This window comes from Talpa occidentalis, unplaced genomic scaffold (genome assembly GCF_014898055.3).
Source record: "Talpa occidentalis isolate TD23 unplaced genomic scaffold, MPIMG_talOcc4v2.1 talOcc4.8, whole genome shotgun sequence".
NCBI classification, from domain to species: Eukaryota; Metazoa; Chordata; class Mammalia; order Eulipotyphla; family Talpidae; genus Talpa; species Talpa occidentalis.
The window spans coordinates 61,078,655-61,222,833 of record NW_023605194.1 but is presented as its reverse complement, the minus strand read 5'-3'; the positions used below and the strand labels follow the sequence as shown (position 1 = coordinate 61,222,833).

Sequence of the window (144,179 nt, the reverse complement as noted above, 5' to 3'; positions counted from 1 at the left end):
TATAGGAAGTCCTAAAGCCAAAACCAACAGAGGAATGATCAAGAAGAACAAAATAAAGTGAGAAATAAAATCAAAAAAGACAAACAAAATGGCAAATACAGATGCCAACATATCAATATTAACTCTAAATGTAAATGGATTAAACTCATCAATAAAAAGACACAGAGTAGCACACTGGATTAAAAAAAAACAATATCCAACCTTCTGCTGTCTCCAGGAAACAGATTTAACCACAAAGATAAACACAGACTGATAGTAAAATGTTGAAAAACAATCCTACAAGCAAATGGACCAAAAAAGAAGGCAGGAACAGCTATACTTATATCAGATGAAATAGACTTCAAATTAAAAAAAGTAAAAAGAGACATAGATGGAGTCTGCATTATGATCAAGAGGACAATACATCAGGAAGATATAACACTCATCAATATATACTCACCAAATGAAGGGGCACCAAAATATGTTAGACAGTTATTATCAGCTCTGAAAATGAACATTAAAGAAAATATATATATAGTGGGGGACTTCAACAACCCACTTTCACCAATGGACAAATCAACCAGACAAAAGGTAAATAAAGACACTAGAGCCCTAAATAAAGACATAGAACTCATGGACTCAACAGACATCTATAGGACACTGTACCCCAAAATATCCAAGTACACATTTTTCTCAAGCACACAAGGATCATTCTCCTGAATCAATCTCATACCGGGCCACAAGACAAACATCAACATATACTTTAAGATAAAAATCATTCCATCTTCTCCAATCATAAGGGAATCAAACTAGAAATAAATCATGAAAGGAAAACAGGGAACCCTCCCACTTCATGGAGATTGAACTCCACTCTACTGGAAGACCACTGGACTAATGAGGAGATCAAAGAAGAAATTAAAAAATACTTGAGGGCCTCCCTGGTGGCACAGGGGTTAAGACGCAACCTATGAAGCAATCCGCAGCCACGGCAGCAGGAGTCCAATTCCTGGCTGGCCAGGGAGAAACCCACATGGCGGGACAGACCTCTCCTGTCTTGCCCACTGCTCCCCTCATCAGTGTATTTCGGTCCGTCTGCCTGTTCTATTCCCCACTGTCTCTGGTGAATTCTCTCACCCTCCTATGCATCTCTGGCCTGTACCCCAATTCTTGTATAAAAATAAATAAATCTTTAAAAAAAATACTTTGAGTGGAACAACAAGGAGGACACTGCTTTCCAGAATGTATGGGATGCAGCAAAAGCAGTAATAAGAGGAAAATATATAGCAATACAGGCTCACATCAAGAAACAAAAAAGAACTCAAAGAAACAATCTAATCTCACATCTCAAAGAGCTAGAAAAAGAACAACAAAAAAACCCTAAAGCCAAAAACTTTATAAACCCCCTGAAGCCCCAGCAGTGTGAAGAAGAAGAGGCGAGGGAGACCCCTGGACCAACCAAAAAGAGCACCTGCACCCCTATGTTTATGGCAGCACTATTTACAATAGCAAAGCTATGGAAACAACTCAAATGCCCAAAAATAGATGACTGGATCAAGAAGATGTGGTACATATACATAATGGAATATTACTCAGCATTCAAAAAAGATAAACTCATGCAATTTACAGCAACATGGATGAAACTGGAAGGGATCATGCTCAGCGAAATAAGCCAGAAATTAAAAGAAAAATACCAGATAATCTCATTCATAGCAGGAATTTAGAAAACCTAAATAAGGGACCAGGAAAAAGATTAATTATAATAAAGAAAAATCAAAATCAACAACAACTATAAACCAGAGACACACTATGGGGGAAGGGTGTAGGAGAGGAGGCATTAGGGTTGAAATAAGGGGGGGTGGAATTGTATGGGGAATATAACCAAAATGACAATGCATACATTGTGCAAAAATGAGAAATGATGTAAGAATTATATAAAATAAAATATAGTAAATAAAAATAAATTAATACAATCTCTCTAAAATGTAAAAGAACAATGTATTAAAGGATACTATGTAACCCATTCATTTCACCTGTAAGAATTTATCCTAAGGAAATGATAAGTACGAAAAGATGCAGAGATACCATGCATCTGAACAGTCAACATGTGAAAGACTTGAAAATAATCGTATCCTTCACAAGAGGACTGATTAAATATTTGTTGGCACATTTGTACAAAATAATACTTACTCAGGCGGTAAAAAGAATATTGTTCAAATAAATTTTGGAAAACACACACCAAAAAACCCTAAAGCCAGTAGAAGAAGGGAAATAATAAAAATCAAAGCAGATAAAACAAAATAGAAATTAAAATAACAATCCAAAAGATCAATGAAACCAAAAGTTGGTTCTTTGGAAAAAATAAACAAAATAGACCAACTTCTAACCAGGCTCACAAAGAAAAAAAAAAAAAAAAAAAGAAAGAGAAAACACATATAAATAGGATTATAAATGAAAGAGGAGAAATCACAACAGACTCAGTAGAAATCAAAAGAATAATCAGAGATTACTATAAAATTTCTTTTTGAATTTGATTCTACTATTTTTTTACAAGTGGCATTGAGTTTTTTTAATTTCTAATCCCAAATGTGTTCCCTCACCACTAATCTCTTGTGTCCCTTTGCCTCCCTCCTTCCTCTTAAACTTGGACTTAAAAAGAGAGGAGATTGAGAAATAAAACATATGCAAGCTAAAGAAGACTATCCTTTTATAACCTGTCGTTACTAAAAAAAAAATTAATTTAAAAATTAAAAACAGTGGAAAGATTTAAATGAGCCAAAAGAGACTAAAATGTTGGAAATAAGAAAAGAAAGAGATAGACCAATAAAATATGACCTTAGTCTTGGGAAAGAAAAGAGTAAGAGCACAGTAGAAAATTTAACCTTAAACAAGAAGAGAAACATATTTTGCTTTAAAATTAGAGGGGGGGCCTCCCCAGTCGCACAGCAGGTTGAGTGCAGCGCTGTGAAGCTGTCTACAGCCTCTGCAGCATGGTTCGCTTCCCGGCTGGCCAGGGAGATATATCCACATGGTGTGGCAGATCTCTCCTGTCTTGCCCGCTGCTCCACTCAGCAGTGTTTTCGGTTGTCTGCCTGTTCTGCTCCCCACCCTGCCTCTGGTGAATTCGCTCACTGTCCCGCACCTCTGACCTGTACCCCAGTTCTTATATAAATAAATACATCTTTTAAAAAAATGAAATTAGAGGGAGGCAGATTGAGAGGGGAGGTATGGTTGATGATGGAGATAAGAAGGCTAGAAGTTGGGACAATCCGTGAGTATAATAGCCTTTGTATAATATTCTCTCTATAATAGCCTTAGTATAATATAACCTTAGTATAATATTCTCTCTCTCTATTGAGAGCGAGAACAGAAGAAGGAGGGATGGACTGAGAAAGGCAGTGAAAGTCTGGGTCAGTAGTATAATAGGATTGCCAAATAGCCCAGGGTTACAAAAATCATCACAACTCACCATCCAGTCTTAAGTTTTAAATCCTGAGATTCAGTTAGAAGGTATATGAGATAAACATTTTACTTCACCTGTCCATGCTGCCAGGACAGCCAGGTACAGGCTTGGATGGTAAAGAAAGAAGTAGAGCGAGAAAACATCATGGATCTTTGTGCACCAAACAGGTCCTTAATAAACACAGTTTTTGACTTCCCACAGATTTCTCCTCCATCATAAGATTAAGTGGCTAAGGGTATTCAGGCAGTATCCAAATCTGCCTTAATTGCTTCAAAAACATGCTGCACAGGTGGTGACTGAAGGCAAGGAAGTGAGAACATGTTTAACAACTTGTTTATAGGCAAGATATTTTATAAAGGGTTTTTTGGTTGTTTCGTGTTCAGTTTTCTCCTGCAAGATGTAATTGGTAATGACCAAATAAGTTAAGTGACAGGACACAAATCCAGGAACATCTACTGTATTCTGTTCAAAATTGTACATGCAAACTCCACATTTTACAGAAGAAGAAACTGAGGCACAGAGTGGATAAGTGTTTTCACAGAGGTAGCAAGCAGCAGCATTAGCAATCAGTCTGTTTCAAAGTCTGAGCCCTAAATCATTATCCATTTTACATGAAATGAATACATGTAATTTTTATACTCATCCATTCACTCAATACATGTTGAACACTTCTATGAATCAAGGGGAGAACATCCCCGAAGCCCCTCACCAGGACTCCCTGTTGGTCCTTCCCTCACTCATTGTAGACAAATGCAGGAAGCACAGCTCAGGGAGCTTCAGCTGTGTAGGGTAGGTAAAAAGTATCAGGCTTTTCTGCCCTCCCGCCATCGGGATTGATGATGGATTTTAGGCCCTGAATGCATGCCTGAGGGTGAGCACCACACCCTGGAGGGGGGCGTGGGCATATGTAGATGGGATTCACCTGGGCTGAGACTTGGCTTATAAGGGCAGCATCATGGGGACGCCAGGAGAACAGAGCAAGAGGAACAGCAGAGCACGTAAGAGCAGAGAGATCACAACAAGCGAGAAGCAGCGGCCACGAGAGAAGGCCGGAGAGCCCAGAAACAGTGAAGGCTTGCTTGGGGCTGGGAGGTCTGCCAGCCTCCCGGCCCCGCAGCATCCCTGCCTGCTGTGTACCTGGTAAATCCCAATAAAAGCCTGTAAAAGTCACTGAGGTCTCCAGGACTCCTTTACCCCATCTGCTTGAATCGTAGAGATCCTGCACTGTACGCTTCCTGCAGCTACAAGCTGTCATCTAGTACAGCATGAGAACACAGCATAGACCAAAACTGTGACCCATTCTGTTTTTATACCTTGAAAGGTAAAATTAAAATTAGATTTTTTAAAAGATTTATTTATGCATACAAGAACTGGGGTACAGGCCAGAGGTGTGGGGGGTGAGAGGATTCACCAGAGACAGAGTGGGGAACAGAACAGGCAAGACTGACTGAAATATACTGCTGAGGGGAGCAGTGGGCAAGTCAGGAGAGGTCTGCTGCGCCATGTTCGATCCCTGGCCGGGGATCAAACTCGAAAAGTTCCTGCTGCAGTAGCTGTGGATTGCTTCACAGTGCTGACACTTAATACCTTGAGCCACCAGGGAGGCACCAAATTAGGTTCTTCTTTAAGAACCAAATTCATTTATTAGAAACTCTGTTAGCTAGACAGAGTAGCTAGAACTCAGCTATCCAATAGAAGTATAACACAGTCCAGCTAGACGGTGGCAGAGTGAAGATACTGGATTCACCTCCTCTATATGCTGCTAAGTAGATTGCAGCAGAACAAAGCCAATAACCCCTGACAGGAAAATGGACATCCAGGAACTGTGTTTATAGTGAAATCAGAGCAATACAGCCCATAAAAGGGAGGGGCTGCTGCCATGTGGAACCCCCCACAGTTGCTGACTTAAGGGCTGTAGAATAAATAAAGTTGATCAGGCTTTTGTGCCATGGGCCTCTGTGGCTATCACCAGCAGCCTTGATCTTGTTAACCTAGAGGGCAGTGGGTATCGGCACACATGCCTGACTATGGACACCTGACGGTGGGTATGTGTGCATGTGCAAGTGTGTACACCTGTGCCTAGGAGAGAGGGGCTATAAGGGTGGAGCTACTCAGTGATGACTGCAGAATGGCTACGAGATACCACCACAAGAGGAAGCCCAGAGAAAAGAGAATATAGAGATTGGGGGTGGGGTGGGGTAGGGGGGTGTCAATTTGCTGCTGGCTCCCTACTGGCTTGTTTCCCCTGCTTACCATTAAAACTTGTGAAAATGGGGCCTCCCCTGGTGGCACAGCAGTTGAGTGCTGGGCTGCGAAGCTGCCCGCAGCCTCTGCAGCGCCAGTTCGATCCCCCGCCACTGGCGAGGGTCCCACATGGAGCGACAGACCTCTGCTGCCGCGCTCGCTGCTCCCCTCTGCAGTGTATTCTGTCAGTCTGCCTGTGCTGTTCCCCGCTCTGGTGAATCCTCTCACCCTCCCGCGCTTCTGACTGTACCCAGTGCTTGTATAAATAAATAAATAAATCTTTAAAAAAGAAAAAAGAAAAAAAAATCCATTGGTCTCTCTTAAAAAAAAAAAAAAAAAAACTTGTGAAAATGATGCCAAGGGCTCCAAAATTCTCCTTCAAATCACTGAAACCAATGGTGAATTTACCCAGCCTGAGATGGTTGCAAAAGGGAAGCATACTCCAACATTGATGACCTGGGAGACCTGGCACTGCACTGGATAAGGGGGTGCACAGAGTTGCTGTCCAGAGGGTGCACTACTGGGTGAATTATAGAAGCAGGAGTATAGAGTAAAACTTACTGCCTTGAGCCTGAGTTTCCCAGTATAAAAACAACAGGAGCTCAATCCACTGGGAAGAACCAGGTTTGATCAGTGACCATCAGTGTCTCCTCATAGAGGCACCTACTGCTCAAAATCTAGACTGAGATATTCAAAACAACTGCCATCATACTAGCTAGGGCTAAATCCAAGATAACAAATGAATGCTTTCATTAGTCAGAGTTTAAGCACCTGCTAACACTAAGCATGCACCCCTCAGAATAAGGCTGTGAGCTGGAGAGAAAAGACAATAATCTCAGGCTACTGACCCTGTCCATGCCCAGTATCTAATGCCCATGCATCCAATGCTCAAATATATCCTAAAGGTGGAGGCTGACACAAAATTATATGAGACTCTTAGACCAAAGAGCTAGCCTAGAGGAGGGGATTAATGTGGATCCACACCACACAGCGATGGTACCCACAGCAGAGAGGAAACCCGAATCCCTGACACTCATTGGCTATCGTCCCTGGGTGCCCTCCTGCCCCAATTCTTTTTACTCAATACTTATTGCCCCTTGCCAGTACCTGTTCTCCAATCATTCCAACAGTTGTAAAGGCAGAAGCCTTAAAGTCTATCCTTATTACAAACCATGAAAGTGAAAAATAAACAAAAGAACATACTGTGAATGCTGGCAAAAAAAAACAAAAAATAACCGAGAGGAGTGTCAACCCAGCAGAACTATGGAACATGCCTGATGAAGAGTTCAAGGTAACAAGTTATAACAACTTTACTAAACTAAAGAACAATGGATGATGTAAAACAGGAATAAAATAAAGACCAATAAAATATGATGCAGTTACAATTAGCAGTCATGAATCTAAAAAATACTATAACCAAGTATAAATATATAATTGAGTAAAAAAATAAACAACAGCAGACAAAGTAAAGCAATAGAGTTAATGAGCTTGAAAGAAAAATCATAGAAAACTCACACATAAAACAATATTGGGAAAAATGAATTTAAAAAATAAAAATGATACAAGAGCCCTTTGGGATAATCTAAAAAAGGAATAACATCCATATCACCAGGGTCCCAGAAGGAGACAAGAAAGAGAAAGGTATAGAAAAATTATTTAAAGAAATAATTGCTGAGAATCATCTCAGTCTGGAAAGTGAACCTTAGATATTGTGATCTAAGAGGCCCCAAAAAAGTGACAAGCAAAATAATACCAGGCAGACACACACTAAGACATATTATGACAAAACTGCTGAAAGTCAATGACAAAAACAGAATACTAAAAACATCGAGAGAAAAAGGGTGACTTCTAAGGGAACACCAGTCAGACTTATCAGTAGAATCATAGGCATGAAGCGCAGAGCATGAGATATTTAAAGTACTTAAAAAATATTTCCAGCCTAAATCCTTTACCCTGTAAATTAACATTTAAGACAGAATGAAGGGTAAAGAGCTTCACTGAAAAGCAAAAAATAAAAAAAAATTATCAACACCAAGTTGAAAATGAAAGACGTTCTAAAGGGGTTTTATAAAGCAACAGAACAACAAATATATAGGTAACAGACACCTAAATTATAGAATATGCAGGAGGAGGAAGAGAGTTAACAATGTGGCCCATGACAGTGAGTATGTGACCAGACTATCCCAAGGTCACACAAATAGTCATATTCTAGCCTCAGCAGAACTTTCCAACAAAAGTCAATAGAAGTAACACATAAGACAACAGAAATGAAACATAAACAAGGCATAAAGACTTCAGAAAATAAAAAATACAAACCAAAAATCATCCCAGTGTTTCTATAATCACATTAAAATGGCCTGAATTCACAAGCAAAAGGCATAGAGTGGCTGAATGGATTTCAAAACAAATTTCAACCTTCTGTTGTTTACACGAAACCTATCTTATCAATAAAGATAAGCACAGACACAGACGTAGGATTTAAAGGCTGGAAGACAATCTCTTTTTTTTTTTTTTAATTTTTTTTTCAAGATTTATTTATTTATACAAGCACTGAGTACAGTCAGAAGTGCGGGAGGGTGAGAGAATTCACCAGAGCCAAAGCAGGGAACAGAACAGGCAGACTGATGAGGGGAACACTGCTGAGGGGAGCAGCGGGTGTGGCAGGAGAGGCCTGTCACGCCACGTGGGACCCTTGCCGGCAGCCAAGGATTGAACCAATGCTGCAGAGGCTGCAGGCAGCTTCGCAGCCCAGTGCTCACCCGCAGCACCACCAGGGGAGGCCCTGGAAGACAATCTTACAAGCAAATGACAGTCAAAAAAAGTCAGGAGCAAATATACTTGAATCGATTTTTTAGACGATTTAAAAAGGTAATAAGAAATAGAGACAAATATTATGCTATGTCTAATGCAACAAAAAATATCATTCATATATATGCATGCACTGAATGGTGGAGCATCAAGTTACATAAGACAACAGCCTAAAGAGAGTTGCTGACAGCATAATAATGCTAGGGGATATTAATATCTCATAACTATGGACAGATCAACAAGACAGAGACTAAATAAGGAAATAGTAGCTTAAATGAGGAGCTAGACCAAATAAGTTTAACAGATATCTGTGGAATAGTCTACCCAACAACCACTAAATACAATGTTTTTCAAGTACTCACGGAACATTTTTAAGACTGGACTATATGTTGGGATACAAGTAATTATCTATAAAACTACAAAGATTGAAATTATGCAAAGTATTCTCTCTGAAATCAGCTTGAAATCAACTATAAGGAAGAACTATGAATACATGGACACTAAACAATTTGCTGATTAATAGCTATTGGATAAAGGAAATTAAACAGAAAACAAAAAAATACCTTGAAAGTAATGAAAATGAGGAAACAAGCTACCAAAATCTATGTGATATAACAAAAGCAGTCCTAAGAGGGAAGATAATTGCAATACAGGTCCACATTAAGAAGCAAAAAACATATAAAATAAATAACCTAAAGAGAAACAAATAAAACCCAAAGTTAGAAGAAAGGAAATAATTAAAATAATCACAGAAATAAATGGATTTAAAAGACTCCCTCAAAAAGTCAATGAAGGGGGATCCTCCCGGGTGGCTCAGCGTTTGAGCGCCAGATTGAGAAGCTGCCCACAGCCTCTGCAGCGCCGGTTCGATACCCGACCACCTGAGGAGGGTCCCACATGGCGTGCAGACCCCCCCCCACTGCTCCCCTCAGTTCATTTTCCTTTTTCTTTGTGCTCAGTCCTTCTGCCTGCTCTGCTCCCCGCTCTGGCTCTGGTGAATTCTCTCACCCTCCCGTGCTTCTGACTGTACCCAGTGCTTGTATAAATAAATAAATAAAGCTTTAAAAAAAAAAAAAAAAAAGTCAATGAAGGGCCTCCCTTGTGGCCTCCCTGGTTAAGCATAGCACTATGAAGTTATCCGAAAACTCTGCAGCCTGATTTTGATCCCTGGCCTGTCAGGGAGCTACCCACATGGTGCAGCAGCCCTCTCCTGTGTGCCTGCTGCTCCCCTCAGCAGTATATTTCATTCAGTCTGCCTGTTCTGCTCCCCACTCTGTCTCTGATGGATCCTCTCACCCCCCCACACCTCTGGCCTGTACCCCAGTTCTTGTATGCATAAATAATCTTAAAAAAAAAAGTCAATGAAACTGAAAGCTGGTTCTTCAATAAAATAAAGAAAATGATGAACTGCTAATTAGTCTAACAAAGAAAAAAAACAGAGAAAATATTAATAAGCAGAATTAGAAATGAAAGAAGAGAAATTACCACAGACAGCACAGAAATACAAAGTATGATTATAAGAGATTACTATAAGCCAATAAGTTTGATAATCTTGAAGAAATGGACAAATTTCTAGATGAAAGTAGTTTACCCAGAGTAACCCAGGAAGAAATTATTTGAACAAACTGATCACAAGCATGGAAATTGAAACAGTGATAAAAGTCTGCCAAAAACAAAAGCACAAGACCAGAGAGTTTTACATAAGAATTTCATAAACCTTTAAAGAAAAACTAATGCCAACATGCTCAAATCATTTTTAAAAATGCAGATGAGGGAATGCTCCCTGGCATATTTTATGATGCCAACATTTTTCTAATACTAAAACCATACAAAGGACAAGAAAATTACATGCCAATATCCCTGATGAAAAATCAATGCAGAAATCTTCATCAAAATACTAGCAAAACGGGCCTCCCCGGTGGCGCAGCGGTTGAGCACTGGGTTGCGAAGCCGCCCGCGGCCTCTGCAGCGCCGGGTTCGATCCCCGGCTGCTCCCCAGCCACCAGAGGAGGGTCCCACATGGAGCGCAGACCTCTCCTGCCGCCCGCTGCTCCCCTCAGCATTGTACTTCAGTCCTTCTTCCTGCTCTGCTCCCCGCTCTGGCTCTGGTGAGTTCTCTCACCCTCCCACGCTTCTGACTGTACCCAGTGCTTGTATAAACAAACAAACAAACAAATAAATAAATAATACATGCCTCTTTAAAAAAAAAAAACTAGCAAAATGGGGCCTCCCTGGTGGCACAAGGGGTTAAGCAGAGCACTGTGAAGCAATCCACAGCCTCTGCAGCACGCATTTGGCCTCTGGTGAATCCTCTCACCCCTCAAACCTCTGGCCTGTACCCCAGCTCTTGTATGCATAAATAAATAAATCTTTAAAAAAGAAATACTAGGAAAATGAATTCAACAATATATTACAAGGATTATACATCGTGATCAATTGGAATTTTTCCCATGGATGCAAAGATAGTTTAATATAGGTAAATCCATCAATATAATCATTCAGACATAAAGATCATAAGATAATATCAACAGATGAAGAGAAAGCTTTTGATAAGAGTTGACATCCATTTATGAATAAATTTTAAGACTGTAATAGAATCCTGAGACCAAAAGATTTGAGAATCTCTGCTTACACCATTGTTGTACCCATTCCAATTTGAAGACTAATTTTGTATTGTTTTGTTTTGTTTTGTTTTTAATTCATCTTTTTATTTTGACATTTATCATTTTTTTTATTTTTTAAACAATATTTGCTTCCCCCCACCCCCTCAGGTGTTGTCCCCATAGAATTTCCTTCCCCAATGCACCCGTGCACCATCACCCCAGTCCCCTGTGCTCCTCCCTCCCTCCCTCTGATCCCTCTCCCTCCTCCTCCCCTGCAGGATGTCTCTGGTTTAAAATTGTCTGTTTTTGCTTTGTTGTGTTTTGTACTGTTAATTTTTTTTACAGTGATGTTTTTTTTGGTTCCCCTATATTCCTATTATAAGTGAAACCATCCGATATTTTTCTTTTTCCTTCTGGCTTATTTCACTGAGCATAATTCCTTCTAGCTCCATCCACATTACTGTGAATGGCATGAGTTTATCTTTTTTGATTGCTGAATAATATTTCATTATGTATATGTACCACATCTTCTTGATCCAGTCGTCTGTTTTTGGGCATTTGGGTTGTTTCCAGGTTTTACCTATTGTAAATAGTGCTGCAATAAACATAGGTGTACAGGTGTTCTTTTGATTCACTGTTTTTGTGTCCTTTGGGTAGATCTCTAGTAGTGGAATTGCCAGATCATATGGTAAGTCCATTTTTAGTAGACTGAGGAACCTCCAGACAGCTTTCCACAGTGGTTGGACCAATTTGCACTCCCACCAGCAATATAGGAGAGTTCCTTTTTCACCACATCCTTGCCAACATTTGTTGTTGCTTCTTTTTTTGATATATGCCATTCTTACTGGTGTAAGGTGGTATCTCAGTGTGGTTTTGATTTGCATTTCCCTGATGATAAGGAATGTTGAACATTTTTTCATATGCCTTTTGAGTTCTTCTGCCCATTTCTTGACTGGCTTGTTTATTTTGTTTTTGTTGAGTGAGCCATGTGAGTTCTTTGTATATCTTTGTGATCAGTCCCTTATCAGTTGACTGGAGTGCAAAGATTTTTTCCCCAATTAGTGGGGTGTCTCTCTGTTTTGGTTAATGTCTCTTTTGCTGTACAGAAGCTTTTCAGTTTGATGTAATCCCAGGTGTTTATCTTTGCCTTCACTATCACTGCTTTGGGTGGTGAGTCTTTAAAGATATTTCTGAGATGTATGTCTTGTAGTATTTTACCTATATTTTCTTCTATATATTTTATGGTTTCAGGTCTAAAGACTAATTTTTTTAAAGATTTATTTATTTATGCATATAAGAGCTGGGGTGCAGCAGAGGTGCGGGGGGCTGAGAGGATTCACCAGAGACAGAGTGGGGAGCAGAACAGGCAGATTAACTGAAATACACTGCTGAGGGGAGAAGCAGGTGAGTAAAGAGAGTTCTGCTGCACCGTGGGGGTAGCCCCCTGGTCAGGGATGGAACTCGTGCTGCAGTGGCTGCGCAGACATCTTCATAGTGCTGTGCTTAACCCCTTGCGCCACCAGGGAGGCCTTAAAGACTAATTTTTTAAGAAAAAAAAATTAGTAACTCTCCTATATTTCAAAATTGGTATTCCTGTAGGTACACAACTTAATGGACCCATGGGCCTCCCTGGTGGCACAGGGACTTGGGATACAGCCTATGAAGCTCTCCGCAGCCTCTGCAGCATGAGTTCGATCCCCAACCGGGGAGCAACCCACATGGCACAGCAGACCTCTCCTGACTGGCCCGCTGCTCCCCTCAGCAGTGTGTTTCGGTCAAGCTGCCTGTTCTGTTCCCTGCTCTGTCTCTGGTGAATCCTCTCACCGCCCCACCCCCACCTCTGGCCTGTTACCCAGTTCTTGTGTGCATGGATGGATAAATCTTTAAAAAAAAAAAACTTAACGGACCCAATCAGAAAACTTTTTCCTGCCAATGCATCGCTTTCTATGATGTAAAGTCACGGAACATTTGAAACATGTTTTTTCCATAGCCAGCCCATATAAAACACTGTAATAGAAATTCACACAATCATCATAGTTGGACTTAAGATAATGCTTATTCCTTACTCAGAGTAATTGACAAACAGCAGGAACTTCTTCATATGTATCCAAGGGAACCATGAATGTAATTGAATGAATCTTCTTAAGAATCTCTGTAGCTAATTACAATCAGATACATTTTGTTTTTCAAAACTTCAGCCATCCATAGGACTTTAAAGTCATTGCAATTGAACATTTATTAATTTATCTTCAAGTTTGCTCTCTCCTGTCCTTCTACTTTTCAATGCCCATGTAGTGATTTTTATTATCAGATTTGCACTTTTTTTACAATTAAATTTTCATGTGTATTTTATAATTTCTATGCTGATAACTTCTTTCCATTCATTTCAAGTGAGTGTATCTCATGGGGCATAATTATTACAGCTGCTTTTACATCTGATAATTTCAATATCTGGGTTATCTCAAGGCTGCTATCTCTCTTTTTCTTTCTCTGGGAGTTGGTCACACTTTCCTGGCTCTTCCTAGTTACAGAATTTTGAACACTGCATTGTATCAGGTCTGGGTATTTGTTAGAATACCCTGGGAAATATTTGTTTGTTTGTTTGTTTAAGCAGGTAATCAATCCAACTAGGCTCAGACTGCAAAGTCTGTCTTATCACCTATGAGTTGATGGTTCACATTTCAGTTTCACTTTTGGAGACTTTGCTCTAGTTCTTTGGATCTATCCTGTGCCTGCTCACTCAGGACTAAGCCCAAGCCTTGTGGAAATTCATACAGAGAATAAGAGAATTTCCTTTTCTAGATAATAGGATTTTCACATTCTCCCAACTCCATGATCTCTGACCCACAGGAGCCTCTCCTGATCACTTTATCCAGAAAGTTTGATTTCTCGCAGAATTTTAGCTACTCGTGTGACCACCCCTGTGCCCAAAAGTGGGGCCCAATCTTAAGGCAAAGCTATAAGAGAAAAAAGAAAGAAATGGAGAACATCCTCATGCAGGTTGCTTTTCCAAGTTTTGACTTTCCTTCACAACCTGCCTGCTTCTGTTGACTTTTCAGAGTTCTTAGATATTTGCTTTTTATATTGGGTCCAGAGATTTTCATGTCTTCAGCAGGAGAAATAGGACTGGATGATTTTACCCCCTTTGACTGACACTAGAAGTTCCCCTGCCTACATCTTCAGAGTTTATGTCCCACTGTTACAGGACAGGAAGACGGGCATCCAGAACACCCAGACCTGTCTGTTCTAAACATGTTCTCCCATCTGCCACATCAAGACAAAATATGTAAGACTTTTGATGGAAAGAAACTTTAATACAAATAGTGTGCAACAAAGAAAAGACAAAGAATATAGTTTCCAAATCTAGCAACCAAAGTTACCCGTTCCCTTATGGGTACATGTCCAGCCAAACAGGATAGGCCCAAAGCAGGGCCATTGAGGTCCAAAAGCCTGCCACGAGTCTAAAGCACCTTCCAGTGGGGACCCATAGAAAAGGGTCAGAAACAGTCAGACAAGTCTGGGAGGAAAAGATCAAAATCAAATTCAAAGCTGCCATTGTTAACCTCCCCATGGGTCTCTCACCCACATGTTTCAATCAGCCCAGGACCAAAAAACAAGCGCAGCTTCTTCACATGTCTCTGCTCCATGTGCCCGCTTCAGGTTTCCTGGCTTTCCATCCTTCCACCTCCTTCTCCAGTCTCCTCTCCAGCTGCTCCTCCCTGCTCAGCTCCACCCTCCCTTGGGTAGAGCGGGAACCTGGAACCTCTCCTTTTCCTGGGGACCACCCTGTTATACCACCACTCTCCTCTGTCACTTTCTAGCATTTTTTTAATTGTATCAATTTTTTAAATTAAGGTAACATTGGTTTACAACACTGGTGACACAAGGGGTTAAGACACAACCTATGGGGCCTCCCCGGTGGCACAGCGGGTTGAGCGCCGCTCTGTGAAGGTGTCCACAGCCTCTGCAGTGCGGGTTTGATCCCGGCCAGGGAGAATCCCACATGGCAAAGCAGACCTCTCCTGTCGTGCCTGCTGCTCCCCTCAGCAGTGTATTTCTGTCGTCTGCCTGTTCTGCTCCCTGCTCTGCCTCTGGTGAATCCTCTCACCCTCCCACGCCTCTGGCCTATACCCCAGTTCTTGCATAAAAATAAATAAATCTTTAAAAAAAAAAAAAAAGGACACAACCTTTGAAGCTATCCGCAGCCACTGTAGCACAAATTCCATCCCCGGCCAGGGAGATATAGCCACATGACGCAGCAGACCTCTCCTGCTCACCTGCTGCTTCCCTCAGCAGTGTATTTCATTCGATCTGCATGTTCTGTTGCCCACTCTGTCTCTGGCGAATCCTCTCACCTCCTACACTCTGGCCTATACCCCAGTTCTTGTATGCATAAATAAATAAATCTTTAAAAAAAATAAAAATAAAATAACTGAGTAGTATTCCATTGTGTGAGAGTATACACACACACACACACGTATGTTCTTACATCCAAGTTTTATACACACACACACACACGTATATAATACATCCTCGTGATCTACTCATCTGTCTTTGGGCACTTATGGAAGTTTCCATAACTTGACTATTTTAAATAATGCTGCAATGAACATAAGAATGCATACAACTCTTCAATATAGTGTTTTTGCATTCCTTGGATAGATACCAAGGAGTGGAATTGCTCCATCATATGGCAGATCCATTTGTAATATTTTGAAAACCGTCCAAACTGTTTTCTATAGGGCTGGACTAGTCACGTTTCCAACAACACTGTACAAGTGTTGCTTTTCACCAGCCCCTCACCACCCTTGTTTCTAATCCTTCTCCTGAGTCTGAGGTTGTGTGTGATTATGGCTTTGATTGGCATTTCCCTGATGACAAGGGATGCTGCACAGTTTTCATGTGAGTGTTAGACACGTGGATGTCTTCTCTGAAGAAGTGTCTACTTTAGTCCCACTTTTTGATTGGTATATTTGTCTTCTTCTTGTTGAGTTGTATGAGTTCTTTGCAGACTTTGGCTATTAGTCTCTTGTCAGATGTATGATGTGCAAATATTTTCTCCTACTCAGCAGGGTATCTTTTCATTTTTATGATAGTTTCTTTAGTTGTGCAGCAGCTTTTCATTCTGCCATAGTCCCAACAGTTTATTTTGCTTTTGTTTTCTTTGCTGTTGGAGTCGAGTCCTGAAAGACATACCTGAAACCAATAACATGAAGTGTTTGCACATGTTTTCTTCAGTCTATTTTTGTTGTTTCAGTTCTTACATTCAAGTTTTTAATCCATTTTGAGTTAATTTTGTGTGTGGTGTGACATAGTGGTCTAGCGTCATCTTTTTGCAGTGTTTGTTCAGTTTTCTTTTTTTTTTTAAGATAATTTATTTATGCATACAAGAGCTGGGGTACAGGCCAGAGGCATGGGGTGGGGGGTGAGAGGATTCACCAGAGACAGAGTAGGGAACAGAACAGGCAGATAGACGAAGTACATTGCTGAGGGGAGCAAAGGGTGAAACAGGAGAGGTCTGCCGCCCCATGTGGGTTCTTCCCTGGTTAGCCGGGAATCAAACTCATGCTGCTAGAGGCTGCAGATAGAGTCATAGATTGTATCTTAACCTTTGCGCTACCAGGGAAGCCCCCATGTCTGTTCAGTTTCCCCAACACTTCAACCAATGTTGAACACACTTTCTTCATTGTATTCTCTTGGCTACTTTGTTGTAAATTAACTATCCATATAAGTGTGGACTTACATGCATTCTCAATTTTATTTCATTGATCTATGAGTCTATTTTTATTCCAATACCATAATGTTTTGATTACTAGAACACTGTAGTATTATTTGAAGCACTGGAAATCCTAGCTAGAGCAATTAAGCAAGAAAAAAAATACAAAAGGTATCCAAATTGGAAAAGAAGTAAACCAATCAGTACTTGTAGACAGCATGATAATCTATGTAGAAAACCCCTAAGACTCCATTAAAAAAAGGTACAAGAAACAATCAGTACAGTGAAGTACAAAATCAATATACAAAAATCTGTTGTGTTCCTATGTGATACAATTATCTAGAAGAAAATTAAATCAAGAAAACAATCACATTTACAATTACATAAAAAATAAATACCTAGGAATAAAACTAACAAAGGAGGTGAAAGGTCTATAAAACAAAAATGCTAAGACAGGGCCTCCCTGGTGGCGCAGAGGTTAAGACGCAACCTATGAAGCTATCCGTAGCCACTGCAGCAAGAGTTCAATGCCAGGGAGCTACCCACATGGCATAGCAGACCTCTCCTGTCTCACCCACTGCTCCCCTCAGCAGTGTATTTCAGTCAATCTGCCTGTTCTGTTCCCCACTCTGTCTCTGGTGAATCCTCTCATCCCCCCCACCTCTGGCTCATACCCCAGGTCTTGTATGCATAAATAAATAAATCTTTAAAAAAAAAGCTAAGACATTATTAAAAGAAATAAGGAATACACAAAGAAATGGAGAGATAGTCCCTGCTTATGGATTGGAAGAATAACATGATACAATACCTAACTTTCCAAACAATTATTACCAAAACAATATACAGATTCAATGTAATCTCTATCAAAGTTTCAATGGCATTGTTCAAAGAAATAGGGTAAACATTACTGAAATTTATATGGGGCAACAAAAGACCCTGAATAGACAAAGTAATTCTGTAAAAAAAAGAAAGAAAAGACAAAGCAAAGAATGGAGGTATCATCCTCCCTGACTACCTCTCTCTTCTTACAGTTTTCTAAGTGGCCAAGTTACTTTTTACAACAGGCCACTACATTTGTTCTTCCCTCTGTGTAAAATCCGTTTCCCCATTCTAAAATGTAAACTCTCTGACCTTTCCCAATATCTACACTGCTGTAATTCCATCTGGACACAGCAGGCATACAACACGTAATTATTAGATGAGCGGTTGACCCGCTTAACTAAAAACTTTAAACAGTCTGGGTATTCTAGCTGAAGCAAAATTGAAGTAGTACAAGTTTATCAATGGATTTAATATCAAACTAGCAAATAAAAGAGCTCTCATTCTGAGACTTGATATAAAAATATGTGCCAACATCTTATCTGTCAAGGACTTTGCAAGACACATAGAGTTGTTTGTTTTCTCTTTTATGGCTTGGGCATTTATTAAATATTTCTGTTATTCATTTTACAGGACTTGTACATTGTACTAAAGTTTGCCTTTCTCCAGTTAGTAATAAAGAATACAGGCATGTCTCCATTACCCATTAATGGTTTTTGTTTTTCTGTATAAAATTTGAATCTGTTTAAAGGATGACAGACCAACCTGGGGTCAAATCCAGTTCCCTACTTATAAGTTGTGAGACCTGAGTATTTTAAGTACTCTTTCAGTTTCAAGCATGAGATAAAGCCACTTTCATTAAAGGGTGGGTAAAACTTGTGAAATGTCTACTAGAGTGTCTGACATTTACCACAGGCTAAAAAAATGATATTTATTCATTTCCTATCTCTCCACCAGTCCTCCAATAGTGTAAGTTAGTTTGTACTCTTGCCAGCTTCTTTTCCTCCCATTTTCTTGTTTTTTTTTCCCCTTCAACTTTCTTTTTTTGTGTGCTCCTTTTGTGATTTTTAAATATGTCTTCAGTTTTTCAGAGTTAGAACTGTATTTAACTTTTTTGAGAGAGATTCAAGTGACTTAAAATTTTCAAATACCTTTTAACCAAGATTTTTCTCTCAGTAAATCATGTTCAGAGTAATATTTTTATTTTAACTTTATTGTATTTTTTTTTTTTTTTATAGAGGCATGTTTTATTTATTTATTTATTTGTTTGTTCATTTGTTTTGTTTATACATGCACTGGGTACAGTCAGAAGCGCGGGAGGGTGAGAGAATTCACCAGAGCCAGAGCGGGGAGCAGAACAGGCAGAAGGACCGAAGTACACTGCTGAGGGGAGCAGCGGGTGGCAGGAGAGGTCTGCGCACCATGTGGGACCCTCCTCCGGTGGCCGGGGAGCAGCCGGGAATCGAACCGGCGCCGCAGAGGCTGCGGGCAGCTTCGCAACCCAGCGCTCTACCGCTGCGCCACCGGGGAGGCCCACTTTATTGTATTTTTAAAGAAACCAATGGCTTCAGTTTTCTCAAGGACAGTCAAACACATTAAATGGCATACAGTGAGTCTGGAAGAAGAGAAATTTTACCTCATATCTACTCTTTCACCAAAGACTAACATTATTTTCCCTTTAAAACACTCATTTAATAGATAGTATTACCAATCCCAAGAATCCCATGCATTAGCTAAAAGAACTGTGATGACTCTACACAGTAAACAGTCTTAGCTAAGTAATTAAAGAACCACCTGAGTCCCCTGCTGCGAACAACCATGTAGAATATTGCATTTTCCAGCCAAGATGTTACCTTCATGAAAATATTGACTAAAACTAAGAAGTTTGCTAAATTTTCGCACCTGCTTGTGAATTTAAATACATTTCTATAGATGACTGGATCAAGAAGATGCAGTATATACACACAATGGAATACTAGTCAGCAATCAAAAAAGATAAACTCATGCCATTCGCAGCAACATGGATAGAGCTAGAAGGAATTATGCTCAGTGAAATAAGCCAGAAAGAAAAAGAAAAATATCAGATGAAACCATCTTATAGGAGGAATATAAGGGAACCAAATAAGACATCAGGGGGGAAATGATAACAATACAAAACAAAACAAAAACAGACAATTATAAATCAGGGGAGGGGGAGGGAGAGGGATTGGAAGGAGGGAGGGAGGGAGGAACACAGGGGACTGTGGTGATGGTGCACCTTTGTTTAAAAAGGAACAATGATATAAAATATATATAAATAAATTTTTAAAAATAATCAATTTTAAATAATAAATTTAAAAATTTTTAAATAAATTAAAAAATTTCTATTCCTTACAGATAATAAAGATTGGAAAATGAAAACATGATCATAGTTGAAAAGGCAAGCAGAAACATGAATAATGTGCTAATAGTAACTTATGTGTCATGATATCTAATGTCAAACTACTTTGTTTTATTACATAGAATATTCACACAGTTTTCATAGCTATTTTTGATAATTTTCACATTATCTTCAAGTCACATTTAACTGTGAATATTACTAAAAAGAAAAGCATAACTAAACTATTTCCTAGTCTCAAGTATTTCAAGAAGAGTAAACACTACAGAAAAACATGGCTAATTTCCATAAAAATTTAGTTTGAGTGTTATTTATCAATGTTTAGAAGAACAATTCACAATACTACTGGAATGTACTTGCAAATTCCACTGAGGTAGGGTCAGGAGACAGCCTCATTAAGTGAAGTTTAAACTTTAGTTCAGGGGCCTGCCCAGTGGCACAGTGGTTGAGCGCTGGGTTGCGAAGCTGCCGGTGGCCTCTGCGGCGCCGGTTCGATCCCCGGCTGCTCCCCGGCCACTGGAGGAGGGTCCCACATGGCGCGCAGACCTCTCCTGCCACCCGCTGCTCCCCTCAGCAGTGTACTTCGGTCCTTCTGCCTGCTCTGCTCCCCGCTCTGGCTCTGGTGAATTCTCTCACCCTCCCATGCTTCTGACTGTACCCAGTGCATGTATAAACAAAACAAACAAACAAATAAATAAATAAAACATGCCTCTATAAAAAAAATAAATAAAGTCTTTAAACTTTAGTTCAGGACCAAAACATATATACAAGATTTCTAAATTTACATGACAATTGTCCTCACTTTAGAGAAATCATTCAGCTACCTTAAATTCTTTCAAAACCAAAGTATTAAAAAATAAATCTCATTAAATCAGAAGAAAAGCAAAATGCAACACTGCCAAGGAAAATGTCATTGAAAACATCTTAAAAATTAAGAATTATGAAAGGAAAAGTTAACATTTTCTTTCAAACTTTCATGCCCAATTAGATATACCTGCCCTGATGAAAGAAACTGATAACTAGTAAACACCAAATAATATCCTAATTTATAGCTGCAAATTTCCACTATATCAAGTTAATTATGCCATTTCCCTTAATTAAAAAGTTATTTTTCTTGGATGCTGAAGTGGGTAGAAGAGGGGAGAAAATAATATTTACTTGGTGAAAATAATATTTACTCCTTAGGTATTGGTATTTTCCAGAGGTTTTTGCATTTGAGTTAAGAATGAAAACATATAACACTAGTTCATAAATTTCATCTTTTTGTTTCTCAAGTAACTCAAAATTTATACCTTCAATAAATCATAAATATTTCCTTTAAGCTTTACAGAAATGTTTAAGACTGTAACAGAACTTTAACTTCTACTAAAAAGTGATAGCAAATATTTTAAAAATATTATCATACACAGTAAGATGGTAAGAAAATTTTTAATATGAATTCAACTCAGAATATAAAAAGTTGCAGATTGGGGCCTCCCTGATGACGCAAAGGGTTAAGACGCAACCTATGAAGCTCTCCGCAGCCACTGCAGCACTAGTTAGATCCCTGGTCAGGGAGCAACCCACATAGCGCAGCAGACCTCTCCTGACTTGCCCACTACTCCCCTCAGTGTGTATTCAATCTGCCTGTTCTGTTCCCTGCTCTGTCTCTGGTGAAACCTCTCACCCCCCACACCTCTGGCCTGTATCCCAGTTCTTGTATGCATAAATAAATAAAAAGTTTCGGGGGAATATAAGCAAAATGAAAATGCATACATTGTGCAAAGATGAAAAAAGATGTAAGAATTATATAAAATAAAATATTTAAATAAAAATAAATAAAATAAAAGCTGCAACCTAAAAAAAAAAAAAATTTCAATTGTATAGATTTTTCCAAACTAATTTAAATAACTTAGAACATGGAGACTATTTTGGGTGGCATTCCAAAAAAATCCTCCCTATACATACCAGCAACAATCTTAAAAACCCAGGAATTAAAACAGAGTTGCAAAAGGAAAATGAGTGCATCTTGCTAGTTGAAAGGATTTAAGAACTTTTTAATAGCACTGTTTCAGGGGTTTGTTCAAATCTCACCTTCCCAGAGAGACCTATTCTGAACCATACTATTCAACAACACAATTATTTCTGCAAACCTGATCTTTCTTAACCTTGTTCCACATTTGGAGGGCACCAACCCCCCTCCCCATCCCCAAATCACAACTTTATATATGGTGTGTTGGTTTATCATTATTCCTTGCTAGAATATAAACTTCATGGGGGCAGGGGTCTTACTGTTAATCCATTTAGTTGTCATATTCAAGCATTTAAATAGTGCCTGTTGGGCCTCCCTAGTGGCGAAGGAGTTAAAGACTCAGCACTATTGCCAGCCACTGTGCAGCCAGGGAGCTGACTCACATGGCATAGTAGACCTCTCCTGTCTTGCCTGCTGCTCCCCTCAGCAGTGTATCTCAGTAGATGCGTCTGTTCTGCTCCCCACTCTGACTCTGGTGAATCCTCTCACCCCCTGCACCTCTGGCCTATGCCACAGTTCTTGTATGCATAAATAAAAATAAATCTTAAAAAAAAAAATAGTGCCTGTCACATCAGTTGCTCAATAACTATTAACTTGCAATTTAGTCTCTTATTGCATCATGTTGTTTAAAGATGTCATTTTTCATTTTGCTTTATTCTAAACTCCTTCTTTGTTGTTCAAGAAACCCATGGTTCCTCCAAATCACTGAATATAATTATGCTATAACAAACGCCCTAGAATGTAAATTAAGTTTCTTTCTTGCATATGTAAATGTCTACATATTTAGTGCAGGGAAAGAATTTGAGGGGGTCTCCCTGGTCGCGCAGCTGGTAGAGTACCACACTGTGAAGCTGTTCCGCAGCATCTGCAGCGCTGGTTTGATTCCTGGCCGACCAGGGAAATGACTACATGGTGAGCAGACCTCTCCTGTCTCTCCTGCTGCTCCCCTCAGCAGTGCTTTGGGTGCGTCTGCTTGTTCTGCTCCCCACTCTCTCTCTCGAGAATCCTCTCACCCTCCCGCACCTCTGGCCTATACCCTAGCTCTTGTATAAATAAATCAATCTTTAAAAAGAAAAAAAAAAGAGGGCCTTCCTGCTGGCGCAGCGGTTGAGCGCTAGGTGGCAAAGCTGCCCGCCGCTTCTGCAGCGCCGGTTCGATCCCCGGCTGCTCCCCGGCCACCGGAGGAGGGTCCCACATGGCCCGCAGACCCCTCCTGCCTCCCGCTGCTCCCCTCAGCAGTGTACTTGGGTCCTTCTGCCTGCTCTGCTCCCCGCTCTGGCTCTGGTGAATTCTCTCGCCCTCCCGCGCTTCTGACTGTACCCAGTGCTTGTATGTATGTATGTATGTATGAATAAATAAATAAATCTTTAAAAAAATTAAAAAAAAAAGAATTTGAGGGAGTCTCCATATGATCGCTCAAGACCCAGACTGACAGAACTTCACAATCTGGAACATGTCAAGTCCTCCGTCACTGCGGTAGAGGAAGAGAAGCTGAAGAATTTTACAAGGGATTTATTTTTAATGCCTTTCTTTGGAAATGTTACCTAATCTTCACTATTTCATTGGAATATACTGGTAACAATGGCCCCATCTAACTTCAAGTGGGTAGAAGTTTAGAAGAAAACATGAAATGTTTTGTGATTACTGTCTCACATGTACCTTTCATAGCACATTATAATAATTTATAGCATTTCCTCTATTAAAGAAGAGATTTCTTAAGGTAAGATAGGGTGTGTGTTTTGATCACTAGTGTATTCCAAAAATCTGTTACAGATAGCAGGAACTTATATTTGTTGAATAAAAGGTTTAAAACCAAAAACTCAAAATTAAAATTTTTAATTTTTAAAGGAAAAAATACTCTCCATAGGAAAGCATTTCTATTTTTAAGTCCATCAGTAGCCAAATAGTACTTAACACAAACACTTCCAATATGCCAACTTTGGTTAAATGCACAACTTTGAAAAGAACTCACAAATGCACAAATCAATATGCTACTAACAAATTCATTAATATCCAAGATTCATTATTGTATGTTAAAGGTCATTCAGGATTAACATTATTTTCATTACAATGAACTGTGACATTCCAGTGAGAAGAGAGAAAACTGTTCACCTGAATCAAACTATTTAATTGCTAATGTTGGAGTCCAGCACTCTCAAAAATCTAATTCACACACACACACATGCACATTCATGCACACCTGTGCACATGCGTGCACACACCAACACACTTAAAAACTGCCCACTAGGGCATTAAAACAATTTAAAAAAATAGAACTTTAAAGAGCATTTGTAAATGTGGGTTATCATTTGGACAACTGTATAGTAGGCAGAAATTCCTAACGGTGCACATAAAAGCCAATAAATGATATGATACAAAAAGCCACATGTAAACATTTTAAGAATTTCACTGCAGTAAATAGATTTGACAAATTGAAGCACTAGAGTCATGACATGTTCTAGTACATACAAATAAAATCTCTAACCATTTAATGACAGGTGGGAATCTATACACATCAAAGATGTTATGAATTATTTTTCATCAAAAAATGAAAAATGTAAATCCTTATTAAACAATTCATTTAAAAATATGCTTTATTTTAAAATGTGATAATGCTCTAAGATGGCAGTTGATTTTATTCATATATGTAAAAATATTAAAATAGCAATATATTGGTTTATAAGTTATATAGTGCTCTCCAGCTAAATTTCCAATAAAATTCTCAAATGCTCAAAAAGAATTTTGCATGTTATTAGACCCCCCCCATTATACTAAACATGTTAAGTTCCATAGCTAAAGGAAGTAAACCATTTGTGAAATATTGTTTTTTAAGTGATGGAAGTCCATGAGCACATAAAAACAACCAGGTGATAAACCAGCCATAGCTCTTCTTTCTTCTTTTTCTTTGCAGGAATTAAAAGTAATTCATTTTAACTTGAGCAACTGTGTGGGAACTATAAGAACTGCAAAGCTCATCTTTTCTTTCCAACCTATAAGGGAAATAAAAGGTGATGAAGTTAACTACTAAAACATGCTTTACACATTCTCTTTAACCTAGTAACACATATTTCCAAATGCAAATGTTTAAAATGGTTTTTGAAATATCTACAATATTAAGCTTGTCTGTGCTAAATAAATATAACTATTTAGACATATATTATTCTGATGCCAGCAATATTTAAACATTCCCCATTAACCCACTAAAGTGAAAAGGGGTCTCTAATTGCATATAACCTTCATTTGTAGTATTAGAATCAAATCAGTCCACTCTGATTTAACATACTACGAATCCATGACAAAAGCTCAATCGTTTTGAGTACACACAAGTTTTAAATATTTACAGAAAAAAAACTATTGTATAGTAACTAAAGTATTAATAAAGGCTATCTCCCCAGGTGGTGGGATTAAAAGTGATTTTGTTGTCTTGGGTATTCTCAAAATAGCTAATTTAAGAACTAAAGATATTACTACCAACGAAAATTTGTTCTTTCTTGTCTTCACATTATAAACTTCTATTTAATTTTTTTTCATTTTAAGTTTTTAATGAAAGTTGTATATAAGACTTTTTTATTCCTGCATCTTCTCAATTGTTTCTTCCCTGTATTTGCCCTTTTCCTTTCCTACTTGGCGAGATTTGGTTTTGCGTTCTAGGACCTTTTTGCCGTCTTTGTCCAGCTTTAGTCTAGTGATAACCACATTACTGGGGTGAATGCCCACATGAACGGTTGCGCCATTTGCCTTCTCCCGCTGCACTCTTTCAATGTAGATGACATATTTCTTCCTGTAAACCTGGACTACTTTGCCAATTTGCTGTCCTTTATAATGTCCCCGAACAACCTGAACTTCATCATCCTTCCGGATGGGTATGGATCGGACATTGTACTTCTGCCTCAGCTCTTTGGAAAGAGGGGAAGACATGATCTTCCTACGAATGTGGGATGGCGCATTGAAATGGCTTTTACTATTCTTGCTCCGGTCAGAAGTCACAAAAGGATTGAACTTCATTTTGGCCGCCGGTGCTTCAGCGATGGCCGCAAAAGGGAAAAGCTCACATTATAAACTTTTAAAGCTGTCAACCAATATGTATGTCAGAGTAGCTATTTACATTGACATACCTGTAAGGAAAATCTTTCTAAAGATGGAAAAATAGCATAATCATGGTCATAAAAGAATAGATTTGCTCTAAAATTTAAAACCGCTGATAAGCAACTCAACCATTAGGTTTCCTACAGCTATGTAATTCTATAGGAAAATCAGCCCCTGCCATGTCATCTTTTAAAATATTCTTTCCTGTTATATTGCTTGTTTGTATTTTATGGACTCTTCTTATACCAGTTAGGTAAGATTAAATACTTATTGCTTCCATTCACAAACCTCGTAGCAGTGGCACTGCTAATCAAGTCATGCCATCTAAGTTTTAGACATGTGACTAATTATCTGGCAAGAATAAAAAAAAAGTTCACAAATAAACTAAACTTAAGGGTCTTGATTTTTTTGTGAGCCTTTGGAAGCCTGCATGTTAAACACTGGTGATTTTTAAAATTCTCAATGGAAATGGTGATGGCATTCACTCAACCAAGTAGTTTAAATTAGTGTAATGAGCACAATAAGGGAAAAAATGCCAGCAACTGCTATTTTTGCCATCTGACTTATTCTTACAAATCAGAATTTGACTTCAGTAGTTTTCAACTATACTTATCGATATTCCTAAAAGGTATATACTTTCCATACGTCTGTTATACATTAATGACATTTACTTTCAGTAAGTCACATGTAATATTAACTTGAAAAATGTAAACTTGAAATAACAAATTCCACCAAGTGTTATTTTCAAAACATTTGTACAAGCTATACTTTCACTAATTACCTTATTATGCTTTGTTGAAAGGATATGCCTTAGTATTTAAGCTTTAAAGAATATTAGAAACAAAATTAAACTCAAATACACAAAGTCCCTCAGACTAGAGTATCAATTTTATATGGCACAAGTCACAATGAATAGATGAGGCTTCACATATGTTGGCTGCAGAATATAGAATAAAGAATGGAAAAGCCACAAAATTGAAATCTGAAATATCAAAAGTCATTCTGGGGAACTATTTTTAGACATCTTGCTTAATTTAAAAAATATGTACAACTTTTCAAGAATCATGAACTTTTTTCAGAATTAGAATTTTATTTTATGTGCTTGAGACAATTTTTAAGTGTTGACTAAGGCCCTAAAAAATGCCTCTTAAACATGAGTAGTGACTGATACCACGCTGACATACCCCATTTTTATAATCATATGCTTTGCAAGACAGAAAAAAAGATAAACCTTACAGCAAACTCTTAATCACATTTGGTTGTCCATTATTTAAAATTCCAATTAATTTCAACAATTTAAATGATATTCTCATTTAATAAAACACCCACACAAGGACAAGAATGAGACTTTAATCAGTTTTAAGTGGAGTTTATAACACTAAGAGATAAAGGGTTGTTAACAAACACAATAACATATGGACATCTGATTGGTATGAGGCATTATCCTGTACACATATTTTTTTTTGTGTGTATCCTCAGTGCATAGCATTTACACACAGAGCCACTGCTGCACAGCACAAGAGTATCTGAAGAGGCTGAATCAGAGTAAGGCTGTTTAACAGACTGAAATTTTTAGTATATATAGTCTATATGAAAACAGATTGAACTTTTGAACTGGCAGGGTAGAAGGCAACTCTGCCAAACACTGCAGTGAAAGCCCCCACTTTAGTGCACAGTTCCACCCCTTCCATCTGCATGCATGACACATTAACAGTATTTAAAGGTAAACGAGGCACTTTGTGGCAACCACAGCCATCGTTATGAACATATTGCACAAATTTCCTAGAACTAAACATGTAACTGGTACCCTACTTTTATTTTTTAAAGCTGAAACATTTGATGCTGCCGGTAAACTCCACTTAAGTTTATAACCTGTGCCACAGCAAAGAATGGTGATGCTATTTATTCAACTACCCTTTAATAATTATGGCAAAAAACGTTCAAGAGGAGCTACAGAGGACTTGAGATGGAACAGGGCCCAATTGTAAGCTTTCTTAAAAGTGATGCCTTCAAGTAACTTCGGACATGTAAGCGGCTGCACATCCAAAAAGTCTAAGAAAACATTCCAGAAACTCAAAGAGATTACCTACAGAATGCATTTCAGGCTAATTATGAATACTGTCATAAATAAAGTTTTACTTAGGACTCGAAAACCTTTCAGTCATAGCAATTCTTGTCAAATTCTATGGGGATGGTAACTGAAATAAAGGAGTAGTAGTATGTATAATATATATTTATATATATATAATATATATAATGCCATTTTTCCATTTCCAATGACTACACCATAAAATGTAAGCAAGGCTTCTCAAAAACATTGAAACATTCAAAATCAAAACCCTCATTCAGACCTTCACATTCCAAAGGAAAAACAACAGTGCAAAAGCCCATTATAATGTCATTATTTATGACCTGGCCCTCCATGTTACATACTAGAATACAAGGTGGTGGTTGTTTTTTTAATATACTGTGCCCAAAACTATAACAAATAACAGTATTAATAACTAAAATATCCTCAAAACTGATTCTCATTTTAGTCAAAAATTTTCAGGTTTTATGAAAGATGGTGGCATATAAATTTCAATGGTGATATCTTAGGAATAGTTGTCTAACTTTACCAATTTAACTTATGAGCAGTCAATTTTCGATATATCAATGTTTATAAATGTGTAAATCCTAAGAGCTTTGTTAAAATTTTAAAAACTTTGTTAAATGAAACTGACGAGGTATGGAAAAAACATGTCAACATTATTTACTAAGAATATTTTAGATGTAGTTCTGCCTATTTACCATCAAACGCTATAAATGCTGCTCTAGTAGGTACTATGCAATCTGTATTTGTAAATTAACTAGGTCAGACCACAGCAAGTGAACAATTTCAGCACCAATAAGTTATCGAAAATGAGATTTTTACACCATTAAGAAAGAAATTGGTTAGATATTCAAATGTTTCAAGGTCAAGATATAATTTGAAAGACACCAAATTTCTGGGAAAAATTATTTTTAATAATATCTTCACATTAGTTTTACAATAGTTGTACTCTGCTAAAAATTGTATGCAGTCTGGGCATATCAAATATATATTTAAGAAATGAAACTGAAGCCCTAGCCCTAACTCTAGCACTATGAAGAAATGGTTCAACACTGCACATTTAAAAAAAAAAAAAAAACAAAAAACTTTTTCAATAGCAAATTAATAAAGCATTATGTGGGACAATTTCTACTGGAAATGTAAATGCCTTATTATTTGTGCAGCGCTGAAAATTTACTGCAACTCTAATTTCCTTTTAACACAAATAATGTCCTTTTAAATATAAACATTATATGTATTTAGTATTCAAGTAAAATTCCCTAACAGTTAATGACATTTAAAAAATGTGCAAAACTGCAAAACTCATTGTAATAGAATGTGTAAGGTCAAAAGGGTGGAACGGCTGACAGCTATTGGATTGAATAAGTGCATCGTAAATCTTCAAAGAAAAAAAAAACGCTTACTGTAGAATCTCAAATTGAAATTTCCTGTGCAGCATTACAAAATATTTTATATTTAATGAGAAAAAAGAAGCTTGCAGGCAGCACATGAAGCATCCACAGCAGGTATATGATTGAAAACTAATAAAATACGTGTAAGTTGTTGACTGATGTAGGTACTAATAGCATCTGACTTTTAGCACTGGCCTTGATTGCACAGGAGATGGAGCAGTCATTACAATTGAAAACATTTAATAAATCATTGTCAATTTATATAACATTTCAAGCCCATTCTTTATTGATAGCCTCCACATTTATATGGTTAAGTCATTGTTGCTGTGTTTCTTATCTATGACCACATTATTTTTATATGCTTTCATTTGTGAATTCTTAAGATGTTGTAGAAGGTTCATTCCTATACCCCGTTACAGATTCACTCCCTCTAGCTGCCTTTTCTAGCACCAATATGCTTAAAAAAATAAAATGCACAAACAACAAGCAGTGACAGCGGCCAAATCCTCAAATGTCCAGATTAGTAACTGTAGCATGCTAAAGAAAGGTGCATGTAAATAGCTGGAGATGGTATATGGTCCAGAGTCCAGCATAAAATAAATTCCTTTCTGAGCATTCCCTCCATTCCCCTAACCCAAATACATGCATTAGAAAGTAGCAAAACCCTTTAGAAACTCCTCTTAGCCAACTGCAAACTTATCTGTTGCCACAAGTGCAAAGGGGTAGGATGTGAACCTGTATGTCACAAATCTCTTTAGCCACTTCAGTTGGTGACAGAACACAAAATGAGAAATTCCTACGTATACACATCAGTCTGTCTCCACTTTTTATAAAACTGGAATAAAATGGGAAAGTGCCATCTTTATTTATCCTAATTGAATTTTAAATGTCCTTTTGACACAAAAAGGTATATACATGACACAGCTACACAACCTTTTTTCAACTGGACAACAAGTGTCAAAACCCCGTGGATGTATAGGGTAAAACAAGATTGGTCAGGAAAAGAGAATTGTTCCTATAACTGGTACTCTGACACAATGTCCTATTGCCATTTAAAAAAAAAAAAAAAAAAAAAAAAAAAAAAGGTCCATTATCAGTTTATTCAAGTTTGTTTCATGTTGTTCTAATCCTTTTGGATAAAAAAAAAATTCAGACTTTCGTAATTTGTGTATGCTGATCTTCATCAAAAGGTTCATTCTCTGGATCAGAGTCAGTGGTGTCAGAATATCTATAATGATCAGGTTCATTGTCACTAACATCTGGTGTAACAGAAGTTGAACTGCTAGCCTCTGGATTTGATGGCTCCTCTACTGTTTTTGTGAAGTACAGCTTCACCTAAAGAAAGAAAAAGAAAAAGTTTAAATGGAAAATCCATAAATCTCACTAATCTTAAATTACTTGGCAAAAATTTTTTAACAGATTCATTTTTAAGTACTATAACAAACATGATCTTTAAAAGCCTTTTAAATGACTCCCAAGATTTCCTACAATTTCTTGTTATAAACTGAAAAGATAAACTGATGTTAATATACATTTTTCCCTTTCCCAAAGTTTATTTTTTATTAAAGTAACATTACATTGTAACATTGTATGTTTCAGGTGTGCATCACTGAATATCGGTGTGTATATAATACATTATACTCACCATTAAAAGTCTAATTCTATCCTTCACTATAATTTACCTACCCATCTTTTCCCTTCCCTTCAGGTAACCACTAGTAAGACCACTAATTGGTCTTAAAGTTCAAATGATATACTATTTTTAAATAAGGATAACCTGTAAGAATTATATAATTCTACAACAGTTAATGCACCGAGATTATTGTTCATGTATTTTCGATCACGAAATTCAATTCACAAATAGTTTAGTTTCAAAAAAATATTTCATGTACTATCTGAAATTCAATGTATTTTCTGATACAAAGAATACTATAGGGCCTCCTCCAGTGGCGCAGTGGTTGAGACACTAGTGTCTTCACATTTGGATGGTGTGCTTTAGTCAAAATGATTTCTTACTTATCACTTTTTAAATATACCAACCTCATTCTAGTTTAAGAGTTTTTGTACCTGCTGTTCCCTCTTTGCCCCAATAATAGTACAGATCACTCATTTCATTTATGACTCTGACTACATGTCACCTGCTTGGAGAAGCCTTCTATAACTATACAGTTAAAACACACCAAGATCATTCTCTGTTCCATCTCTGCTTTATTTTTTCATAGCATTACCATTTATTTGTTTACTGACAACTGAAAGCTTAATTACAAATATAAAACCTCTACATACTGCAGGGGAGGAGGGAGGGGGGTGAGAGGGAGGGAGGGAGGGGCACAGGGGACTGTGGTGATGGTGCACAGGTGCCTTGGGAAGGAAATTCTATGAGAACTCAACCAGAGGGGGTGGGGGGAAGCAAATAGTGTTTAAAAAAAAATAAAAAAATTAAAAGAAAAAAAAGAAAGAAATCTTTAAAAAAATTAAAAATTAAAAAATATAAAACCTCTTATAATATTAAAATAGAAAATAATAAAACTAGGGGAAGTCACACTTTAAAAGTTAATGACTAAGGAAAATGCGGACATAAAAGTAAATGGAAACCTATGGATTCTAAGACTCTTCTAACCATTTAAAAGAACTGTAAGATTTAAAGGCACTTAACAATAGGCCTATTTTCATTTAAAACATGTAGCCCCCCCCTTCTAAAAAATTATTACTAGCAATATTCTTAGAAGCTATGATTACATATGTTACATGTTATAAAAATGGAAGGAAGCCCAAAAAAGTATGAGAGATTTAAGAGCGAGGAAGGACAGGGACAGTAAAAAGGAGGGGGGAAAATCAAGTAGAATTAAAAATGTAAAAGGGAGGGCCTCCCCGGTGGCGCAGCGGTTGAGCGCTGGGTTGCGAAGCTGCCCGCGGCCTCTGCGGCGCCGGTTCGATCCCCGGCTGCTCCCCGGCCACCAGAGGAGGGTCCCACATGGCGCGCAGACCTCTCCTGCCGCCCGCTGCTCCCCTCAGCAGTGTACTTCGGTCCTTCTGCCTGCTCTGCTCCCCGCTCTGGCTCTGGTGAATTCTCTCACCCTCCCGCGCTTCTGACTGTACCCAGTGCATGTATAAACAAAAAAACAAACAAACAAACCAGCAAACAAATAAAATAAAAGCATGCCTCTATAAAAAAAAAAAAAAAAAAAAAAAAAAAAATGTAAAAGGGAATTTTAAAAAGGCAAAAAAAAAAAAAAAAAATAGGTGTTTACAAGTTAGATTTTTTTAACCTGGAGAATTTCTGTCATCTCATAAATTGAATAGCAATACATACCCAGATCAGATACAGATAAAAGTAAAACAAGACAAATAATTTCAAGACATATTAACTGAGGAAGGGCATACTTTTATAAAGAGAGTAACAGGTAAGATGATCAGAGACAGCCTTTCAAAGCAGATGAGACAGAAGTTAAAGCTAGACTAAAGGAAAATGTGTTAAGAGGTATAGGGAAAAGAGAAAAATGGGAAAGACTAGAGACAGAAAAACATCAATCTGAAGAAATAAAAAGAGACTATGGATCAAACTCAGGGAGCAGGGAAGAGAATGTTGGCTAGAGTTGTGCTAAATTGTGAAGATCCATGTAGTTCGTATCAAAAAAAAAAAACACAAAACAAAACAGTTTCTTAAAAGTGTAAACAGGAGTGACACAATCAAATCTATTTTTAAGACTGCTCTGCCAGGGTGAGAACAAACTGGACAAACTGGAGAGGGACAAGAGTAGAGCAGTAAGAACATTCCATATGAATCACTCCCAAATGACTGCATTCCCTTCCACTTTTTTCTCCCCCCATTCCTATTTCATATTCACTTATTCCTCCCCAACCTCTGCCCAAATTTCATCAAACAACAAAAAATAGGGTAATAAAAACACAGCTGTTTTGGACTCTGTGTGTATCCTAGACTTTATTAGAAACTCTCAAATTACTGATAACATAAATACTCCTTCCAAAATAATTTAATATTTAGTCAAGCAAGTCTGTCACTAGCTATACAGTCAGAATAAAACATATACACCGTAATTTCTCAAAACATTTTAAACTGACCTTAAAATTTGGAGAAAAGTATCGGTTGGCCTTGTCTTTATTTGCTTTGTCAAGATCATTTTTTGTTAAAGTAAGTACTAGGTATTCCTTGTCATTATCGGCACGTTCTATACTGCAAATACTATCAATTTCTTGATCACATAGACTTCCATTTTCTACTTTTTCTGAGGTTTCCTCTGGTCCTGGTATGAAGAATGTATTTACCCAAAAGTGAAACATTTTGTCCTTAAAAAAAAAAAAAAAAAAATTAATTAAAATTTTTTGTAAAAAAAAGAAAATCTCATTTACCTTCAACATTTGCCCTAAGAAGTCAAAAAGAATGTCATGCGTTTCATATTTTGAATAGCCACACAAAGACTAACACTTGGCAATCTATGGGTTCTCTGCTGCCTCTCATTCACGTGATTTTTCCTTTATTCAAATTTTACACCAAAGAAGTAATTCCATAGTTCTAAGATAAGTTATTTTTGTTTCAAAACCTTAAGATATCTCCTAGCTAGTCTAGAATTAGCTTTAAAAAAAACCTTTTGAATTCATGTGTTTTAAAAATTCAGATATAGATTTAATTTTCTCTACTTCAACAAGCTATTGATTACAAAATTTACATTAACAAAATATCAACTTCCTTTTGAAAGGTCAACTTCCTGATGAAGCAAGATACATATTATTTTTACTTCTACAGCAATACAAACCATTAAGTAGCTCTAGTTTCTTGCATAGTAACGCATGTTTGAAAACTTTCATAATAAATATGGGGGGGTGGCAGTTCTGACCTTTCTTCTGTTATAAAATGCCCATTTTTAAAAAAAAATCATTTCCTACTAATATTATGAGGTCTTGTTAATCAAAAACAGTATCAGAAGTTCATCCCTTTAAACCTTATCTAGCCAACATAGAAAATGTTCTTTTTCTTCTCGTAATTACTGGAATTTAGTCTTTTTGGATCATTTAGCAATTAATGATGTACACAGTCTTGTGACATCTTATCTGGCACCTTAAATTGCTATTTAAATCTTTTATTCTAATTTATTTTCAAGTTTTGTTTTCTTCTGAGAAAGATGGTAAGACCTTTAAAGGATCCTATGTTTTAAATTTCTTTGTACCTTGTACCTAGCTGGCAAAGCAGTCTCACATATAAATATTTTAAAAATATTTGTGAATTTCAATTATTTTAGCAAAGTGGTTGACCTAGTAACTATATACATCTTTTATTTAGTCAGAGGACACTAAGCTAGTAATAAATTCCCAAAGCCATAAATTCCATATATGTACTGACTGTATCATAACCGCTTTTGTTAAAATCCCAGCAAAAACTTGTAACGACCAGGAAAAAACACATAAAATGAAAATATATGTACCGTAATTAAAGATAAATATTTAATATTCAATTGTGCTAATGTAATGTACAGATGATAAGTACTAAAATAAGAATACATTCCTAAAAGCATAGGGAAATAGTGATACAGATATCGATTTTTAAAAGCAAACTAAAATATTTTATGTGTACCAATCTTACAATGAATAAAAGAAAAAAATCTTAATACGCTAACTTTAAAACATTTGCTAACCCTTATTGAATTATTATATATTTTTTCAACATTATTGAGATATATTTAACTTTCAGTTATACAGGAGAGGTAGGAAATGGGATTTTGGTTAAAATAAAAATCAGCTTAACATGTTGTGATTTTCCAACTACTTGTATTCTGGTTAATGGAAATTATATTTCTTCTGGTAAGTCAAAGTAGAGTATGATTTTTTGTAAATGAAACTTTTTAAAAAGTTAAAAATCAGGAAAACAAAATCCCATCAGAATGTCCAAAGATTGGTAATATACTACCTAGTATGTTTAATAAAGTAGTGCAAATATACAAAGCTCAGGTTTTTGTTACTACCTAAAAATTTTGATAGTAGGCACACCCTAAATGTTCACACTTAATATTTCAAACCAAGATAGTTTGTTTAAAATGAGCTCTTGCATTATCTAAGTATAGTGCAATAAGATGTAAACCTCACTAACTTTCTAAACCTGAATATTTAAATTATACCACATTTTCAGTCTTTATTACTTCCTCTTCAAACCTATTTCTCTTATAACTAAAACTCTAAACTCAGTAAATTGAGGAAGCAAAATATAAAATTCCCAGGCTCAAGATATAAACCCAAAATGGGGGAAAAGTGATCTGAGTCATTAATAAGACCACAAAACAGGTATTACTTATACATATAGACCAAATTTTTTTTCAACTCATGGTCCCATGCTAACTTCCTGTTGTCTAATTAATCACCCTTTCTTAGCAGATTATAATTAACTGAATGGGATATGTATGGAATTTACAATATTTGCACAAAATTTCTTTCATAACCCAAGTTAAGGGAAACTAATTTCAAACTATAATGCCATATGGTCTTTTACTTGTAATAAAATTATTTAGCATTATAATGGTTCAAGGGGGTGGCGCAAGGGTTAAGCACCGCACTACAAAGCAATCCACACTACTAAGCAATCAGCAATCCAGCAGCCAGCCGCTGCAGCACCTCTCCTTCCTGTCTCACCCACTGCTCCCCTCAGCAGTGTATTTCAGTCAGTCTGCCTGTTCTGTACCCAACTCTGTCTCTGGTGAATCCTCTCACCTCCTGCATCCGGGCCTGTACCCCAGCTCTTGTATGCATAAATAAATAAATCTTAAAAAAAAAAAAAAAAACCATTATAATGGTTCGTCAATGCCACAGTAAGCAAAGCACGTGCAGGTCTAATAGAAAACCAATTATAATTCATTAGATGTTAGTGATAAAAAATATATTTATCTTTTAATCTCTCCTTACAAACTGATTTCTGCCTAGCCAAAGGATTTAAGCAAAAGATCTGAGGTTATGCCTCATGGTAAGGCAATTTTGGATATTTTTCCCAATAAAAGTAAAGTGCAAACCTTTTTTAGCATCTTGTTCTGTTTGTGGAAGAACTCTACTTTGATGTCACCACACACAGGCAAAGGCTGAGGAAATTCAAAATACATGAACTTGTCTTCCCGTCGTGTGGGTCCTGAATTGGAGGAATATATCTTCACCTTTAGCTGGCAGACCACAAACTGGGGATCTGCGTGGTTAAATACATACTAGTATCATTTTACATGAAATGCCTTTAACTGTAAAATTGTCAAAATCTGTTTTTATGATTAACATTACAATACACAGAAAATAGCAATTCTGCTTCTGTAACCCTGATGTAAAATAAACTGCAAGAACTGGGTAAAAAATATATATAACCAACCTATATATAACTACTGTATGTAGTACTAGAAAGTTAAAATTATGGCATATAATACTGTATGTAGTAGTAGAAGGTTGTAATACTGGTAAAGTCAATTCTATTTCATAAACAGTTTAAATTCCAATATTAGATTTCTAGCAGAACAGTAACATCAAAAAATTAACTTTATTAAAATTATGCTAAAAATCCCAGCAGTCATGCATCACTTAACAATGGGAATATTCTGAGAAATACATCATTAGACAATTTTGTTGTTATGTGAATGTCACAGAATGTACTCACAAACCCAGATGGTACAGCCTACTACACACCTAGGATTTTATACACTTAGGGACCATGAAGAACAAATTGAACACAAGGAAATATGAAAAACAGTAAACAATCTGAGGTGTGAAGCTGTTGCTAGAATAAAACACCAGGTAATAGGAATTCTGGGACCATCATCGTCTATGGAGTCCAATGTTGACCAAAATGCCAATATTGTGACATGTGACTACATACACTACCTTAAGAATAAAAAAGTTAAAATAACTTCTTGGCACATTTTATGAACTACAAATAAAGCAACTTTTCAAACATATTTGCTATGTATTATAAAGTATTGTGTAACAAAATACAAATCATTACATGCTCACAACAGAAAATATAATTTATAATTACATGATAATAAATTCCATAAACACAAGTCTCAATATTTATAAAAATATTAAACATCATTCATTTTACATATTATTCACATTTTACTTTCAAAGGTGTACAAAGGCATCATCATGATAAACAGAATAAAGATTTGAGATGTCTGCAAAGAAATGCAACAGACATCAAGTGAAAATTGTAGCACATATTATCTCCTTCCAAAAGACACTCCCTGTTTTAACAACTATTTTAGCTTTGACTCACATATATTTTAAAATAAATGGAAAAATATGACTTCTCAAAAATGTATCCTTCTTTTATATTAACAATTCAAACTCTAAGTATAGAAAGGGAAGAATTATGTTTTATTTTAAAAATCTATTTCTAAACACATTCATACTTTACATTAATGATAGAAATTAGGGACATGAATGTTAAGATGCTATGACTTTGAAAATCAAAGTTACATGAATAATATGTACATTTGTAGTGTACTAATGAGTTAAAAAGCAAGAGTTCCTTAAAAAGACAGTAATTAACTTTAGAAGTTAGAACATGAGTCTTGAAGGAAGAAGCATGCCAAGACGATCAAGAAAACAAAAATATAAGCTTGCATAAAGTGCATGAGAAATATGTAACAGCCGTAAAATCCTCACCACCAAAATCATCATATTTAAAGATGGGGGGCGGGGGGAAAGCATCACATTATCAATGTGACAAAAACAAAAAATTTAAAAAACTAAAAACGAGGCCAAAAGTTTCTCCAAGCTAGGTGAACTTCCAGTTTAATAAACATCTAATGACTCCTCTATGCAGTATATATGTAGTATCAACAACCACCTGACAAGTAATAGGTTTGATAAAAGCATGTAGGATTATTCTACTGTAGATTTGTGAGACATTTATGATGAGAAAAGGGCACCAAAAATAGGGAAACAGTATATTAACATTCTGTTGATAAATTTCACTTACTTGACTAAGATTCAAAGTACAATGAGACATTTGATAAGGCTTAAGTGGTAGTGAACATTTTACTAGGGAGTCTACCATGAAAAAAGCAAACAAACAAGGCATAATTTCAAAGCTGTGATAAAAATCAGTCACGATGAAAATGTCTTGTAATCTTATTAACCCAAACTCCACTAATTCAGAATCTTATAATTCTGACCTTAGACTTTAAAAAGAAAATTAACTGCTTACGCCATATTCCAATTAAACTACACCTAAATATGTATCTTAAGGAATTTTAGAATATAAACAACTCATAAACTAATCAAAATCAGTGTTATTAGAATCCTGCCCAGAAACTAAGCTAGAGTTTTAATAAACCTTAGAAAAAGATTTTATTAAGTCACTAAAGAAAATAATTGTTCATAATATGAACTTCACATTTTAGGTAGCTGAGACCTAACTTTTCAGAAGTCCATTAGTATTGTTTTGATTACTTATGACATAATTCTGATATATTTCCTGTGATACAATTATGTTCTAAAACAATGACAAAATCCACACATAATAAATAAAATTCAGATTAAATTTTCTTGGACATACGCATATTGATATAGTCTTGACCATCTTTTATTGACATTTTTAAATAGTATAACAGGTAATACTATATATTATAGACTGTAGAACATATGTTTGACATGAAGAATTCTTTTTCCTTTACTTAGAATTATTAATACACTAATCAAATAAAAAATAATGACTGTTAAGCTCTAACACCTTTGCAGAAGTTGTCACCACTAATTTTTTTTTCTTCACTGATTTCTCTTTCAACCCAACTGCTGCCCTAGAAATTCCTCACCTTCTGCTGTCCCTGAGTTTCCCTAGCCCCACACCCTATTTACAACTGCCATTTCTGTCCAACGCTTCACAAAATATTCATTTTAATTTGCACCTTAGAGAGTACTTTTAAGTACCCATTGGATCTCTTCATATGAATAGCTCACCTTTACTTGATTTAAAACATGTTAAAACCAAAAATATCAACATTTATTTTACCAAATCTGATTTACTTTTCTTTCTTCTTGCCTCTCTTGTGAATTACTCACCTGACCAGAATAAAAACTTTGACAAAATATTTAAATATAAATGACAAAGAAATACTAATCAAATCCCACTTGAGTGCCCTAACACATCCGACTTACAGAAATTAAAGCAAATCACATAACTGGTTTCCTTTCCATCATTTTTCTTCCTCTTGCAAATACCACTTCCCGTGTAATTGTACTTTAAAAACACTGCTTAAACCTCCAGTATTACCAATGACAATGTAATACTTATCAAGTATGATATACCCACATTCAGAGTCCTCTTAAACAGCCAGCCACACATTCCTTTATTATTCTATTTGCTGCCTCTATTTTTCTTGTCCTATTACCTTCAGTTTTATTCCTATTGCCTATTCCTTCAGTTTTAATGCCAATCTAAACTATATGCTTTTTCAATATTCAGTAAAGAGAGGGATTGAGCAACTCCCTGAAACTTTTTCTGAATGTACCAATTATTATTTATACATACAACCTTTGACTTAATTACACTAGTTATAATAGTTTCACTACATATGTTACATCACAGTACATAGACAACTAGAAAATTAATAAAGATTAAAAGAGTTTCAGTAATCAATAACTTGAGAAGTTTAAATGCAATATTAAGAAGAAAAAAATACACTTAAATACAGCCAGGCAGGACAGAACTGTAAGAAATTTTTGCTAGAGATGTCAATGTGATAAAAATTATACTAGACATGATTATCGGACTAAGTGTTTTCTCTACCTTATTATCTCCCTGATATTTTATACCTTTCTTTCTTTCACAGATATCTATACTACAGGAAGAGCATGTATTTTTTCTTTCTTTCTCCTCCTATGAATCTAAGTTCCTGTGTTTATCATCTCTAACAGCCCAGTGCCTTCCATGCAGCAGTTTTTAAAATTACAATGAGATGACAGAAACACCAACGACACTCTTAGAAGTCTTTAACATGCTATATTAATAAATCTGTAGTCTTTCATAAAGTTGCCTTGTTCTAAGAATACATGGAAGAGCTGATGAAGGTGATCATAACCTATCTGTCTAAGGTGAACATTTTTAAAACACAAAAACTAAAACCACTAACAAATTGTAAAGTATTACTGATATATCACTAGAGGCATTAAATATTAAAGTAATACCTCATCTATAAACTACAAAATATAAATAAATAAAACATACTTAAGCATGAAAACATGACTGACCACTTCCAAGGTAAAAACTAATTTAAACTATCTCTGCTATAGAAAAAAGCAGCAATAGTCCAGTCTTTTACAGGACTGGAAATAATTCTCAGTTATCTTCCCTTGAATAACCAGGTATTAAGGTTCCTATCTGTCTAGTCAAGAACTCTGGCCAACTATAACAAAGAAATAGAGTACAATTAGGGTGAGTGAGACAGGCTTACAGAGGTTAGTGTAAGAGAAGTAAACAGAGGCAGACATCAAAGACATGATCTCTACTTAGCACTTATCTAGAAAGTTTCAGCTATCAAAATATCTTCATTTTATTGACGAGCAAACACAAAGAGAGGTACATGATGTGCCCAAGGATATACTGTACATTAATGAAAAATCTAAGACTAAAACTTGGATCTAACTCCAGGTTTTTTCTAACAACCCACACCTTGATACAACCCTATTCACTCAAAACACTTCAGCTTGTCACCATGTCTTACCATTTTATCTTTTTCTTTTTATAGTGCACGTCACATTACTATCACTAGCTTGGTCTTCTTAAAATATTAAGGAATTGATCTCTGCCCCAGAGTCAGTAAACTGATAAATCCCTCTCATGCTGGATCACTGAGAGGACAGGTGTTTTAGTCATCTGATCAGAATTTAGGCTGCATTTGGTAATTACAGCACAGAATATTCTTTGATAAATATAATTGGGCTCCAAAGACATTTAAAACCATGACCTTCTTAGCCCAATGCACTAAACAACTGAGCTAGTTAATTAGTTTGGATACTTCAGAAATATATATTCCCGCATACATTTTAAGTGTGGTAAGTTTCTTTCTAGATTTTTATATAAACTTTTTTACATGTTAAGAAAAGTATTCCAATATACGGATGAGAATTTAGAGCACTTACTGCAAGTTCCGCCACTGAACATTGGAATAGTTTCAAACATCATCTTGTGAAACAACAGTGCCACTGGTCTATAATCCAGATGATTCTTTAACAGGTAGCTATAATAATACACATAGCGCCTCTGACTGGGAATAGTTACTCCCTGGTAGACAGAAAAAAAAAAAAAAAAAAAAAAGAAAAGAAAAGCTGAATTCAAAAGAAAAGTTCCATTACAGTTATCTCACTAAATTGTTATGGTAACTGGGTTGTAACCGCTGAATAACACATGTACATTAGAAATATGACCTAAGTGATTAATATTTAAATCTAACTCAGTAACAGTAAATCAGAGCAACATGAATGCAAAAAAATAATCAGAATAACTATTCTCCCTTAAAATTATGAAAGCCCCCATCTATTCAATGGTCACAACAATGGTCTGACCCATGAATCCAATAAGCAAAGGCCAATACATATCCAAAAGCCTCTTTACTGTAGCTGTACTTTTTACTGACTATGTTCCCCACAAGGATTTATGGACTTTTATTAAACACATAACTCCTTACAAACCTGGTTACTTATTTTCCAGGCAAAAACATTATCAGAATTGGCAAACTACACATAAGCATACTGCCTTTAAGAGGCAGAAATAGCAATAGTAAAAAAGTGAAGCTGCCAATAAAACAGAATCGTGCCACTGACATAAATGCAAGCAATAATCTTTAACTGAGGTAATTACAGAGGTCCCCGAGCTATATATACCTCTTTGTTAAGAAATCAGGGAAATACGTTTCTGAAAATGTAAGTATGATAAATGCTAAAAACATATAATTCACATGGTATTTGAAAGGGGATCCTGACTTATCTAAAGAAAAAAATCTAATGTGTGCAGCAATGTAATCACTGAAGTTCCTTAGTAAAGGAGGTATTCGAGCACTTGTTTAAGATTTCTTAATTACATAATGTGACTTCAGAAAAATTCAAGCATTTAACTTCAAAGCATAAGACAAATAATAACATGAAAAAGTTTTAAGTATGCTCAAGAAAAAAAGAATTCGTAATACTTCTCTAAGTTACTATTGGCTTCTAAATCTCCCAAAGTGTTAAAAGCTCTGGACACAAATACCTTTCCTCTCTCTACTGAAAAGATGAACAGCAGGTATGTACGTATTCACTGTAGTATTCGCAGTAATTTTTTAAGTTAGCATGACTATTACAATTAAAATATAACAAATGTCAAAAATAAAGGAAAGTCATTTCAAATTAAGACAAATGATTTAAGTTTTTGATCATAGTGAAAAGCCCATATAATTTGTGGTCAGTAGACTTGATTTAAATGCTGACAGTCAAAATACAAATACAATAATATGTACCCACCTTCTTCACAATATTCTCCTGAATCTCAAACACCAAATGCAATTACACAAAAGCATGCTAACATTACAAAATGTTACACAAATACTAATTAACAGTTTCTGAAATTTTACCTATATTTAAATTATAAAAATAAATTGGGAGAGTTAGAATTTTAGTTCTCTGTATTTTTATTAAAGATCAGCAATAGAGAATAGAACAGTATTATCTGAAGAGTAGCTACAAAAGTCAATACTAAAAATTATTAAGTTTAAAAAGTATTTATACTTAAAATGAGTTTTTATACCAATTACTTAATGCCACTTCAGCCAACAATTTGCCATTCATATTCATCAAAATAAAATGCAGAATTGCAAAAGAGATTGAGAGATATGGCAGATGGAAGATGGGGGTGGAAAGAAATCTTTTGAACTATGTGAATGTTTTATCTAGTCAAAAATTAAACAATTTTTTTTTCATTTTAAATAACTACAAGTCTATAAATAGACAAGTTGTCAAATAATTTGTTGGGGTTCAGAATGATGATGATATTTTCCTCCTTATCTCCACTCGTGATATAAGTTTGTATGTCATTACAAAAAGTTTTTCAAAGTTTTACTTTATCCCAAGTAGCAAAGATTAATAGCATTTTCTCTAGTTCGGGTGTATACATACCCAATTAATCTTTACGAGAAAGGGCTAAGCACATTGCGTAGAGAATGTCTGGATCTACTAGTCTGTCAACACTGGATGAGTAATTTATGTACCAACATGATTTGAACCAAAATTACACAATTCCAAGAAAAGCACTAAAAACAATTGCAAACTTAATCATCTTAATATCAAATTATATAAAATTAGGCTTCTGTATTTTGACTTAGAAATTCTTGTTTATCTGTTAAATTACAGCACCTCAAATTCACTGTGTCCAGATTAACAGAAACGAAAAAATTGGAAGGCACAAATGAATATGGACTATAAATCTTAATATGTCCTCTTCATTCTATTCTTGTCTCTCATGCACAATTACTGAAATTTATTTAACAATATAGTGAATCATGCTATAAACCAGGATTTGAAATAAAATTGTTAAAATTGCAATAAATTGACAATGCAATTTACAACATTTCAAATATATTTCCTGAATGCATATACCAAAAACAGTGATTTATGGGAATGTTTAACTATAGTATTTTGAATATGAAGATTTAATTTAAAATACATATCTAAAAAAATGAACATTTTATTCATCTTCAAGATTACTTTATATATATGAAAAAGGGCTGAACTTTAAAGCTGTTGGAAATTTTTTAAATTACGTTTTTTAAATTTCCATTCCTCATTTAAATTAAGACTAATAAAATTAGTTTTATTCTCTAACCAAGAACTTTTAAGCAAAACTGGTCTATAACTGTATCACAAAGGTACCTTTTTACTCTCTGCCACTAATGATTTCCCTTTTCCACTAATTGTGAAGAAAAATGCTTATACTCTTAACCTTTTTCCCTTAAATATAACTTTCAAAACATTCTAATTTTAGCTACACTTAGCATTCTTCAGGCCAATTTAGCACCATTCCTGGACATCATCTCAAAAGGCAACCATTACTCAAGTTCACAGACTAGGATATCTGGTGTACCTTCCACTATATTTCTTTCAATTCCCTTTTCCACTAACAATACTCAGTCTTCACCTATTCCAAATCTCTATCACTCAGTAACTTTCTTCTGGTATGCACTTATAAGCTCCTGACCACAATGACTTCAGCACTTTGTTCACACTACCTCTCCCTATTTTATACCAGATTTCATCCTTCAATAAATTCTACCCTAATTTTACTGGGAACCAGTATGGGCACTCACAAAATTTTCTATTCTCATCTTAAAATCTTTTCACTCCTGATATTTTATAAAATATCTTCTTCAAGTTTACCTAGGTTTTATTTTGGTTCTATTAATTATCACTTCTCTGACATTCGTCTTTTATTCTCTCCACCTACATCCTCCTAATAAGCAGCTCAGGTAACCCTATCCCTTATCCAAAATAAGCTAACAACTCAAAGACCAAAAACCTAAACTCTCCCCATATCTCTCAAAAATCTACCCTCTCCTTCTATATAAGAGCAAATTCTAAAGGAGAAGCCTCTACTCTTGAACAACATGGAAATCTATTACTATGAGGCTGATTTGTTAATGGTCATTAGTGCTTTCTTAACAACCAAATTTCTTACTGTTTTCCTAATCCCGTCCTGACTCATTTTTCTTTTTTTGGTTCCATGCCAAAAATCCCTTACTTCTATCATAGGGCACTCTGTAAAGGTTTTCTTGTGTCTTTACTGGATCTTTCTCCTTTTCTTGTCCTTAAATGTCGCTGTATCTCAAAATATTTGGTCTTGGCTATCTCTTCTTTAGTTCAGACCTATCTATTACAGTTGTTTAATTATAAATATTAAACATTAATGCTCAATATGACTATATACCTATATTCCATTTCAAAATTTCCAATTCTTGGCAACATTTCTATCTGGTAATCTCAGGAGCACTTAACACACAACATACCCCAACACTGAAGCTTTTATATATTTTTTGCTTATGCCAACCCTGTTATTTTTAATCAATGATATTCACTATTTTTCTCCAGTATGTTAACCTGAAAGCTCTTCTAATACCATCACTGCTTAATCAACTCTTACTATGTTCCTTCGCATTGTTCTAAATGCTTTCATAAATAGTTTAATACACATATAATGAGTATCACTGGTAATGCCACTTTAATGATGAAGTGAAATCATACATCTTAAGAGTAATGGAACTGGATTTCACCCTGGCAGTCCAGCTTCATAGTTTGTATTCAACTCACTATGCTACAGTCATTATCTACCTACTATAGTGAAAAACAATAGACAGCAGCAATATACACAGGATTACTAAAGAGAAAAATAAGGGAACTGCAGGACTATAGCAAAGGTCCAAGTAGCAGAGTGAAGGCAGAGATTGGTATTGTCAGTCAACATATCAACTACATAGCATTTGTGTGCATACACGTTATGCACATGCATATGTACACATGAACACACATGTGCATGCACACATACTGTGCCAGAGGTTAACCTCAAGTAGAATACTCATATTAGATTTCTACATGTCTATACAGATGTCAAAACCCTTATTTTTACACTGTAATACCTCCCAAAATACCATTTCTGGTTTTCTGTGGTCATTCTGGTTCGGTCAACTCCTGCCAATTTTTTGTTGTTATTTTAATTTATTTTTTACATCATTGTTCATTTTCAGACAATACTTGCTTCCCCCCACCTACACTCCTGCAATTTTTAAATAGCCAATTGGTATCCATCTTTATCTGTTCTCCAATTTATTAAGTTTTATTAAAGAATGAAATTAATCACATTATCAATTAATTCAAAATGTTAAATGGTTTCTCAGAGCATAGCCACAAAAGAACAAATTCATCACCCAAACAACATACAAAACAGTCCAATTCTTTTTTTACTCTTACCTCTTAAAATTCCCTTGCATAAACACTAACTTTTGGCCAAACTAAAGCATTTCATTTCCCCTATACTGTACTTTCTGCTTTTTTAAATATGCTCTCTTTAATACACCTGGCAAGTTTCATATATTTCCTAACACCTGGACTAATTTAGATAACAAGTACTTGATGTTTCAAAGTTTGATCGCGGTCACATAATGCATTTCAGATGAGGTATTTCTTGAAGGCACTTATACATTTCATTCTTGAATGATTACTAAGATTTCATATTGAAACATTTATGTGAACATTGTAATTTAAAACTGCCCATTTCCTCTGGAAATGTTCAACTTCATTAGTATGTTATCATCACAATTATTTTAGCTCCTTCCCACTGCAGTATAAGTTCGATCCCCAGCCAGGGAGCTAACCCATATGGCACAGCAGACCTTTCCTGTCTCACCTGCTGCTCCCCTCAACAGCATATTTCAGCAGATCCGCCTGTTCTGCTCCCTACTCTGTCTCTGGTGGATCCTCTCACCCCCCCCCAAAAAAAACCTCTGACCTACACCCCAGCTCTTATATGCATAAATAAAATAAATTTTAAAAAAAGATTGTGATTGGCCTAACAAAGTCTTAACCTTGGTAAATGTCGTGTGGCTGATCAAAAAAGACAAATTCTAATATGTTAGTGTTATTGTATTATTTAAGCCATATATCTTCTTGATCTTAAAGTACATCGAAGATTTCTACTATAATTGCTTTTCTATAAATTTTTTCTTCATTTCTTCCAGCTTTTTCTTCATGTATTTTGATATTATGTTTAACACATAATAGTTCACAACTTTTTAAATCTTCATTGTGAAATGTACTTTGTGTTAATATAAGGACAGTCATGATCTGGTTTTACACTTTACTGCTGTAAATATACTTTGATACTGATATTCTGTCAGTTTCAAATTTCCCCTAGAAATCTGTATTTTTCTGAATCTATCTTTGAATGAAACATCAATTTTGTCCTGAATTGTTTTCTGTAAATCTCCTGTACATGATTAATCTCTTAAAAGAGAGAAACTTAAAAGTATTGGTTATACACCTTTCAAACCTAGAATACTGCCATACTACTACCAGAATAGAATATTACCTAGATACCAGAACACAAAGTACATAATGTTTTGTTCATGTTCTGTGCAGCAATACACTCAGATCATCCTTTCTATGATAAATTCACAATCTAAATTCCACAGTTTAAAAAGTAATTTTCTACTTCACTGTACTTTTTTCACTAGCACGTTTAAACTCAGAAATAATAATAGTTTGCTTGCTGCGTTGAAATCTACAATTCACAATGATCACAGTAAGATTAAATGAAAATAATTCAACAAAGGAAGACATATGATTCAGAATTGATTATTAATCCAATGGCAACATTTTATAACAATAGTTATTGTATATTAAGATTTGTGTCAGGGCCTCCCCTGGTGGCGCAGCGGTTGAGTGCTGGGCTGTGAAGCTGCCCGCAGCCTCTGCAGCGCCGGTTCGATCCCCAGCCACCGGCGAGGGTCCCACATGGTGCGACGTCCTGCCACGCCCGCTGCTCCCCTCAGCAGTGTATTTCGTCAGTCTGCCTGTTCTGTTCCCCGCTCTGGCTTTGGTGAATTCTCTCACCCTCCCACGCTTCTAACTGTACCCAGTGCTTGTCTTAATTAATTAATTCATCAATTAATTAATTAACAAATCTTTAAAAAGATTTGTGTTAGACATAGTATATAGAGCCCACACTATCACAACTTTTTATGCTACATACTATCTCTATTTTAAAAATAAGAAAATAATCCCAGTGCACATAATCATCTTGCTAAAAACCAGTATCTCATCCTAAATGTGAATCTGATTCTCAAACACCTACGTGTTCTAAGTTTTATCAATATCTCATATATTGACTAGTTGATATGATCCAAAGGCAGTCATTAACATCTTTGGGCTCTTATTTTTCCCATCTACAAATATCATCTACAAAGGTTCTCTTAAGGGAAAATTGGTAAAGAGATTAGAAAAAATAACCTGATTTTTTTTTTAAAGATTTATTTATTTTTATACAAGAGCTGGGGTATAGGCCAGAGGTGCGGGAGGGTGAGAGGATTCACCAGAGACAGAGACAGAGCAGGCAGACGGACCAAAATCACTGCTGAGGGGAGCAGCGGGCCCGACAGGAGAGGTCTGCCGCACCATGTGGGAATCTCACCAGCCAGCAGGAATTGAACCCACACTGCAGAGGCTGCGTACAGCTTCACAGTGCTGTGCTCAACCCACTGCGTCACTGGAGAGGCCCCTTACAACCACTTTATTCATAAATGTTTTACTTAAAAAATAACCTGATTAATATGACCAGGCCATTAAAAAATTCATTCCTAGAGAAACTAGAAAATTCCCTCTTCTTGTAATCATTTACAATAAAGGTAGCATTTTTGTTCTTTCTAGAATATTTAAGTCTAGTAATTGCTTTGAAAATGAAAAAATTTATAAGCTCAATTTTTGTCCTTGAAGTTTTTAATCAAAATAAACTCCTTTGCCTCTTGAAATTCAGAAATTTTGACAATTATTTCAAAATACATATTTGCAACCAGTCATGGAATGTTTTAATTCTTATCCATCTGTACAATAAATAATGCAAGTTATTGATTATAATTCTGAAACATAAATATAGATATGAGCAGTCTGAGACACTGGACAAAAAGAGAACCAACCCAGGAATTATGGTGCCTGAAGCTTTTACAGATGGGAGGTGGGAATGGAAGAGACAGGTTTGCTTTGGAATAATATGCCATATGCTCATGAAGTAAAAGGATTAAACAGCAAAGAATGACTTCTAGGAGAGTACAACATTGTTGCCATCTTATAAATTATTGAAAAAGAGCCATTTCTCAAGCAGTTATCCCATGTCAAAAAACATTCTTCACAAGAGATTATCAACTGTAGCTTGATTTCTCTGCAAAATTCAAAACTTATAATACTATTTGGCCATTACCAACACAATGACATATTTTCTGGTGAGCTGGCACCCACCATGTCATCTAATTTGTACCAAGTCTGCTGAGGAAATGTCAAGCCTCTCCGGGTTACTTTTAGTAATCTGCAAAGTCTACAAATTCTTCACCAAAACATGACAACTGGCTCCTCTTTTTTCAAAACAAATGGGAGGGGAAGGAGAGGTAAGAGGAGTAGAAGAGACATTCTGCTCCTATACAATTGTCACCAGAACAAAATTTTCTTCAGCTTCTTAATGTTTCTCTGTAACTAAAATTAACAATACAAGCAAAACAACATTAAAAGTTCTAAAACTTATGATAATGAAAAATGGGTAAAATGTATCTCCTATAATAGCACTTCACAATTATAAAAATGGAAATCCACATATTCAATCTAAAAGGAAATATTCACAAGAGAATAAATCTATTAGCAAATGTTTCCAGAATAAAACTACTTTGGATGACAGAATTCCACAGTTGTATATAACAACTTTGCCATCAGCTAAGTTTTCTTAGGATGAAATTAATTATATTCAATAAAGGATAAAAATACATTATTTTAGGGCCTCCTTAGTGGTGCAAGGGGTTAAGTCTCAGCACTAAGAAGCTATCTGGAGCACGAGTGCAATCCCCAGCCAGGGAGCTAACCCACATGGTGCAGCAGACCTCTCCTGTCTCTCCCGCAGTGTATTTCAGTCAATCCTGTTCTGCTCCCCACTCTGTCTGTGGTGAATCTTCTCACGCCCCACACCTCTGGCCTAGACCCCAGTTCTTAAGATGAATAAATAAATCTTTTTTTAAAAATACATTATTTCACTAGCACTCTAACCATTAGGTAAATGTGATATACTTGAAAGTTTTAAGACAATTAAATTTTAAAGATTTTAATGGAGAATGTAGTATTATATATATATTTTTAAAGATTTATTTATGCATACAGAAACTGGGGTACAGGCCAAAGATGTGGGGGATGAGAGGATTCACTAGAGACAGAGTTGGGAACAGAACAGGCGGACTGACTGAAATACACTGCTGAGGGGAGCAGTGGGCGAATCAGGAGAGGTCTGCTGTGCCATGTGGGCAGCTCCCTGGCCGGGGATTGAACTCGTGCTGCAGTGGCTGCAGATAGCTTCATTGGTTGCATCTTAACCCCTTGAGCCACAAGGGAGACCCGTGGTATTTATTATATTTATAAAAACAACCTCACCGCTTTATTTCATTCTACATGATTATGTCCCAGCATCTGCAAAAGGGGTATAAGCTGAGAAGTCCTATCTAAATAGGCCAATTTCCTCTATATTACATGACCCTTCAGGAGAATCTCACCTTCACAGATATTAATTATGATTGGTTTCAAAATTCTTTTGCAGTTCTAGGACTTGTGGACTTGACAGTGTAGTAATAAATTCAACTGCACATTTGAAGACTCAAATTTTACTCTAAATGCTGTTATTAACTAGATAACCTGGATCACAGCACTTCATCTTTTGGGGCCTCAAATTTGTCATCAACTAAAGAAATGTTCCCACAAACATTTTTGAGAAAACATTTCTATCAACTCTATCTAGAGCTTTCTAATGTGGTTTCAACCTAAAATGCAAATGGACAACTTTCCCAACAATATCTGCTCATAAATTCCTTCTTGCCTTTTTTTTTTCTTTTCCTTTATTGAGGTAACATTGGCTAACCACACTACATAGCATTCAGAAATACAGGATCCCACCTCTTCAGGTGTATGTTACCACTGCACCTCTACCATCAAAGCACCCATAGTCCTTTACCATAGACCAATGTGCCCCCTTCCCTCCTTGTTCCCACCTTTCCTCCTCCTCTTTTTACCTTTTTAAACAAGCAGGGTTAGAGGTAGGAGCACATTAGGATACTCCTTTAGACCTCTATATAATTTATCCAGAAATATGGCCTAAGTATACTAATTAATCATAAGTTAAGCACAGCAGATCTCAATGATTTATGTAGACTCCAAGATGCTAAAAGTGACCAATTTTGGTTAAATCACCTAACTCTGAGTCTTCATATCCTGTAACAACTAAACATAGTTTTTCTGAGTACCTCCTTAACAATATATAAAGAGGGGCCTCCCTGGTGGTACAAGGGGTTAAGCACCACACTATGAAGCAATCCGCAGCCTATGCAGCATGAGTTTGATCCCCAGCCGGCCAGGGAGCAACCCACATAGCAAAGCAGACCTCTCCTGTCTCGCCTGCTGCTCCAGTCAGCAGTGTATTTCAGTCAGTCCTCCTGTTCTGTTTCCCACTCTGTCTCTGGTGAATCCTCTCCCTCTCTCCCTCTCCCTCTCTCTCTCTCTCTCTCTCTTTCTCTCACACACACACACACACACACACATATACACATCTCTGGCCTGTACCCCAGCTACTGTATGCATAAATAAATAAATCTTTAAAAAAAACCAATATATAAAGAACTCCATTTTCTATTTACTGTTAGTCCATCACTTTCACTTGGGGGAAACCCCAACCTCCTAGAGGATGGAGGATATGCTATGCCCAGAAAGAGCAGTTTTGCTGATATATAGGTACTATTTCATACTACTACATTTTAGGTTTTATGTTTTATTTTCATAAATACTTTTCTTGCTATCTTTTAAACTCTGGTCCTATTTCACAATCCTTTTGGGCTTACCATTTCATTAAGTATCTTCCTCCCTCGAGAGAAACAGCATTGACAATATTACCAGATTGTGATGACTAAAATATTTTCCCTCTGACAAATTAAAATATGTCCTTACTTTTCTATTATGGAAACTTCTCTTAAATCTAAGCTAAATGGAAACTCAAAAAATAAAGTTTTAATATCCTTGAATTTTACCTTTCTCCCTCAACATGGTGGGATGGAATACTCCAATTACTTCTTAATGGATAATTTTCACTATCTGAAATATACAGCCAACTATTTTGATGAAGCACCTACATCAAAAATCAACCTACATGTGTGTAAGGGTGGATGAGTATAAGAGGGAGGAAAGAAAGTATGTGTGAGATCACAGCTTAGTTAGTAAAGGCTAGAAGGCTAAACCATTACAAGAATTTTTATTTCCCCCCCCAACTCAAATTTCTTGATTAAAGCACTTAACAAGGCTGTTGGCTGTGATGTCAAACAAACAAAATGGCCACACAGTTGAATACAGTAATGGCAAATGCCTTAGAAATGGTCAAATATATTTGTAGATTAGAAAAAGGGGCTATTGTAGTATCTCCATCACAATTTTATACAAAAACAAAATCACTTTTTTTTTGGTAAAACAACAAAGTAGGTTAAACAAGGATTTAAAATACCACACTTTTACATATGACTTCTCAATTTACCTCAGGTCCCACCTTAATTTACTTATTACTACTTTTCATCAAATTCCAATTTTGGAGTCCTATTAGGAAATTTTGGGGGACATGAACATTTTGGAAAAAAAAAATCTGCTGAAGAAAACTCAATATTCTACAGACAGAGCAGATCTACACTTAAGTACCTGTGATAGCACTATGGTTTTGCTGCTTTGGAAAAGACAGAAGCCCTACTATCATTGTGACTCACTGCTTTGTTTATCAGTGTACACTGGAATGCAAGACTTCACAATCAATCCTGAGAGAAATCTTATCTATTGTGAAAGTATTTTACTGCTTTATGAGTGGCAAGTCTTGAATCATAGCCTGTACAAAGGATTTGTCATGAAATAATGTGCTGTGGAAGTTGCCAAATTCATGAAAGCCAAGACTTACAATTAGGGACTTCTCATGAGGTTTTGTCGAGAAGTGGGAGCAACTATCAAGTTCTTTGCCACCTGTCAGTCCTCGGGCTTTCAGAAGACAAATTCTACAGTCAGAATTTTGACTGCTATTCATGGATAAAATAAAAACTTGTTTATAGATTTTAACTTCTAAATCTTAAAACTAAAATTGGAGGGATGATCCTGTTCTAACATAGCATTATGTCAGGATATTGCCAAAGAATGAGCTCATTAACTTGAAAGCAAAGAAAATGATGCAACATGAATTTATCTAAAGAATCTTAGAGATTTGTTTCTTGACACAAGCCTACTTTCATCTGGCAAAAGAATCTACAGATTCCATTTGCTCTTTTATTCTTTTCTAAGATAGGGTTTTCAGCACCTGTTTTCATCAAAAGCAAAGCCAAAACTGATTATCAAAGATGACCTAAAAATTGCCCAAGTCAAAAATAATGGCATAGTCTCAACATGTTACTTAAAAGTTAAATAACAGCAGCCATTCATTACAATTTACCATTGAACAGCACTAAAACTTAATTTGTACCACTTAAACTTATACATCGCCCTCAAGATTTTTACATGACAACAAAAATGTGACATGATTCTTAGAAAAGATCTCTTTTACATTCTATATTAAAAAAATAATTTTCAGAGCAAAGTTTTTTGCTCATGTATACCATATACATTTTTTTTGTGGTATAGTATTTACAGCTTTCAACATATTTCTACAAGGTATAAAACAAACAGCTTATGAGCCATTACCTTAAATCCAGTGTTCTGACTCCACATTACACAACTTTCCATTTTTATTTTAAATTCTTTCCACCTGATTTTTGCCCCATTATCAAAATGTCTGCTGTTCAACCTTGTTTTACATTTCTACCACTGCTTTTGGGTAACAGTATTTTTAATTTGACCCATTTTTCTATGGGCTTCTTCCAATTCAAACTCTTTTTCCTCAGCTGCTGTTGCTCAATGTACCTTCTATATTTTTAGTCAGTGAAAGCAATTATTTCCCTTTAGATGATGAAGGGATGATCCAAAGTTAACATTTAAGGTCCTCCATGCTGAAATTCATTGCAGCACTATCATTATAGGGTACACATAATATACAGAAATGTAAAGCAAGCTACCATAATCAATATTCACCAAAATTATACCTAAGATTTAATTTTCAAAGTATCACCAGTAAATAGTATTTTGGCATCCTTAAATACAGTTAAAAAAATTGCAAAGACAAATAAAACATGAGGAAAAAAACAGGAACCAGAAATCAATACAAGTACCCAGTACGAAATGATCAGTAAAATCACTAAGTTTCTGTTTGAAGTTGAATTAAAAAAAAAAAAAAATAGCTAAACTGGAAGAGAACATTCCTGATTCAAAAATTATTAACTAGAATAAAATATTCACAAGAGGTTATGGTATCTACCACAAAAGAGATCTCTAAGTGAAAAAACATCAAAGGTAACTTACCTTTTTATCTCTGGTCCTTACTTCCCCATAGAAATCTAGGGCTTCTTGTGCCTTTAAAAATTTGCCCCGATGTAACAAATATGCACAAATCATTACACCAGTTCGCCCCTTTCCAGCTTTACAGTGAATCGCTGCAACATGATTGTCATCTTCACTTAGCCATTGGTCAAGATCTTCACAGAAGGGTTTGATAAGTTCTAGCTGTGGTGGATTATGGTCTTCAAAAGGATACTGTGCAACTGCATTAAAAAGATAACCTCAGAATAAGAAATCTCTCTAAATTGTTTTATTAAAAGTAGGTTAACTTTAAAAATGTTGCACAAGCTTAACATATTTAAAAGAAAAACAGAACTCTAGAGAAAAACTAAGTTATTGCCTGATAATTTGCTGATTTTTGAATAGAAAATCATCTATAATTAATTCAAACTTATTCATTAGACAGCGAGGCCAAAGTATTATTTCCTGCTTCTTTATAAAGGAGGAAACTGCTATGGAGAATTAGCACATGTCACAACATAACAGAGATGGAGAAAACCTAAAATAAAACATCTGGTGGGCCTCTTGTCAGGGTTGTCACAGTACTTTCTAACACAGGATTAATAAGACTTACATTGTATCATCACAAAATATATCTCCCAAATAAAGTATGGTTTACTAATAAATACAATAATGGAAAGGGCTGCATTTTACACTTATACTAAATAAAAATGCTAACGTGGTTTTTAAGGATGGTCTTGTGCACCTTAATGTTGTATACACAAGACTTTGAAGGCACTTATAAAAAACACTTATTTGTAAAAAGTAAGTGTTATTAAATGTAAAGTTTATTAAATGATGTTTCAGGTCCTTTCACATTATTAAGAACCCAAAAATTCTCTGTTCCCTACAGTCTCGAGTTGAGTTTTAAATAAATTTGTCTAGAAACCAGACTGTAAGGAGATCACTATTAAATTTTAAGTTATTAGACTCTACTTCAGTTCCACTCTATTAAGATTCTTAAAAATCCTGATTGACATCCATGTACCCAATTAGTCTCTATGTCACCTAACTGTATAAAGTAGGTCTTATATCTTCAGCCATGCCATGCATATTGTGGTACAGGGTACAATCCAGTTCATTCGTGTGTCAGCAGGGCTCCTCCCCTTAGACAATGACTACCATTACAGCTTTCACTTAGTCCTCCACCTAACTATTTACTATCATTCCATCCTCATTTCCCCACTACCATAAAAATAAGCTCAGAAAAATCTGTTAAATGTCTGTTTAAACTAGGTGTCTCAACCTCACCATGCTTTGCCTAGTAAGCAGTAACCTAAATTCACCAGAAAAGAAACATTCTTAGTGAATTTATATTGGCTCACAGCATTAATGCTTGTGACTCAAACCAACTGTTTGAAAGTTCATTCTAGATTTTTGGGAGGGATCAATGGCAAATAAATCAATCTGCAACTCCTGGCACCCCCTTTCTCGTTTTGATTATCACAGCAGCATCCGCAGTGTCTCAGCTCTACAGCTCTTACGACTTCAAGGGATCCCACAAATACAAGTGGAAGTTTTCGTGGGCTCTGAAACAGAATTTCCTACACTTGTGAAGAACTCATTTCAAGCAGCTCCCTGCTCTCACCAATAAGGCTGTCTTATCTGTATTTTCACCTTTCAGAGGTCATGCTCCTAAATTGTTCTGTTCTCACCCTAGAATCTCTTACTATTACTCCAAATGCCTCAACAGTAGATATAAATAATCCCTTCCTTATTATATTGCTAGTCTAAGAATTTCTCATAATCTGGGTCTATTCTGCAATTTAGTCTTTCTAGTACTACTGGCATGTTTATGTGATACTTGTTTCCTAAACACAACAGCAAAATTTATTTTTCAAATTTTCTAAGAACATCTTTAAGATATTTATCTCATATAATAATTGACATTAATTATTACTATACTTACAATACTCAGTGCATAAACACTGTACAGTTAAGATTTAGTCCACTGATTTTAAATTACACAATAAAGTACATTTATACCTACCTCTGCAGTTAAATTTGGCGGTATCATAATGTCTTTCAGCACATCTAAAAGAAAAGTTTAAATGTAATAAAAAGTCATCTTTTGCGCTTGAGAAAAAAATATTATAGTAACAAACTTTTTTGAATCTCTACAACACTTATACTAAGTGTTTTAGGTTAACTATTTCTTTTAATCCTAAGAATCCGATGAAGTAGGTACTGTTATTACCTCATTTTACAATTAAGGGAACCAAGACTTCAAAGGTTAAGGGTATACAATTAGAGCTTATACATTTGCTAACAAAACTTGCTATGCCACAAATACACAGCACTGCAAATGTAGCTGCATTTATATCTTCAAATTTCCTTTAAGGAAATTCTATAAACTAGTGGAAATTGTTTTTGATTTCACAAGTATGTAAAAACAACTAATTAGTTTCAATATTATATTTACCTCACAGTTGAACATACACAACCTATTATTTAAACTATTATTTAAAAAGACACCTTTCCAAAACAGTAAAATCATAAGAGCAAAGGAAAAGTAAAGAAATTTAATATTTATCTACTAAGACACAAACTTAATAAAATTTTTAAAATCAAACCTTTCTTTTTTTAGATAAGTCAAAGGTCATCTTTTTTAATCTCCCAGGTTACAAGTTTTAATTAACTAAAGTCTGAGAGTAAAGAAAGAGTACTAAGTAAAATCAATATAGAACAGTAAAATGTCAACTTAGCATTATTGAAAACATGCTAAAGTTTTGTTGTTTTTAACAGTAATGACCATTTGTTATCATGCACTGGCTTACTCATAATTAACAGGTCATGTTTATAAACATTCATAGGCTCAGAAAGAAACTTTATACATTAGTTTGTGCTAAGCAGCAACCTGGTAACTCTAACTCTTAGCCAAACAATACTAAAAATATGATTTAAAAAAATTACATTTTAAAACCCAATAAAGCTCTACAGCTCCTTAGCAATTCCAAAATCCCAAAGTCTGAAACATCTAACATTTTTCTTCAGTTTACAACAAACTCAAATACTGAAACCTGTTTTGAGCTTATGAGATTGTACTTAGCCCTTAATTAATACACTTCAAGTGAAGAGTCAAACATTCATTCTAGGTTATTGGTCCAAACCAAACTGGGGAGTTATGTAATACAAAGTTTAAGCTTCCATTTTACTTTTCAGAAAAATGAAAAACCCGAAAGACTGAGCTTCATATAAACAACCAGTTACCTGTATTAAGCATTTAGAAATTGTGAAAATATCTACAGTTCCTCTGTTTTAAAAAGTAAAACAAAATCTACGTGAAGGTTGAACTAATTATAAACAAACAGCAATCCACTGGTTTCTAAGTGGTCAGACAGAATAATCAACTTTCATATTACTACTCAAAACAAACCTTTTCATTTTAGTATATTCAATATATCTCATTTTGCTAAAAAGAAAATTTAATAATATATGCACATAAATGCATCCTTGATAATTTTATACATATATAAAAAACATGACAGATAGTAATAGAGCACTGATCAAGAAAATAGTCACATACTGTCACAACAGAATGGTGGTGACCAGAGAGGGAAGGGAGAAAGGGAAAAGGTGGAAGGGTAGTGGTGGATGGAGTCTGGACATTTGGTGGTAGGCATGATGTGTTACGTATATTTGCTGAAGTGAGAAACTATACACCTAAAACCCAGTGTGGTAAACTAACATTACTTTAATAAAAATGATAACAACAGCCACATTTTAAACTTTTTCTGTTATAGATTAAAGAGCTATGATCAGTAACAAAAAATGCAAACTTGAGTATTTTATAATTAATTATATAAAGAAAGGACTTAAGAGGTGAGGGAAGAGATACAGGGTAGGAAACAATTCTAAGAAGCTGGCTCATAACACCACAACAAAAAATAAACATGTTGTGTTTCAGGCAGCTTTAGTTTTCTCTAAAATTTCCATGCTTTCTCAGGAACTCAAAATGTTTGAATTTTGACAAACAATGCTTAAGATTACTCTCTAAACTGATTCTCAAAGAGATGGAGAAGAAAACAGAAATAATGAGTTATTAAAGGTCTACTAGATGTGCATATCTTATAAAGAAATTTCCGTGTTCTTTGATTCATTCTCATAACCATGATAGTAATTAATTTTTACTGTGGTTAATATATACCATATATCTATCTATATGTGTGTGTGTGCATGTGTGGTATAGATATATGGCATGTATATAAATATACATATATGAATGCTAAGAATTAGAAGATTATTTAAAAATGCCCCCAAACCATAACATGTATGTGCTAGAGCCAGGACTCAAGTCAGTATCTCTCATTACAAAAGCTAAATTTTCCCACTACTCCTCCATAATTCTGATTAAAATAAAAAATAGAAAACAGTTTTAAAAACAAAAGCAATAATAAATTTTAGGTAAATTCTGTCTTCCTAAAAGTACAATATTTAGCACAAATGACAGAACCAACATGATAATGTCAAACATGAAAATGTCATAAAAATCTCTACAGGTGTCTATATAGTGAGTCTGTATGACCATATACCGGGACTGGTGGTAATGAAAGCGACCTGGGGAAGCACTAGTAGGGTAAAAATCAAAATTCTCTTCTTAATTAAAACCTCTGATAACTGCATGCACATGTGCATACACACATACACAAAGTTTCTTGTACATTTTTTCTTGCAGCATGTCAGTGATAAGACAAGTCTCTCAGCAAACCAATACTGAAGGTACACAAATGGCATACGGGATTTGACTAAGACAAATGCCGCATAAATCTAATCATTTATACTTTCTTATAACTTAATCTTAACTTAAAAGATACCATTTTTTATCATTACCTCATACATATTTGTAAGAGAAATAAGAAAGAATATTTGTAAGAAAAATAAAGAAGCAGTGAAGAGGGAGGTTTTAAGAGGCAGTAGAAAGTGAAGAAAGGGATAAGATTAACAGGAAAAGTTCCAAGAGTGAGAGTTTTCATATAACCTGCTAGGCATGATTAAGTCCCTTCCTTATTCTCTTCAATGAAGACATCTGTATCTTATAAAAAACCTGAATAACATTAACAACAGCTAAGGGTTTACATAATAATGGAGAACTGTATGTCAAATAGAATCTACAATGAGATACAATAAACCTTATAAAAAGCAGCATCCTGTGAATATTTAAGTTCCTCAAAGAGGAGAATTATATTATGCCTTTTTCCCCCTATCTTACTCCTCCTCTTCACCTAACAAAATATAGATTATACAGAGGAACATACAAAAATGAAACACTCTTGCATAAGACTGATTCATTTGCTCATATGTATACACAAATTTGGTTAATATGAGGCTAGTTTTGTCCTTACTTAAAATAACTTATTGAATGCCCAATGAAAATACAGAGATAAAGCGATATTGTCAATTATTAAAAAGTCCACACTAAAAATTCTTCCATATCATAATTTTCATAAAAAGTTTAATACAGCATTAATACAGGTATATCTAATGCAAATATTGTAATACCTTGCAATTCGTTTGCAAAGACAGAACAATATATATAATTAATATTAAAAATAAATAAAATAGAAACTGCTGCTGCTTGCCAGACTCACTTATCCAGAGTCAGAAAAATAAACGGGGTAGAAAAGAAGGTGAACAAAAGATTGGGAAATAACATCACAAATCAAAGCATGCTACAACTTGGTAGCTCTAGAAACTTCTGAAGTAAAATTTGGGGAGGTTAAAACAAACTGAAAGGGAATACTGGACTAAACAATGAGTGATTTACTACCATATGTACCTGTGTGACCTTGTTCAACTCACTTAACTTCTCTAGGCCTCAGATTCCACATCTGTAAAATGAGAAGGCTGGACTAAATGATCTCTCTCAGAAATTTTCTAGTTCTTAAAGTTTATGACTCCATTAAATGGAATGGGAAGGAATGGGGTTAAAATACAGGTACAAAAAACTACTCTCAACTAATAGTGGGACAGTTTATTAACTTGGGAATCTGACGTCTGCAAATACAAAAACAGGCAAATTCCTAGGCTAGATCCTAATGCCAACTTTCACCATAATCATGTTAAGCAACTCACAATACTGATAGTACAAACCTAAATCCTAAATTCTAGAAACAGGAAGCTGCCGCATCCAGGAATGAAAAGAATTTCCTTCCCCTTTTCTTTGGATATAATGTTAAACTTGAATAAAATTTCAAAAAAGGCAGAATTTATCTTTATTATCTTTTGACCTTTTTTTTTTTTAAATACTCTCTAAATACCTAATCTTAAGTCTAAGCCTGAAGTGACTCATTTAATGGTTTCTAGCTTTTGACAGTTCTTGTCCTTTTTTTAACTTAATTTCTAAATCCAATTGTTCAAAAGGCAAAAAGCCTTGTGGTTTTTATTTTCCTCCATAGAAATACTACGGTATCTGCAACAGGTTTAATTGTAGAAGAGGTTAATCAAGAAGAGAGGAAGATACAAGCACAGATCATTGTAAGCTAGGGCCTACATAAACTTGTTTCTATAGCTCCTTTCATTTTCTTTCACCTTTTTACCCATTGCACACATATTCACACACACCATCCTCTGACCATAATGGATTATGTGCCACATTCTAAACACTATGCTGACAAGAAGCTAGTGTACAGACACACTGTTCTCTTGGCCTATAAGGCCATTTCCCCTTCGCCACAATAGAGGTTGCAGATCAACCTTTATTGAGCCTTTTTATTCCAGGTCAAATGTGACTTTCTTAATAATACCTTCCCTATAGAGAACAATTACTAATCCTACTGTTTTTTACATAGCTCTCTTACAGACAACAATTACAGTCTTCCATATTTTGTCTAACTTTCACATTAGACTTGCTACCTGAGGACAGAAACTACGCCTTATTCATCTCTGTACATCCACCATGTTTTATAATGCCTAGCATGTGAAAAGCACTCAACAAAGGTTTTCTTATTAGTGAAAAAAGAAGGCTTCAAGGACAAAAATGGTAAAATACTTTCTCCATTTTTCTTTCGTTCTTTTTTCCTCTTCACATCTCTACTCAAAAAGTCAAAAGAAAAAAAAAAACAAATGCTTAAAGGTAAAGTCACCAGGCTGAATAAAACGGACAATCCTTACAATCCTGCCCCAAACAAAAGAAACCACCCAGTTCAACAATTTTAGGTTATTATGTTTATGCTATACACAGTTGGAGAATACACTATTGGCTTTTTAATCAATTGACCAAGAGACAAAACAAACATTATATCCACTGTGGAGCACACCCTCATGAAAGATATCATTAATACTTTTAACAGAAGCTCTGCTGTGAATTAACTTCAGTTACCACATGGTAATGGGCTCAAAGGTGGGCTAGATGCCAAATCATTTAAAGCAGATCAAGTAACATGAATATGTGCCAGCATTTTTTTGACCTGACTGCTACACTGTCTAAATGACCTAACAAAGCTCTCAATAAGACTTCTTGAAATAATTGTTTTATGAATATAATTCTGTCAAAATATATCTTTAATTCTAACTTACTTTAACAAGGAAATAACTTTCACTTAATAGTTATTTTAGAAAGTCATTTGCAAGCATACAAGTAAGAAAACATACTTACAGATTGTATATCTTGTAATGGTTTTTATGCTTTGAATCCAAAAACCTTAAAACAAAACAAACAAACAAAAAGCCACCATTAACAAAAATGAACTAACATTTGAAATTACATTAATACTACTGAAGAAAACCCAAAAGACAAATTGTATTTTTCCTAAGCTCATATGCCATTTAAGAAAAACAAATAAACTCCAATGAATATTCCCTCCATGGGTTTAAATTAGTAATCAGGTTATTCTCTAATAATTATTACATTACACAGATTTATACAATCTGAAGTAAAGCTAGATTTTTAATAGAATATTTTTATAATCTCTCTTCAGTCTAATATGAGTCTTCAGTCTAATGAAGAATGTTACAAAGTAACTATTTTAAAAGGCAACATTAATATTCTGCAAGTTCACTTAGCTATTACAGATTTGAGAAAACCATATACCGTCAAATAATAATCTTCAAAATAACCCAGAAAATTCAGTCATTATTTTTTCTCAAATTAAAAGCTTTTACTAATTGAAAGATGGGAGCAGTAACTATTAACTTTGTACAAAGTTTAGTAATCATTTTCACATATATATAATTTGAGCCTCTCAAACATCTAGGAGGTAGAACTTATTCACAATTTATAGATGAGGGAAGTAGGTAGCAAAGAAGTTACAGAACTTGTTTAAGGTATTAAGTAGAAGAATCAAGACCAAAGACCTCTCCTTCGGAACAATTAGTTTAAGAAACTAAACAGGAAGGACAGTTACAGCAAACACAAGCACTTATTACACACTAGGCTCTAATTTAAGTACTTAATATATACAAATGTGTTTAATTCTATGAGATCGGTAATAGAAGGGTTAGAAGGAATAAAGATAAGGAAGTGACATGATTAAACAGAATAAAAACATAAAAAACAGAAAAGATTTTTAAAAATCAGAATATAGAAGATTCAAAATATGAGTTCTAGAGAAGAACAGAAAATGCAGAAGAAATCCAAGATAACTCAAGAAAAATACCCACAACTGGAAAAAAAAAAAACATGAATTTCTAAACTGAGAGGGGAGACGCTGAATATTCAGCAAAAATGATGAAAATAGACCTAAATAAAGGCACAAATATCTTAATGGAAATTCTGAATACTGAAAAGACAAAAATAAAATTCTAGAAGTTGCCTAAGAGAAAACAGTTTTCATAAAAAGAATCTGGATTCAAAGAACAGACATACAGACCAATGGAATCGAATAGAAAATCCAGAAATAAACCCACAGATTTATGGTCAACTAATCTTTGACAAAGGAGCAAAGACTATGTATTGGAGCAAAGAGAGTTTGTTCAATAAATGGTGCTGGGAAAACTGGGTCGCTACATGCAAAAGAATGAAGCTTGACCACTACCTCACACCATACACAAAAATCAACTCAAAATGGATTAAAGAACTAGACATAAGACCTGAAACCATAAAATATATAGAAGGAAATATAGGCGAAACGCTACGTGATTTGCACATAAAAGACATCTTTACAGACACATCACCCAAAGCAGTGAGAGTGAAGGCAAAGATAAACAGCTGGGACTACATCAAATTAAAGAGCTTCTGCACAGCAAAAGAGACAATAACAAAAACAAAGAGAAACCCCACCAACTGGGAAAACATTTTTGCACCCAACACTAATGATAAAGGACTGATCACAAAAATCTGCAAAGAGCTGATGAGACTTAACAACAACAAAGAAAATAATCCAGTCAAAAAATGGGCAGAAGAGCTAAAAAGAAACTTCTCTGAAGAGGAAATGCGAATGGCCAACAGGCATATGAAAAAATGTTCAACATCACTTGTCATCAGGGAAATGCAAATCAAAACTACCATGAGATACCATCTTACACCAGTGAGAATGGCACATATTAAAAAAACTAGCAACAACAAATGTTGGCGAGGGTGTGGAGAAAAAGGAACTCTCCTGCACTGTTGGTGGGAGTGCAAACTGGTCCAACCACTATGGAGAGCTGTGTGGAGATTTCTGGGCCTACTAAACATAGAGCTTCCATATGATCCAGCAATTCCACTCCTAGGTATTTACCCAAAGGACACAGAAACATCAATTCCAAAGAACACCTGCACCCCTATGTTTATTGCAGCACTGTTTACAATAGCTAAGCTTTGGAAACAGCCCAAATGCCCAAAAATAGATGACTGGATCAAGAAGATGTGGTACATATATACCATGGAATATTACTCAGCATTCAAAAAAGATAAACACATGCAATTTGCAGCAACATGGATGGCGCTGGAAGGGATCATGCTCAGCGAAATAAGCCAAAAAGAAAAAGAAAAATACCGGATGGTCTCACTCATAGCAGGAATCTAGAAAACTTAAATAAGGGACCAGGAAAATGAATAACTATAAGAAAGTGAAAATCAAAATCAACAAAAAACTATGAACCAGAGACACTTTTTGGGGGCGGGGTGGGAGGGGAGGGATTGGGGTCAGAATGGGGGGGCTGCAATTGTATGGGGAATATAAAAATAAAATTTATTATTTAAATAAATAAATAAATAAATAAAAATAAAATAAAATAAAAAAAGAATCTGGATTCAGAGTATCACCCACCCTTTTTTTAAGGGCAGAACTGGCAGCTTGAAAACAATTAGATAAAACCTTAAGACTTTGAAAAGAAACTGTAAATCAAGTGTGAGTGTATAAATAAAAGCATTTTTAAACAAGCAAAACCTCAAATAATTTTGCTTCTCAGAATATTTGTTGTCTATAATTTCTCTACAGAAGTTACTAGAAGTGCTCCACCAAAACAAAGGTGGGAAACCATGAAAGGTGATGACAAATTCCAGAAACTAAAGAATCCAACTTCTGAGAGGAACAGAAAGTCCTCAAATGATGGTAAAGACAGCCATATACGGCAAGTCTACGAAACAACTCATCCAAAACAGGGCCGATCAGAAGGCGCAGAGAAGATAAAATTGATATAATACCAAATGTGCTCAAACATGCCAAGAGCTTTATACAACTGGGGATAAGTTGAAGGATGAATTAAAGTTAAGAATTAGAAACTAAACTGAGAATTCTAACTCCAGAGAAAAATGTGAGAAAAGCAAGACATACTTCCTCACTTAACTGAGAATAGCATTTATCCAGTCATAATCACATTAAAAAAAAAAAAAAACTGATATAGCCAAAATTGTAAGATAACAACTAGTAGGAGAAAAATGGAGGCAAAGTTAAAAAGATATATATGTTGTTGAATGGGAATTATGGGGGAACGGAGTATTCATAAAGTCAATATGAAAAATCATGTTACACAAGTAATACATGAAGTACTTGTAGCTTTGTCATTAACTGAAACACATTTTTTTATCATACTACAGATGCACAGACATTGCAAATGTTATTTATAATTAACACTCAAAATTAACAGTCATTAGAATGCCAATAGATTTTTGTTATTTATTGTATTAATCATTACATTACTATATACTTGGTTTTCAATATTTTCATAAGTATTATAATCCAAATCAATGTAATAGGTATATCTGTAATACCATAAGTTTTACTTTATAAATTTAAAATGACTGTAAGAAAGGGTCATACAATTCACAGGATTACCAAAAGGTACATAGCATAAAAAAGTAAGATTAAGAACGCTTGCTGGGCCTCCCCTGGTGGCGCAGCGGTTGAGCGCTGGGCTGCGAAGCTGCCCGCAGCCTCTGCAGCACTGGTTCGATCCCCGGTCCCTGGAGAGGGTCCCACATGGTGCGCAGACCTCTCCTGCAGTGCCCGCTGCTCCCCTCAGCAGTGTATCATCAGTCTGCCTGTACTGTTTCCCGCTATGGCTCTGGTGAATTCTCTCATCCTCCCACGCTTCTGACTGTACCCAGTGCTTGTATAAATAAATAAATAAATCTTCAGAGAAAAGGGGAAAAAAAAGAACGCTTTCTAAGGGATCAAAGAAAACAAAAGATTTACCTTTTTTTTGTTGTGGTGGTAATAAATCCTGTAGCTCTATCGGATTCTGATATTTCATGTGCATCTTTTATTTTTAAAGTAAATACTCATGATATATGTGACTTCTGAGCATTCTCTGTTTTAACCTACTACTTCATTTAACCAAACAAGCATAAGTTTTACTAAGATTTCTACTGAACTATGAATATATTAGGGTAAAAGTGCTATGTTACACATTTCACATGCATCCTTTTTACCCTCTTTATTCCTGTGTCTTTGTCAATTTGTACTCCTGGATTTTTCTTTAAGCTTGGATAAATTGCATAGATGGTGAAATATACAGATCTTAGGTGTACAATTCCATAAGTCTATAACAACCACCCCAATCAAGAAACAGACCACTTACTTACACCACCCTCAGAAAATTAGTATAATAATCAGAGATTGGTTTGACGTTGGTCTTGAATTTCATATTAATAAATCGTGATTATAAAATTCAGAGAACAACCCATCACTGCTACCTGTCATATCTTCCTCCCTGTGTTTATTCAAACAGAAAATAAACATGCAAAGAATTGATCTCAAAATACAATTTTCTCACAAAAAACCTACAATGTAAATGTGAGCAGAAGAAAAGATTCTGGGAGGATTAACAGTTCATTTTTGGTTCATTCTGTCTGGCAGCTTTAAGTTTTCAACCCCAATATATAAACCAACATTTATTAAGCTGTATACACACTCCTTTTTAAGTGCAGGGAATTCTATTCACATGTGGCATCCCTGCATACTTATTAAACTAGATGTCTCAGGATGGACAGAATACATACAAACAAAGTCATTAGTGATTAATCAAGGGTTTAACAGGGAGATATGGTTTCCACTATTCATTTTCTACATTTCTGTAATTAGTAAAACTTTCCATAAATGTATACTATTTTAACAAGAGAATTTTTGGACCTCCCCTGGTGGCGCAACAGTTGAGCGCTGGGCTGCAAAGCTGCCCGCAGCCTCTGCAGCGCCAGCTTGATCCCTGGCCACCGGCATGCAGACTTCTCCTGCCATGCCTGCTGCTCCCCTCAGCAGTGTATTTTGTCAGTCTGCCTGTTCTGTTCTCCGCTCTGGCTCTGGTGAATTCTCTCACTCTCCTGTGCTTCTGACTGTACCCTGTGCTTGTATAAATAAATAAATAAATCTTTTAAAAATATAAAAAAGAGTTTTCTGTTATACTGTATTTTCCCAAAAAGTACATAACTGATAGTCAGATCACACTATTTTATCTCTAAAATGTGAGCTTGGGAACTAAAAATAGAAGTCCAACTCCTTTCGAACAATATTTTTTAAAAGTATGTGTAACACTCACACTTTCATATACTATTTTTAAATTAGGAAAAAATAAGAACCAGAGGTATTTATATGTGACAATGGCTACCTTGAAAAATAATTACCTTTAGGGCCTCCCTGGTGATGCAGGGGTAAAAAGTCTCAGCACCATCAAGCTATTTTTGCCAGCTACTGCCAACCACTGCAGGCATGAGTTCAATCTCTAGGTAGGTAGCTGACCCACATGGCACAGCAGACCTCTCCTGTCTCACCTGCTGCTTCTCCCTCAGCAGTGTATTTCAGTGGCTCTGCCTGTTCTGCTCCCCATTCTGTCTCTGGTAAACCCTCTCACCGCCCCCCACCTCTGGTCTATACCCCAATTCTAGTATGCATAAATAAAAAAAAAAATCTTAAAAAAATTACTTTTATTAGTGGGACTCACACAATTCCTGTTGATATCTTCTAGTGTTTTTCTACTATATTTTCATTCATACTGAACCTGAGGACACTTTTAAAAAAATTACTGGCATAAATTATCACAAAATCACAAATATGACCTCAGTGAGAAATGGTTAACAAACAAAACAAACAATTTGTTAAAAATGCTAATGTTATCTCATTTGATACCTTTTAGAGGCTCCAGTCACAGAAAGAACATTCTTAAACTCCAAGATACTTCATTTGTTACTTTATTACATGTCTATAAATGTATATTCAGAGTCACTTTTTATACTTTTAAATCCCAAGTATTTTTTTTTTTTTTTTAAAGATTTATTTATTTATTTGTACAAGCACTGGGTACAGTCAGAAGCACGGGAGGGTGAGAGAATTCACCAGAGCCAGAGCGGGGAGCAGAGCAGGCAGAAGGACTGAAGTACACTGCTGAGGGGAGCAGCGGGCGGCAGGAGAGGTCTGCGCGCCATGTGGGACCCTCCTCCAGTGGCCGGGGAGCAGCCGGGGATCTAACCAGTGCTGCAGAGGCTGCGGGCAGCTTCGCAACCCAGCGCTCAACCACTGCGCCACCGGGGAGGCCCCATACATGGTCTTTTTAAAAAAAGATTTTATGTTACTTATCTATGCATACAAGAACTGTGGTGTAGGCCAGATGTGGGGGAGGGGATGCGTTGGTGGCGGTGAGAGGATTCACCAGAAACAGAGTGGGGAGCTGAACAGGTAGATCCACTGAAATATACTTCTGAGGAGAGCAGCAGGCTAGAGAGTGGAGGTCTGCTGCGCCATGTGGGTTGACTGAACTCATGCAGCAATGGCTGGTGACAGCTTGACAGCACTGAGACTTTAACCCCTGCATCACCAGGGAGGCCCCTACTGCATGGTTTTAAAAGAAGATTGAAGGCAGGAGAAGAAAGATGTGTCAACGATATTAACTAAGAACTGCGACATCTCTATCCCACATGCTCACCATACAAAATAACCTCCGCATTACTCCCATCAAGTGTGGAGTCTATGGCCTCTCCTTGAGTTTGAGCACACCTCTGTGGTGATTGCCTCAACAAACAGAATGTGGCAGAAACAATATTAAGTGATTTCTAAGGCTAGATCATGAAAATACCATATACTTTCACCTTGTGCTTAGGATCTTTTTTACTTTTCGCAAAGTTACAATGCTAACTCATTCTTCTACTAAACTTCTAATGACAAACTAATACATATCCTGCTCATACTCTTGCAAAAAATTAAGAAAGAAGGAATACTTTCAAACATATTTTATGAGGCCACCACTATGCTAATACCAAAATTAAAGACAATACAAAAAAAAAATAAAACCTACAAGTCTCCTAATGAGCACAGATGCAAAAATTCTCAATAAAATCTTTACAAATCAAATCCAACCATGCATTAAAAGAATTTTACATCATGACTAAGTAAAATTTATACCAGTAACACAGTATAGTTCACTATCTGAAAATCAATCAATGTAATTCGCCACATCAACAAAAAGAAAAAAACTATTAAAAAACTATGATCATATCAATAGATGCTCAGAAAGTATTTGATAAGATTCAACATCCATTTATGATTAAAACCCATGAAAAAAGTGGGATAACTGGGACATATCTTAACATAATAAAAGCCATATATAAAAACCTCACAACTAGTAACAATGGTAAAAAACAGAAAACCTTTCCAATAAGATCTGGTACAAGACAAGGATATCCACACTCATCACTACTACTCAACATAGTATTAGAAGTTCTAGGTAGAGCAATTAGGCAACATAAAAGCAATTCAAATTGGGATGAAGTAAAGCTACCATTATTTGAAGATGATATCACATATAGAGAGAACCACAAAGACTCAATGGGAAAACTAATCAAAACAATAAAACAGTTCAGCAAAGGAGAAGGATACAAAATCAACAATAAAAACAATTGCCTTCTTATACAAATAATAAGCTAGAGGGAAAAAAGAAATTAAGAAAGCCATCCCATTTACAATCTCACCAAAAAAAAAAAAAAAATTAAATAGCTGGGAGTAAACCTAACAAAGGAGGTGAAGAACCCATAAAAAGAAACTTTATAAAACATTGTTAAATTAAATATAAAACACAAGGATGGAAAGATATTTCCTGCTCATGGACAGGAAGAATCAACATTGTCAAAATGGTAATCCTACCCAAAGCAATTCAGTTTCAGTGCAATCCCAATGTAAATGCAAATACCAACTGCATTCTTCAAAGAAGTGGAACAAAGATAATTAAAGTTCACATGGAACCATAAAAAATAAAAAAACGCTTTTTAATCAGAAGACTTATAAAAATGGTGAAAATGGAGATCAGGAGACGTAGTCTCCTGACTAAAAAGGGTGAAAAATGGAGGTGTCACACTTCTGGACCTCAAATTACAATAAAGCCATTAATAATTAAAACAGCATGGTACTGGAACCAAAACAGACACATGGACCAGTGGAATAAAACCAAGAGCTCAGAAATAATACCACACATTTATGGACAACTGATGTACAACAAAAGAATGAAGAATTTACAATGGAACAAGGAAAGCCTCTTCAATAAGGGGTTCTGGGGAAATTGGAATGCCACATACAAAAGAATGAAACTACATCACTATTTCACTCCATACATGAAAATCAACTCAAAATAAACAAAAGACTTGGAAATAAGAGCAAATAAAACTATAAAATAACATAGAAGAAAATAGGCAAAACACGCCATGACATAAACTTCATAAACAACTTTGCAGACTCATGCCCCAAAGCAAAGAAAGTGAAGGAAAATATAAACAGCTGGGATTACTTCAAACTAAAAAGCTTCTGTATAGCAAGAGACAGTGACTAAAACAAAGGGACACCCTACTGAAATACTGAATGGGAAAAAGTATTTGCATACCATACATCTAACAAGGGACTGATATTGAAGATCCACAAGAAGCTCATACAACTCAACAAAACAAACAACCCAATTTAAAAAATGCCAGGTGTACTAAACAGGTACTTCTCTAAAGAAGACATGCACATGGCCAGAGCTCATATGAAAAAAATGTGCATCATCACTTACATCAGGGAAATACAAATCAAAACCACAATGCCCTATCTCCTTACACCTGTGAAAATGGAACTCCCTTACACTCTTGGTGAATTTAAACTAATCCAGCCTCTATGGAAAGAAGTATGGCGATTCCTCAAAAGACTAAAAGTGGATCTACCATATGACCCAGCAATCCCACTGGTAGGTTATCTTCCCAAAGAACACAAAAACACTAAAATCAAAAGGAAACCTTAACTCCTGTTTATAGCAGCACTATTTACAATAGCCAAGAAATGGAAACAACCTAAATGCCCCCAAATAAATGAGTGGATCAAGAAGATGGAACATTACTCAGCAATCAAAAATATAAATTTCATGCCATTTGCAGCAACATGGATGGAACTAGAAGCGTATCCTAAGTGAAGTGAGTTAGGAAGGAGAAAGATAAATACTAGATGGTTTCACTTATATGTGGAATATAAAGAAACCAAACAAAGGATCAGACAAAGACAAACTTTAAAACCCACCCTTGAAAGCTGATCACAGATCTAAGGCATACAGGAAGGAAGGAGGAGGGGGAAAGGATAAAGCAGTGTGTGGAGGGTGAGGGGAGCACACAGACTATGGTGGAGGACTACAGGTGTTTGGGAGTGGAAAAACTATGGCAACCACAGCTGAAAGGAGAAATCCTGTTCTGTGAAAAAACAAAGGAGATACAATTTTTTTAAAGAAGTATAAAAAGAAAAATTAGCATCTGAAAAGAAAAAGCACGAAAGTAACTTACTTGCTACATTTTTCTTTAGCTAATTACTATTTGGTAGCTATAGTTCTACTGAATTCACAGTAAATCAACATTTGATCTTCCAATCCTAATATTATATAGTTACCACTGTTGCTGCTATTTTTTTTTTAAGAAAAAATACAATTTTTATTTTATTTTATTTTATTTTTTTGTATGTGACTTTTTAATATGCTCTCTGGAAGATTCATCCAAATTGTGTGTTTCAACAATTTTTTTTAATTAATATTTTATTTTATATAATTCTTACATCACTTTTCATTTTTGCACAATGTATGCATTATCATTTTGGTTATATTCCCCATATAATTGCACCCCCCCCAGTCCTTCCTCTCCCCTCCCCTCCCCCCACCGAGTGTCTCTGGTTTATAGCTGCTTGTTGATTTTGATTTTTACTTTGTATTAATTAGTCTTTTTCCTGGTCCCTTATTTAGGTTTTCTAAATTCCTGCTATGAGTGAGACCAAGTTGCTCTTTTTCTTAACAAATAAATCATCTCTGCCTTTATCCAATTAACTCAGACAAGCTCCAAATATTCTAGTCCTTAACTACTTTCACCTACTTATCTTTAGGCTGTTAAAATTAAAATCAGTTATATATCCCATATATGGAAAATATCTCCTTTAAAATGTACTTCTAGCTCCTGCACAATAATGCTTTCTTGGGGCCTCCCTGATGGCACAGGCGGTTGAGCGCAGCACTGTGAAGCTGTCTGCAGCTTCTGCAGTGCCCAGTCGATCCACGCCGGCCAAGAAGCAACCCACATTGCAACCCACATGGCGCAGCAGACCTCTCCTGTCTTGCCCGCTGCTCCCCTCAGCAGTGTATCTCAGTCTGCCTGCCTGTTCTGTTCCCCACTCTGTCTCTAGTGAATCCTCTCACCCTCCCGCACATCTGGTCTGTACCTGGGTTCTTGTATAAACAAATAACAATAAAAATCTTTTTTAAAAAATGCTTTCTCCTAAATAGAAAAGCAAAAAATAAGAGCTTTATACTGAATCATACTGAAAGAAGTGATATGTAACTCAAAAAATCTACTCTCTCTCTCTCACTAAAGGCAAAAGAAATAATCAGTAGAGAAAATGACCTATAACTCACTGAAAAAAATCAGGCTATTAAAAGTAACATGAACTAGAAACATTTCTCCTAAATTGTTTTGCACATTTAGCAACATGGATGAGAGTGCCAGTTAATCCACATGCTTGCCAACCTCGGCCCTTTAAGTTTTAGCCAGTAAGTATGAAAAAGCATCTGGTTGGGTTTTTTTTTTTTTTTTAATAGAGGCATGTTTTTATTTATTTATTTGTTTGTTGTTTGTTTTGTTTATACATGCACTGGGTACAGTCAGAAGTACCGGAGGGTGAGAGAATTCACCAGAGCCAGAGTGGGGAGCAGAGCAGGCAGAAGGACCGAAGTACACTGCTGAGGGGAGCAGCGGGCGGCAGGAGAGGTCTGCGCGCCATGTGGGACCCTCCTCTGGTGGCCGGGGAGCAGCCGGGGATTGAACCAGCGCAGCAGAGGCCGCGGGCAGCTTCGCAACCCAGCGCTCAACCGCTGCGCCACCGGGGAGGCCCGCATCTGGTTGGGTTTTAATTTTTATTTCCCTGATGACTGAATTTGAACATCTTTTTATGTACTTACTAGCCACCTACATATCTTCTTTTGTAAAATACATATCTAGTGTTCCAGTATCATATGTTTATCATCAAGACATCCTTTCTCCAAGTGAAGTATCTTGGCACCTTTGTCAAAAAAACAGGTATGTTGAGTTTTTTAGGAATCTCCATCATGTTCCACTGATTCGTATTTTATGACCTAGCAATTCTACTCATTAGATATTTAACCAACAGAACTATATGTCCACAAATGTCTTGCACATGAATGCTCATAGCAACTTGTATAAGAATGCTCATAGCAGGGGCCTCCCTGGTGGTGCAAGGGGTTAAGACACTGCACTATGAAGCTATACACAGCCACTGCAGCACAAGTTCAATCCCCGGCCAGGGAGGTTACCCACATGGCACAGCAGACCTGTCCTGACTCACCCACTGCTCCCCGCAGCAGTATATTTCGGTCAATCCACCTGTTCTGCTCCCCACTCTGTCTCTGGTGAATCCTTTCACCCCACCCCAACACACCTCTGGCTTACACAGCAGTTCTTGTATGCATAAATAAATACATCTTAAAAAAAAAAAAAAAAAACAGAATGCTCATAGTGGTTCATAATATGCCCAAACTGAAAATCAACCAAATTTCAACAAAAGTGAGAAACTAACTTGTGTTATTATGCAACACAAGTTGTACATAATACTGACATGGAACTATATATTCCATATCATACAATGGAATACTACTCAGCACAAAAGGGAACAAATTATTAATAAAAGTAGTAACAGGGACAAATTTCAAGAATGCTAAGAGAAAGAAGCCAAACACAAAGAAGAATATACAAAATGACTGCATTTATATGAAATTCTTGTACAGGCCAAACATACGTAGATATTGTTGCCAGGCACCAGGATTGGGAACTGATTGCAAAGAGGCCTGAGAAAATATTTTATGGTAATACTAACGTCCAAAATCTTGATTACACTGATGTTTATATAAATATATATACACATATGTGAAAACTCACTGAACTGCACTAGAGTTATAGACATTGTACTACATATAAATTATACCTCAATAAAGTTGACTTTCACAAGTGGCTATCAATTTATAAGATGCAACCTATTTTTTAAAAATCTCAAATTTACTCTAATACCAGAGATGGCAAAAGAAATAGTACAACATCTTTAGGAATTAGGCCTTCTTAGATGAAAAACAAAACAGGACTGTCTAAAATAGCACTATCCAACAGAATTTTCCACAATGATGATAATGTTTCACATCTGTGCTGTCCAATAGAGTAGCCTCTAAGCCAAATGAAATGTGCTTAGTCCAAAAAAAGACAGAAATGTGACTAGGCAAATGATAATAAATGAGTACTTTTATTTTAATTGACAAATTTAAACATAAATAACTAGTAGCTAGTGGCTACACAGTGGATAGCGTAAGTCTGAAAGATACATATGTATGAAAAAAATCTACTGAAACACAATCCACGTGCTATGTAGTAAGGCAGTGCAAATGAGTATATTCTTAGAATAGAACAAAAAATTGAAACAGAAAAAAGATAACAGTAATAACTGGTAGTTTCACACTGTCAAAATAACTGTTGAAAAGTACTTTCAACTACATGCAGTTTTATAATAAATTTTGGATATGCTTAAGTAATTTATTTCATTAATAGATTAACAAAATTAACAGAGGAACTACAACTCTGGACATATTTCAAACCAAGAATGAGGAACAAGTTTAGTGGAAATGCCAGGAAACAGGGAGAAAGTGTTCATATAATTTTAGAGTTCACGTCAGACAAGGAAGGAAATACTGGCATAGTTAGATATGATACAGATCAGTAAAACGGATTTCAAACGCTTCATTTAAATAACAGGCTTTGAATTCATAACTCCGTATCTGAAAGGAAAGCTATAGACTTTTAAAACTAAAATTCCATATAAACAATTACAAATTATTCTAGTTTAAAAGACAAAAAGAGGAAAGAAAGGAATTATCCAAGACCAGTCAATACAACTGCACAGAATTTACCAACAAAGCTCAGATTTAAAAGATATATCTAAAAAGGGGGAAATAATCAGATAAATACAAGAGCGACATATATAAAAATGGTAAAACAAACAAAAAAAAAAGACTCCTTGGAGTAGGGGTAAATGTTTAGATTGAAAAGAGCAATGAGGCAGAATTCAAAAACTTAGACAGCTATATAATGCTAGAGGCAGGGAAAAAAAGCAGGAACTACTAAAATTCCTTTTACACTTAAATCTTCTCTATCCAAGAGACAGTTGTTCTGGTTCAGTTAATAGTAGTGAGTGAATGACATTTCTCTGGATTAAAAGCATTTTCTACTTGCAATTTAAGCAAGGCCATTTCTTAAAATGAGTTATTTCTTAAACAAATACCTATCAGCAGAAAAGCCTTTGTTCTTCTGTGATTAGACAGATTAGTAAAGGAGATAGTTAACAATTCAAAACAGAGATAACCCACCAAGTTCTTGGTCACAATTGTTTGAATCTTGTAGTCATAAAATTCAAATGGCGAGAGAGGCAGGGTGTTATAAAGTTTTTTGAAGAAAGAATACTACTAGTTTCCTTATTTTTCAAAGACTTCATAAAAAAGACTAAAGGGAAAAGTAAAAAAAAAAAAAAACTAAATTGAAGATACAATCATTATACACATGCAAACCAAAGAAAATCTATGTGGCAAATTAAACATCACAATGCAAATATCTTTAATTTGCAACTTAAGAAATGCAATCGAAAATCAAATTATAACAAACTTTAAAAAAACAAGTTTAAGTTTGATAATATCCAGTTTGCCAAGGTTGTGAGGGGTGAAAAACACTTTTACACATGTTGGTGGGAATATCTTCTTTTTTTAAATATTTATTTATTTATGCATACAAAAATTGGGGTACAGGCCAGAGGTGTGGGGGGTGGTGGTGAGAGGATTCACCATAGAGTGGGGAACAGACAGGCAGATTGACTGAAATACACTGCTGAGGGGAGCAGTGGGTGCGCCATGTGGGTTGCTCCCTGGCTGGGAACTGAACTCCTGCTTCAGTGGCTGCGGATTGTTGCATAGGTTGAGTCTTAACCCCTTGCACCACCAGGGAGGCCCAGGATTATCTTTTTTGAGGGTAACACTTTAAACCTGGACCAACTGGTCCCAGCAACTCCACTGCTAAGCATTTACCTTTAAAGGATATAACTGTAAAATGACATGAAGATCCAAGATTGAAAATGTTTGTTAGAGAATTGTTTTCAATAGCAATACACTATAAATAATCCAAATATGTGTCAAAGCGGACTATTTATTATGGTATGATCAGATAAAGGAATGAAAGAATCAGTTGTATACCCATGGTGATAAGGAAAATCCCTAAGTATATTAAATGAAAAAAAGCAATATGTAGAAGTGAGGCAGTAAGCTCCTGTTTGTTTTTCTTAGAAACTGGGGATAAGATGGAAACAATTTTTTAAGAAAAAAACATGAAACTTTTCATTGTAGATATTGTTGAAAAGAGATCTGAGGATACGTAAAGTACGAGAAATGTGTAGGGGGTATCTGCCATCTTTAAATTGCTCAGTATCCAGGACCTCCCTAGTGGCACAAGGGGTTAAGTCTCAGCACTATGAAACTATCTGTAGCCACTGCAGTAGGAGTTCTATACCATGCCAGGCAGCTTACCCACATGCTGCAGCAGACCTCTCCTGGCTGCTCCCCTCAGCAGTATATTTCAGTAGAGCTGCCTGTTCTGCTCCCACTCTCTCTCTGGTGATTCCTCTCACCATCCCACCCCACGCCACCCCCCCATCTCTGGCCTACACCCCAGCTCTTGTATGCATAAATAAAATAAATCTTAAAATAAATAAATATATAAATTACTCAGTATCCAAATACAAATCCAATTTGGAAACATTCCCCTAGGACAGGAAGTGTCCAAGCTTCTGACCAGGTCTTGTTGCCCCTATCTTCTGAAAATCTCCCAAGCCTGATTTTCTAGCTATGAGCTACATAATATTTCTCAAAAATTATTAATATTCTGATTAAGTTAGTTACTTTGTCATGTGAAACCAAGAACCTGACTTCTTTTCTTTCATAGTACTTTCCTAGGTTTTTTATTTGTGAGTGAGAGTTGGTGAAACCATACTATTTTGTACACTCCCTTTTAATATCTGAACTTGAGCAAAGTGAGACTGGCAGGAAAATAAACAATCTAATTAAAAGAAAAAAGTCACAGCTTTTTACAAGGGGGGGTGGGGAAGTTCTCTCAAAGAACTTGAATATTACTCAGGGAAACATTCTCCATAGCTGCACCTCCCACTTCTTCCTCTCTCCTCCCAAGTATTTCATGCCCTCAACTGGCTCACTGCCTTATAAGTTTGATACAATGGAAAGGCGGAAAAAAGCCAGAAAATTGCACTTTTCAAAGGGAAATGGGGAAATCTAACTGTAGATACTTGGAAAGTAGAAACTAAAAATGCAGATAGACAACAGCAGTGAGTTAATACCCTTAAAACTCGGAAAGTATAGAGTACAAATATTTCTAACACAACTATATTTCAAATAATTTCAATAAATAAAAACCTAAATTCATTAAAGCAGTTTTGGGAATCAGTACTGTCTGTATTTTTCACAAAGTCTTTGCTTCTCTCAACAAACCCCCAAGAAATAGTTCTAAATAAGCGATAAAAATGCATTTTAAAATTAAATATTTTGTCAAAATAATATAAACATATTTCAAATTATATTTTTTGTAATAAAACATTAGTCAATGGAAGATGGCAGAGTAGGAAGCACCAGGAATCCATCTTCTCATCTAGATAAAAATTGTACTAGCATAATCTATCTGATATAACTAGCTTGGAACTCTGGAGTCTGTTAGAGAGTCTGCAGCTTCCAGGAAAAGACATGCATAAAATACCAGTTCATTTCAGTCAATTCTGACTCATTATGCTAGTGGTTACCTACTCCTCACCATCACCACTCCTGACCCTCACCCAGGAGATATCCATGCAACTCTGTTGTAGAGTTGCCTGCACCAGTTTGTGGGACATTGTCTTACAAACATCAGAGATTTGTATTCTGATCACTGGTTGTTGTTTTTTTTTAAATACAGGACACAGATGCAGGTTGCCATTGCTGCAATCCCCACTGACTGAAATGCTGAAATGGCTTCTGGAGGTTTTAAGATCTGAAGCCTATTCCCCCCACCTCCCCCCTTTTGGAAGCCAGAGATTTACAAACTATGACATCCATGTATAGTTGTTTTTTTGTATGAACATAAGTTTTCAACTCCTTTGAGTAAATACCAAGGAGGACAATTGTCTTATTGCATGGTAAGCATATGTTTAGTTTTGTAAGAAACCACCAACTGTCTTTCCAAAGTGGCAGTACTATTTTGCATACTGGGCTTCTCCTATATTGCCGTATTGTACAGCAGCAGAGTTTATGTATGCTACATACTGAATGATTCTACCCACATGACATTCTGGAAAAGTCAAAATTATGGAGGCAGTAAGAATATCTTTGGTTGCCAGAGGTTTGGAGGAGGACCAGATCACTTTAGGGCACTGAAACTATATTGTACTATAATGGTGAATTATAAGTCAATATAAACTTATCCAAACTCATCGAATACACCATTCAAAGAGTGAATGAATCCTAATATAAACTATGGATGAGTGACATGTCAATGTGAGTTCATCAGTTATAAATAAATATACCACTCTGGGGGCCTCCCTGGTGGCGCAAGGGGTTAAGCACCACACTATGAAGCAATCCGCAGCCACTGCAGCACGAGTTCAATCCTGACCGGCCACCCTGGCACAGCAGACCTGCTCCCCTCAGCAGTGTATGTCAGTCAATCTGCTGGTTCTGTTGCCCACTCTGGTGAATCCTCTCATCCCCCCATCCACCCCATCTCGGTGTGTACCCCAGCTCTTCTATGCATAAATAAATAAATCATATATATATACACCACTCTGGTGGAAGACATTGATAATGCAGGAAGGCCACACATAATGTGAGAACAGGGGGCATATGGTAAACCTCTGCACCTTCTGATCTATAAAACTGTGACCTAAAATGGCTCTAAAAAATAGTCTATTAAGAAAACTCCACAGTTAATACTATATACAATGGTAAAAGACTAAAAGTTTTTCCTTGAAGATAAACATCAAGACAGAAGGGTAGCTTTTGCCACCTCTTTTTAACATAGTATTGAATGTTCAAGTTGGGGTAATTAGTCAAAAATAAGGTAAAAGGCATAAAATTGTAAAGGAAACAAAATTGCTTGCATATGTCATTGTGTTCTATGTAGAAAACTATAAATATTCCATGCAAAAAATTTTTAGAACTAATAAATTCAGAAAACTAGCAGATTACAAAATTAACATGCAAAAATCAATTAGGTTTCTACACAGTAACAATGAACAACCCAAACTGGAAAATAAAGACATCAATTCTATTTTCAATAGCATCAAAAAGCATAAAATATACAGGAATACCCAAGAAGGTGAAAACACTTGTGCAAGGAAAACTATAAAATATTAAATATATTGGCAAATCATATATCTGATAAGGGATTAATATCAGGAATATATAAGAACTCCTAAAATGCAATAACCACCAAAAAAAATCCATCCAATTCAGAAATAGGGAAAAGGACTTGAATAAATATTTTTCCAAAGATAAACAAATAGTCAATAAGCACATGAAAAGAAACTCAACCTCTCTTACCATCAGGGAAATGGAAATCAAAACCACAATGAGACACTGCGCTCACCCATTAGGTTGGCTACCATCAGGGGAAAAAAAAAAAACAAAAATGAAAAGCCCAGAAAGTGGAGAAATTTGGAATATTTGTGCCTGACCAGTGGGACTGTAAAAGTTTAACCACTGTAGAAAACTACATGGTATTCCATAAATTCCTCAGAACTTCAAACATGGAATCATACTTTGATCCAGCAATACCACTATGGGGTAAAAACCCAAATGAATTTCTAAGTAGGGATTTAAACAGATACTGGTAGACCCATGTTATGCCAACATTATTTGTAACAGTTAAAAGGTAGAAGCAACCCAAAGGTTCTCAAAGGATGAATGGATAAACAAAATGTGGTATATACATATGATGGAAGGTCAAATTTACAATATGGATGAAACTTGAAGACATTATACTAAGTGAAATAAGTCAGTAACAAAAAAACAAATATTGTATGATCCCATTTATATATGGTACCTAGACTTGTCAAATACAGACAGACAAAAATAGAACAGCAGTTGCCAGCAGTTGAGAGAAGAAGTCACTGTTTAATGGATATAACGTTTCAGTATAGATGATAAAGTTTTAGTGGTGGTGGTATGTGACTGTACCTAATGCCACTGAACATGTAAAAATGGGTTAAAATGATACATTTTATGTTATGTGTATTTTAGCATAGTTAAAAAAATTACTCCTTTCCAGCTCTGTTCATTCTCACACCTTTATCCTGCTTCTCTCCCAAAAGCATCCACCCTCAACTACTTGGATTCTTTTTCCCGATATTTCATTCTGCTTCCCTATATAATATGCATACTACTACTTCCTATAAATTGAACAATTACCTATATATGTTCTGTCGTGGTAGAGAAACCTTAGAAAACCAGTAGCACCCCCAACACTTTTCCCTTTTTTAGTCATCCTTAAATGACAGTATCACGATTTCAGTTAAATCAATTAATATTTGCTTCCTGTTCTTAACTCATCTAGTTTTCTAAGAATCTAGTGCATTTTCCCCAAAAATATTTCAATATCCACCCTTCAGTTCAAATTGTCTTTCCCTGAAGCCCTCTGTTTGACATTACCATGAGAACTGGTTGTTTTCAGGTCAAGGCTCAGTTGTCATACTGGGATTTTCCTTTATTGCTTCTGAGTTGGATCCTGTGTTTACTAAAGACCTTTTCTTTTCTTCCATTATATATTCCCATGTTTTACTAAAGCACATCTACTAGTAATCGCCTAAGAAATGCTGCATGGACATATTTTTTTTTGAGCCTTTGAGTGCCTTTTTCCCCCTAATTGTGCACTTGATTGAGTTTTGGCTGGAGAGAATGGCTGAACACAGAACCTTTAAAGTGCTATTCCACCATCTTCTATTTTTATTCTATGGCCAAGAAGATGCCATTCATATTCCTAAACCTTCCTATCTAACCCTAAACACTTCTAAGACATTATTTCTGATGTTCTTATAGAAATTTCATAAGTTGCCTGGTATTTGGCCTATTTTCCTTTATTGGTGACATATATATATGTATTATGTATCTGTAGACTGAAAAGATATATAGACACACATATATACACACACACATATATCTCTTCTCTATCTACAAAAATCAAATCTTAAAGATATTTTCTAGTGTAGTAGTACCAAAAATGCCTTTCTTGATGATTCACACACTGGTGTGTAGATCAGCACTGTATTAGGTTAAAGGACATCAGCAGTTTAGAATAGTTCTAGAGTTCCCAGTTTTTATGCTCCATTATACAGCATTATATAGTTATTAAGGATCAGCTATGGAATCTGACAGACTTGGAATCACCCTCAATCTCACTGAGGCACTTTGGGAAGTTAACTTCTTTAAAGCCATCTATGAAATTAGGATAGGTTTACATTCTAGATTTAATAAGATGACACACTTAAACTGCTTATACAACAGCTACACATGTATGTAAATAAATGTACAATAAATATTACCCAGTAGTAAAATCGCAAAAATTGGTGTAGGTAATAGGCACATTGTCAAATCTATCAAGGCTTTGCTAAGTATAAAGAAATAAAACTAAAGAATTGGGAGGCAGTCAATTTGTACAAGATTTTCTTTTGGGGTGATAAAAATGCTTTTGGAGCTTGATAAAGGTGGTGTTTATAAACACTGTGAAGATACTAAATGTTACTGAATTGTACATTTTAAAATGGATAATTTTAAGTAAATATGATAACCTCAATAAAGAAATAAAAAGGAAAAAATAAGCAGCAATGTGAGGAGAAGCCAAAGTTGTTAGAAGAAAGGAATTGATACTTTCCTCTAAATTATTTTGAAGCTTTCCTCTAAATAATCTTTCTAATTCTTTTTAACTGAATAGTCAATAATGATCATGTTGACACACATTTCCTTTTTTTATTAAAAATCAACACACAATTAAACTTGACTGAGAGATCAATATATAATTGAAAGACTCACTGAATATTTTCTTTAGGAGGAAAATGTATAAAACAATGTAAAAGGAAAGAGATGGACTCTTGAATTTGTAGTATAGTTGCCCGGTAAAAAAACTTAAACTATACAAGACAACGGAGAGTCTTTTTTTTTTTTTTTAAATGAAATCACTAGGCATCAAAAGATTGAGTTCTTACATTTCTTTATAATAAAATGAGAATCTTCCCACGTCTAAGGTCTTTCTAATAAAAAATAAAGAAGTAAATGACTTCCTAGTGATTCAGAGGAGGGGAAACTATTGTTATATGCATTCCTTTTAATTTTTAATATTTCCCAAATTATACTGCATGGAACACTCTTTAGAGATAGGATTTGATATACTAAAAGAAAAAGGCGGGGGGAGACATGGAGGGGAATAAAAGAATAAAAGAAAAAGGAAAGCAGAATATAAGAATTAAATCTTCGGGGGTTTACAATGTACAGTGGCACACTGAAGGTTCTACAGTAAGAAAATCAGTTCAGGGCCTCCCTGGTAGCGCAAGGGGTTACGGTCAGCACTATCCGTAGCTACTGTAGACAAATTCGATCCCCAGCCAGGGAGGTAAGCCACATGGCACAGCAGACCTCTCCTGTCTCTCCTGTTGCTCCCCTCAGCAGTGTATTTCAGTCAATCTGCCTGTTCTGCTCCCCACTCTGTCTCTGGTGAATCCTCTCACCTGCCCTCCCCACACCTCTGGCTTATACCCCAGTTCTTGTATGCATAAATACATAAATCTTTAAAAAAAAATCAGTACACCTCTACTTAAACCTTTTTTCTGATTATTAGGGGAGTTTTGAAGCCATGGCTATTTAACACATGATGCATCAATTTTGTTACAACAATGTGTAACAACAACAAAATGTCTGAAATTTTTCCTATTTGAGAGGGAAATCACAGGAAATACGTGAAATTATAGAAGAAAGAGCAAAGTAAACAGTAACTAAAACATTGTTCATATAAAAGGTGTAAAAAAAGATATTTTTGACATCATCTTTGAACCAAAAAGGAGTAACTACCAATTATTACTACTATCTCTAATATAGTGTGAGCCAATCAAATCAATCATTTATATACTGAAGACAATCATTCCCTTTGAGCGGTTGATTCTAATAAGCAAATTACTTAGGAATTATTTATTTTCTTGTTAATTCAGAGGAAAGACTACAGTTTCCTTCTCAGGTGACTAGTTAATCCTTTCCAGGATGAAGGGAAGTGGGGAGAACAACAGAAGCCATCAAAGCCATTACTGGTCATGTATTCCTCAAGGAAGGGAGGGATAGAAACAGGCAGCAAAAGAGGGAAGGAAGGAAAACAGCACAGCATAGCTATTATACTCAGCTGATAATTCTTCATTTTTATATGCTATTATCTTTAACTATTACCACAATGGACTAAAGCAACCACTGGCTAAATAACAATCCATATGCATAAACAATTTCTTTGTAATAGCAAGTGTGAAACTCTTAAGGCTAGATAAAATAAACCAGATACATAGAAGCACTGGTTACAGATTACAAACTTAAGTGTATGAATCATTCAGAGGCATGAAGGCAGGGGTTATAAAGTCTAAACACGACAGATGAAAATACTCAACACAGTGCTTTCTCCATGAAATTACATTATGCTCTGATAAACAAATGCATACAGTCTGGGGTCTCCCTAGTGGCACAAGGGGTTAAGCACAGCACTGAGAAGCTATCCGCAGCCACTGCAGCATGGTGAATCCTCTCCCTCTCTCTCTCTTTCACACACACACACCTGCACCTCTGGCCCATACCCCAGTTCTTGTATGCATAAATAAATATTTTAAAAAATAAATAAATCTAAAAAAAAAAAAACCCCACAAATGTATAGAGCCAAAAACTGGACTTTAGCAATTAACCTAAAAATTATCATTCTACCTTAATGACTAATTCACAGAAGAGACTACTTCACATTCAAAAGTGACCATTGTAACAACTAGCACACCAGATTAATTTACCACAAGTTCACTTTTACAACGAGAGATAACATGTTCTCTATACAGACCACTACCACTCTTTCTTCGTATATTAATCCGACTTGATAGGATAGTACTTGGTTGAATTCAAAATTACAGTAATGTGAAGGAAATAACCTTGTACAATATTTCATCTAGGTCATAAAGAGGTTTAACAAACATTTTTGCACCAAAGCTGAGAATACATGTCTGGTGACTGTCCTGCTGATTTCTCAGATTCTCAACTCTTGATTCAAAGTTTAATTCCCTCATTCTTTTTCTATTACCCTATTGAATTTTCTGTAAATGTGTATTATCAATGACTAAGCTATATAAAACTGCTGCTTTGCATGGATCTGCAGTGGTAAGTACCATTCCGCTGTGTCCTGCCTAAACTATAAGAATGCAAATTCATTTCTCTATTTATAAGCTCTTAAATAGTATCTCTGACAGTCTCGTGAACCACCTATAATTGTAAGAGAAATAAAACTGTAAGAAGTAGTTTTGAGATATTTTAGTTTTTTTAGATACTGAAATTTAATTATCAATACAATATAAGCAACATACAAAACCAAGTGCACACAATTCAACACAGTTGACCCTCCATATTCACAACTTCTGCATCCACAAATTCAACCAACCACAAATGGTTACATAATATATAGTTAGGTCTGCAATGCCTACAGCTGTACTGAAGATTTAGAGCATTGCTTTTCATTACTCCCCAAACAATAACAATTTACATTGTGTTACATTTTATTAGATATAAGTACTACACAGATTGTTTAAAGTATATGGGAGAATATGTATGTAGATTACATGCAAATACCATACCATTTTATTATATAAAGGACTTGAGCACCTACAGATTTTGGTAACCAAGGGAATGCTGGAACCAATGCCCCACAGATATTAAAGGACAAATGTACTGCAAAAATGGTTCAAAGGAAACTGCTAAACAATAACCACTGAGGAAGGTTTATATCGTAATATAACTATTTTTTTTAAGATTTATTTATGCACACAATAACTGGGGTACAGGCCAGAGGTATTTGGGGGGGGGGTGAGAGAATTCACCAGAGTGGGGAACAGAACAGGCAGATTCATTGAAAAACACTGCTGAGGGGAGCAGCGGGCGAGTCAAGAGAGGTCTGCTACACCATATGGGTAGCTCCCTGGCTAGGGATTGAACCTGTACTGCAGTGGCTGTGGATTGCTTCATAGGTTGCATCTTAACCCCTTGTGCCACCAGGGAGGCCCCTATATCCTAATACAACTATTATATAATGATTCTACATCTGCATTGTGCTTTAAAAAGTGCTTACCCAACCTGTTACAACATTTAATTCTGATAACCAACAAATATTTAAATTGAAAGTCTCCAAGAAAGATACTTATGAAAGAAGGCAAACGGAATATTCCAGATTTTACTTTTAAAAGAATACTCCATATTTTACTTTTAAAAGTAATTAAATGGGCCTCCCCGGTGGCGCAGCAGTTGAGCGCTGGGTTGCGAAGCTGCCCGCGGCCTCTGCAGCGCGGGTTCAATCCCCGGTTGCTCCCCGGCCACTGGAGGAGGGTCCCACATGGCGAGCAGACCTCTCCTGCCGCCCGCTGCTCCCCTCAGCAGTGTACTTTGGTCCTTCTGCCTGCTCTGCTCCCCGCTCTGGCTCTGGTGAATTCTCTCACCCTCCCGCGCTTCTGACTGTACCCAGTGCATGTATAAAGAAAAAAACAAACAAAACAAACAAATAAATAAATAAAAAACATGCCTCTATTAAAAAAATAAATAAATAAATAAATAAAAGTAATTAAATGTCTTCCTGACAATTTTCAGTTATTCATACATTTTCTTGAAATAAAAAAAATATTAAGAATATTTACGTAATAGACAAACTCATAAAATACATCATGTACTCTCGTGTAATCAAAATTATAAAATAGACAAAATGAGACTTTGTTATGCCTGGCAATTCCTTTCTAGATTCTTGTATCAAACACTACTTTGGGGCCTATCTGGTGGCTCAAGGGGTTAAGCACCACACTATGAAGCAATCTGAAGCCTCTGTAGCACGAGTTCAATCCCTGGCCAGCCAGGGAGCAACCCACATGGAGCAGCACACCTCTCCTGTCTCACCAGCTGCTCCCTCAGCAGTGTATTTCAGTCAGTCTGCTTGCTCTGTTTCCCACTCTGTCTCTGATAAATCCTCTCACCCCCCGCATCTCTGGCCTTTACCCCAGCTCTTATATGCATGCATAAATAAATTCTTAAAAAAAAAAAAAAAAAACACTACTTTGGTACACTTATGCCCCATTAAAACTGTTTTATGTAAAATTACATGGTATAAAAATAGTTATCTATGCCTTAGGATGAATAAATTTAAGTGAACAAATCACTAAATGATTTTAAACCTAAGCCCAATTGTGAAATAAAAGATAAAAAATCATATGTAGGGCCTCCTGGTGGCAGCAGTTAAATCATATTGTAGGGCATCCTGGTGGCAGGGATAAAGTCTCAATGTTATCAAGCTATCGCCAGGCATTGCAGCATGAGTGAGTTCAGTCCCCCGCCAGGGAGCTAACCCACATGGTGCAGACCAGATCTCTCCTGTCTTGCCCGCTGCTCCCCTTAGCAGTGTATTTCAGCAGATCTGCCTGTTCTGCTTCCTACTCTGTCTCTGGTGAATATTCTCACAAACACCCCCCACCTCTGGTCTACCCCAGGTCTCATATGCATAAATAAAGTAAATCTTTTTAAAATATCATATTGTAATAGGACCCAGGAATTAATCTGGTAAGAGGCATTTTATGGAGGCCATAAAATCGTATCAAATAGGGCCTCTCCGGTGGCGCAGCAGTTGAGCGCTGAGTTGCGAAGCTGCCTGCAGCCTCTGCAGCGCCAGTTCGATCCCCGGCTGCTCCCGGGCCACCGGAGGAGGGTCCCACATGGAGCGCAGACCTCTCCTGCCACCCGCTGCTCCCCTCAGCAGTGTACTTCAGTCCTTCTGCCTGCTTTGCTCCCTGCTCTGGCTCTGGTGAATTCTCTCACCCTCCCGCGCTTCTGACTGTACCCAGTGCTTGTATAAATAAATAAATAAATAAATAAATAAATAAATAAATAAATAAATAAATAAATAATCATATCAAATATATCCGACTATGTAAAAAGTCAGCTCTTATCAAATAAGTTATATCCTATTAAAGTCCGTTAGATTCGTTAAGGGGCTTGGGGGATGGAGTTATGGAGCACTAACAAAACAACAAAGTTTACATTAAAATTCCATCTTTTTCTGTAATTTATTTTCTAAATAAAAATACAACATGAATGTATAACACATAAATATTTGAAATAGAAAATTAAGTGTTCTTACCTTACTACATCATCAATATTGTTCCTGTATACGCCTTCAAGTCTTTCTGCAGGAAACCCCATAGCAATAATGTTTGGATAAATATCTGCACATTTAAATTAAGGAAATATCTGAAACATGCAACAATACCACAAGTACATGTTTTAAACATCAGCTGATTATAGAAAGCAAGGTTTAACCATCATCATAGCTATGCTAATAAAATGTCAAATATATCTATCTGTAAACTATTATGAGTAAAAACACATTAATTTCAAAAACAAATGTCAAAATAATGTTTAAATCCCTTTACTTAGTATATTAAATATGCACCCACGATAAAAAGTAACTTCCATATTGACAGTACTTTGATGTAGATGAAAAAACTAAGAAAAATCTCAGGCATAAGACATAGAAATAAAGTATCCTGAGGAAAAAATAAAAGATAAAAATAAAAAGGCTGTACAACTTCTCGTTTTTCACTGTTATAAAAAGCAGATACAACTAAAGGTCAAGATGTCAGATTAGGAAGTGGCTATGCCTCTAACTAGTTGCTTATGACAACTAGGCTTCAATTTCTTATTAGTATGATGATTAGGGTAAGACAACCACTAAGATCTCTTCCAGCCCTTGTTACTGATTACTTAATGCTAAGCAGAGGTAAAAACTTTTTCTTATTTCCAATCAAAGTAATCAATATTCAGCATGCCCATTATATTCACTTAAGTTACACACTATACTTGGCATAAAAACAAATTTCTTATTCAAGAATTTATCAAACTATAAAAATTCATCATGAAATAAGTCAGAAGAAACAAAAATATTGGATGGTCAAATTTATAGGAGGTATTTAGGGAAACTAAACAAGGGGTACGTAAAGAAAAAAAGACAAAACTAGTAGGCAAACTATAAATTGGAGACATACAGCAAGGCAGTGGAAGGGAAAAGCACAAGTGACTATAGTGATGGTTCACTAGCGACATGATGGTAGGAATTTTATGGGGATTATACCTGAGAGGGAAAATCAAACATTATGAAAGAATGTCCAAAGATGTAGAACTTTTCTGGTGGTTCAGGGTTTAAAGTCTGACGTAAAAAAACATATATTTAAATAAATATTTTTAATAAATACAATAAAATTCACTAAGCAACCTTTCTATGTATTTTCTCCAAAATACCAAATATCAATTTTTCTTAGGTTCCATCAATCTTATCTAATCTAATGATTTTCTGACACAGATCTTTTCACTCCCAGCAAATGAATCTGCCTAATGCCTTCATTCAAGAATATCTCTAGAGTTTTCTGCCCACCTACTTCTCAACCCAGTCATCTTCCAAACACAATACAAAATTCACCAAATCTAGAGCTCTTTTCAAGATTTTTTTTCTTTACTTCCTGCTGCATTCACTTATTGACTTGATTCCAATATTATTTTCAATTAAAAAATAATTATCAAGTGCCTCCCTGGTGACACAGAGATTCAAGTCTCAGCACTATCAAGCTATTGCCAGCCACTGCAGCATGAGTTCAATCCCCAGCAAGAGAGCTAACCCACATGGTACAGCAGACCTCTCCTCTCTCACCGCTGCTCCCCTCAGCAGTGTATTTCAGTAGATCCACCTGTTCTACTCCCCACTCTCTGGTGAATCTTCTCAGTCATACCCACTCCCTCCCCACACCTCTGGTCTATACTCCATTTATGCACCCCAAATTACTATGTTGTAATTGGACCAATCAATAGAATATTTTATGGGAAATAAAATAAACATGCACAGTACTGTATATAGTAAGCTACTTTTTGGACAGGACTAAAGAAATATTTAAATCTATATTTGCTCAAATTTTGATACCACCCCCAACCACACACACACACACACACACACACACACACACAGAGGCATGCACATGCACAGAGAAACTTGCTTCACAAATAAGGGAAGTACAAGGGGAGAAGGGGAGAAGCATAGCAGGAACAGTAAGATTGCTACAGATGGGGCCTCCCTGGTGGCACAAGGGGTTAAGCACAGCACCATGAAGCTATCTACAGCCTCTACAGCATGAGTTCAATCCCTGGCAGGCCAGGTACCCACATGGCACAGCAGACCTCTCCTGTCTCACCTGCTGCTCCCTTCAGCAGTGTATTTCAGTCACTCTGCCTGTTCTGCTCCCCACTCTCTCTCTGGTAAATCCTCTCACACACCCCCACCCCGGCACCTCTGGCCTGTACCCCAGCTCTTGTATGCATAAATAAACAAATCTCTAAAAAAAAAAAAAAAAAAAAAAAAAAAGATTGCTATAGATGTTTGTTTAGTTTTGACCTTATAGAAATGAAAAAAAAATTTTTTTTTAATTTCATCTGTTTAAAACAATCAGAATAAACCTGATTTAATACCAAGCTGGTGACCAGGAGAAAGGATTTATTTCAAGGGTTATTTGGATACCAATATGAATTTATGCTCATAAAACACTGTTTTCTAGGTCTTTTCACTAAATGGTCTAAAAGCATGTCCCCTTACCAGCAATAAACTCTTTTAGAACCCAGATTTCATCTAATATGAAATCCTGAAAGGCATCAAACTCCATGAAAAAAAGAGCGAATACCAGGTCTAGGACAGACAAGGTACATGGCTAGCCTGGGATATCTGTCTGTGCCAGAAAGCAAGGAAGGTGTTTAGAGAAAGCATGATGACACACTAATAACTAAAGGTGTAACAATCTGAGCACCAAGGGGAAAAAAAACTAAATAGCAGTCAATTAAAAAAAATCCTGGATAAAATGTAAATATCCAAATCTCTTAAAAAAAAAAAAAAAAACCAGCAGGCCTCCCTGGTGGCACAAGGGGTTATGTTATGATGCAGCCTGTGAAGCTGTCCACAGCCACTGCGGTACAAGTTCGATCCCCAGCCAAGGAACTACCCACGGTGCAGCAGACCTCTCCTGACTCGCCCGCTGCTCCCCTCAGCAGTGTATTTTAGTAGATCTGCCTGTTCTGTTCCCCACTCTGTCTCTGGTGAATCCTCTCACACCCCACACCTCTGGCCTACACCCAGCTCTTGTATGCATTAAAAAAATAAATCTTTAAAAAATATATCACCCAAACAGAAGATAGAACAAGATAACAAAAAAATCCTTTTATCACTGTTTTTTTAAATGGCCACTTCAATAATTGTTTACTTTAAAAATTGGTGAAGTGGGAGACTTAAGTTATCATGCTTTACCTGGAGGAACTGGATTCCAGGGTAAACAAATAGCCCCAGTTCACAAGATAAAATTGCACTTCACAAACACCAGTTAATAAAAATAAATGGATAAAATTAGAAAAATCTTTTTGGCAAGCCCTAATAAAATTTTTACTTAAACAAGAATCAACAAATGGTAAAAAACCAACAGATGAATGGATGAAAAGGAACTGGACATACTTACAGAGCTAAAATAACACCTGACAAAAATACTTTGTAATATAAGGAGACAGATGTAATTGAATGATGGGCAGAGAAGATTGCCATCACTCAATCTCAGTGTTCAATCTCAGCATCAAGAAAGTCAAGCAGCAATCACAGACTTCCAAGGTAATGTATCAGTTTTCAATTTGACACAGTATCATCTATGATAGCCAAGTTATCTTCCTGAGAATCCAACAAGTATATAAATTTCAATTTCAAGAAAACACAAGGGATAGAACAAGCTAAATGACATCATAACAAAGTAATCAGGACACATTCAAAAGGTCTAAAGAACAAAACCTAGTCTCTTTTTCAAATATCTTTTAAAAATCAAGTACATTCTAAAAGATGGGGAGGGAAGGGATAGGTAGCTCTTCTTGATTTCAAAGGATTTACAGGTTTTAGCAGCCAAGTTCACAGGTACAATGCTGTTCCAGATGCTATTTTTGGTAAACCCACCGTAAAAGACATCTTTAAGTCAACAAGAGAAATTTTAGTGTAATAAGGATATTGGATGAGATGAAAACTGACGGAAATGGAAAAGTAAATGTGATTAACTGATAAAAAGGCTTCAAACATGTTCAGAGGGTGTGGTATCATTTTAGTAAATACATATATCCAATATAGAAAAAGGTTACAAACTAAGGCACTGAAAGTAATAATGTTCAGGTAATTAAGCATTCACTGTGTGCCAGGAACAATTTTTGTTATTTAAGGAATGCATAACTCACACACAAGCTGAAAGGGTTCCTCTACTATAAAGTGTCCAAAAGAAAACTACTAGGACTATCATTTTTAACATCACAAAATTACCTAGCATCTATTATCCACAAATAAGAAGATATGCTTTCCTAGAAACTTACTTAGCTTTTGTTCAATTATAAAAATGTTTTAAGGGAGCCTCCCTAGTGTTGAAAGGGGTTAAGCACCACACTATGAAGCAATCCACGGCCTCTGCAGCACAAGTTCGATCCCCGGCTGGCCAGGAAGCTACCCACATGGCACAGCGGAACCCTCCTGTTCCCTTCAGCAGTGTATTTCAGTCTGCCTGCCTGTACTGTTCCCCATTCTGTCTCTGGTGAATCCTCTCCCCGCCCCTCACACACACACGCACACACACACACACATCTCTCTCTGGCCTGTACCCTAGCTCTTGTATACATAAATAAATAAATCTTTAAAAAAAAAAAAAAAACTTTTGGGCCTCCCCTGGTGGTGCAGCGGTTGAGCTCTGGGCTGCGAAGCTGCTCACAGCCTCTGCAGCACCAGTTCGATCCCCGCCCACCTGCGAGGGTCCCACATGGTGCAAAGACCTCTCCTGCCGCCCACTGCTCCCCTCAGCAGTGTATTTCATCAGTCTGCCTGTTCTGCCCCCCGCTCTGGCTCTGGTGAATTCTCTCACCCTCCCGTGCTTCTGAACGTACCCAGTGCTTGTATAAATGAATAAATAAAATCTTTAAAAAGAAAATAGATGTTAAAAGAACTACCCATGATCCAGCAATTCCACTCCTAGGTATTTACGCAAAGGACACAGAAGCAGCACTATTTACAATAGCTAAGCTTTGGAAACAACCCAAATGCCCAAAAATAGATGACTGAATCAAGAAGATGTGGTACATATACACCATGGAATATTACTAAGCATTCAAAAAGATAAACACATGCAATTTGCAGCAACATGGATGGAGCTAGAAGAGATCATGCTCAGCAAAACAAGCCAGAAAGAAAAAGAAAAATACCAGATGGTCTCACTCATAGCAGAAATCTAGAAAACTTAAATAAGGGACCAGGAAAAAGAACAACTTTAAGAAAGAAAATAACAAAATCAACAACCAACTATGAACCAGAGACACTCTATGGGGGTTGGGGGCGGGGAAAGGAGGGATTGGAGTCAAAATAAGGGGGTTGTAATTGTATGAGGAAAATAAAAATAAAATTTAAATTTAAAAAAAAGAACTACCCAAGGTGTCACCACCAATACATGGCAAAATTTGGTATGACGCTCCAAATCTCATACTCTTAGTACTGCTGCTAAGAATTTAAAAAAAAAAAAAAAAAAGAAAAAAAAGTTTTAAGGTATTATTTCCATTCATCAGGGAGAAAAAAAGGGGCAATCAAGTATACTAATAGTACAATTCCTAAAAATGAATAATCTTCACTTTTTAAATTCTCAAGAGTTCAGACATAAGAAAATGGGAAAGAACAACCAGAAAGCAATGAGACAGCAGTAGGAAGCCCAAAGCAGAGGCAACTGTCATCAATCTGGAATTTCTCCCTAAAAAAATTATGAAGATAGTTTATCTAAAAATATAAATTGAAATCATCAAAGTATTTCTGAGCAAAACTAGAGAACTATTATTATTAAAAGAAATAATTACTGTTAAAAAACTTAAACCTAGCCACTAGTTTTGATGAGTGCTAGTAAGAGTTTAGCCTTAAAGGACTATAAGTATAGACATATATAATCTCTTAAAATACAGTCATTTTAACCAGGACTAAACTAAAATTTGTTCTTGCATTATGAAAATAATAAAGTTGTAAAGGAATTAACTTAAGAAAACTATTTGTAACTCACATAAGTGGGAATGTTACATACTCATTCAGAAAACTCAGGTGGCCCTCTCACTTACCTAATCAGACACATATTGAACAGTCTGTGCACTGAGAACATAAAGGTAAATAAGCAAAGGCTACTGCACTCAAGGAGTTCCTATCAGGGAAGACATACAGACAAACCTATAATTGTGCCAAAGGCCCTATTATCTGTAAGAGAAAGATGTTTTAAGAGCTAAAGAGGGAGGAATTAGGGTCTCCCCGGTGGCACAGCGGTTGAGCGCTGGGTTGCGAAGCTGCCCGCAGCCTCTGCAGCGCCGGTTCGATCCCCGGCTGCTCCCGGCCACCAGAGGAGGGTCCCCCATAGAGTGTCTCCTGCCGCCGGCTGCTCCCCTTAGCAGTGTACTTCGGTCCTTCTGCCTGCTCTGCTCCCTGCTCTGACTCTGGTGAATTCTCTCACCCTCCCGCGCTTCTGACTGTACCCAGTGCTTGTATAAGTAAATAAATGTTTAAAAAAAATAAATAAAATAAGATAAATAAACTGGCCTTCTTTAACAAAAAAAAAAAAAAAAGAGGAATTCTATAGGGGCACAGATACAGTTTAACAAAGCAGGCAATATGCTGGATAATCTTTAAATAAATCAGACTTCCCTAAACATTAATTACATATTTTTAAGATCATCAAAATCAAATAATTGAGAAAAATACATTTCTAATATAGAATAACCTTAACCTACACTTACTAGACATTCTTTTGAATAATATTTAACATGAAATTTTCTAGTGACTTATAAGTACTATAGAGGTAGGAAGTGAAATATTTTTGCCATCTAGTGATCTACTCTACACAGGCAGTATGGCCCAATGGTTAAAAACATTTGTTCCAGGGGCCTCCCTGGTGGCCCAAGGGGTTAAGACACAACCTATGAAGCTATTCCCAGCCAGGGAGCTACCCACATGGTGCAGCAGACCTCTCCTGACTCGCCCACTGCTCCCCTCAGCAGTGTATTTCAATCTGCCTGTTCTATTCCCTACTCTGTCTCTAGTGAATCCTCTCACCCCCCCACACCTCTGGCCTATACCCCAGTTCTTGTATGCATAAATAAATAAATCTTTAAAAAAAAAAAAAAGAACATCTGTTCCAGATTTCACACTGCCTAGACACAATAAGCTTTACTAACTGTGTAACCTTGGGAAAGTTATATATCCTATACCTTAGTTTCCTATGTAAAATAAGGCTAATAAAATTATCACATGGAGTTGTTACAGGGTTAAGGAGTTAATATATGAAAAATGTCTAGAACATAGTGATAGTTGTTTATCAACAGAAATGGCACAGTCCTAGAATTAAGTAACCATCACAACTATTTTTTTTAATGACACTGCCTTGTTGAATAATCTAATCCTTCTGAAAAAACAAGGTTAACAAACTAACTCTATCAAATCTTTACTATTCAATTTGCCTTTAAGTATTTGCTTTAACTTGAGAACATATGTAAAACATTACTCCAACAAAAACCTTCTTTGCCCATATCAGTGACAACCATACATAAAATATGGAAGTGTAAGAAATGCAAACATGGCATTTTCTATCTTGTCTAAGGTGGATGGGTACCATAGATATAGGAGATCTGAGATACTATCGACAATATCTCTCCAGCCCCTTTACACAAACATGGTCAAAGTGTTTTAAGTGAGACATAAATTACATATAATAAAATAAAGGTCTTAAATGATTACTTGATAAACTGGTAAAGATATACAAAGATCTCATATTTAGACAAATAGTCTGTTCAAGTGCCAGTTCCTTCTCACCAAATATACTGTTCCAAACAAAAAAACCAATAAATGGTAATTCAGTTCTAAAGTCTATCCACAGATGTTAACTTAACCTATAATATAACTGGCTTATTCTAAAACAATGTGGTTACTATATGACCTAAATAAATTCTTATTGGCTATTTTAAGCATCTAATAATAGCTTAACAGTAAAAATATATTGTAAGTTATAGCTAATTAATATCTTTTAGGAAACAACTTTTGAGTTGAGATCTCATAAGTCTACCTTATCTCAAAATTTAACTGGATTTTTTAAATAGGTAGAATAACCAAAAATAACTCCCTAAACCTTTCTTATGTGTTCCCAACATGTAGACTAAATCTTATTTTAAGGGCCTCCCTAGTGGCGCAGGCGATTGAGCGCCGCGCTGTGAAGCTGTCCGCAGCCTGCAGCATCGGTTCAATCCTGCCCAGCGAGGAACAACCCACATGGCACAGCAGACCTCTCCTGTCTTGCCCGCTGCTCCCCTCAGCAGTGTATTTCAGAATTTAGTCTGATGAAACATTACCTATGTCACTTGAAAAATAACAAGTAGCTGACAGATAAGAATGAATTTGTGGGGCCTCCCTGGTGGCGCAGCGGTTGAGTGCTGGGTTGCGAAGCTGCCCGCAGCCTCGGCAGCGCCAGTTGGATCCCCGGCTGCTCCCCAGCCACCAGAGGAGGGTCCCACATGGCGCGCAGACCTCTCCTGCCGCCCGCTGCTCCCCTCAGCAGTGTACTTGGGTCCTTCTGCCTGCTCTGCTCCCCACTCTGGCTCTGGTGAATTCTCTCACCCTCCCATGCTTCTGACTGTACCCAGTGCTTGTATAAATAAATAAATAAATCTTTAAAAAAATAATAAAATAAAATAAGCTACCTCCTCGCGAGTCCTTGTCTCAGGGCTCATTAAAAAAAAAAAAAAAAAGAATGAATTTGTGCAAGGAAAAAAAAAAATCAGAGAACAGTATGAAAACACTGATTACAAATGTGTACTTATGAGCATCATGTCTATTAATGAAGAGGGAAAAATAAGTTCCAATGACAAATAACTGAAATAGAATTAACTTTTTCTATTGAAGTGAAGGCATTTCAAGGCAGATATATTAAAGACTATACTCAGTTACAAAAAATTAACTTTAAAGAAAAAAAAGAAACAATCAAAGCACTCTGAACTTTAAGCAAATTAGAACAACAGAAAATTGTTCTCAAGTCATTGATGATTTCAACAACACCTTATAATCCAAAGTACAATTTTAGTGCATTAACTGAGGAATTTTAGTCCCTTCAACAAATTTAATTTTTCTTCATTAGTAGGTGTTAATTATAAAATAATGTGTCTACAAGTGTTCAAACCTGTATCTGTGAGCCTCTAAAAAATAAGTTGCTCGACTAACTGGTTTTAATGAGTAGAACAATTACTTTCTTTCTAGGCCTCTGGATTAAAGCTCTAAGACTGATTTCCTATTACAGAAGTCTACTGCTGTTAACACACACACGCACGCACGCACGCTCGCAGGCTCTTACTCTCTCTACAGTTTTGCTCCTACTGAAAAACATCTAAGATTGACCACCAATAGCAAATCAAACAAAATACAGCTTTAACTTACATATCTTCCAAAAATTAATTGTTCAACACACAGCAGACATACTTGTCAACATTAGAAACTTGACCTAAGTCAAATGCTAGCTCATTTTCTACAATAAAATCATGATAGAGCATATGAAAGATCATTAAGCGACATTTATTCAGAATGAAAGTATGTAACAGTATCTTTTATGCTCTAATCTTTATAGTGAATGTTAGATTTATAAGTAATTTCTTTAATATCAGTCTATCATAAAAGTATGGCTTTTATCACTTATTTTACCAGAACTATCTATCTAAAACACTAGATTTTGGCTGCCCAATAGTTATGCAAAAAGACATAAGGCCTTTAACTTTTACAGAAAAGACATTCAAACGGCTATGGCATAGAAAAGATGCCAAGTGATGTGTCAGTAGTTTGAGAACAAAGACTCAGTAATATTTAATGCCAATTCACTCAATATTAGCAAACAAACTGCATTCTGAAAAGATAATAGATTCCAAAATTTCCAACTGTACTGATCTTTCAGATGCAACCATGATTTCCTAGTATTTAAAAACTACTACACACACTAGACACTAAGAAAACAAAGTTCTATCACAACTGTGTCTTCTACAAATAGGTTTTCTTTATTAAGCCAAAATTACAATTTTTTTTAAATACACTTCTAACAAATTTATCTTTCAAAGAAAAAAAGCCCTGTTAATTTGAAACCATTTTAAAACTGAAAACTTTCAGGGCCTCCCCGGTGGCGCAGCTGTTGAGTGCCGCGCTGCGAAGCTGTCTGCAGCCTCTGTAACACAGGTTCAATTCCCCGCTGGCCAGGGAGAACCTCACATGGCGCAGCAGACATCTCCTGCCTCGCCCGCTGCTCTCCTCAGCAGTGTCTTCGCTCTTTCTGCCTGTTCTGCTCCCCACTCTGGCTCTGGTGAATTCTCTAACCCTCCCGTGCTTCTGACCTGTACCCCAGTTCTTGTATAAAATAAATTTAAAAAAAACAAAACACCTGAAAACTTTCAAACAAATTTGTGTTAACTTCATTTTGTATTAGGCTTTAAAAACAAGTCTCTTGGTGATGGTGAATGAGTGCACTGGTGAAGGAAACACTATGGGGACTACACCTGAGGGGGTGAGGGAACGCAAACCTTGTTTAAAAATGAACAATGATGTAAAAAGTATATTTAGAAAAAAATAGAAAAACAAGTCTCTTTAAGGCCTCTCTGGTGGAGCAAGGGGTTAAGCACAGCACTGTGAACCTATCCACAGCATCTGGAGTTCGATCCCCAGAGCCTCTGGAGTTTGATCCCCGCAGGCCAGGGAGCTACCCACATGGTACAGTAGACCTCTCCTGTCTCACCGACTGCTCCGCTCAGCAATGTATTTCAGTCTAACTGTTCTGTTCCCCACTATGTCTCTGGTGAATCCTCTCACCCTTACCCCACCACCCCTTCTCCCACCACTGCACCCCGCATCTCTGGCCTGCACCCTAGCTCTTGTATGCATAAATAAATAAATCTTAAAAAAAAATTTTATTTCATATTTTAAGCTAGGAAAACATTTGGAAATTATTTGCTTTTTTCTTTCAGTTTTGCCTAACTGCAATATTTTAAAGTGAGTCAAAACAATACAAACTAGAGGGCCTCCCCGGTGGCGGAGCGGTTGAGCGCTGGGTCGCGAAGCTGCCCACACCCTCTGCAGCGCTGGTTCAATCCCCGGCTGCTCCCGGGCCACCAGAGGAGGGTCCCACATGGCGCGCAGACCTCTCCTGCCACGCAGACCTCTCCTGCCACCCGCTGCTCCCCTCAGCAGTATACTTCAGTCTGCCTGCTCTGCTCCCCGCTCTGGCTCTGGTGAATTCTCTCACGCTCCCGTGCTTCTGACTGTACCCAGTGCTTGTATAAATAAATAAAAATAAATCTTAAAAAAAAAAGTAAAAAAAAAACCAAACTAGAAATACATATGGATTTTTAAATATGAAGGCACACATTAGTATTCATTACTGTATCGAGAAGAATCATAAGGCTGATTTTATGACTGCCTTGTTAAGTAATATTGCAAAACATGATTCATATTCCCACTGAAGATATTTTAATCATTACATCAATTTTGTAAGTCACTTGAATAAATGGATTACCAAAAAATCTGAAATTATATATATTAAAATACTAGTCAAAACTCATATTTTACAGATTTAATAATACGCAATTTTAAAATACACTAATGTGAGAGTAAGTCCCTCAAGGGACACAATTTTAATATGAATCCAGTTACTGCAACACAATTAGTTTTGGAATCTTCACAGTTAAAGGAGAACAAATTAAAAATCTTGAAAAATAGTTAAGCTGAGCAAAGAAAACAATCTGAGGAGTACATTTTTTTCAACTGCAAATAAACTTAAAGAAACATGAAAATTTAACATAACAATAGAAGGGAGGGATAGAATTAAAACAAAGGAAAGGAGTTCCTAAGAACCTCATATTCTTTAAATACTACTATGCAAACTAAATGGTAAAGACTTAAAATTTTAAGGTTTGGATAAAAATCTCATGTATGTATGTGTTTCACTTAATGTAAGAAATGTAATTTATATACACAGCTGTCTATTCAAAAAGGTATCATTCTTTTCATGGCCTACAATTCAGATCTGAGCAAATTTTATAAACTGATGCTTGTGAAACAATCAACTTTCACCCAACATTAATTTGAAATTGGCAAGATGTTTCCTGTACAAAAAAAAAGAGGCCCCAGACAAAAAGTCACATTTAAGAACATAAATTCAAAATTATAGCTAAACTGAAATATTTTCAGTAATAATTATTTTGCATGACAGAAAGCTTCTCAGCAAAAAAAAATAAATAAATAAAAGCCAACATAATAAAACAACATAGATGAAAATTAAACAGATACTTTCAAGCCCAACAGGCAATTTTCAAGATTTAAATGTAACTTGGGAAGATCAAGTTCTTGGGGCAGATGAAAAAAACTTCTGGAGTGGTTCAAAATGCAACAGCAAAATTTTAAATGGGGAAACTCATTTGCTAGTATGCAGACAAAAACCGAGTTGTAGAAGAAAGCAGAAAATCTAAAAAATATTTAAAGCAAATCTTTTTTTTTTTTTTTTAAGTTTTTTTTTTTTTTAAGATTTATTTATACAAGCACTGGGTACAGCCAGAAACGTAGGAGGGTGAGAGAATTCACCAGAGCCAGAGCGGGGAGCAGAGCAGGTAGACCGAAGTACACTGCTGAGGAGAGCAGCGGGCGGCAGGAGAGCTCTGCGCACCATGTGGGATCCTCCTCTGTGGCGGGGGAGCAGCCAGGGATCAAACTGGCGCTGCAGAGGCGGCGGGCAGCTTCGCAACCCAGCGCTCAACTGCTGTGCCACCGGGGAGGCCCTAAAGCAAATCTTTAAGGAATACTTTTTAAATCAATCCCCTGCTTAATTCCTATAAAAATGAATTTTTATATATCAACTATTAGAAAAACTACAGCTTAAAAATACCAAATCTTTCATAATTAATGTCTCAGGTCAAAACATGTTTCCACTTAAATAGCCAAACAATTCTGTAAAAGCTAATGACTAACAACCAGAATTTTGTTACATAATATTTAGTTCTTGACTAGTACCTTTATGTTAGAAGAAGAAATATAAACACCAGCATCACTATTAAGTTTAATTTTTGCAAAAGTTTAAAATTTCATATTAGTCTTTAAAAATCGTAATTGATGATTCCAAAAACAGAAGTGTCAAAACCACTTATATCACTAGATTATCTTAACTTTTTCCTATATTTGAGTAACAGATGGCAAGACTTCGTTCTTGGACACTATGCAATAATCTCAATCTGGGTGACCTTTTCAGTATTAAAAAAATCCAAATAGCCTTAATAACCAGTACCTTAGCATATTTTACATTATTAGAGATAATCTTGATCACAATGAAAAGAACCTAGATGTGCAAAATTATATCATACTTCAGTTGCACTAAGTATATTACAACAAGGAAAATACCATACCTAAATCAAAATTTCCTTACATTTAACAATCTTATCTCATTTGGAAAAAAGCTATTCTAACAAGTAATTTTCTTTAAAAAACAGAAGTTTTCTCCCACATTTTTTCCTACTATATGAATTAGTAAACTCACTGAGACAGAATTATCACTTAGCTATTAAGGTTAAAATTATTTCCATTTTAATATCTGACCCTTACAAATACAATCTGACATAAACTAACAAAGGCAAATTTGAGGACTAAAATTTAACATTAATAACAAATGCAAGTGCATGGCAAAACTTCATTAATTAATAAGGCAACTATGTAAATATGAAATATATCATTCAAAATATGTTCCAGGGACAGAGAGAAACAAGGCAAAGGGTCAAATAAAACCAAACCAATAATAAAACCCTAGAAATCTGACTGTAGAACTGAGGCTACCAAAGGCAGAAAGTAAAGTAAGGAGGGAGCACAGTGGACTATGGTGAAGACTTTCAGGGACTTGATAGTGAGTGTGGTGTGGTAACATACACCAGAAGGGTGTGATCTTACACCTTTAAACCAAATACAATGTTGTAAACCAATGTAACCTCAATAAAAAGCAAGATAAATATGCTTCAGGGAAGAGTAGCATCATGACAAGCCAATAATCTTTCTGATTTATGATAGGAAAACAACATTTCAAGGGTTATAAGCACATTCGTATAAAATGTGATCATTTAGTCAAATTACTTCTATATCTGCTTCATTTCAATACAATACGGGGAAAAAATTAACCTATCAAAAGTATATGGATAAATTTTTGTCTCAAGTAACTAAAATACGCTTAAAATTTTAAATATGCAATAGCTTTCCAATGAGGGGGAAAAGTTTCAAGTCTTCAACATTTCCAAACTTTTATGTCATCTTTAATTTACCCTGAAGAAAAATTTAAAAAGAACAGAGAAAAATACTAACCACATATTGGAAACAAGTTTCACATGTAACTGCAGGCAAATAAATATTTCTGATGACTTCACCATTTAAAATAATTAAGGCATGGGCCTCCCCGGTGGCGCAGCAGTTGAGCGCTGGGTTGCAAAGCTGCCCGCGGCCTCTGCAGCGCCGGGTTCGATCCCCGGCTGCTCCCCGGCCACCGGAGGAGGGTCCCCACATGGCAGGCAGACCTCTCCTGCCGCCCGCTGCTCCCCTCAGCAGTGTACTTCAGTCCTTCTGCCTGCTCTGCTCCCAGCTTTGGCTCTGGTGAATTCTCTCACCCTCCCGTGCTTCTGACTGTACCCAGTGCATGTATAAACAAACAAACAAACAAATCAATCAATCAATAAATAAATAAAACATGCCTCTATTAAATAAATAAATAAATAAAATGATTAAGGCAACTGTAAGGTGCTTTTGGAGATTGTTAAAACATAGACACCCCTTTAAGTTCACTATGACAAAATACATTTAAAAAAGATGCTGGGCCTCCCTGGTGGCGCAGGGGTTAAGAACAACCTATGAAGCTATCTGCAGCCACTGCAGCACCAGTTCGATTCCAGGCCATCCAGGGAGAAACCCACATGGCAAGACAGACCTCTCCTGTCTCACCAGCTGCTCCCCTCAGCACTGTACTTCGGTCCATCTGCCTGTTCTGTTCCCAGCTCTGTCTCTAGTGAATCCTCTCACACCGCACCCCCTCCCGCATATCTAGCCTGTACCCCAATTCTTGTATAAAAATAAATCTTTTAAAAATAATAATAAAAAACAGGGGCCTCCCCGGTGGCGCAGCGGTTGAGCACTGGGTTGCAAAGCTGCCGGCGACCTCTGCGGCGCCGGTTCGATCCCCGGCTGCTCCCCGGCCACCGGAGGAGGGTCCCACATGGCGCGCAGACCTCTCCTGCCGCCCGCTGCTCCCCTCAGCAGTGTACCTCGGTCCTTCTGCCTGCTCTGCTCCCCGCTCTGGCTCTGGTGAATTCTCTCACCCTCCCGCGCTTCTGACTGTACCCAGTGCATGTATAAACAAAACGAACGAACAAACAAACAAATAAATAAAAACATGCCTCTATAAAAAAAAAATAATAATAATAATAATAATAAAAAACAAAAAAGATGCTTATGAACAAATGAGAAACTATTATGAACAAAGTTTTAGAGAAACAGGACAGTGGTAATTTTTTAAATTCTCTTTAGTCATGTTTCATAAAAGAATTCTATTTTATAAAAGTGAAATTATTTATATTGAAATAAACACTATAAGCCTTACTCAATTAAATTACAAGAATAAATGCTGTTTTCAAAAAATCTCACTATCATCCGATTAACAGTCCCAATTTTAAAATATTTACCAGTATTTCTGAATATCTCCTATAATTTCAAAAGAATTTAACACCCAGAAACTCAAAATTTCATATGAAGTTTTAAAATAGGGCTTGACATTTTCCTGCAAAGAGGCAAACTGTTACATCAAGGAAACAGAAAAAGACGATAGCAATCAATTTATTCCTAGAATACTTTTGTGGTTATGTTTGTCTACCTTAAAAAACAATAATTTTTGGAATCCACAAAACTACTCCCTTGGCATCTTTCTATCTCCAGGTTAATCCAAAACTGTATCAAAATTATGCTAAAAACTTCACTTTAAAACAAATTCTAATTTAGATAATTACTGTAATCCAGCAGGCTGAGAGCAAATTTAGTATCTCAAAAAGAAGGTAACACACATATCAAAGAACCTCCTTATCAAAGAACCTCAAAGTCAGACCTACTTTCTTCATCTGGAAAGGTAACAAACTTTTTTACAATTTGTCAGAAATCAGCCATTTTCGGTTTCCATAGTGCAGTAGTTATCTCGTTTGCCTAACAGAATTTTGCCAGTTTACATCAGCACATTTAACTTCAATATATCTGACTATAACAACATAGCTGACTATAGAATGAAAAAGAGAGTAGAAAGTTCATTAGACAACAAAAAGTATACTGGGAGTATTGCATCCTGACCCAACAGCTCAACAACCTAATTAAAGCTATAAAATATCTGGCAATTATAAAAATGAAAAAAAAATGTTTTCTTTTAATAAAGCATTACTATCCTCTTTGGACAGTTTTAGGTAACATCCTTCTGAATATCTCACACCAGGCATTACCCTTACACATTCACTGAAAACATTTTCACCCTTTTCTAACAGAAGTTCAAAGGAACATTTTCACAATCAGCCAAATAACACATAAGCCCTTTTCAAATAAATCTTTTTTGTTGCCAGGAATATTTTTTTGTGGACAAAGTTCTTGTAAAGAATGCTGCCTAGCAGCAGTCAGAAAACCTAGATATTGAAAGTCTAGCTTCATTATTTATTAGCAATTTGACCTTCTTACATACTACAACCTAAGAGCAAAGGTACTGACTTTTATCAAATATTATGCTTATCTTTTTATACAGCAGACACTTTATACCTCTAAACCAGGGTTTCTCAACCTCGGCCTTATCAGTTAACATGGGCCTGCTAATTCTTTCTTGTGGTAGGGTTGTCTTGTGCATTATAAAATGTTTAACAGCATCCCTGGCCTCTACCCAGCAGATGCCAATAGTATCTCTCTCCCCATACCCTCAACTGCAACCAAAAAGGTCGCCAAATGCCCCAAGTGGGAAAGGTTCACCCCTAGTTGGTAGCCAATAATCTGAAAAACATCTAACCTATTTTTCGAACAAACCAATAACCACCTTACGGGTTAAGGATTTTTACAATCAGTTAGAAATATGAAAACTAAAGCTCATTAAGTAGTGTCTTTTATTACACAACTGATAAGTGGCTGAGCAAGGATTTATGCCAGACTTTAGATCTAGCTGACTCCCAAACTTACACATACTCCTTCTAATTCCGTTTTACTGTTTTTTTATACTCAATATTTGCCATGCTCAGCTACTTAGAGTTTACAAATCCAGTAAGATAATATATGTGTAATTCTATTAATCTAATGAAGATAACACATTACAGATCTGCTTAAAGGAAGATCATATAATAGATGGGTTCATGAAGTGTGATCCCCAGACCACCCGTATCAGCATCACCTAGGAACTTGCTAGAAATACAAATTCTCAGGCTCCAAAACAAACCCAGTGAATCAGAAATTGTGAGGTGTGGAGCAAGTATCCTATGATTTAACAAGCCCTCCAGATACTTCTAAAATTAGAACTGAGGCCTCCCCGGTGGCTAGCGGTTGAGCCCTGGGCTGCGAAGCTGCCTGTAGCATCTGCAGCGCCAGATCGTTCTCAGGCCACTGGGCGAGGGTCCCACACGGCGCGCAGACCTCTCCTGCCGCCCGCTGCTTCCCTCAGCAGTGTACTTCGTCAGTCTGCCTGTTCTGTTCTCCGCTCTGGCTCTGGTGAATTCTCTCACCTTCCCGCGCTTCTGACTGTACCCAGTGCTTGTATAAATAAATAAATAAATCTTTAAAAAAAATTTTTTGGAAAAAGAAAAAAAATAATGGGAAAATACTCCACCAGGTGCCCAAAAACCCTGAATCCTTGTTTGGCCTCAATTTTCTACTAATTTTATTGAAGCTACGGTTAGTGTACTACAAAAAAACTTTTTTTAAAAAAAAAAAGGTTGCTCTATCAATTAGATTACCTCTTCTTTGCAAAATTAAACTAGCTGATGGTTAAAAAAAAGTACTAAACAAATATAAGACACTGTTAGGGCACAGAAAGCTGATTCTATTCCATTAATTAAAAGACCTGACTCAAGTCCTTTCTTCTTTCATATTTCAGTATGATTCAATGAAAATGTTAAATAATTTTACAACATGGCTAATTTAAGCCTGGCAAAGCACCACTTTCACATGAAAAAAAAGCACAGGCATTCCATTTCATCCTGACAGATTCATAGTCAAGTAATCCATAAACACATGTCTAAAAATAAGCATCTAAAAATCAAGCCCCAAATTTCATTTTAAAAGTAGAAAAAAATGTTCAATTCTATTTATTTACTCTCCAATCAGTTCAGAGTAACTACAATATTCAAAAAAAAAAAAGAATGTCACTAGTACATGAGAGCAAAAGAATTTTAAATAGGAAGAAAATGCACTTTAAAGCAGTTATGTGCAAATCTGAACATGTTTTCTGTAATTATAGGATACACTATATTAATTCAAATCACAATGCTTTTCATACCTTTAATACATCCTCTTCAAAAGAACAAACATATTAAACACAAAAATTTAGCAGAGGGCCTTCCTGGTGGCTACAGAGGTTAAGCACAGCACTATTAAGCTATCCGCAGCCTCTGCAGCATGAGTTCGATGCCCAGCCTGCCAGGGAGTACTCACATGGTGCAGCAGACCTCTCCTGCCTCGCCCACTGCTCCCCTCAGCAGTGTATTTCAGTCAGTCTGCCTGTTGTGCTCCTCGCTCTGTCTCTGGTGAATCCTCTTACACGCCCCCTCCACACCTCTGGCCTATACCCCAGTTCTTGTATACATATTTATGTAATACAGAGCTGGGGTACAGGCCAGAGGCGTGGGAGAGTGAGAGAATTCACCAGAGACAGAGCGGAGAACAGAACAGGCAGAAGGACCTAAACTCACGGCTGAGGAGAGCAGCGGGCGAGACAGGAGAGGTCTGCAACTCCATGTGGGTATCTCCCTGGCCTGCGAGGAATCAAACCCGCACTGCAGAGGTTGCGGGCAGCTTCACAGCACTGTGCTCAACCCGCTGCGCCACCGGGGAAGCCCTACATAAATCTTTAAAAAAAAATTTAGGGCCTCTCCGGGGTTAAGACGCAACCTATAAAGCTGTCCACAGCCACTGCAGCATGAGTTTGATCCCTGGCCAGGGAGCTACCCACATGGCGCAGCAGACCTCTCCTAACTCACCTGCTGCTCCCCTCAGCAGTGTACTTCAGTCAATCTGCCTGTTCTGCTCCCCATTCTGTCTCTAGTGAATCCTCTCACCCCCAGCATCTCTGGCCTATACCCCTGTACTTGGATGCATAAATAAAAATATAAATCTTAAAAAAAATTTAGCAGAATGCAATCTTGGCCATAACTAGAGTCTTATTTTAGGCTGAAAAATCTATAAAAATCAAACAAAAAAATTCAGAACCATGCTGAAGCGTTTTAATAATACTAAACCAATTTTAAGTTTTGCATAATGATATAAAGCAAATACAGGGGCATGTAACATTAAAGAACGAGAAAAAGTAAGTGTTTTAGACAACTCAATTTTTCCATAAGATGTCAAAATGCACAGTTCAATACTACGACCTTCCCTTGGACCAAAACTACAGCTAACTTATACAACACATAACAAAATAAGTAATAGTTACATAATCAAATAGTTACATACATAAATGGAAGGAGCACATCAACCATGCTGCTCATGCATTCTGCAAAGACAGACAAACACATGAAAAGTAAAAAATAAAAAAAACCTCACTGAAAATCAAATGCTTTAACTATTAAGAGTACTAGAACATAGTTGGGAGACCAGTACAGGAAAGAGAAAAAAAAAAAAAGAATATTCCTATGCACATACTGGCCTTTATTAATCAGATCTCAACAGAGCTTATTCCATTATTCCACATAAGATAAGAATGAGAAAAAAAGTCTGTTATCTCTTCCCCCCAAGGGCTTGGAATAATTTTAAGAATCTTGGGCCTCCCTGGGGGTGCAAGAGGTTAAATCTCAGCACTATGAAGCTATCAGCAGCCACTGCAGCAAGGGTTCACATCCCGGGACAGGGAGCTAAACTACATAGCTCAGCAGACCTCTCCTGTCTCACCAACTGCTTCCTTCAGCAGTGTATTTCAGTAAATCTGCCTGTTCTGCTCCCTACTCTGTCTCTGGTGGATCCTCTCAAATCCCACTCTCTACTCCTCAATGCCTACACCCCAATTCTTGAATGCATGAAAATAAATCTTAAAAGAAATCTTGGAGCCTCCCTGGGTGCACATGGCATTAAGTCTCAGCACTATGAAGCCATCCTCAGCCACTGCAGCACAGAGTTTGATCCCCAGCCAGGGAGCCATCCACATGGCACAGCAGACCTTTCTTGTCTTATCTGCAGCTCCCCTCAGCAGTGTATTTCAGTCATTCTGCCTATTCTGCTCCCCACTCTCTCTCTGGTCAATCCTGTCAGTCCCTCTCCCCTGCACCTCTGGCCTACACTCCAGCTCTTGAATGAATAAATAAATCTTAAAAAAAAAAAAACCAACAAATAAAAGAATCTTGATCAAATGTAAAAATATTAAAAGTTTAACAATAAACTCCTAATTTATATCAAAGGTTGCCAGATTATACTAAATGCAAATTTTGTTATAATAAATATAATGTGGCATTCCAAGCTTTATGACTCCTCCAAAAATATGAACTTAAAAAGAAATGCTAAGAAATACACCTTTATTGAAAAGTACTTTACACAAATTTACATGGACAGTTTTCTCTCATTTGAGGCAGAGATTATTCTGAATAAAAATGTAATATTTAAGCTGACCTATCTTTAATATTGTAAGAAAAAAAAAATTTTTTAAGATTTATTTATTTATGCATACAAGAGCTGGGGCACAGGCCAGAGATTGGGGGTGGGGGGTGAGAGGACTCACCGGAGACAGAATGGGGAACAGAACAGGCAGACTGACTGAAATACACTGCTGAAGGGAGCAGCAGGCAAGTCAGGAGAGTTCTGCTGCGCCACGTGGGTTGCTCCCTGGCCAGCCAGGGGATCGAACTTGTGCTGCAGAAGCTGCGAACCACTTCACAGTGCAGTGCTTAACCCCTTGCGCCACAGGGAGGCCCAAGAAAATTTAGTATTAAAAAAATTTTTATTTTCCAACTTCTACTTTCTTATACAATAATAATAGGAGGGCCTCCCCTGGTGGCGCAGTGGTTGAGCGCTGGGCTGCAAGCTGCAGCGCCGGTTCATTCCCCAGCAGCCGGCAAGGGCCCCACAAAAATAAATAAATAAATAGAAAGCTTCCATCTTTCTTGGTTAGCATGATTAGCTTTTCTTTAGTCAATCCTGAGTAAACCAAGTTTTGCATTCTATTTGTGATATAACAGCAAAATCACAGACACATTAGGGCCTCTGGTGACGCAGGAGTTAAAGCAGGAGTTACAGTCATCGCCATCAAGCATGAGTTTGATCCCCAGCCAGGGAGCTAACCCACAGGGCACAGCAGACCTCTCCTGTCTCACCAACTGCTCCCATAAGCAGTGTTATTTCAATGGATCCACCTGTTCTATTCCCCACTCTGTTTCTGGTGAACCCCCTCACCCCCTGCACTTCTGGCCTATACCTCAGTACTTATATGCATAAATAAATCTTAAAAAAAAAAAAAAAATCACAGACACATTACACCATAGCTCCTAAAGAACTATCACTATTTTAAAAAATAACTAAAGCTTGGGCCTCCCCGGTGGTGCAGCGAGTTGAGCACCATGCTGTGAAGCTGACCGCAGCCTCTGTAGCGCCAGTTCAATCCCGGCCAGCAGGTGAGGGTCCCACATGGTGTGGCAGACCTCTCCTGTCTCACCCGCTGCTCCCCTCAGCAGTGTATTTCGTCAGTCTGCCTGTTCTGTTCCCCGTTCTGTCTCTGGTGAATTCTCTCACCCTCCTGCGCATCTGGCCTGTACCCCAGCTCTTGTATAAATAAATAAATCTTTAAAAAAAAAACCTATAGCTTAAACCAATTAAAATTCTAACATTCCCAAAAGAAGAAATTCAATTATAATCAGTGCTCTTCCCATAAGTGAAAATACAAGTAATTTCTTATGCCAGGGTAATCTGAAATTATAATTTAAGAGCAGAGGTTACCATTAAATATTTACAATGTGACAAGTAGTATGCAAAGTAAATTACTTATATTATTCATTTATTCTTCAAAATAAACTTTATGTGGATAGGTACATTATCTCCACTTTACAGGAAAAAATAGGCTGAGAAAGACTATGTAACGAGAAAGACTATATAACCTACTCAAAATCATCCAGATACTAAGTGGAAGAGCCAGGATTCCAACTCAAGCAATCTGGATCTACAGTCAACTCTGCCACCCTAAAATCTAAAATGAAATAATATACAATATGTAGAGAAAAGCAATAATCAATATTTTAATATAGTTTAAATATCTTATGATATTTGAAAATTAGGAAACAATATTCACCAAACTCTCTTTTTAGAAATGATAGTATGCGTTATGTTTACCTATATATACACACAAAGAATATTCAAACACTTACACATATGTTAGAATCACTGATCATATTTGAAGTGATGACTACTGATAATGGTATAACCACTTAATATATAATACAGGGCCTCCCTGGTGGCACAAGAGGTTAAGCACCGCACTATGAAGCAATCCACAGCCTCTGTAACATGAGTTCGATCCCCAGCCGGCCAGGGAGAAACCCACATGGCGCAGCAGACCTCTCCTGTCTCGCCCGCTGCTCCCCTCAGCAGTGTATTTCGGTCAGTCTGCCTGTTCTGTTCCCCACTCTGTCTCTGGTGAGTCCTCTTACTCCCAGCATCTCTGGTCTGTATGCATAAATAAATAAATCTAAAAAAAAAAAAGAGAGAGAAAAAGAAAAAGAAAAATATAATACAGAGTCTTTCTTTTCCACACTATGCACAAGAAAATTTTTTCGCTGGCAGATGCTGTCATAGTATTTCTGACAATATTCAGAAAACTACCAATGGTATTTCCCTGACACTGTCTATCCATCTCAACACAAACTGATGCAAATGAGGAGAATCTGCCTTTACCTAGAGTTAAATAAAAACTTCCCACTCAAAGCTAATTCACATAAATTGTTATTCTTATATTATTATTATTTTCCCCTAAACTGTGCTTATCCTTCTTATATTAGTATTTCCCAACAGTCTTTTGTTTTTTATTTCAGGACAAATTATTTTAAATGAAACAAAATGCCAATACCCGTTCTATAACCAGTAAGGAAAAAATCGAAAAACTAGGGAATAGATGAGTAGTCAAAACCAATATACTAATTTCACACTTAACAACTGAAAATATTGTACATTGATAAGTGCATGTATTCAATAGTTACAAAGAGAATGAATTAATATTCACAAACCAAAATACTTTTGATCACCTAAGAAAGAAGGCATGTTGCTATAATGTGGCCTATATAAAAGAATAAAGATTATCATTTTGTTCCCCAAGTCCTTTCTAATTTAAGATTACTCAGTATAATTTCAACATTACTGATATTTCTGATAGTAACTGCATTAATTCCAAAGCTAGCAGATGAGAAAGCAATGGTAAAACAGAACTGAAATTATTCTTGACCCCAATCTCTTAAGTAGATACAAATATATCCTTAGAACAAATTCTAACACTTTTATCATTATAGGCCACAAAAGAATTTTCCAATGCTGATGTAAAACCAGTGTATTTAACAGAAAAGGAGATGAAATGGAAGGCAGGTTCTAAGAAATAAATACAGGGAAAAAATATGGAACCAAATAAATTTCTTTTACTATAATTAATAGCACCTATGGAAGCTAAATCCTTACAGCTCTGCCAACCCCTAACATTTTGATTCAGCAAAAACCTTTACTACGCATACACACTTCTAACCTACTTTCTAAAAACTCCAATTTCATATACAATATTAAATCATTTCCTACATGTTCACCTTACTAAAAAGGCTAAGGTACAAATTTTAAAAATAGAACGTTAACTAAGAGTGAATTAATGTTGAAATTTTTTAATGGATTTTCCATAGTAAATATTTCTCCATTGAAAGTCACAGAAGAGAATACCTCATAGTTACTAAGCTTCAAGTTATCACTAAATGAACAAACAGTAAATAGGGCAAATTTCAAAATGAGCACATTTGAAAATAGGAACTAAAGACTTTGCTTCCAAAAAGGAAGAAATTTCCTATTAAGAAGTCTGCATATTTTATGTAATTACCAGTAAAAAGCACAAAAAGTGATATTCTTCCACATAAAAGTTACAATAGCACCAGCTACCTTTCTGATGTCGAAATGCTAAAAAGTAAGACACTCAAGTGTATTTATCTTTCTGAACCTAAATTTAAAATTAACATGGTTATATTTCACCATATTTTATGATGTTTAATTATTTATATCATACGCAATATAAAATTGCACTGACTGTACAACTGCGAAAACGTTTACAGGCACAGCTAAAAAGTTCTTTTTCCTTAGATTAAGAGTCATATAAATTGTAAATAACTCTCTTTTCAGGTGTGCTTTATTCTTACATAAAGCTTTACGAAAATGAAGTTTGTAAATTTTCATGTAGCAGTTAGGTGTCCCCATCGTGTTGTTTAGGAAAGAAATACAACTTAGCAGACACATAACAGTGTAAAATAAAAACTAAATGCAATCTATAAAAACAAACACACACAATATGGTCATATTAGTAATCCCTAATCTTAAGAGATAATACAGTTAACTTCAATTGTCATTATACTCTAAAATTAAAAATATCCTCTACAAGGGGAATAAAGATACAAACTTATCAAACAATAAAAAAAAAACACTAAATTTCCTGTGGGATCTAAAGATGCTAATTTTTTTAGAGACTCATGTTTAGTAGATAAACAGTAAGTGTAAAACCTCACCAACAAATTCTTTTTAGAATAATCAATTTTTCAAAAATATTTAAATCTGAGTCATGGTCCTCAATCCTCCTCTGAGAAATCACTTCACTGTTAATCTTCCTCAGAAAAAAAGTATTCCAATCACTACTTTCATAAAGGAATTTACCTCTTACAGACTAGCTGCTGAAATAGATAACTTTACAACCTGCCAGAGACAGTCTTCATGACCATTTTAATTTTCCCCCCATAAACACAAAATAACAAAGTGAAACCAAGCAAATCAAAGTACTTTGGTATATCAAAATTATTGGAAGAACTGTCACATAAAGCAAGCCCTCCACTGACTTTTCCTTAACCGATTTTTTTTTTCATATCAAGATTTGGCTCAATAAAACCACAACTCTAGAAATTAAGTGTTATTAGTCATTTGATGCAGAATTTGATAACGCTTTCTATGCATTCCATAACTAAAAGCACAGTTCTAGAGAAAGTTTTAAGTCACATGAATTTCACTTAGAGACACACATACTCTGAACTCAAAGGAGAAACTGTCAATCACCTTACTGCTCACATTTAAGAACCTGCCAGAACATTATTAGTCTTATACCATGATAACTTTAAATGAAATAGGCATTTATTCACACTAACAATTGACTACCTTTGAAATATGTTAGAAATCAGGAGTTTTTCCATAGTTAATTATCTTCTGGACAAGCAGATCAAGTTCAGCCTTAATAAAATTTTCAATTAATGCAATCTTGAAAATTTCCCACTATTCTTTAACAATATTCTTTTAACAGAGAACTGTTAACTTTTGTGTATTGCTACTTCTTCTGTAACTTTTATCTTCATTTCGCAACAAAAATGTGCGCAAAATTAGCTCTGCACACTTCTGTGCAGCTACATAATACAAAGAAATAAAACATCTTGATATAAAATATTTTCTCCGAAGGAAAAAAACCTGCCCCACAATTTTAGGACATAGACACTTTAGTATCACTCTTTAAAGCAAAATGTTTACTTACATTTGTTAAGAATTAACTTTCATTAAGAGTACTCTATTAACACACAATTATGTAACTTTAACTAAATACTGTCCATTGCTACAATTCATATCACCAAATTTTTGGTCTTTAATAGGGCCCTTAATATAATGCTTCAGTCACCTCAGGCCAATAATTTAATTCTGTTTTTCATGCCTTATACACTTGCCTACCAGTAAATCTCAATTCCTTTGATATTTTCTATTCTGCAAAAACAGAGGGCTCTATCCCCATCTTTGATCAAAACCAGTTTGTTATACCTGAAACTGCAAAAATTACTGCCTTTCAATAACCACTATCTTTTGAAGTACAGACACCAAACTTTGAGATAACCAAAACTATACACACACAGTTAAAATTCTTGGGTTTCTGTCTTATTCGACAAGCTGACTCAGTACATTTAAAACACTACAGATAAAAACTAAGACACCTACAATCTGAAGCTGGAGTCATCCACTCTTGCCACCACTTCTGGATTTTAACTGGTCAATTACACTGGACATTCTGCACCAGTCAGAGTAAAATTAACAGCTACCCAAAGGTGTCGGGGGCCCAGAAACCTCAGTGAGATGAGTGGCAATTCTGGCATCACAGCACTACTGAAATTTCAAGTGAAAACTGAAGTTTAATCTCTGCAATCACCATTTGCTATACACAATACCCCTGAACCTACACCACATTATCATGAGATCAAAAAGCACTAAATGGCCATTCTATTAAGTACGACAGGAGCCCTGAATAGAAAAATGCTACCTTACTGCAAATTTCATGCTCTATCCTACCTCACCCCATCAGGAGAGGAAAAGGCAAATTTAACAAAGATCTAACAAGAGCACCCTGTGAGGCTTATTATTGCACTATTGATTTCAAACTTCCGAAATGCAGCTCAAAGTTCTAATTAACGAGGTTTAAACACACAAGTCTACTTTTTGCTCTCAAACGAGCACCATATATGCAGGACATGATTCTCCTTTTAAAGCTATGCAAATCAGTTCACAACTCACATTTTTTAAAAAAATCTATCGATGCAACCCAGGAAATTAAAAACAATCACTGCAAGATTCTGATGCAATATGCGTACGTGCAGCACTAATTTTCATTTTAATCTGATCTATACCCTTGATCTAGGGCCTAAAGCCAAGATTTAATCGAAATATGCTGAACCTCAAAGCGTCTACTTTTCTGTTCACTTAGTCGACCGGATTACCGAGCTGGCTAATCCACTAACAGTGCACTGTATTCTGCATTAACGGACAATAGCCCTTCGGAAGAGACCCCACAGACAGACCCAGAAGCCAGTCGGCGCCTTGACACTTGCAACCAGGCAAGAAGAGTTCGGTCTCGCCGAACACACCCTAGCGTGAATGCCTTCAAGAGACACACAAAATACCTAAGACCTAGAAATTCGACCAGGGTTAGATGTTATAGTCACCCAAACTACGGAAAATTTTCGCATCCTTCTCCTCCCACGGTAGGAGACAAGAGTGACAGAAAGGCAAAGAGCAGCAGCAGCCCCAGAAATGGATACAGGTCAAGTCTAAGTCGAATCCATCCTCTTGATATCTCCTTTTGTTTCTGCTAACGATCTCTTTGATGATGGCTGTCATGTCTGGGAGCCTGTGGCTGAAGAAAAAGGAGGAGAGAGATGGCAGAAGCGGCTGGTGGCGGGGCTTCTTCTGCAGGATGGAAATGGCTCTGGACTTGGCGGTGGCTGATGCCCCTCGCTCGGCTGCCGCTTGGCTCTGGACCGCAGCCGGGTAATGGCTGCTGCGGCGGCTGCTGGATGGTTGCAGCGGCGGGGCCTGCTTCTCCTCAGCAGCCAGAGGCCTGGCAGCGGCGGCAGCCGCACGGGGAGAAGACGCAGAATCCTCGGAGCCGCAGCCTCCTCCGGCGGCCTCCGGAGCCCGGGCCGAGGGGGGTGCGGCGGCGGCGGAGGGGAGGTTTAGAACCGGCCCGGGTCCCTGGCCGTGCCGCCGCCGCCGCCGCCGTGTTGGAGGCAGGAGGAGGGGAGAGAGCAACTCTCCGGCGTTCCCAGCCCTGGCAATGGTGACAGGCGACGCCGACCCCCTCCCCGGAGCTGCGGCCGCCGCCGCCGCTTCTCCCCCCCGCTCCAGGAGCGGGAGGTGCCGCCGCCGCCGCGCCTCAGCCGGCTCCCGCCCGAGCCCAAGGCTTCCACCTTCCCTCTCAGGAGAAGCCGGGAAGAGGCTGCACGGTTAGAAAAGACCGAGAGGAGGCGAGGAGCGTCGCCGCTGTCGCCGCCGCCGGCCGGCCGGCTCCCCGAGGGCGCTGCCCCCGCGGCTGCTCACGGGCGCTGAGAGGGGCTCTGGGCCGCGGCCGCCGCCGTCTCTCATCTCCCTCGCCTGCGCCCGGCCTCGCCTCGCAGCGGCTCAACTCTCAAACTTCCATCATGGCTGCAGCTTCCGAGAGGAGAGAACTGAGCGCAGCCGCGTCCCGGCGCCCGAACGCGTATCCTGCCGCAGTGCACAAAGAGTCCCGCCACATCACCGCCCGCCGGCCTGCCCGCCCCCTCCGCCGCCGCGCGGGGAGCCGGGGCGCCGCCGGAGCTCCAGGGGCGGCGGGAGGCGGCCGGCACCGCGCCGAGGGGAGGGAGGACGGGCCGGGCCGGGCCGGGGCGGCAGGGAGGGGGCAGAAGCGGCCGCGCCGGGTGCGAAAGCCCAGTCCGCGACCTGCGGGCGCCACTGAGCATGCCCAGTGGGGCTGCCCGGGGCTCGCTCGGGCTTGTCGGGGAGAGCCCGCCGGTGACTGCGCTGGCCGCGGCTGCTGCGGCTACGCAGGGCGGCGGGAGGGTGCCGAGCCTCGGCCTGGGCCCAGAAACCCAGCCCGGGGGCGTGTGGGCTGCCGCGGGCGGCCGGGGGGAACCGGAGGGGAAAGCTGAGGGGGTGCGTTGAGGAGTGTCACTGGCCGGCGTCCGGGGCTGCCGGCGCGCAGGTGGAAAGGACTGGGGGGCCGGCGCTGGGCGGTGTGCGGGGACACGCTGGGGCGGACCCCGCAGCGGGGGCGCCCCTCCCCCTGCCCCCCAGATTTCCCCGGCACGGCCTGCGCCCTCGCTCTCCTTCGGCACCGTGGCCGGGTCACAGCCGTGCGCGGGCATTTACCTGCCGCAGCCTTTGCCAAGAACGCCCGCCTCCCCTCCCCCACCCCAGGCCGGGTCCTCAGGTGTCAGTCTCGGCACAAAGAACAACCCCCTATTGTGTCTCCACCGCATCTCACCTCATCCGGCTCCTCGCGCCGCCCCACCTCCCGCTTCCCCGGCAACTAGCCTGATTTGCCCTAAAAATGAAAGCTCCCGCCCAAGCGCGTCAAGTGTGAGCCCATCATCCCTGAAGCCCTACGTCTCCAAGGACGGCCGTCCCGGGGGACTGGAGGCGGGCGCCCCAGGGTGGGCCGCAGCCCGCAGCGCCGACCCTCTCCGCCCCCCGAGGCGCGCGTTCTGGCCGCCGCGTCGAGCTCAATCAAGCCCGGTCCTCCGAGGCGCCCTCGCCCCGCCCCTTTTGGACCAGCGTGAAAACCCGGCCGGGTGGATCGCGCGGGGGCCCGGCGGCGCGCCCCCCGCCCGCGGCGCCGTGCACGCCGGCCGCCGGGCTGCAGCGCCCGAGTGGAGTCCCGCACGGCGGGCGCTTCCCCCCTGCGAGTGGGCGGGCCCGAGCAGGCCGAGGAGCGCTCAAAAGGAGGTGGAGGGATACCGAGCGCGGCCGGAACTACTTTCGCGGGGTCACGTGGGCGCCTAGTTGGGGAACTTTCCAAATTCCCACTCCCCTGTGAGAGCTCCCGGGGCAAGTGCTTCGCTCCCCGCGCCCGGGTCGCTCCCGCCCCGCGCGGGCGGCGGGACCCCGGAGCCTTCCCGGTGGCGGCGGACAGGCAGGCTCAGACGAGCCTTCCGCCCGAGCGCTGGCGGGGTTGGCGCCCGGGGAGCTGGTTACACAAGTACCCACATCCAAGCACGTGCCCCCGCCTTCCCTCACCGCTGGCGGCCGCCGCTGACTCTTGCAGACCAGGGAGCGAGAGTTCCCCAGCGGTGGTCCCACCGCCCCCTTGCTGCCCACGAGAGCGAGCCGAAGGGCTGAGACCGGAGGCTCCTTGCGCCCGCCCGGCTAACACAACTGTGGGAAAAAAGGGTTGGGCCCGGAGGCTGGCGCTTCTCTCCCCTGCTAGTGCCCTGCCCATTAGGGCGAACTCTGGGTTCTGTGCTCCAGGGGCAAAAGGGTATCTCCTGCGGCAGCCGGCTGCTCGGATTCGCCGGTATTGCAACAAACTTCCAATCACTGCCCCACAGCTGGTGAGCGCGCCCCACCTACTGTAGATTCCGCCAAGTGACTTCTCTGGTCGCAGAACCTCGTCAATGGCCGTCAGCCCAGAACAAACCTGTCAAGTCGGCTTACAACCCCGACTGGTTGACCTAACTCCGGGAGAGAGCTGCTTCAGAAACGCTGAGAATTGGAGCTCATCAACGACAAAAGCTTGTTGTCCACCCTCTGCTTGGAGAGAATGGGCATCAATCAACACCAATCAGGGGATTTCTTCCTTTCCCCCCCCCCACCTGGAAACTAGAATTCCAGGGGGAAAAAAATGAGTCAGGAATTACCTGACTCGAGACCCATACTGAGGCATGGGATCCTTTTTAGATCTGGGAGACTGGGGACTCATTTGCATGTGTGTTATAATAAATGTGAGTAGGTGCATAGGAAGGTCTAAAGAGGATTTCTGTGGTGTATGAGACAGAAGATTGTATATGAGCACATCATAGTTGCAGGCAGCCCCTGAAGACTAGAAACCCCAAGAGACCTAACTTAGAAACCACAGGCCATTACCTAACTCCAAGACTACTAATTAAACCAGGGATATTTACAGTGTTCTTAGAGTTCTCTGAGGCTCCATAAAACTTTGCATTTATATACAACGTCCTTTTAAGATAGCGCCACATGAGTTAGCAACTTGCTCAATCTTCAGTGTTGATGTTTATAGGAAACTGGTTTTGTGCATGATTCCGGTCAGTTTGGGGGGGGGGGGCGGGCGCGGGCCGGGGGCGGGGGGGCGCGGGGGAGGGCAGGGACCACAAGTGGAAAAGGAAATGAAGAGCAACCTGAAAAGAGGACAAGGGCTCCACTTGGTTTCCAAACATGCAAATCCTGTCCATACAGCTAGTGTGAAACAGGGATTTCTTTACAAATAATCAAGGATCCTAGGCAAAATTATAATAATAATAAAGGGTTCACAGATTTCTAGGTGTTCCACTAGACGTCATGATAAGAACCTAAGCTATACTCAATTGACTCAGCTACTGCTTGGTAGGGAGAGGGAAAATGAAGACGAAGTATAATGAAGGGAAGTAGTTTAAGGAAGGAAAAAACGAACAGCCACGTTTGTTTCTCAGGGCACTGAGCTAGTTCCCAGAGTCAACGTCATTAGCAATGCCTGATTTGTTCTCCCTGGGAGCCCACCCTATGTGAGATTAGTCTCACAGCATCTGAAAAGTCCTGAAGATGGGTTCATTCCTGCCCTGCTGGTGTTAGGTATGAGAAAAGGGAATTCTTTTCAATTCCCTTGATAGTTATTCCAGAGAAGAAAGAGTGTGGATAGCCAGCAATATGAAACTAGCCCACAACCACTTCCATTTGGCAAAAGAAAGAAAATAAGAAATGGGTTTTGCTGCTACTCTAAACATCAGGTCCCTCTCCTTTCTCTAGCGGTAAAAGAAAGGATCACCACAGTTGGAAGATATTTGGCCAGTCTGACAGTAACATCAAGTGGTTATTTGGATCTAAATAAAAGTCTCCCCGCTCTCCGCCCCTCCTTCTCAGTGTTAAGCAGGTTCCTGAGGGAATACTGATGATTCCATTTTAAATTTTTGTTTTTCTTCGTTTTTTCCTTCTACTCACCTGATCTCCTAACCCAGGTAGTAGAACTAAAATCTCTAAATAGCTGACCCTATCTAATGTACAGAAAACTTTTAAAATAATTTTTCAAGTTCAGTATCTGTTTGACAGATATGACAATACACTGGTTTCCAAGTACCTCAGTTATTTACCTGTCTGGATTCAGAGTGCCCTAGGGAGAAACAGAGCTTATAAAAGGGAGAATGATATAAAGCTTCAGGGAAGCTAGCTATATAGAATAATTAGTGAATGTGATAAATCAGCTTTAATTATAGTTTCTAATAGCTGATTCCAAAACTGTATTGTTACTACCCAAAAAATTGTCCAAGGAAAATTCCTTTCTTATTTTCTTTGATAAGTGAAATGACCAGCAACTTGATGTGGGTGATATAAATAGTTGATGTGCTCTTTGTAGGTACTGCTGCTAAAACGTCTTTTGTTGAACACTCTGATCGCTTTAGTGCCTTTCTCATTTCCCACACACTGACCTTTCATATAGAGATCTAAATCAATGGCTTTAATTTTTAAGCAATCTTCTCTATTTTTATCTCTTTAACCTCTGTTTCCTAAACAATACAGAATAGAAAATATTATAATTATAGGTTTAGCTATGTCACCCATTCTTGCAATGGTCTGAAAGCTTTTCTATTATTTCATTTATCCTAATTACAAAAATTGGTGTTCTTTTAAATGGAGATATTTTGCCCAGAACATTTCTCTAGAAGGCACCGCTATGGATCATACAAGTAAATATTTCCAAAAAGAGAATTTTCCATTTTTGTCTAGAATCTTCTATTGTCCTGTATCTCTTCTGGAGCTATTTTGGATGGCTCTTGTATCTCTTTTCAGAAGTTAGTAGAAAAGTGTGCTATATGAAAGTATCACTCTCAGAGAAATAAGGGTTAAGTTGGTACTCCTGCAAGACCCAAAGAGCAGGGCCTCCCTGGTAGCACAAGGGGTTAAGTCTTAGCACTATGAAGCTATCACCAGCCAAGGCAGCACAAGTTCACCAGCCAGGGAGCTAACCTAGATGGTGCAGTGGACCTCTCCTGTCTTGCCTGCTGCTCCCCTCAACAGTGTATTTCAGACAATCCACCTGTTCTGCTCCCCATGCCGTCTCTGGTGAGCCCTCTCACTCCTTCTCTCCCTGCACCTCTGGCCTACACTCCAGCTCTTGTATGCATAAATAAATAGAATAAATCTTAAAAAAAAAAAAAAAAAGGACCCACAGAGCATACCAGGTACTCACTGTATCCAAGTGGTCAGAAAGTATGACTTAACACTATTTGTAGATGATATGATTCTGTATATATAAAATCCAAAAGACTCAACCAAAAAAACTGTTGGTGGGCCTACCTGTTGGCACAAGGGGTTAGGATACAACCTCTAAGGCTATCCGCAACCACTACAGCACAAGTTTGATCCCCAGCCAGGGAGCTACCCACATGGGGCAGCAGACCTCTCCTGACTTACCCACTGCTCCCCTCAGCAGTGTAATTCAGTCAATCCACCTGTTTTGTTCCCTACTCTGTCTCTGGTGAATCCTCACCCCCCATACCTCTGGCCTGTACCCCAGTTCTTGTATGCATAAATAATAAATAAATCTTAAAAAAAAAGAAATTGAAAAAGAAGCAAATAAATGAAACGATGTCCCATGTTTATGAGTCAAAAGAATCAATATTGTTAAAATATCCATTCTCTTCAACCTTATCTAGAGATTCAATGCAATCCCTATCAAAATACCAAAGGCATTCTTCACAGAAAATAGAAAAAATTTCTAATTTGTATAAAAGTATAAAAGACCCCAAATAGCCAAAGCAATCCTAAACAAAGCAATCCTAAACAAAGTATCATTACTTCCTGGTTTCAAACTATACTGTAAAGCTACAATAATAAAAACAGCATGGTGCCAGCACAAAATTAGAAGCATAGAGCAATGGAACACAACAGATAAGCCAGAATTGAAACCATGTTATACAGTTCAACAAATATTCAACAAGGAAGCCAAGAGCACTCAGCAGGGAAAGGACAGTGTTTAAGAAATGCTGCTAGGGGGGCCTCCCTGGTGCCTCAGCCGGTTGAACGCTGAGTTGTGGAGCTGTCCACAGCCTCTGCAGTGCAGGTTCGATTCCCACATGGCATGGCAGACCTCTCCTGTGGTGCCCACTGCTCCCCTCAGCAGTGTGTTTCAGTCCTTCTGCCTGTTCTGCTCCCTGCTCTGTCTTAGGTGAATTCTTTCGCCCTCCTGCGCCTCTGGCCTGTACCCCAGTGCCTGTATAAATAAATAAATCTAAAAAAAAATCATAAAATAAGAAAAAAATATGCTGCTAGGAAAACCTGGATGAACACATTCAGAGCAATAATATTGGGTCCATTACATTATTCACAAAAAAAATTACTTGTAATGAAGCACTTAAACACTGGACCTGATTCTATGAAACTCCTGAAAGAAAATGTAGGGAAGAGCTGCGCGATGTTGGTCTTGGCAATGATTTTTTTTTGATAGGACACCAAAAGTAGAAATCAATAAATGGGACTGCATAGAACTTAAAAGCTTTTGCACAGCAAAAGAAACAATTCAAAAAATGAAAAGACAACCTACAGAATAAAAGATAATTTTTACAAACCATAAGTTTGATAAGGAGTTAATATCCAAAATATGTAAAGAACTCGTAAAACTCAATTTTAAAAACAATCTGAACTTAAAATGGGCAGAACTAAAAAGGCGTTTCTCTAAAGAAGACATATAAAATGATCACTAAGTACATGAACAAATGTTTAACATCACTAAATATGAGAGAAATGAAAAAAAAAAAACACAATGAGTTATCTCCTCACACGTTAGAATAGTTATTACCAAGAAAACAAAAGACAACTAGTGCTTGTGACAATGTGGAGAAAAGGGAACCTTTGTGCACTGTCAGTGGTGATGTAATTTCATGCAACTACTATGTATAACAGTATGAAGGTTCCTCAAAAATTTAAAAATAGTATTACCATATGATCTAGCAATTCTACTTCTGGGCATTTAGCAAAAGAAAATGAAACACTAACTCACAAAGAATACATGCACCCCACATACATACAATTTAATGTTAGAAAGCCCTGAGAAAAGAGGACATCCTTCTACTTAAGACTACATAGATAGGGCCTCCCCGGTGGCGCAGCGGTTGAGCGCTGGGTTGCGAAGCTGCCCGCAGCCTCTGCGGCGCCGGTTCCATCCCCGGCTTCTCCCCGGCCACCAGAGGAGGATCCCACATGGCGCGCAGACCTCCCCTGCCGCCCGCTGCTCCCCTCAGCAGTGTACCTCGGTCCTTCTGCCTGCTCTGCTCCCTGCTCTGGCTCTGGTGAATTCTCTCACCCTCCCGCGCTTCTTACTGTACCCAGTGCATGTACAAACGAACAAACAAATAAATAAATAAAACATGCCTCTATTAAAAAAAAAAAAAAAGACTACATAGATAGACCTTGAGGGCATTATGCTAAGTGAAATAAGTCAAAGAAAGATACACACTGTATAATCTCACTTATAGTGTAATATTTAAATAGCCAAACTTGTGATAACAAAGAATAAAAAGAAGTATATAAAGGATGAAGGGTAAAGGATAGGACAGATGTGTTTACGAGTACAAACTGACAATGAGTATGTATAATGCATAGTACAGTGAATATGCATAACAGTATTGTAATCATCAAACCTGCCAAGAGACTAGAACTTAATTATGCCAGCTATTAAAAAGAAATAGTATTTATATAAAATGATAAGGGTGCTCGCTATCATCATAATGACAATATATTACAATATATAGGTATAGCAAATTAATGTGCTGTATACCTTAAATTTACATATTATGTTCAATATATTTCAATTAAAAAATAATAAGAATTACTAAAGAAATGTGATTTGGAGAGTGATAAGAAAAAAGACCCAACCTGACATGACAGCTTTGACTATTTTATTTTTTTCTCAAAGATGTATTTATGCATGCATGCATGCATGCATGCATGCAAGAACTGGGGAAAAGGCCAGAGGTGTTAGGGGTGAGAGGATTCACCAGAGACAGAGTGGGGAGCAGAACAGGCAGAGGTACTGAAATACACTGCTGAGGGGAGCAGCAGGCGAAACAGGAGAGGTCTGCTGCGCCATGTGGGTTAGCTCCCTGGCCTTGGATCTAACTTGTGCTGCAATGGCAGCAGATATCTTCATTGTGCTGCATCTTAAGCCCTTGCGCCACCAGGGAAGTCCCAGCTTTGATATTTTAGTCTCTGATCTAACAATGAATAGTAGATATTCCTAATACTAACTCTAACTTTAGCCCTATGGAACACATATTTTGCTTTTTCTGCTTTTTCAATAATATAAAAGGATAGTTTTTATATTCCAGCAGGCAATGGGCATTAACCAGGTGCTTTACAGCATAGCTCTCAGCCTCCCTGGTGGCACAGGGGTTAAGATACAGTGCCACCAAGCTATTGCCAGCTACTACAACATGAGTTCAATCCCTGGCTATAGAGCTAACCCACATGGTGCAGCAGACCTCTCCTGCCTCGCCTGTTGCTCCCTTCAGCAGTGTATTTCAGTAGATCCACCTATTCTGCTCCCCTTCTGTCTCTGGTGGGTCCTCTCACTCTCCCCACCCAGCACCTCTGGCCTATACCCCAGTTCTTGTATGCATAATTAAATAAAAATAAATCTTTTTAAAAAAGAATATCTCTCGTTTGTCCAGCTGTAAGAGGGATATTGAGAAGGAGTCAGTGATGACCATGGCCTGGTCTCCTACAAATCTTTCCATTCAGAACATCCTTATGGCTTCTGGGCCCTCACTTATTGTATTTGTTTCTTCTAATTCTCTATTATAGGCCCCCCAAAACACAAAAGTGTCCTTAAAAGTGCTAAATATTTCTTACTTCTTTTTTTTAAGATTTATTTATTTATGCATGCAAGAACTGGGGTACAGGCCAGAGATGTGGGGGGTGAGAGGATTCACCAGAGACAAAGTGGGAAACAGAACAGGCAGATCTACTGAAATACACTGCTGAGGGGAGCAGTGGGTGAGACAGTAGAGGTCTGCTGCGCCATGTGGGTAGCTTCCTGGCAGGCTGGGGATCGAATGGGCTGCGGAGACTGCGGACAGCTTCACAGGGCTGCGCTTAACCCCTTGCACCGCCAGGGAGGCCCAATATTTCTAACTTCTCGTATTCAATCTTCCCCACCTTCCCTCCTTCTACTTACACTTTCCATTTACTGTTTCTTGCCACGCATCTTTAATCTTTTATTCACATGACCTCTTTATTTTTTAAATTATGTTTATTGAAGAACATTGGTTGGTTTACAATACTGTATGTGTTTTAGGGGTATATGACTCACGCCTTTATAAATGTATATTATCACACTATACCTACCACCAAAGCCCAAATAATCCTCCATCACAGTCCAGCTGAGGCTTCATTTTTTGCCTAAGAAAGAACACCTTTTGGGCCTCCCCGGTGGCGCAGCGGTAGAGCGCTGGGTTGCGAAGCTGCCCGCAGCCCCTATGGCGCCGGTTCGATTCCCGGCTGCTCCCCGGCCACTGGAGGAGGGTCCCACATGGTGCGCAGACCTCTCCTGCCACCCGCTGCTCCCCTCAGCAGTGTACTTCGGTCCTTCTGCCTGTTCTGCTCCCCGCTCTGGCTCTGGTGAATTCTCTCACCCTCCCGCGCTTCTGACTGTACCCAGTGCATGTATAAACAAAAACAAATGAACAAACAAATAAATAAATAAATAAAAACATGCCTCTAGAAAAAAAAAAAAAAAAAAAAAGAAAGAACACCTTTTGAAAGGGAAATTGCACTGTACAAATTATGTTTAAAGAATTTTAATCTGTCTTCTTGATGACCTTGGGCTTGCCTCCATTCATTCACTTAATGATTCAGTCAACAAACATTTGTGAGTCTATCATAATATGTCAGTACTATGCCAAGCTCTGCAGACAGAACAATAATTATAGCATACAGGTACAGCCTTATGGAATTTAGTCTCCATGAGAACGTGACTTCTTGGTCTGATATTTACTACCTTTTCACTGCCAATGGTATAAAGTTAAAGCATCCTAATATTTAATAACTGATTCAATTACCCATTGCAATATAACAATATATATTATATGTTCTCATAATTCTGTGATTGGGAAGCACACAACTGAACAGTTCTTCTGTTCCCGCATGATGTCAGCTGGAGTCAGAAATGTGGTTGCTTTTAGCTATGCATGTGACAGGGGCTGGAATAGCCAAGATGACTTCCCCATGTCTGACACCTCAAGTAGGGCAGCTGAAAGTGTTAGGGGGAAAAGGATGTCCTAAAGCTAATTCCATACAGGCTTTGTGGACTCCACCCCCACCCCAGGCCAAAGCGGAAGACACTGGGAACTCCAAATCCCATCACCACCAAAGGGAAGGTAGCTGGGACCTGAGGGTAGGGTTAAGCAGCCAGGTTGATATAAGGCAGACAAGTGGGCTTTGGAGGGGTCCTCCCATTTTGGCTCTCCACCAGCTAGCAGCGTCCGGCCAGCTCTGAGAGTGCCTTTGGGTTTCCAGGTCGGTGGATCGGGTAGGACGCATTAAAGACTTTATTTCCCTATTTTCCCCCTGAGTTGTACATTTTTCTTATTTCCTTTTCCCTTGTAAACAAACCTTTTATTAACCTTTTGTGTATGCCTGTAGTGGAGTATTAATAAGTCCTTTTTAAGCGCGCGGGTGAGGACCCACAGCCAGGCAACCCGTTCAATATCGGGGCTGCCCTATAACAAAAGGGCTGCAGGTCTCCCTCTCTTTGTGAGGTCACTCACCAGTCAGTGGTCCAAACCAAACTTATTTACATAGTGCCAGTTCCAAAGAGGGAGAAAGCAGAAGCTATAAGGCCCCTACAAGCCAGGACTTGGAAGTCCCAGGACATGGCTTTCATTGTATTCTCTTAGCCAAATCAAATCAGAAAACCAGCCAAAATCCAAGGTGAGAAGATGGAGACTACTACTCTGCTTTTTAATGGACTGTGACTGGAATGGAAAGAATTAATTAGCAATCATGTTTAGAAACTACGATAATCCACCCTCTGACCACTATAATTCAGACATATATGCCCACATGCAAACATGCAAAATACACTCACTTCCTCCCCCAAATTATTGTTCTGTATAGCACTGGCTGTAAGACCCAGGACCTAGTAATATACATAGACCCAGATGTAGACGAGGCATTTCAGAAGCTGCTCCTCTTTTTTTTAATAGAGGCATTTTTTTTTTTTTATTTATTTGTTTGTTTGTTTGTTTTGTTTATGCAAGTACTGGGTACAGTCAGAAGCGCGGGAGGGTGAGAGAATTCACCAGAGCCAGAGCGGGGAGCAGAGCAGGCAGAAGGACCGAAGCACACTGCTGAGGGGAGCAGCGGGCGGCAGGAGAGGTCTGCGCGCCATGTGGGACCCTCCTCCGGTGGCCAGGGAGCAGCCGGGGATCGAACCGGCGCTGCAGAGGCCGCGGGCAGCTTCGCAACCCAGCGCTCAACCGCTGCGCCACCGGGGAGGCCCAGAAGCTGCTCCTCTTCATCTAGAGATCTGTGAACTAAAAAGGCAAGTTAGATAAACAGGATACAGTGCTGAAACAGGGATAACTGAAATGGACACTCCTAATCAAAAAAGGGGAAAATAGAAGGCACATAACAGTCTGGCATTCTGAAAGCCAGTCAAGCACTGTCCCCCTGACTGGAAGGATCTAATTCTCCTGTAGAGCCTATTTCTTCTCCCTGGGAATCCAGCCCTAATTCATTGTTTTTGGCTTCCCACTGGGGTCCAAGCTACCAGGGCTTCTGACTCAATCTGCCATTTCCATAAGAAACTGCCTGCCCTTTACAGTTGAATAGCTCTCTCAGCCTTTTTCATGCCTATAGCTTCCTGCTTTGTTTCATTTTCAACTGTGTCATTCTTCTTTAGTTTAAGCTGGTGATGGTTTTATCAATAGAATTCTGTTTAAATTTTTGGGTCTATGGCTCTAATTAAGAGTTCATTTCTTGCCTACAAAGCAACAAATACAATTTTTTTTCAGAAACAAACCTTTATTTACTTTGGATCTTGTTGAGGTATCTATTGTTGGGCCACCTTAAGATTCTTAGAAGTGCTTTTGTCTAAATGAGACTGTCTATGGGGCACTATCTTAAAAAATGTTAAAGGTCTTAATACAGAATCTTGATTTGATCTTTACCTTGAGGCAACAAGGCAGGCCACCAAGGCCATTTTTTTACTCTCCTAGGTCCTGTATATTTTCTATACCATTCTGCTTCAAAACTGAATAGTTCCTTTCTTTTTTTTAACACATCTCTCTCTCTGGTGATACTATCATGCGTCACTGAAAGAAGCCAAATGACACTTTGAACATTCAATTTGAAAAATCTCCCTTGCGAAATCTGTAAGTCCATTAGATACATGTTTTATCGTCTATGTTTTACTGCATACAAATGCTGCCAAACATTTTACCACTACATAACACCATTTCTCCACCCTCTGGATAGCAATTTCCTTGCTACTTTTACAAACTCCATTAAGAGTCTCCTCCCTAGCTTAAGAAGACATAACCACTTGGAAACCTGAGATCCTAGATTGGACAATGGAACAGAAAAAGACTATCACTAGAAAAACAGGTGAATCTTATAAAGACTTATGTTAACTTCCTAGTTTTTATAATTATTTTTTTATTTTTTAAGGATTTATTTATTTATACAAGCACTGGGGTACAGGCCAGGGGTGCAGGAGGGTGAGAGAATTCACCAGAAACAGAGCACAGAGCAGAACAGATAGAAGGACCAAAGTACACTGCTGAGGGGAGCAGCGGGTGAGACAGGAGAGGTCTGCCTCAGCATGGGGGAATCTCCCTGGCCGGCCAGGAATTGAACTGGGGCTCTAGAGTCTGCGGACAGCTTCACAGCACTGCACTCAACTCACTGTGCCACCCAGGAGGCCCTTGATAATTATTTTTTTAAAGATTTATTTATTTATGCATACACAAACCGGGATATAGGCAAGAGGTTTGGGGAGTGAGAGGATTCACCCGACACAAAGTGGGGTGAACAGAACAGGTGGATCGACTGAAATACACTGCTGACGGAAGCAGCTGGCAAGTCAGGAGAGGTCTGCTGTGCCATGTGGGTAGCTCCCTGGCTGGCCAGAGATCAAACTTGTGCTGCAGTGGTTGCAGATAGCTTGGTAGTGCTGTCTTTATCCCCTGCGCCACCAGGGAGGCCCTTGATAATTATTTTATGGCTATATAATTTATTTCTATTAGAACAGCTGGGTAAGAAGTGTACATGAACTCAACCACTTTTGCAACTTTTCTGTAAATCTACAGGTGTTTCAAAATAACACTTTTAAAAATCAAATTAATTTTTTCAAGAGAGTTAGTTTCCGCTTTGCTTTTCCAACCTCTATCCATGCCCTGTGCCAAAGCCAGTGCCACAGATTTTAGATTTTTGTTATGCCAGTACCCAACTTTCAGATATGAATCTGTTAGCTATTGGGCATAACACATCCTATCCTAAAATGTACTACCATAAAACAGCAACAATTTTCTTGCTCACTATTCTGCCACATGGACAGGTGACTGGAGATAACTTGTCTCTGTTTCATGTAGTATTGGTGAGATGGCTTGATTTGGGTTGTGGTGTTATGTGGCACAAAGGAAACTTAAGACACTAGGGCTAAGAAGAAACAGGTTTAATTGAACCGGCGCTGACTCAGCAGATTCTCATCCAAAGGCTGAGCCCTGTCTGTAGGAAGTCAGGGACTTATATACACTTTCAGTTTCCACAAGGTTCTGGGTGGGTTTGCATTGGCAGCTGCACCTAGTCAGATATGATGTGGCTACATACCAAGAGGTGAGTTGTATAGTTGCATACCAAGGAGTGAGTAAAGGGTCAGTAGTCATGGGACCCGCCCCCCCCCCCCCCGCCCCGCAGGTCCATTCTGCCTTATAGTGGTACATGAAGCAAGATTCACACCAGGGACTAAGTTGCATACCAGGAACTAAGCAAAAGGTTGTTATTAAGACCCTCAGGTTGCTTATCTCAGGTCACCATGCCTCAGTGGGACCCAAGATAGCATGAATTACATGCTTAGGACTCAGTTGGAGTACTGGTATTGCTAGGGGCTGACTGGATCTCTCCTTAGCATCATATCCACGGCTGCCAGTTTTTCTCTTCAGCAGAACATTCAGATATCTTTACATGGTGTTTCTTTCACAGGAGAATAAAGCAAAGTTGCCAAGTCTAGACCCAGAACTGCAAAAATATCATTTTTGCCTCATTCTATTGACCAAGCAAGTAGCAGAGGCTGTCAAACTTCAGGGGAAAGGAAATGGACTCCATCACCGTCCAGCAAGTAGGGAGATGGAGAAATTGTTGGTGGTCATATACTACCATGACTCTGCCCTCTCCTCATCAAAGCAATTTCCCATAGTGGATTCTATGTAGAACCTATCATTTAAGAATCCTCACTATCAGTTGAAATTTAATTAGTAACTGAATGTTCTGTAGTTTCTTAATCCTGTAGTTTCTTCATTTGCTCATTTTTTAAATAATTTTTAATTAATTAATTAATTTATACAAACACTGGGTACAGTCAGAAGCACTGGAGAGTGAGAGAATTCACCGGAGCCAGAGCAGAGAACAGAACAGGCAGAATGACGAAATACACTGCTGAGGGGTGCAGCGGGCGGCAGGAGAGGTCTGCCACGCCATGTGGGACACTTGCCAGTGGCCGGGGAGCGAACTGGTGCTGCAAAGGCTGCGGGCAGCTTTGCAGCCCAGCACTCAACCACTGCACCACCAGGGGAGGCCCTGCTCATTTATTTTAAATGCATAATTCTATTCTAGGATTAATATAGTTCACAATAGCTTTCATTAAATTTCAGTGAAATAAAACAAAAATGATTAAATAGAGATGTGTAGGAATGTGTGTATAAACACAATGAAAATATTTGAAAGTTTTATACCACTGATTATCTCTGAGGACAGGATAGGGGCAGAGGCTTCAAAGGGAAAGAAATTTCTCTTTTCATTTATTACTTTCCACATGGTTTAAAGATTTTTCACAATGATCATTTATTATTTTCATAAGGTAAAACAATTTAATCCAACAGAACTAAGACTAAAACTAAATGTTTATTAACAAAAATATAGCAAATAAGATGCCTTCCTGGTGGCACAAGGGGTTAAGTCACAGCACTATGAACCTAACCTCAGCCGCTGCATGAGTTCCTCAGCATGAGTTCCATCCCCAGCCAGGGAGGTAACCCACATGGCGCAGCAGACTTCTGTCTCACCCGCTGCTCCCCTCAGCAATGTGTTGCAGTAGATCCACCTGTTGTGTCCCCCACTTTGTCTCCGGTGAATCCTCTCCCCGCACCTCTTGCCTGTACCCCAGTTCTTGTATGCATAAATAAATAAATCTCTAAAAAAATATATAGCAAATAAACCAGGAGAGAACTCAACTCTAATTTCACTTTTTTTTTTTTTAATTTATTTTTTTTATTTATACAAGCACTAGGTACAGTCAGAAGTGCGGGAGGGTGAGAGAATTCACCAGAGCCAGAGCGGGGAGCAGAGCAGGCAGAAGGACCAAGGTACACTGCTGAGGGGAGCAGCGGGCGGCAGGAGAGGTCTGCGCGCCATATGGGACCCTCTTCCGGTGGCCGGGGAGCAGCCGGGGATCGAACCGGCGCTGCAGAGGCTGCGGGCAGCTTCGCAACCCAGCGCTCAACCGCTGCGCCACCGGGGAGGCCCCTCTAATTTCACTTTTTAAAGTAATCTCTATAAAGGTCTGTTTGGTATTTACTGAAGCACAGAAATACAGGAGAATACCTGTCATAAATACTGCCTGGTAGAGGGCCTACCCTGGTGGTGCAGGCGGTTGAGCGCCATGCTGTGAATCTTTCCACAGCCTCTGCAGCGCCGGTCCAATGCAGGCCAGTGGCGAGGGTCCCACATGGCGCTGCAGACCTCTCCTGTCTCGCCTGCTGCTCCCCTCAGTAGTGTATTTCTTCGGTCTGCCTGTTCTGTTTCCTGCTCTGTCTCTGGTGAATCCTCTCACCTGCCTGTGTATCTGGCCTGTACCCCAGTTCTTGTATAAATATTAAATAAATAAATAAATAAATCTTTAAATAAAAAAAATACTGTCTGGTAGAGATACTGTCAAGTGATGGGTTGTATCTTACTCTGAGCACCTTTTTTTCCTTCCTCTTCTAGATTTACTCTTCATTTTTTGTACTACTTAATGCTGCTCAAGGAAAAGATCCTCCAGAAAATAATCTGGTACCATAGTGCCATTTCCATTCAAGGCAGCAGCAAACTACTTTATGCTCCAAGTGCATAAAGGCTAGAAGTAGCCTCAAAGATCACTTAGTTCACTAATCCCATTTTACAAATGAAGAAACTGATGTTCCAATGGATTTCTATGTTCAAATTACATAACTGTTCAGTGAAGGAAACTGAATTAGATCCTGATACCCCATCATCTGGCAAAGATGGGATAAAAATATTCCTTTTACAGAAGCCTAAACAAGTTAATTAGAAAGAAATTTAACTATGCTGGCTTTTAATGATAATATCAATGATAATGATCATTTCAGGGGTGAATGAAGGGAACAATTGGACAGGGGTGAATGAAGGGAACAATTACACCAAGTAGAAACGATATATAGGGTTTGGAATAGGGAAAGATGGGTATAAGTGAACAATAAGAATAAACAATAAGCTCCCTCTCTGCTCTTAAGTATCTTGAAATTACACCATGAGTATTGTAACAGGGTGGTCTCCAGGAAGGGGGAAGTTTCCAGGTTTCCTGCTCTCTCTCCCTGCCCTGTAACAGTATTAGGGTTTAGAAATCAAACATGGGCCTCCCTGGTGGCACAGGAGTTAAAGTCTCAGCACTATCAAGCTATTACCAGCCACTGTGGCATGAGTTTGATCCTTGGTCAGGGAGGGAGCTAACCTACATGGCTCAGCAGACCTCTCCTGTCTTGCCTGCAGCTCCCCTCAGCAGTGTATCTCAGTAGATCCACCTGTTTTGCTCCGCATTCTGCCTTTGGTGAATCTTCTTACTACCCACACCTTTGGCTTACACCCCAGTTCTTGTATGCATAAATAAATAAAAATAAATCTTTTTTTAAAAAAGATCAAACTTAACAACATGAATTGCATGATGTTTGTTACAAATTTGCTTCTCCTCCTCAGTTCCTAAGATCACTGGAAGAGGATCTTCCAAAATAAGGATGTAAATGAGGCAGCCATTATATGTGAACTGGAAAAAAAATAAAAGAAAGAAATATGCTCTTTTGAAAGGAAGGAAACGCCAAAACCCACAGGGAGTAGAGGGGAACACTGCCACCTGCTGAAGATTTGGAGACAATGAAAATGGTTCCACAAAGTTAGAGGCAGCAACTTTAGCAGGGCTTGAAATCAGTTAACAGATGTATTATATTTGTAGTCTGAGCAGGTCAGTGCAGAGATAAAATTTAATTCTCGATTTCTTTAGGCCAACTTTCCAGAGAAAGGTCTGTTTCTGTCTGGTATGAAATTGTAATCCCTGCTTTTTTTTCTTACACAAATATATATGTGCCTAATAGCTCTGAATTTTCCCCCAAAATCTAAATATCAAAATAATAAAATATATGTGCTTGAGTCTAGATAAGAATGCTATGAAAGAAAAGAACAATTCAAAGTTTATTCAAGTAATACATTCATGTAGTAAAAATTTCCCAGGGGCTCACTACTACTCTTCCCCAGAAAAATGTTTCTTTCCCTTTTATTTTTTTTCATTTCTTCTACTCATATAAAGATATACATACCACTTTCCCCTGCTATCTAAAAGTAGAACATTCCTAAAAAAAAATAAAAATAAAAAAAAAATAAAAGTAGAACATTCCTATTTTATATGATTTTATAGGTTATTTCTTGGGCCTGGGAACACTGTTACCATTAATTTATATGGGAAAGTTTTTGAGCATTCCCAGACCCCAAAAAATAATATACCGAAGAGGAATGTTCTACTTTGGGAAGTGGGGAGAAGCTCTACAAAGAAAGGACAATATAAAAGAGGAATGGAAAAATTGCTTATCCTTTGCATACAACCTCTCTGCTGTGGTCTGAAAGTTCCCCCCACCCCCACCCCAAATTATTTTTTTTTCTATTTCAATTTGTTTTTATTGATCTCTTTCAAAATCAGGGAAACAAGTTCTCTCACTGCAAATGTTATGACAATGCATGGGGAAGTCCTCATTATAAAGAATAATGAAGTTGGGCTGTGAAAGAATTTTCAGAACGTGGTCCAACCCAAATTCTTAAGTTGAAATCCAACCCCCAGTGATGATTAGGAGTGGCCTTTAGGAGGTGATTAAGATCATAAGACAGCACACTCATGAATGGGATTAGTGCTGTTATAAAGAGGAGCCAAGAGTACTCTATTCCCCTACACCATAGCATGTAAGGATGCCTCTAGAATACAGCCCACACTAGCAGAACCTGATTATACTCGCAACCTGACCTCAAACTTTTAGCCTCCAGAGAAATAAAGTTCTATTGTTGTTAAATCCTCCAATCTGTGGTAGTTTATTATAGCAGCCAAAACAACTAAGACACACTCCTTAGGTCCTTCAATTCCTTCTTCTGCCCTCTTTCTTGCCATTCTCTTTCTTCCTATTCCCATTTTCCTCCTCCTCACCTCTGCGTTTCAAGATTCTCCTCATTACTATGTTGGAAGGTTATTGGTACTGTGGTGGTGGTGGTGGGTGTGGCGTGATAATATATATACCTTTGTAGAGATATGAACCAATCACCCTAAAATTTATACAGTGTTGTAAATCAATGGTACCTCAATAACCATAACTTTATTATTTTTTAAAGTTTTAAAGATTTATTTATTGATGCATACAAGAATTGGGGTACAGGCCAGAGGTGCAGGGGATGAGAGGACAGACTGGGGAACAGAACAGGTGGATTGACTGAAATACACTGCTGAGGGGAGCAGCAGGCAAGACAGGAAAGGTCTGCTGTGCCATGGGGGTCACTTCCCTGGCTGGGGATGGAACTCTGCTTCAGTGGCTGAGGATAGCTTTATAGGGCTGAGACTTAACCCCTTGCGCAACAGGGAGGCCCAATAACCATAACTTTAGAAGAGATTCTCATTAATATACAGAAACTGATATGGTTTGGAGACCAAGTGTGAAGGTGACATTTAGAGGACTGACAAGTTAAATCATTTGAAAGGTTACAATTCACCTTGTATGTGATACTGCTTCATGCTTTTGAACTTTTCAATGCATTAATGTAACATCTTTTATTCATATTTAATTTTTTAAAGCTAACTTTAATGATCCAATGGTAGACCACTATTTCATTCTATGGTTTTATTTAATGACAAATAAAAAAAATTCTATACCCTATCAGTTATAAGTTTCTTACTAACAATATTTTAGGATTAACAAATTCAAAAGGTACTCTTCTCATTGTGATTTAGGGGTTTCTATTTTGAAAGAACTTCAGAAGGGATACCATAGAAAGACCTAATACTGTTAGTCATAGGTTAGAAGTGAGATTTTATCTTTTCTAAATATAATAGATGAATAGTTCTTTTTTATGTATTTTTGCTACTTAACTATACTTTTAAATGTGTTGCATTTCCTAAAAAGATACATAGGTTTTACATTTCAGGAAATCCTAAAGGAAACGGAAGTTTGAAAGTAAAGGTTATGATACTTAAAAATTAATTTGGGAATATTTCAAATCTTTAACATAAATTTCATGAAGACAGGAAACTGGAAGAAGACAAGTGGATAGAAGCAGCCTATTTTCTAAAGGAAAAAAAAACATATTTATCTTGCTCTGAGTCATAAGTTCTATATGAAATTTCTTTTCTAGAAATAGAGCCTTTGTCTTGGTTGCTTCCCAAAGTGTAGTCCCAGGTCATTGGTTGTTGGTTCATAGGACCACTCATTTCTTTTTCTTTTTCTTTTTCTTTTTTTGTTTAGAGAAAGAAAAACTTTATTGAGGAGAAAAGGAACAGAAATAAAGTGGGACTCCCAGGCCGATGGAACCAGGCCAGGGAGGGGCAAGGAAGCCCTTAGGACCTCTCTTTTTTTATACCACCTGTTTAAGCAAGTTATCAGGTCTTCATTAAAAAGTCCTTTAGGGCCTCCCCAGTGGCGCAGCGATTGAGAGCTGGCCTGCGAAGCTGCCCGCAGCCTCCGCAGCACTGGTTCTATCCCCGGTGGAACCACCGAGGGTCCCACATGGCGTGCAGACCTCTCCTGCTGCACCCACTGCTACCCCCAACAGTGTACTTCGGTCCTTCTGCCTGTTCTGCTCCCTGCTCTGGCTCTGGTGAATTCTCTCACTTTCCCGTGCTTTTGACTGTACCCAGAGCTTGCATAAATAAATAAATAAAATCTTTAAAAATAAAAAAAGATGTCCTTTATTATTTTTTAAAGATTTATTTATTTATGCATACAAGAATTGGGGTACATGCCAGAGAGACAGGGGGGTGAGAGGATTCACCGGAGACAGAGTTGGGTACAGAACAGGCAAATTGACTGAAGTACACTGCTAAGGGGAGCAGCAGAAGAGTCAGGAGAGGTCTGCTGCAGCGTGTGGGTAGCTCCCTGGCGAGGGATCAAACTCATGCTGCAATGGCTGTGGAGAGCTTCATAGGTTGCGTCTTAACTCCTTGTGCCACCAGGGAGGCCCAAGATGTCTTTTATTATTAATGTGTTCTTCTGGACTTGCTAGCTATAAAATATTATATTTTATTTTTAAGTCTTTATAATAATCTTTTATTTTTATTTTTTTAAGATTTATTTTATGTATTTATACATAGCAGAACTATAGGCCAGAGGGGTGACAGAGTGGAGAGCAGAACAGGCAGATGTACTGAAATACACTGCTGAGGGGAGCAGCAGGTGAGACAGGAGAGGTCTGCTGCAACATGTGGGTTAGCTCCTTGGCCCAGGATCTAACTCATGCCTCATGTGCAGTGGTTGGTGATAGCTTGATAGCACTGAGACTTTAACCCCTGCACCACTAGGGAGCTCCTATACTGTTCTTTTCAATGACATACAGAAATTTGCAAACCAGAAATTTCTTGCTCTAAGAGTAAGCTTCCTTAGTGATATACTTACTTTGATAGCTTAATTGGCTTGGGTTTGTTATCAGAAGTTAGGTTGTATAGGGGCCTCCCCGGTGGTGCAGCCGTTGAGCACTGGGCTACAAAGCCGCCTGCAGCCTACGCAGCGCTGGTTCCAACCCTGGCCACCGGCAATGGTCCCACACAGCGTGCAGACCTCTCCTGCTGCCCGCTGCTCCCCTCAGCAGTGTATTTCATCCGTCTGCCTGTTCTGCTCTCAGCTCTGGCTCTGGTGAATTCTCTCACCCTCCTGCGCTTCTGACTGTACCCAGTGCTTGTATAAATAAATAAATAAATCTTTAAAAAAAAAAGTTAGGTTGTATTATCTTGATTGAGGTAGATTAAGGATGCCCTTTGAACAAATAAAGTCATGAGTAAAATACTTCCAAATACGTCACAAAGCAAATTACAGAAATAAATTAAGTGTTTCATGAAACTCTGGTGAGTTACTACTCATTGGTCATCAATTTTTAAATAAAGTCAACATGGGACTTCCCTAAGGTTAGAAAATTCCTGTAAACCTTTACAGGGACTTCTCCCAAGTCCTTCAGTAGCACAGCAATATCCTCCAGGATTTGAATTCAGTGGAACAGTCATCATACAGTTTAGGAAACTCCAACACTGTCCACTTCTAGGTATAAAATTAATAGAGGGCCTCCCTGGTGGCAAAAGGGGTTAAGCATTAGTACCATGAGGCAATCTGCTGCTACTGCAGGAAGAGTTCAATCCCTGGCTGGGGAAGTGACCTACATGGCACAGCAGACCTCTCCTGTCTGCTGCTCCCCTCAGCAGTGTATTTTAGTCAATCCACCTGTTCTGCTCCCCACTCTGTCTCTGGTGAATCCTCTTACCCCCCGCATCTCTGGCCTGCACCCCAGATCTTATATGCATAAATAAATAAATCTTTAGGAAAAAAATAAAATTCGTAGTAGTAGTCTTCAAACTAGAAAACTGAGGCACTCAGAATGTTTTAAGGGGATCAATTCAAGGCTTTTGATTTTTTTTAAAGATTTATTTATTTATACAAGAACCGGGGTATAGGCCAGACATGCAGGAAGGTGAAAGGATTCACCAGAGAAAGAGAGGGGAACCGAACAGGCAGAGTGACAAAATACACAGCTGAGGGGAGCAGCAGGCAAGACAGAAGAGGCCTGCCTTGCCATGTGGGCATCTCTGCGGCCGGCGGGAATCCAACTGGTACTGCAAAGGCTGTGGACAGCTTCACAGTGCTGCATTCAACCATATGTGCCGCCAGGGAGGCCCACAGGCTTTTGATTTCTACACATAAATTTCACCTACCTGAAAACTAGTGTAGTAAAGTGGCCCTGCTGGTCCCTACTCCACAAGTGGCCCTTTCTCCCTCTTTATTTTTTAAAAGATTTTTTTAATTATTTTTTAAAGATTTATTTTTGCATACAAGAACTGGGCTGTAGGCCAGAGGTGCAAGGAGTGAGAGGATTCACCAGAGACAGAGTAGGGAGCAGAACAGGCAGATAAACTGAAATACACTGCTGAGGGGAGCAGCAGGCAACACAGGAGAGGTCTGTTGTGCCATGTGGGTAGCTCCCTGGCCGGCGGGGGATCAAACTCATGTTGCAGAGCCTGCGGATAGCTTCACAGTGCTGTGCTTAACCCCTTGTGCCACCAGAGAGGCCCTAAGTGTTTTGATTACTGCCTTATTAAACTTTTTTTTTAAAAGATATATTATTTATGCATACAAAAACCGGGGTACAAGCCAGAGGTGTGGGGGATAAGAGGATGAGAGACAGAGTGGGGAACAGAACAGGAAGATCCACTGAAATACACTGTGGAGGGGAGCAAGGTAGAGACAGGAGAGGTCTGCTGTGCCATATGGGTCAACTCCCTGGCCGGGGATCGAACTTGTGCCGCGGTAGCTCGGATTGCTTCATAGTGCTGATACTTCAGCCCTTGTGCCACCAGGGAGTTCCCCTTTTCTCCCTCTGTAAAGGAGAAAGACAGGCCTCCCTGGTGGCACAAAGGGTTAAGATGCACCCTATGAAGCTATCCACAGCCAGTTCAATCCCTGACCAGGGACGTGACCTACATGGTGCTGCAGATTCTCCTGACTCGCCCACTGCTCCCCTCCACAGTGTACTTCGGTCAATCTGCCTGTTCTGTTTCCCACTCTGTATCTGGTGAATCCTCTGACCCACCACCTGTGGCCTGTACCCCAGCTCTTGTATGCATAAATAAATAAATCTTTAAAGAACAAAAATAAAATAAAATATGAGAGCAGGACCTCTAATGGCACAGGGGTTAAAGTCTCAGCACTATCAAGCTAACAACAGTCATTGAGGCCTGCTTTTGATGCCATGCCAGGGAGCTAACACACATGGCACAGCAGACCTCTCTGCTTGCCAACTGCTCCCCTTAGCAGTATATTTCAGTCAATCCACCTGTTCTGTTCCCCACTCTGTCTCTGGTGAATCCTCTCACCCCCCGTACCTCTGGCCTACACCCCAGTACTTGTATGCAAAATAAAAATAAATCTTAAAAAATAAATTAAAAAAAATAAAATATGAAAGCAAAAACTAGAGATAATTCATCCTAAACCTGTCTCCCAGAAGTAAGTAAAATCTATTTATAACATATAAGCCAATTTCTTAGAGTCCCGTTGATTTTTGTATACTTGCTAATTATCAAATATTTAAAGTATTTAATTAATAAATTATGAACTAAATCTAATTCAAGAATTTTAAGGGGCCTCCCTGGTGGTGCAAGGGGTTGAGATGCAGCACTAATGAAGCTTTCCGCAGCCACTGCAGCACGAGTTTGATGCCCAGCCAGGGAGGTGACGCACATGGAGCAGCCGACCTCTCCTGTCTCGCCTGCTTCTCCCCTCAGCAGTGTATTTCAGTGGATCTGCCTGTTCTGCTCCCCACTCTGTCTTTCTCTGGTGAATCCTCTCACTCGCCACACCTCTGGCCTGTACCCCAGTTAGTAAAAAAAAAAAAAAGAGAGAGAGAGAGAATTAATACTTAGAAGGGCTAAAATTTTAGCCCATAAGCCATAAAATTTTACGGCTAAAATTTTAATAATTAAATTTATTTACTTTTTTTTTAAAGATTTATATATTTGTGTATGCAAGAACTGGGGTACAGGCCAGAGTGTGGGGGTTGAGAGGATTCACCAGAGACAGAGTGGGGAGCAGAACAGGCAAATCTACTGAAATACACTGCTGAGGGGAGCAGCAGGCAAGACAGGAGAGGTCTGATGCGCCATGTGGGCAGCTCCCTGGCTGGGGAGGAAACTCATGTTGCAGTGGCTGCAGATTGCTTCGTAGTGCTGCATCTTAACCCCTTGCGCCACCAGGAGGCCTTATTTACGTATTTTTAAAAGATTTATCTTTCTTTCTTTCTTTCTTTCTTTCTTTCTTTCTTTCTTTCTTTCTTTCTTTCTTTCTTTCTTTCTTTCTTTCTTTCTTTCTTTCTTTCTTTCTTTCTTTCTTTCTTTCTTTCTCTTTCTTTCTTTCTTCTTCTCTTCTCTCTCTCTCTCTCTCTCTCTCTCTCTCTCTCTCTCTCTCTCTCTCTCTCTCTCTCTCTCTTTCTTTCTTTCTTTCTTTCCTGATTTGTAGGCCAGAGATGTGGAGGAAGGGGGAAAAGGGATAGAGGATTCACCAGATATAGGGTTGGGAGTAGAGCAGGTGGATTGACTGAAATACACTGCTGAGGGGAGCAGCGGGTGAGACAGGAGAGGTCTGCAGTGCTGTGAGATTTAGCTCCCTAGCCAGGGATCAAACTGGTGATAGCCTCACTGGTGATAGCGCTGAGACTTAAGTCCTCCTGCATCAGGGAAGCCCAATAATTAAATTTAAATTTATGTATGGAATTTGTTGCAGAGAATATGCTAGTGATCAATAAAAGCTATTCACACATAATGTATATTAATTTAGATAAGTCTGTGGCAGAAGTAGAAAGAAAATTCAAGTTTAAATAGAAAAATGAGTAATGTAAAGTTTTCTACTCTTGTTCATGTTGCTAATATAAAATATAATAACAATACAAAACACAACAGGGGTCTCCCTGGCCAAGCAGGGGTTAAAGACAGCACTATCAAGCTGTTGCCAGCCACTGCAGCACTAGTTGGATCCTCAGCCAAAGAGCTAACCCACATAGCCCAGCAGATCGCTCCTGTCTAGCTCACTGCTCCCCTCAGCAGCATATCTCAGTTCATCCACCTGCTCTGTTCCCCACTCTTTCTTTGATGAATCCTCTCACCCCCCTACACCTTTGGCCTAGACCCCAGCTCTTACACGCATAAAAAATAAAAATAAATCTTGGGGAAAAAAAAGAATTGCAGCCCTCCCTTGTGGCGCATCAGGTTGAGCGCAGTGCTGTGAAGCTGTCCACAGCCTTTGCAGCACTGGTTCGATCCCCAGCAGGCGAGGGAGATTCCCACATGGCATGGCTGACCTCTCCTGTCTCTCCCCCTGCTCCCCTCAGCAGTGTATTTTGGTCCTTCTGCCTGTTCTGCTCCCTGCTCTGTCTCTGGTGAATTTTCTCACCCCTCCCCCAGCTCTGGCCTGCACCCCAGTTCTTATATAAATAAATAAATCTTTAAAAAAAAAAAGAATTACAGTGGACTCATCTTTCTTTCCTTTCCTGTTCTTTGCACAGCAGAGAAACTAGTCCAGGAAGAAGGAAGTCCACAGGCTATGTGACATCACCCACCTTGGCCCTGAACTAGAGGACTTTGAATGGGTGTATAACGTGATCATATATCATAGCTATGATCATGCAGGCTCCACAGTTGTCTTGACGCGTTTTTATGACTACCTCCTGCTGGGAGTGGAGGGAAAGATTAAAAGGGCCAAAAAAAATTAGAAGGAAAAGAATTTCTTCATCATCTTTTGGAAATTTCAACTTGCCTGGAAAGAGGAGTAAAGTATTTATTTGCTTATATAGGAAGAATGGATAGAGATGATATTCATGATCAAGAAAATATCAAATGAAAGAAAAAGAAAAATACCGGATGGTCTCACTCATAGCAGGAATTTAGAAAACCTAAATAAGAGACCAGGAAAAAGACTAATCAATACAAAGTAAAAATCAAAATCAACAAGCAACTATAAGCCAGAGACACACTACGGGAGGGGGGTGGTGGGGGGTGGGAAAAGGAAGGACTAGAGTCAAAATAAGGGGGGGGTGCAATTATATGGGGAATATAACCAAAATGAAAATGCATACATTGTGCAAAGATGAAAAAAGATGTAAGAATTATATAAAATAAAATATTTAAATAAAAAAAAGGAAAGAAAATATCGAATGGTGAGATAAGCAGACAATGACTGTTAGCAAGAAGTTAATTCTATGATAATAAAATCATAGGTCAGTGCCTCCCTGGTGGCGCATGGGGTTAAGACGCAGCACTATGAAGCAATCTGCAGCCACTGCAGCACGAGTTCGATGACTGATCAGGGAGCTGACCCACATGGCACAGCAGTCCTCTCCTGTTTTACCTGCTGCTCCCCTCAGCAGTGTATTTCAGTCATCTGCTTGTTCTGGTCCCCACTCTGTCTCTGATGGATCCTCTCACCCCCCAAACCTCTGGCCTGTACCTCAGCTCTTGTATGCATAAATAAATAAATCTTTTAAAAAAATCAGAGTTCAGAAATTCATTTTTGTAGCAAAGCACAATACATAACGCCCAATAATGACAATTAAGTTCCTTGCCTATACATATGAATTTCTTTCCTCTTTAGAGAAATCTACTAAAACATTTGCATAATTTAAAAATTATGCCTGGGCCTCCACGGTGGCGCAGTGGTTCAATGTTGGGTTGCGAAGCTGCCCGCAGCCTCTGCAGCCTCTGCAGCCTCCGCAGCGCTGGTTTGATCCCCGGCCACCGGCGAGGGTCCCACATGGGGCGTGGACCTCTCCTGCCGTGCCCGCTGCTCCCCTCAGCAGTGTACTTCGTCAGTCTGCCTGTTCTGCTCCCCACTCTGGCTCTGGTGAGTTCTCTCACCTTCCCGCACTTCTGATTGTACCCAGTGCTTGTATAAATAAATCTTTTTTAAATAAATAAATAAACAAATGAATGATTAAATAAATAAAATAAAAATTATGCCTATTTTCTCACTGTCCCTAATATAAAATTAGTGATAACAGGAAACGGGATGTAAATAGGAACAATGATAATATCTACCAATATTTATTATTACTAATATTTGTTGATAACATTTAGAAATATATAAGGTTGGACCTCCCTGGTGGCACAAGGGGTTAAGCACAGCACTGTGAAGCTATCCTCAGTCTCTGCAGCATGAGTTCAATCCCCGGCAGGCTAGGGAGCTATCCACATGGCAAAGCAAATCTCTCCTGTCAAGCCCACTGCTACTCTCAGCAGTGTATTTCAGTCAGTCTGCATGTTCTGCTCCCTACTCTGTCTCTGGTGAATTCTCTTAACTTCCCTACACCTCTGGCCTAAACCCCAGCTCTTGTATGCATAAATAAATCTTTAAAAAAATAGAAATATATAGGGTCATTAAAGGGCATATAGGAGGTCTTATGAAGACCCCTGGCATGTTTATGTTTTATCTCCTAGGTCTCTGAAAATGTTTCTATATGACACCCAGTCTGGGGTGAGCATTATGATACAAATAATATTTATTGATTCGATACTAGTTACTACTAAGTGACCTGCAGGTATGATCAACAGAAATATATCCCATGTTTTCCTTATCATCTATCTGATCCTAAACTTCTGTACCATAAGTACTGAAATCATGTCTCCTCTATAACAGCTGTGACTTTCTTATCATTTCTATGCTTTTCTAACTTCAGGAATCTTTTCCCTAAGGTTCCCAGTATTCTACAGCTACTCTCCTGTAGGACCTATCCTATCAGTGCACCAGACATACCCATATGACACAAACCTTCATACAAATACCTC

General features: G+C 37.9%; 3 protein-coding genes across 3 annotated transcripts; 1 reads left to right on the top strand and 2 right to left on the bottom strand.

The window, feature by feature from the left end:
• Positions 1-23,882: 23,882 nt before the first annotated feature.
• On the bottom strand, positions 23,883-27,383 carry LOC119234403 (60S ribosomal protein L26-like). Its single transcript, XM_054690572.1, has one exon. The coding sequence runs from the start codon at positions 26,020-26,022 to the stop codon at positions 25,585-25,587; it is 438 nt and encodes a 145-aa protein (XP_054546547.1). The 5' UTR covers positions 26,023-27,383; the 3' UTR covers positions 23,883-25,584.
• Positions 27,384-30,679: 3,296 nt separating this feature from the next.
• Positions 30,680-116,790, bottom strand: PTEN (phosphatase and tensin homolog). The gene is made up of 9 exons (XM_037497321.2): positions 115,711-116,790; positions 88,199-88,283; positions 62,426-62,470; positions 56,822-56,865; positions 54,796-55,034; positions 41,710-41,851; positions 36,600-36,766; positions 33,670-33,894; positions 30,680-30,921 (listed from the first exon to the last, which is right to left on the bottom strand). Exons 1-9 carry the CDS (start codon positions 115,787-115,789, stop codon positions 30,736-30,738), a joined length of 1,212 nt encoding a protein of 403 aa, XP_037353218.1. The 5' UTR covers positions 115,790-116,790; the 3' UTR covers positions 30,680-30,735.
• A 689-nt stretch (positions 116,791-117,479) lies between these two features.
• On the top strand, positions 117,480-118,267 carry KLLN (killin, p53 regulated DNA replication inhibitor). Its single transcript, XM_054690679.1, is given in 4 exon segments — positions 117,480-117,508; positions 117,545-117,886; positions 117,888-118,164; positions 118,166-118,267. Coding segments are annotated over 4 exon segments (750 nt in total).
• The last annotated feature ends 25,912 nt before the right edge of the window (positions 118,268-144,179 follow it).

Bases quoted from the DNA above. Each gene is read 5' to 3' on its own strand.
- LOC119234403 (XM_054690572.1), bottom strand. From the start codon at position 26,022: ATGAAGTTCAATCCTTTTGTGACTTCTGACCGGAGCAAGAATAGTAAA.
- PTEN (XM_037497321.2), bottom strand. From the start codon at position 115,789: ATGACAGCCATCATCAAAGAGATCGTTAGCAGAAACAAAAGGAGATAT. The intron at 88,284-115,710 runs GTATCCATTTCT...TTAAATGTGCAG, and splicing joins ATTCGACTTAGACTTGACCT to ATATTTATCCAAACATTATT. The intron at 36,767-41,709 runs GTAAGTGCTCTA...TTAACCACGCAG, and splicing joins GTTCAGTGGCGGAACTTGCA to ATCCCCAGTTTGTGGTCTGC.